This window comes from Ptychodera flava, assembly GCF_041260155.1.
Source record: "Ptychodera flava strain L36383 chromosome 23 unlocalized genomic scaffold, AS_Pfla_20210202 Scaffold_23__1_contigs__length_28996876_pilon, whole genome shotgun sequence".
NCBI classification, from domain to species: Eukaryota; Metazoa; Hemichordata; class Enteropneusta; family Ptychoderidae; genus Ptychodera; species Ptychodera flava.
In genome coordinates, this window is record NW_027248277.1 from 19,828,377 (window position 1) to 19,950,234 (window position 121,858).

General features: G+C 36.8%; 2 protein-coding genes and 1 long non-coding RNA gene across 5 annotated transcripts; 1 reads left to right on the forward strand and 2 right to left on the reverse strand.

Moving 5' to 3' along the window:
- The first annotated feature begins 702 nt into the window (after nt 1-702).
- LOC139123574 (AN1-type zinc finger protein 6-like) lies at nt 703-27,352 on the forward strand. 2 transcript variants are annotated; one of them, XM_070689740.1, is made up of 4 exons: nt 703-848; nt 16,933-17,124; nt 20,470-20,754; nt 23,234-27,352. In XM_070689740.1, the coding sequence occupies exons 2-4, from the start codon at nt 16,965-16,967 to the stop codon at nt 23,380-23,382; spliced, it is 594 nt and encodes a 197-aa protein (XP_070545841.1). In that variant the 5' UTR covers nt 703-848; nt 16,933-16,964; the 3' UTR covers nt 23,383-27,352. The 2 variants fall into 2 exon arrangements, with proteins under 2 accessions (XP_070545841.1, XP_070545842.1); XM_070689741.1 differs by lacking the exon at nt 703-848 and adding an exon at nt 1,486-1,507.
- A 3,923-nt stretch (nt 27,353-31,275) lies between these two features.
- LOC139123575 (uncharacterized) lies at nt 31,276-79,671 on the reverse strand. 2 transcript variants are annotated; one of them, XM_070689744.1, is made up of 6 exons: nt 78,900-79,671; nt 77,695-77,751; nt 69,583-69,784; nt 68,437-68,606; nt 67,617-67,713; nt 31,276-33,665 (listed from the first exon to the last, which is right to left on the reverse strand). In XM_070689744.1, exons 1-6 carry the CDS (start codon nt 79,071-79,073, stop codon nt 33,538-33,540), a joined length of 828 nt encoding a protein of 275 aa, XP_070545845.1. In that variant the 5' UTR covers nt 79,074-79,671; the 3' UTR covers nt 31,276-33,537. The 2 variants fall into 2 exon arrangements, with proteins under 2 accessions (XP_070545845.1, XP_070545844.1); XM_070689743.1 differs by lacking the exon at nt 31,276-33,665 and adding an exon at nt 54,930-57,232.
- On the reverse strand, nt 42,155-44,323 carry LOC139123576 (uncharacterized). The gene is made up of 3 exons (XR_011549721.1): nt 43,774-44,323; nt 42,746-42,917; nt 42,155-42,222 (listed from the first exon to the last, which is right to left on the reverse strand). It is a non-coding gene; the product is annotated as an uncharacterized lncRNA (long non-coding RNA).
- Nucleotides 79,672-121,858: the final 42,187 nt, after the last annotated feature.

The window sequence follows — 121,858 nt, forward strand, 5'->3', positions numbered from 1 at the left end:
AATACATAAGTGTCATTTCAAAGGCCACGTCGATTTTTCTTTCGTTGGATGTCCTAAGTTCCGGACTGACTGGGTAAGAGTGCGTTTGCCTCACCGATAAAGTTTGCAATTTATGCAAAGCTGTCCATTTACCTGCTGACTGTACCTGGCCCGCCCGCCGACCATTCATTTGGTAAATCAACCTCTCCCGTATTTGTACTTTTTACATCCGCTTGGTGACGACCTAAAGAACGTGATTACGTCTGAAGATCCACTTTCACCGGAAAATGACGAACGCAAGCGAAGAAGGGCGCTGTTACGGTGAATCACGCACAGGACGAATCATCGCCACACCGCGTAGGTTCTCGATTTTGTTGTCACAAACGATAGCCGCCGACTAAGTTCAGGGTCACCATAGCTATAACCCGTCCGATTATCTTACTATAAATAGTGATGGGAAGGTAGCTATCTGGAGGGACCCTTTGAATCTATCTACAGTATTCCGTTGTTATTCTAAAATATGACTAACTCTGCTTAGACGTTTGGCCTTTTGGGGTATGTATTGCAATTTTAGGAAGAAATTCATTCAAAAATTTTATTGTTTGCTTTTTGGTGTTTTCTCCATTTCACGCCATTCTTTGTAAAACACCCTATAGTGTGAATGGTATTGTCGGTGGAAGGGGAGTCACCTCGTGACGTCATAATGATTTCCTTCGGTCTGATTTATCATTGTCTTTCTCCTCCAATCGCGATTGCTCATCCTAGTCACATGACCGGTACAAATAGAAATTCTAAAAACAGAATCTCTAGCCAGGGAGAATAGCTTCGCATCCGACGGCGAGAAGTCCGCCGAAATTACCAATTTTTTGGTAAGTACAGCGCTATTTTTTACATTTTATCGTAGTCATATTATCCCTTGTGCATCTGTCATCAAAATTTGGGCGATTGGGCCGCGAAATCGTTCAAAATGTGACTTTGAGTGAGAGGGCATTCGTAGGTTAAATGGTCGCCATGTTTAAACCTATTATAATCTCCGTTTCACAACACTGAGAACCAGTTTAGTTTGGAGACTTCTCTGTTCGCGTTGTTTTGAATATCTCTAACCGATCCCCCAATATTCAAACAGAGGCCCTGCTCGGAATCCGTTTATTCCATGTCTTGGCCCGGCATCTGAACAAATACAATGGGAATTTCGATACATATCGGCCACGTACGACTCGACTCTCCCATATTTGCTTACTCACTCAGAGGCTAGAGCGCAGCAATTAATTATAGCAGCAACAACAGTAACTTGGCAAAAACAATTTGACAAATATCACTGTTGTCTTCGACGTTTTACAGTGTGCGGACTCATAATTTGTGGCTTTTCTACGGCTAGCTTGCCAAGTCAACGACGACAGTGAAGTTAACGCGACGCTAGGTATCAGGGACAGACGCGTTCCCTAACAAAGAGGTTCACCGACATCGTCAGAAACTATAAATAGCACCCCTGTGCTGCGGATAGGTTTGGTCAAATTCACCGGGCACGGTACATATTTGTTTGTTTTTCTCACTGAAGTCGACTGGAGAAATATCACAACGATTTATTGTCTCTTTTAAGTTTCCAGTTTGAGAGAATCATATATGAAGTGAATGATATATGTCGATTTTTCAGCGTCAATTTTTTTCATATTTATTGGGTTTCAGGATCATATGGTACTCATAGCCACACGCTCCTAAAATTTTCATCTTTAGAGTATCGAAATGTTAGCAAACATTAGCGCACTCGTGAATTTACAGCGAAACAGGTATAAGTTGATAAAAATGAAAGAATTATGACTGTAAGTCATACCCACCGGACATGTTTATATGTAAAAATATTTGGAAATAACGAGGAAGTGTTGTACCGGCTTTCAGGATGTAAACCCAAAACTTCATTCATTGAAAGGCACTTTGCGGTACATCCAACCCTCTTTCCCGAGACATTTATCGGAACATATTAGAATGATAGTATGCAGTGGATGTTATGTCAGTGAAATTGCTATACTGATGAATTGATTTACTGACTTGAAATTTTGTTTGTCTTATCCCAGACAGAATTCAGATTGCTTTAGTACTACTTTTCAACTTAGTACATTTTATCTCTGTCTCTGTAAGCTTGGTACATTTTTCCTCTGTCTCTGTAAGCTGGGTATTGAAACTGATAAGGGTTGAGTAGCATACATACACATCTACCGCCTGGCCCTTTGTCATGATTAGGCATTGCCATTTTAGATATGGTTTCAGAAAGGAAGCTATAAGCATGGATGATGTAATGTTCATTTCAAACAGCAGTGTGCAGTACTGTATGCGTCTCAGTGGATGGGAGAAATTACTCGATAACTCGGTCTCTATAACACACCATGTGATCAAAAATTAATGCCCATATCTGCATTTGCTGATAGGCCATTTTTTTGAATGAATGGCAAACATTCAAAGTCTGTTTTTCAAAGCGATACAATTGGTTATCATGGGTTGCTGTGTCTACTGTTAACACTTGCTTAGACTGTTTACCCGGCATATGGGTGTATAGTGGCATGATATATGTACTTTATCAGTCGACCGTAATATCTTGGTTGAAGGTCCACGCTCCATGGGCTGTATTCTTGATATGTCTGGTATTTTTTGAAGTCACAGAGGAGAATTGGTACACAAAAGTAAAATTACAGAGACACAATTTGTATGCATCGCAAAGCCACAACTATACATGCAAATGAACTGCAACACTGATATGCAAGACTGAAGTGTTAGGTATTTCAGAGTACAAGAATCTGATCATCAGTTGATGACCCAGCGGGGCATCCACCTTTATATGCCAACTTTTAGATTTACAGTCAGTATTTAACTGAAGGATTAAACCGTTTCCTAAACTTTAGTTGAGGTAACTCTAAACTATTCCCTTCCAAAAGAAAAATGGGGGAGGGGGTGGGATGGGGGTGTCACTGTCCAAATTTTGGTACCAGAGAAACAAATTCCTAAACGTAACAATATTTGAGTTCAAAATTAAACTAACACTGTTCTTAGTTTGTAGGAAAACAATGAAATTTATTTTTTTTTACAAAAAACAAGATGTTGAACACATTTATTTCACAGGGTTCAAAATCAGTCTACACAAATAGTATACAACAAAAATAAAGGTGTTAAAAAGGAGAGAGACTAGATATCTGTCCGCAAAGCACATTCTAACTTTATTAGAACAATTTAATCCTCTTTTTTCCAAGTTGTATTTATTTCTGTGGTTTGCCTATGGAGCCTGGTAGAAAGAGGATTAATTTTGTTTTGTCAGACTGTTTTTTGTTTTGCTCAAATGGGTGTGGGCTCTTTATGAATATAGGCTGGATGTAAATTTAGATAGGCTGGCAAGTAGTGGGCTTTTGTTGCATAAGTCATACCTGACGTTTGCTAAAGCAATTTCTTCTTGGACCAATCATATAAAGTGACCACAAAGTCCAAGTTGGCTGGGCATATTTTCAAACCAGCTGTATCATGTAACAAAAAAATATAATTGTCAACAAAAGGTTCACTAATTAAAAACACAATCACTTACACTATTCTCTCAATTCAGAATATAGGAACGGTGACTTGGAAATTTTTTCTCAGGAATTTTTTTCCTTTCTCTTGTTTCAAGGTTAAAGGGTATGTTTTCTTGGTTTATTTTTACTGTTGTGAGATAACAGTCGTGAGTATCACATTTTGGCTGACCCACAGCAGTTTAACAGGGTTGTCAGCTATTGGTCCATTTCTGATCATTTCTTGTCAAGACCATGTCAGTGAATTTGTACAACAGGTGCCAAATCGAGATCAGTATCTTCCAACATACAACAGGCAGCTTTCAGTGTCTGAATGCTCTTCAAGGAAATAATATTTTATGCAAGTGTTTATTCATATGCAAATTGGTGCAAATATGGAAATAATTTCCCTGGCTGTTTTGCTGATTGCATAGAATAGTAATATAGGTGTGAATGATCAATTATAATGCACAGAAGTTTGTAAATATACCGAGACATATTTTCCAAATCTGAATGCTTTTAAGGAAAACATTTTATGTGACTTATGGAAATTATGTCAATCTGAAAAAAGTTTATACTATTTTTTCTGGTTGAATAAATATGCAATGGGCAATTGTTTTTGATGTACTATAAATGTTTATGTGCATTCTGTTTCTCTACTGTTCATTTTATTTATGTCAAGTGGTTGACTCTCCAGCTATAGTCTAGGATTTAGAAAGAGCTTGGGTAGGCAGCAAAGACTGTAAAACTGATAAAAATAGATGAAAGGGGAACTTTGGCCCAGCTTGTTAAGTCATAACTCTTTTTGCAAATGCAGAAAAATCCAGTATCTACTAAAAGAGTGCTACATAATGTGCATTTGTAGGGCTTCTTAGTGTGTATTTTTGTAGGAACCCTGTTTCTTTTTTAGTGACTGTTTAGATTTTTCCTTGGCATGTTCTGTAGGTACACCTGTAGAACACTAGACCACATAAAGCTAAAAAGAGCGTTACTAAACATGCATTTGTACGGCTTCTTGGTGTTTGTTTATGTAGGAACTCAATTTTCTTTTATGGATTGTGTTTAGATTTTTGCTCAGTTTTCACTTCAGGTGTACCTGATCAATACTTGACCACATCCAGCTATTTGTATAACTCCATGACCTGTCTGAGTCAGAAGGTGCTTTTCATAATGGATACATGCGTATCCCCTAAGACAAAGTCCAACTCCTCCAAAGCCCTGTATTGTTCAGTCTAGCCTCGCTAAGATCTTATGGAAGTGTTGTTCGTGGCATCATTGGCATACTTTCAAAAATGAAAACAGGACTGCAAAGAAAATGAATTTATTTCCCATGATTCAGTGGACTATGTTCGAGGGATATCAAACACTGTCAATTGATATACCTGCTGTCGTCCACACCAATTGATGATACAATCAGATCATTTTCAATATACTCGCCAGATTTGTATTCAAGGTAAAGTATGAAAATGTTAAATACATTTTATAGAAGAAAGCCAGAGGGCTGATTTGAAGATAGTTTTGCTATCACACATTTTACATTGAAGAGGAATCCCCCATGAAAACCAACCTTGCCCAATTTCCTGCTGACTACTTTGTATATATGTGGTTCAACTTTCAACTTTTTGAACATTTACAAGCATTCTTCTTGTACATAAACATGTAGAGACAGCCAACTCCATTATGCGTGTATGCTAGGAAACAAACAATTAATAAATTTGCAAAAGAATAAAGTGTGAAAAGCTTTAATCATAATGCTACATGTAAGTAACCACATTATAATGGAATGGTGAGGCAAAACAATCTTACGTCTGGAGGTCTTTAATATTAGCAATTGTAAATATTTTACCTTTTTGCGTGCTACCCTTGAATTATCAGGTATGTATCACAGTCCAGTTCCAACCATGTTTTCCAGTAAGGTTGAGCCCGTATATGATTATGAATATTGTTACACAGGGCCAATTATTCATCTTAGGCAGTGAAGTTGAACCAGGTCAGAGTGGTAAATAAAAGCAGTAGTACCACTGTTGAACTTTTTCTCGATGTTTGCTGTCAGGCCTTGATTGTGTTTTGCATGAAAACCTACGATAACACTGAAACTAGTGAAAGTGGTGACTGGGGGTAAAGAAAACACTGGGAGTTCAGTGTCTAGTTTCGCTGTGGTCACTGTGGGTCAAACGAAGGTTATACAATTTGCATGTCTTGTACGCCACTCTGCATACAGGAAGTCTTACTGATTTCCCCATTCTTTGTTGTTTTCCTGTTGTAAACAACATTTTCAAGTATGTCAGTAGGGTCTTCAATTGGTTATTAGTAGAGTAACTTCCTGTCGGGAGTGGTTTCTTCACTTTCATAAAACACTTTTAATTAACTGATCGTTTTTCCAGTGATTCATGATCTTTGATTCATAGTGGAAATTGTTTTCAAAATTTTCAGATTCACTTGCCCACTGCCTACCGGTGTAGGTGAAAAAAGATCTTGTTGTTACATTGCATAATGTAGCTCTGTTTCAGTTTGCCACAAGCCAACACTCAAGTTTTCACCTGAATAATGCACTCGTCCATCCGAGACTCTCACACCCCCTCATTGGCCTCACAAAGTAGCCCTCTCCTACTCAGATTTTATTGGTGTAGCCTGGCTCAGCAAGCTGGTTCGTGCCCGCTTTTTGTAAACATTTGGCAGTTGACTGTCCCAACCGGACCATTGAGGGCTTATCAGCGGAATGACATACTGTGAACTGGAACTTTGAAACTGTGTAGTAAACCAGGGGCTGTGAGAATCTAAATGGGCTTGTAGTTGTACTAGCCTAGTAGTAAAAGCAAAATGGTGACTAGTTTGGTCATATGAAAGCTACATGAGCATGGGTGAAGATTTGCTTATCCCAAAAAGGTATAGTTTTCTCCAGATCAAAAGGGTAACCTTAGTAACATGGCAAAGCATCTTTTGCTGGTAATAATCAGCTTTTCCAAATTACCCTTCATAATTGTAAAAAGGAACATGCATGTACTGGCGTGGATTATCATAATTAGGAATTTTTGCTATCTTTCTGAGTATCCAACTCTAAATATGGTAGATATTTTTAGAAAATTAGAGCGATACCAGTTATTGGGCGAGCGACACTTATCCTACTGAAACCATACACTTGACCATATGTTTGCAAAAAAGGACAGCAATGATATTGACCTATGAGAAAGCAGGCATTGTCACTTTCTAGAACCCCAGGGCTGTCTCCACAGGCATAGTCTTTGTGCCATGTAATTTGTGTACATGAGATGGATAAAATTTTTAGTATTTTTGTTTTACAAATATAACATTTTCTGATTCTTTTCCCTAAAGTATCCTGTGTACAAAGTTTTATAAGCCTCGCCAATAGAGTGTGTGCAGTGATGTTTACGAATGAGTCAATAGGCCTGACTGAAGAAACCACCCTACAGCATTGTACTGTACATCATGTACATCTAAGCTATAACTAGTCTACTAACTTATTATAACTTATAATAAGTTATTAAGTTATTACTACAGTGAACAGTAGTAATTCATTGTACAGTACATCATGTACATCTAAGCTATAACTAGTCTACTAACTTATTATAACTTATAATAAGTTATTAAGTTATTACTACAGTAAACAATAGTAATTCAAAAATATGTTTCATTTCAAGATTACTTTATGTTTGCATTGGTTGTGAAATCACTGGTCATAGAGGTACACAGGCTTTATAAGTTGTATAGTCTGCACCGCAACAGTGTGACAATAAGAGATAGAGGGAGAGAGGAATTTGTGACCAAATTGCATTTAAATGAGACAAGTAATGTTCCCAAGTGAAGGTACCGTGCAACTGCAGTATTACCACTGCCGCCACTGTGGCTATTCAGCTGCTGTGGGAGTACAATGGTGCTAGCTACAGCTGGCTGCATGCAAAGCACATGTAGATGTATGGCTGTTGCATGTCAATACACGTCATGCAAATTCCTGTGGGCCGTTCACCCCAGTTTCTCATTTGTAAGGTACAGTTTGTGGAAGGATGCGTTGTAGTTAAATATAATACACAATTTAAATTAGGATGATTTGTTACTGAATTTACCATTTCTGTTACATCACCCCTTTCACCACCATGGTTTAGCCCAAACCCGCTATTAAAATTGTGGTGATTGTGGACCAATTTACAGTGAATCAGGGTGAACAGCTGTCCTTCCTGGTTCATGTCGCCATCACATCAAGTAATGAAAACCATTTAGGCATAACAGGTCCCATGTGTTGCATTTAAAAAAAAGAATATTTTAAGACCCATGAATACCAATATACTGTAAATTTGATTTGTACCAAGCAAACCCTCTGTAACATACATGTACCAAGTAGGTGAAAATGTCATTGTGTATAGATACATGTAAGGCTGGATACCACTGGGTACCGCTTTTCACTGACCTTGCACAAGGGGAAGTGATACTGTCTGGCAGGATTAGGGTGAATCCCTTTCACCACCATGGTTTGACCCAAACCCATTGTTACAAATGCTAATTGTGGACCTGTTTACAGGGAATGGATGGTGAACAGGTTAAGTATTAGGAAGTACATATTTGCCGCAATTTTAAAAAATTCAAACTGGCTTAAGTTGTAAGCAGTGATTCTGAAGAACAAATTATCCTTCCTGGCCTAACGTAGTTTTTCAGACTTGATAATTCAACTGTTCCTGTTGGGTTGCTATCAACTGTATCCCATCATGAGAGTGAAAATCTCATATGAATTACCTGTTATCAGTAGTGTTGTACCCTGTAATTGATGCAGGAACTTCAAACCTTTATAAGGAACCATACTAGGATTGGTCATCGTGTTATGATGTTGCACATATTTCTTCATAAAAAATGTATTTTCATCAGAAAAGCTGCCTAAGATTGTAAACGCTCATGAATTAGAACAATCATAACCAAGCTACATGTATGTGTCACTGTTTGCAACACCTGGTGGAAAAGCATATTTAGGCACCTCCGCCCCACCCCCACCCCCCGCCCGATGAAATGTGCCCCACAGCTTGATGAAGGGATACAATATGGAATCATGAACAACTAACCCGTACCCAGACTCTGAAATGCTGTTCTTAGTTACAAGGTATACATGGTTTCACCCAGTAATAATCAAATTGTAATACTACACCTGTATTGTTAGAAATCTGAATCCTGCAGCCCAAGAATGATTGTTGTACGATTTAGACACAAAAGTTCTCTTTCGTCTAAATAGATACAACTCGTCTATCTGACATGTAAAGCTATACATGTTAGTCATGTCATAAAGAGAAATATTCTTGAAAATAGATTAAGAAATCATAAAGGTCACGATGCTAGGGTAAAATCTTTGAATGGCATAATCAGTATGAAATTTACATAATTTTGTTGCATAAATTTATTCCTTTGGACCAGACACCTGATAAAACTAATGGATAAAAGATTTGTAATAATAAGACAAACAGCAGAGCATATTGAAAACCGATTCTTTCCCCCATACCTTTTTTCGCCCCTTGGTCAAATATACTGCTCACCAAAATAAATGATTGTGCTACATGTAGTAATTGTACAGATGTGCAAAATAAAAAAATTATGTGTACTTTGAACCAGCAGAGTACATGTATGCATCATTTGATCAGTATTATTTCATTTTTTCAAAATTAATGTTCATTTCAAGATATTGCTCTTCATTAGCATACATCATTTGATCTGCTTCATTTTCATTTGTCAAAATGAGTTTTCATCACGATAGTCTCGGACTTCATCCAGCTATGCTTTAGAACCAATCATATCTGAGCGTTCTTATCAACAATCAGAAACAGTGCCCATCTCTTCATGTTGGAAGGCCACAATAGGAACTGTTGGAAGCATATTCAGGGAACCGAGCTATGTATGTGGCATCTCTAATACTAATATTTGCCTTTTTTTGGTGCGATGTGGGGGCAATATTTCCCTCAACATGCTTGTATCGTCTAATCCGAAATACACATAATTCTGTTCTCACTCAGTTAACTTGTGGATCATTATTATAATTTTAGTTCCCCAAAAAGAAATGATTATTGCATAACAACACAATTCTAAGAAAAAAATCAAAATAATTTCATAAGGTCCAACATGCTTTGCTATGATCATTTATTTTACCATATGGTATTTATTGCTTGAAACAGTTATACTGTAGAAAAATATTTAGTTGTTAGATACCAGAAAGAGTGCAATAAAAGTGAGGGAGCTTTATGTGACCTTGCAGCAGAATTGGTTTGACCAGTGTTCTCCACAAATAAAAATATTAAGTGGGTGGCTAATTTGCATAATCATTTGCATAATATTAACATAATCATTTGCATAATATTTACATATAGTTTGTGTTCAGCAAAAATTGACAAAACAGGGTACTCATGGAGCAGAGCCCCTCCACTGATTTTTTCAAAATTCAGTACATCCTCACTAAGTTGCATAAGCTCCTACCCTTGTTTAACTCAAATAAAGAAAGGTTAGGAGAGTAAAATATACCGTTAAAGTTGGTAAAACTGCTCAGATCAAAGAAACTATTAAAAGATGTAAAACAATGAGATATCGAAGTTCCCGTGACAGCATCGCTAGGAAAATACTACGTTTTTCAGTACGTTTATCAGGGTTCTCTGACAATGCGCACCCCCGGTACCAAAATAGAAGAGTCCCACTCTGATGTCATATCCGCCATTGTTTACGGTATATTTTCATTCATGCACGCGATCTGGGATTTTATTCTCTTCACATGCATTTTCATTTGTCTAAAGCAAGTAACGCTCCATCTGTTAAGAGTTTTTACCGCTGACTATAACAATTTTCATTGCTATGTTGCTGTTTTCACAAGATACTGACCGTTCGATCTTGGAAAGTTGAGTTGCTTTTACGTGCAGCCAACGCATGCCGGTGCAGTGACAGACAGTTCCGTAAGCTATGCTACGCTGTTGATCGGCAGCATACATGTCTTCGTTCCACGTTTACTTTTTATTTCAAGATGTGAGTCAAACAGAAATTTCACCAAATTGCCACTTCTGAATCTAGGAAATGTGTAATCAGTTTGATTTCAAATTTTCGTCAATTAAGAGCAGAAATCGACTTTTGCTGTCTTTTGACTATGGTTTTATATCAATTTTTCTGTCCTTTACAATTTCTTTGGATGGGTCGGTGGAGTCAAGGGTGTGAACAATAGCGTCGCGCGCCGCGACGCTGTTTGGGCTGGGAGAACCCCGATGATGGTGTTAAAAGAATGTGTACTTTCTTGGGGGAAATTCGGCAGAATCAATCGAGACAACACTTAGATCTTGATGCGACCGCACAGTTTATTGTGTCACCGTCCGGGTGGCGGGACGGTGATTGTGTGAATGGGTTGACAAGTCGGTCGAGCTTCTCTCGCGGTCTTTCTTCCGCTATGGTCGTCGTGACATATCTTGACGAGGTATTAAAATGACAAATTCACACATACAACAACAGCAAAATGTGCCTTATTGATTTAAATTAACACCTTATTGAAATTCAATACAGAAACAAACGAAGCACGGCATAAAAACATTGCCGTGAACCAAACCCGCCACCCCAGAACAAAGGCTGACGGTGGGTTTCAAAAGCATGGGCGGCCGAAAATTAAACTGGGCGGCGTAGATTTTATCTGGGCGGCCGTGAAATTAAAGTGGGCGCACCGCCCACTTAAAAGGCGCCGTGGAGAACACTGTTGACCTTGATGTTTTCAGTCAAATAGTTGGACTCCTACATTGGAAATCTAGGATGGAATGGTTACAATGCTGAGTACATTGTACCATGTAACACCCCCACCCCCACCCCATTATAACATTTGGACCCAGACCAACCAAAGATAGTACTGTTGTGAAGAAATAGTGCTGACTGAATCTCCCCTAGCTGATGGTATGAGCAACTGTTGACAGCTGACATGGTAGAATATCCTAATTTACATACATGAACAGTATTTTATGCATTCTTACAATTTTGTTTTTTTCAACTGAGAGAAAAGTGGTTAAAGAAATATACTAATAACTGTGAGAATCACCTAGTAGTTAAAATCAATATCCCCGGTACATCACAAGTTATAAATGTATATTAAATGATGATAAATAACTCGGCTTTCTTATATAATACTGTGTTTGTTTAAACCTATGTGGAAGTATTGTAAAATTTTTGTTTTCACCTACAAAAAAGCTTCAGTTTTCAAAAAAAAATTATTTTGGCATTTTGATTGGATGTTATTTTCACTATGTGCACAATCAAGTGTCTATTACCGAGATGTCCTTGGTTTGATGAATGGTGTTGATGTATTGAACAGAAGAGGGAAACTAGTTCTGATAGGTGTGTACCCTTTCTATGTGGTAAAAAAAATTATTTTTTTTAGTCACTGTTATCCTTTGTGTAGAAATTTAAATGTACTTGGATATGACTGAATATTGGACCAGATTTGATGTGTTATTGACAGTCAGCACATTGGCAAGTGTCAGTTCTTGTGTTTGTCATATCCTTTGGGCAAGGCCAAACACATCCAGATTGATGTACATGTACTTGATCAAGTGTTTCACGTTCTGCAAATAGACAGGAAGTCTTACGACATGAACAAGGGCCTTCAACGGCGGGGAAAATTGTGATTTTTAGCTCCCATTTGCCATACATATATGGCAATTGGGAGGTTATATGGTTGAAAAAAGTCTGTATGTGAGATGTCTGTCTGTATGTATGTATGTATGTATGTATGTATGTATGTATGGATGTCTGTCCGTCCAACGCAAAAACTCCGAAACTGCTGCACGTATAAAGCTGATTTTTGGTGTACTGATGCCATATGTGGTCTAGATGTGCCGTTGTAAAAATGAACTTGTTAGTTTTATGGATATGCAAATGAGGTAGAAAAAAGGGCGAAAATGGTCAAAAATCAATAACTCAGGAACTACTCTTCTGATCATTGTCATATTTGGTTTCCAGGTACCTTGGGCCCCACCTGTTCAAACATATAGATTTGGTGTCAATATTGGCTGCTTTCTATTTTTAATGAATTTTTTCTCTATTTTTTTGCCATTTCAGTAAAAAATTGTTTCCTCTGAAACCAATGGTCTGTTCGCTTTAAAATTTGGTTTGCAGCTTTCTTGTGATGACCCAAAATAAGATTCATCGAAATTATGGCAAAATTTGCATATTTGTATTTTTGGGCAATTTTTGCCATTTTTGGTCAAAAAAATCTTCTTTGAAACTGTGTATGCCATTACTTTCTAATTGGGTGTGCAGGTTCCTAGGAGTGACCTGAAGATGACTCGGTGAACTAAAGGCGAAATTTGCAAATTTGTGGTACTTTTTGCCATGCTTTCAAATTTTGTACACAGGTTAAATGTAGGTCATTCATTTAAAGTCAAGTACTGCCTGTGTGAATGAGCAGATTATGATTGTGCTGTTCCAGGCTGAGGTGTTATTTATAGGAATGATGCAATGTTAGACGGTAATTGATATTCAACTGAATTTGACTTACATTGTATGTAACTCTTGTACTGTATAAACCCTATCAATTCACCCAGAAAAAAATAGTTAATATAATTTTAAATAATTGAATTAATTAGGAAATCAACAAAGCCAAAATAATTTTAGTGTAGAATTATTAGAAAGTTCAACATTTTTGACAGTTCATAGTGAAATGTTTACCATTTTGGATGATTAAAACATGTAAAGGCAACTTTCCTGAATCCCGACTTTGACATATTCTGTACCGTCATGTATTGTTCTCTGTATGTTATCTAAAAGAAATTGCTCATAATAGTTTGTCATGATAGATCGGCCAATATCGGCCAAATAAAGAGAGATAGAGACAGTTCCTATTTCCAGTTGTAATCAACTTGATAAGGATTAAATAAAATTACATTTTGAGGTAAAAAATAGAGTGGTCAATTAAAAGAGTGGTCAAAGTGATAGGGTTTTTATGGTAAAGCTGGGCTATAATATTCCTCATGTTCTATCTATAGCAATTATGCAATCTGTGTAAACAGTGCAATGAAAGAGTTACATGATTCCTTATAATACTTTTGATGACCTTGAACTTCTTAAGTTGAAAACATTTGTCTCTTCAGTGTGCTTTCTCTGAGTACATACAGTCTCAACTTATTCAACAGAATACTTGCAATGTTAATTTGAGAGTTAAAATGTGCTTGGTTAAGAGGATGAAAATACTGATAAAGTTAACAAGCTGAAATTCTTATAACCTGACAGATATTCTTGGTTCTTTTTGACATATATTGATAAGCAAGGCATGTTTACTTTAATTAGAATGTAATTAACTCTTGTTTATATTATTATAAGCAGTAGTACTGGGTATCAAGATGAACAAGCTGATATTGATAGGTTGGGCGGCTGTTGGAGGTTAAAAGCTGTAAAAATAAATGTATGTATGTATGCATGTCTGTCTGTCTGTAGGTATGTATGTATGTATGTATGTATGTATGTATGTATGTATGTATGTATGTATGTATGCATGCATGCATGTATGTATGTATGTATGTATGTATGTATGTATGTATGTATGTATGTATGTATGTACGTATGTATGTCCATCCACTTTAAAAACTTCTAAACCGCAGCACCTAGGTTCTTTATAGTGATTTTAGTTACATTTCTTCAAATTGTGGTGAAATGTTGAAAGTTGTATTTTTGGGGCGATTTTCCCATTTTTGGTCAAAAAATCTTATTTTCTGAAAGCGCTCATCCCATTGCTTTGAAAACTTGTATGTATTATCCCAGGGTTTGCCTTTGTCAGATTCGTTCAAATTGTGGTGAGATTTTCATATTTGTATTGTTGGGGCAATTTTTCCCATTTTTTGTCAAAAAAGTCATTTTCTCCCAAAGTATTTGTTGGATTGCTTTAAACATGGTAGTCTTGATCCTAGGGTTGTTTTCTGTCAGATATGTAAAAGTCATTATGACATGGAGCATTTCATATTGCTGGGGTATAAGATTAATTTGGACTTGCAATGGAATTTTCTTAGTAATCAACTTGTAGGAATGCACTGTCATGTGTGTACTGGTACTTAGTATTTCTGTAAAATGGGAGCACAGTGTCATTGACACTATTTTTATTTCTAGAAATAATGAGTGAGCATTGAGGTGCCATTCAGTTACGACTATGAGTGTTACATATAAATTCATAATATATTGTGATTTTATTTCTGGAGATGATAAGTGTATGTTGAAAGCACAGAGGCACCGTTCATCTAGGAGCGTTATATAAATTTACAAATGAATAATTAAATTTTAGAAATGTGACATTTATGATTGATGAGTTAATGTAAAAGAACAACAATTTGACTTTCAAATTTTAAATAATGAAAGGGAAGATATTTGTTATACATGAGTTATCATTCAACTGCTGTAGTTATATTCAGAAGGGAGGGGTTCATAAAAATTATTTTAAAAGTTGTGAGGAGGTGACTTTATTCCTCAGAAATGATCGAGAAAATTGGCTTGTCTTTGAAATGAGTGGTATTTAATTGGCCCCCGTGAGTTGTTCCTTCACACAAGTCTCACTGTTCGGTTGCTGTTTGAATGTGTGTGAGATTCATCAGTGACAGCTGTCAGAGAAAGTGTTGATTCATCTGTGAATTTCATTTCATCAAGTTATTCAGATCTCATTTGAATTATTTCACACGTCCTGAGCGACATGACTTGCCAGTATTGATTATGACGTGGCCAGTGGATAATGGCTTGTATATAGTCTCTTCCCACAGGCACCACTGGTATTGTTGTATCGGCAAGGTCAGAAAAATAGAACGGACAAAGGTGATCACATTCAATAAGTAAGCCAAGGACACAGGAAAGCAAATCATTTCAATTCAAACCCAATGGGTCCCATTACTTTATGTTCAGGGCTACCCGGAAATTTTCATGCCATTGCGTTCATGAAATATGATCAGTTTCGGCGGCAGCTTTTCAGCATTATTTATTGTGAAACCGCCTGTATAAAAATTAATGATTTTGTTCATGCTAGAAACAAAAAAATTGAGAAATGACAGGGTGAGACAAGTAGTTGATTGATGGTTCAAAATTTATAACTTGCACAAAATTGCTCTTTGTAGCCATGCTACAGCTTTCCTCATTGCACTGTACTATACATGATTATCAGCAAATTCACACACACACACACACATTGTACATACACTTAACACACATGTACATGCATACTCCCAACAACACATAATTTTTGGCACTTTTTTCAAAGTTCAAGTCCTTTGAACTATTGTGTGGAGACCATCAGTAGTGCATACATGTCATTAAATGTCAGGTCACATCTCATACAAAGGTCATCTTTGGTACAATGTCAGCCATATTTCTGGCACCTCTCACATACAGACACACACAGTCACACATATGTACATGTACAAGCCAACTGTAAATTTAATTTTCAAATTTCAACTCCCTTGAACTATTGTTTGCATGTTTGGTTGAATGTCAGGTTACACCACATACTGAGGTCATCCTTGGCACAATGTCAGCCAGGTTTCTGGCTGTGGGCCAGCCATACACAATCACACAGAACATTCCGGTATAAATTATGCGCCTGACTAACCAAACGAGTGGTTTTTGTTGTACTATTTTGACTTGGAGGTCTACACAACAGCAGAAGCAGGCAATCGCACCGCAGAGGGACGATCCTTTGCAAAACAATATAACTCAGTACACTACTACAATGCTGTGAAAATACATTGTGAATGTATGTCTGTTTGCACTTTCTTTGATTATTCTCAAAATCATGTCTAATCAGGCCACCATGACATATGTTCAACATTTCAATACAGATTGTATGTGTTTAATATCCATGTTGTTGTAAACCACTGGGCCTTTGGTCTTGATTTAGACTATAATTCATTTGTTGGCAATTAATGTTGTACCACAGAAGACTGCCAGGGGTCCCTCTCTTTATGATTGTACAGAATCCATTATGTTTTCAACACTAATAGTTGATATTTCAGTCTGTTCAGGAACAAGAACAACATCACTGTACTTGCTTTATAGAGCAAATCAATGACAAATGCCACCAAATTTGAAGCCAAAGAGAGCACGCTCTATACAGTGGCATATCAATTAGCTGATACGTGTAGATAGTAAAGTGTATGCATTAGGCCTATATCCCTCTGTACCAATGAGCATATGTATGTCAATATGTAAACATGCATCAAATGCACTTCATACAGACATTATCCATTTACTGTACTGGATTACACAGCCATTGTGCCATGTCAAGTACATTGAATTAAATTCCTGGTTTTTTTCAATTTTTTTTTAAACTCAGTTTTTTATGTAAGACTATTCTACTATCCATTTACATGTACATGTCCCTAACTACACAGCCATTGTATTGTGCCATGTCAAGCACATTGAATTAAATTCCTCTTCTTTTTTTTCATTGCAGAGTTTTATTAAAGTAATCAACTAGATATTCAAATGGAACAAGAACAATCAAATCAACCCATGCTATGTAGGAATGGCTGTGGATTCTATGGATGTCCTGCCACGGAAGGAATGTGTTCAAAATGTTACAAAGACTCTGTCAAACGGAAGCAAAACTCAAACCAATCTTCTGGCAGAGTTAGTCCTAGTCAAAGTAAGTCAGTGAAATCTAGTTATCAGTAATATTGGCAAAATAATAATTTAGTCGGATTTATTGTTAATATCTTTTCTTGTGCTGAAACATAGCCTGTTTACATGGCTATGATTACATGAGGAAGTAGTGTAAATCATGGGGTCAGAGGTTATCCGGAAGTAGAAAGCTAAAATGAGGTCAGAGGTCATTTGGAAGTAATCCCCCCAAGTGAAATTTCCATATAATAACTGCTGCTGAAGTGAAGCTATTGAAGTCTGAACGTAGAATGTGGACGAATAGTGTATGGATGAAATTATAGACAGCTAATGCCTGTACCTCCTTTATGTTTGTTACTTTCAGCTGTATCACACACTCTGCAAATGTACATTGCTTTGATAGTGTCACAAAGAGGGACACAAAGCCTAGAAGCTGTCCTTCAATTTCAGGGCCTTGTATTGTCCAGTAGAAGGATAGGTTCAGCCTACTCTGCAGAAAAACAATCAAAACGGAAAATTAACCCTTTCACCCCCAGAGTTTGGTGTGACCCAATTGTTTTAAATAGGATGGGGGTAGAACTATATACTGGAATCGGGGGTCTAGGGATCATACAACATGAAATCCACAGACTGTTATTTCCCTAGCTTCAGAAAAGGAGTATTTTATTATTGAGGGTGACTGTCTCGAACTTGGGCCCAAAGGTCGCAGTTGTCCTCATTAGTGCCTGTTGGAAGGTCAGTTGTGTACAGGACAGCAGGCGTGTTATCACTGCATGTGGCTGATTATTGTTCTTGGTGTGAAGGCTGCTTGGACACATTGAAATGTTATTTGTGATGTGTTCTATTTCCTCTCCCTAGTGGGTTTTTTTTTGACTTTTGTTGAAAGTACTGTACAAAGCTTTTTTTAGTGTTTTTAGGTTTTCATTGCAGTCAGGAGGTATTAATTTATCTGAAAAGACAATTTAACAATTGCAAATTTGGGCGAAAGTTTCAGTCTTCTCCTCAGCTTGGAAAACAGAGAGGCGACAATTTACATAACAATGCATAATTTGCATATACTTTTGTTGTGAAAATGTATTCTTTTGTACAGTTATTAACATATGAATAGGTTGCTCAAAAATAGAAGGTTGGCCAAACCCTAAAAATACCCTTGTGGAAAATCCTTTTTTAGATCAGCGGCATTTTAAATCGAAAAATTAAACGATTATAATTAGTTGTCCTGAACTTGAATTTTTCATATTTCAGAGATGTCATTGACATTCGAAAGACCCTGAACAATATTGAACTTGTCAAGTAAAAGAGTTAATTCTGCTTCATATCATATCAAGACAAGATCAATAGAAATTGATGTTCAGTAAAAGTTTCTTTATGATGCTCTATGGGTATACATTCACAGTACGCTTGAAGCATCATACAAGGAAATACATCTATGGTAAGCTTGAAGCATTGTACAGGGCAATACATCTATGATAATCTTTAAGCATTGTACAGGGAAATGCCTTTACATGTGTAGACACTACATCTAGTCTGCTTTATAATTATTGCACATTTATCAACAAAAACTCTTTATGTCTGAGCAGAACCAGTCCTTGCCAATGGAAGGACTTGATATCGCATTCTTGACGTCATTCAGTGTGCTAGCCTAAGCTAAATGGATGCCATACTTACCCCCAACCCGTCAAAAAAAACAACCAAACCAAACAAAACAAAAGTGGCTTTGAAGCTCGAAAAATTGGCATATTATATGTACTATGGCCAAGGGTAAGAAGCGCCAAGAAATTCCCATATTGACTCAAAGTGTTCAGAATTATTTTCATCATGTAGAGAAAACGTTAATTTGCTTCAGACTTTGGTCTTGTACACTCATAAAATTGAACTTTATTCATGCAGAGATTACATTGTAATTAAATAGACAGCAAACTGTTTCTGTATAATTATAATTAAACTAAGGAAAGAAATTCTTGCATAGTTTAAATTTTGATGTTAAGTCACAAGCCACACTTCTTGAGATTGTAAGGTAAGTCAAATATTCAGATATCAAGTTTAAACTGTCTATTGGCTCTATGTGAAGCCAAGGCATGGTATTTTTTGGATAAGTTCTAGTAGGACAGTATTTGAGTATAAAGTCCACCAAACACAGGCAAGGTCCAAAATGACATACAAGATTTAAGTGTCAGACATGGACAGTATAACATATCAATTGTAATGGCTGCACATCAAAATTCAGCTCAGTTTTTCTCACTGTATGTACAGCATATTAAGTTAATATTGATAGCAGTAGATAAGTTGATAGGCTCTGCATATTAGTTACAACACTTTGATTGGATAGTAAACTGAATGATTGATCAGTGTGTGCAGTTCAGACAATCAGCCTTATCAGTGGTTTGACAATTACCACTAACCTAGGCACTCCACTTCAAGACCACTCAGCATAGGCAATTAAAAACCAGACCAGCTGCAACTGAGATGACCATGTAGAAATTTTACATGCCGTGGTGACAGACTGTTATCCTGATAATCCATTTGATATCAATTCTCTCCTACATTGGAAAGAGTATCGGGTCGTCACCTTCTTGCACATGTGCCCATTATGCATGTTGATAAACAAGTAAAGCCATTTAGCAGCGTCTACTCAGAGTTTGTATGACACACTCTTTGCATTGGACTTTATCAAAATGGAAGTCACCCTGGCTACCTCCGATAAAATGTCAGAGAATCCATCACATGTTACCATAGGGGATTGGGTCAAGATGCGTGTCCACTGTTTGTATTACTGTACACCATTACTGTAGTCACCTTAGTCAGGCCTTTTAACTTAGTCCTTGTCTTGCCAACTTAATATTTCAACATCAGGTCAACTTGATTAAAACTTTTGAAGCACATGTCCCATATGGTTTCATCTCAACACAAAAAAGGACAGTCTAAAACCCATGAAAACACACATACTGTAAACATGGTTTTTACAGACTAGCTGTAGCTGGCATATTATACATGTATATGCAGTTTTGGCTAAATATTGTATTTGGAACAGGGAAGGGATACTGTCTGGCAGAAAAAGGTTAAAGTAATAGTCTTTCTCTATGAGAAAAGGCCTATTGAAATCATTTATCAACATCTGTGATCATCTAAATTGTGCTATCAATCAACAGTACAGTGTGTAAACGTTGCAAGGGACTTGCATCTCACAGGCCCTCAAATGACAATCTAAGCTTTCAACCTTTCTACTCCCTGGTATGGCCTGATTCCATTGTTTTCTATGGCAAAGGTGGACCTCTCCACAGGGATACAGGGGTGACAGGGTTGATGATTTCTGATGATGCCGTGCATTGAGTACATAATGACCCACTAATCCTATCTTTTCTCTCAACAGCATCTTTATCAACAACATCGACAAGTACCACCAACCTAAGTACTCCATCGTCAGAACCCTCAGCATCAGCCATTACAGCAACCACTACAACTACCATTACATCTTCTAGTCACTCGGAGAGCGAGGAAACACAACCCATCGGTGCTACAGCCAGTCAGCAAGCCACGCAGGGCTCCCCAACAACTTCAACAGCCTCTACTAGTAGTGACGAAAAAGATGATAGCGACAAGAAAACGAAAAAGAGGAACCGGTGTTACACTTGTCGTAAGAAAGTGGGCCTTACAGGTGAGTCTTTCAAATTTGCAAATAAATTAGAAGTACAGTCTGATGTTAGAGTTATGCCACTTAAAAAGAAAGGTTGATTACCTGATCAGAAAATACGGCAACTTATCTTGATAAAATAGTTCAAAGATTAACCTTTGAGTGCTGTATTGTTGCCAGCAAAATTTTGGTGAAACATTTTTACCACTTTTTTCTGTAATTTTTGATAATTTTGGACCAAATGGATATCACATTTCATTGACTACAGTTTTTTATCAAAATTTTGACAAAAATCTGAAAAAAAATTGACTGGAGCATATTTTCTAAAGGTGACAAAAATTGACTTTGGCGCTCAAAGGGTTAACAGTGTACTAACAGTCTGTGCGTTAACAATGCAACATTGATGCCTTCACAGTGGTTAGGGGCTGTGGTTCATTTGAAGTGTTTTCCTGCCAAGTTTGTGTACAGCAGTATCTTTTGTATAATTTATAACCACAAGTCTTGTCATTCGATATCTTGGTTTCAACTATCATATTGTACGGCCAAGGGTTGAAACCAGGTCAGATCTTTAAGAAAAATAAACTGACTTCTGAGTCTGATTGGTGTAGCTTTCCTGTTTTATTCCACGTTGTAAATCACCCGATTTTTTCTTGCAGTTTCAACAACTGGATTGTCAGAGGTCAAGTAATTTAACACAATTGCTACGATAAGATTTGCTTTCATAATAACAATTTAATTATATCTTGTAAACCAAGCATTATGAAGTATCACATGTATTGTGACGCCTACAGCCAGAGATATCAACATGCTAACTATTCTTTTGTCAAACCCAACCCTTTCACCTTTGACGATGGGTGATTTGGACTTGACCAACCCTCTCATCACCATGGTTTGGTCCAATTTTCTTGTTTACCATCGCAAAAAGTGGACCTCTATACACAGAGACAAGGGGTGAACGTTGAAAGACTTCGTGAAAACTGAAGAGCCATGCAGGGAATCCATTGAATGTACAAATTATAACTGATTTTGTTCAAAGACATATAGCGTTTTGTTTTGTTGAAGATGTAGGCCATCTGTCTGTATAGCACCAGGAACTATAATTTTATGAATTAGTGGATGTACTTATATGCCTCTATGTATGTATAAAAGTCCACAGAGACATCTTAAAAATCATTACATCAATTGTTTTACTCGGAGTCTAATAGGCAAATGCAGGCCCAGTAAAAATATTTCAGCTGGATGACAATACATTGTCACTGTCAGGATTCCACAGTGTATATACACCATTTTGTGTGTTGTTAAATGCAGCTGAATAAGATTAGTCTGAACACCTGTCTGTTACGGAATCTAACCTGTCCAAACTTGCACATAATTCCTGTCAGTGCTTACGAATACCCCAAGACAGGTACCATAGTTGGTACATTTATACTTAGACTAATTAAAGATTTCAAAAGAATTTAAATCATGTGAATAAAATAGCAGAATATAAAATCAAATCATAAATAAATGCGAAAAGTTGCGCTCTGAATTAATAATGTTATTGAAGATGATCCAGCTGTGAAAAGCAAGTAGCTGCTCAGATATCTTTGAATATTTTATATAATACACATTCTGTAGACCCAGTTTGGTTATGTGGTCATGTGTGTCAAAGCACATCATATTTGTGTGGTTAAATGTATAAAACAATTGTCAGTCAATAGTACTCATGCGCCAAAAAAACTTGCCCGTACAGACACGTACAGTTTGTTCAAAAGTGACTGTTTTGTGCAGTCAAGCTTAATGTTAACATCAATGATTTATGTAAGGAACACATTTTAAAAGGGTGTGGTAATACGTTCCATGTTATAGAACTTGTACAGGTTTTCATCAGCCATGGTGTCTTATGAAACGTATATTGTCCAGCTGTGGAAGGTTGGCTTTGAGATGTCCAGTAGAATACATTTTGACCACTCACACCCATTGTTGTGGTCATTAACACAAAGTCAGTAGCCATGATAAGCATATTGACTTACTATTAGGTGTATCATGAAAATTATGGGCTAGTCATTGCAGACTGGCCATGAAGTGGGCTGTATAAAATATTAACCTGCCACATGAACACATGTTGACAGGCCATGTAGTGTATGTAATTGATCACATGGCTGATCATGGTCATTGACTAACAAGGAAGTATGTTCTTGAAACCTTATTGACCAGGTCTGTTACATCCTTCATATTGACTGGGTGCTTACACCTGTGCTGAAATCCAGTCATGATATAGCTGTATTTTAAAGGAAAAGTGATCAGCTGTTAATGTTAGTCTCTGTAATGCATTGTATTTGAAAAGTCATTAGTTTTATTCATGGCTGTAATGCTATTGGACACAGGGAAACACAATTACTTGTGACTTGAAATTCAGATGGTTGCTTTCCTCACTTGTTTCGTGAATTGATCAGTTTGTTTATTTATATACTTGTTTGTTTATTTGTCTGTTATTTATTGATTTGTTTATGTTTTGTTGCAGGATTTGAATGTCGATGCGGAGGACTCTTCTGCAGCATCCATCGCTATTCAGACAAACACAATTGTACATTTGATTACCGCGCCGAGGGGCAGGAACAAATTAGGAAAAACAACCCCGTCATTGTCGGCGAGAAAATCCAGAAAATTTAAGATAACAAAAAGGAGACAAAGAAAAAACCCCATGATTCATTATGTACAGCACGAATACTAGTAGATTTGGAAAAACAAGGATATTGTGTGTGCATGTGTGTAACTCATTGACGTTCAGCGTTGGTCATGTTGGATAAGTGTTGCCTGTGGAAGATACTCAAATTCAGGGAAATGCCTGTTATTTTTTGGATGTTAGAAAAGTAATCTAATTATATAGTATTTATTAGAATTAAGCTCTTGTGACTTTTTATTTTATGCGGTGAAAACAAGGTGTTGGGTGCAATAGCCTATTTGCTATATTTTATGTTTACAAAATAGGTATGATAGTCAATGTGACGTTTGTTTGGTTTTGCTCCATCAGCAAATCCATCCAACATGACTGACTTTGAAGTTTACTCTTATGATTTCATTGGGCTTGAAAAATTCATAGTGCTGCATTTTTCGGAAAGCCAGGGAGCCTTGATTATACCCCCTAAGTGATTGTGAAAATTTGCCCCCAAAACCCTGTTGTTTTTGACAAACATGGAGGCCACTCATGGTGCCCTTAGGTCATTGATAAAAGGTAACAGAGTCTACAGAAAGACTGCCCAGTTATATAAAGAATTTAAAAATAATTTGTCTGACGACATTTGCACCAGTTCTTGTAATATTGCTCCCTGTGGTAAGCATGAATTTTCAAATCCCAATATTATTGGCATCAGTTTTGCCTCAAATATTGCTCCCCGTGGCAAGTGTGAATTTTTCAAACCCCAAATTGTGTGATATTTCTAGTACAGCCAAGTATGAAAATTGAAAAAAATTAAATCATTTTTTTTTGGACAGTTTCATTTATTAGACTCCTAGGATGCAGTTAGATGTTTATTCATATATTATTACGGTAACTTTTCTCTCTTTCTTCAGCCTCACTTGAGCTTTAGTGCAAAAAAGTAAAAATAAATTGTAAAATAATATCTATTTGTAAAAATATTTTTTCCTAATAATGTATCAATAAACCATAAAAAAGCTAAAAACAGAAAAAAGCATTGGGTATGTCCAGTAAACGGAGATTCTGGAACAGAAAATTGTAGTCAGAAAAATGTGTGTACTTTTCGTAGACTACAATTCTGGAATATTCATCTGTGTATAATACTCCTAGCAGATCCGGACTGGAAAGAGAAATCCACCCAGCATACGGAACGCTGATGTCAAGGGATTTCCCCGGCCTGGATCATCTGGAATGCTACATCCCAATGGAATACAAATGTTGCAGGCTTCAAGTTCTCTCCGGACAATGTTTAATCGTTTTTTTCTTTGTCCCTCTCTCGCCCTAATCTCACTCAGCTCTTTACAAAATCGTGAAAATTTTGAAATTATGACTTGAAGATTAATAAAACAGGGAGGAATGCCAAAACAGGAAGAAGACAATACATAATACAGTGAAAGCGAAAGAAGCAGTGATTATATTGTCATCTAGCCAGTAAGCAGAGATTTGTACATTTTATTTAAAACCAGTCTCAAATAGCATTAAAAACAATACTGAGAAAGTGAAACGAAGAAATTTGGTCTGTGTTGATATTAGTAACTGTTGTAGAAATAAACTTTCTGTATAAAGGGTGTAGTAGTTGTTAAAATATCAGGCATAGCAAAATCTGAAGATTGGTGGGCACTTTGTCACTGAACATTGGACAAGTCAGTAACCCTCTCACCAACAATGGTTTAGCCCAAACTCATTGTTATCAATGGTGATTTTGGACCTGTTTACAAGGAATTGGGGGTGAAAAGGTCAGAGTTCCATGTGATGCAATCATTGATGTGTATTCCATTATTTTACAATTTCTTGTTCAACTCACAGAACTAAATTCAAATTGCACATCGTCAGCCAAAACAGCCTGTATGTACTTGTGTGTATTTTCCAAACTCATTGTTGACAACTGAATTCTCGGACTGAAATTCATCTGTCAACCAGCCACAGGACAGCGTATTGCATACCTGTTTGGAATATGCAAGGCAAATACTTTGGAAATCAACACACTCTTGAAAGAGAGAATAAATTGTACATCACTTTATTGAACAAGCATTGGAACTACAACCGCGGCAAAGCAAGTGCATAGGTAACTGATTGTAATACAAACACTAATAGTAATTAATATGTAGTCTAACTTCGCCTTGTTTATCTATACTTTGTCGCTGTCAGTAAGAAATCTCAGCAGTGTGGCGTTAAATGGTACTGTCTTCAGGAAGTCCATGCCAGTTGATTTCTTATATTTACGTTTGGCAAGGAGACTTCTCATATCTAAACCAAGCACCCCGTGGTTTATTAGCTCTTTATCAGTAAAATAAAGATGCCGCTTCTATACTTTAAAGTTTTCCAGTACTTTTTCCTATCGTAGTTTCTGTTTGTATTACAATCAGTTATCTATGCACTTGCTTTGCCGCGGTTGTATTTGATTGATAGGAATACGGACTGAAAAATGGAATGTATATACCAGTATATGAGATATAGCATTGCTGTATGTGTGCACCAGTCTTCAGATAGAGGCCTTGTAGCGATACAATGTAGATTGTAGCTGTTTTTACTGAGAAAAACAATTTCTGTTTGTGTGTGGAGAGTATGCCCCCTCCTTACTTGACAGTTCTCTTACTTGACAGTTCTCCAGGCCAACAAATTACTAATATTGGAGACCAGACTAGAATTGGAGTCTCCACATAATGCAATCTTGCATGTTTATATGTAGTACCAGCCTTTTCATCTGCATGCATACATTGATAGCATTCAATACTAATAGCTGTCAAAAGTCTGCCATGCTAGTATTTTCTAAAATAGAAAATAGAAATTTTAAAACTTTGGTCTCCATTTCTCAGGTTGTTAAACCTCTGTGCCACAAGAAATGGTTTAACCCTGTTGTTTCCTGCAAGTGTGTGTAGACAGGTGAATTGACATTTGCAGGGGTGATAGCATGACAAGCTTTGATCATTGTGTAAGGTTAGAATCCTTGCAAAAAATCAAAATGATAAAATGCTGTGTTATTATTCAAATTGTATGTCACCACGATTTTTTCCAGTGTATAAACTGTGATTTTATAAACTGATCTAAAAAACTACCTATCACTGTGGTTTTTGTACTTGAAAAAAAATCGATACAGTGCTACAGTATGAAAGAACAGTATTAGGATAGTAACCCCCTGGACATCTGCGCTGCAAACATTTTCAACCCATCAATAAGGTGGCTAGGAACAGTTTGGTCTCCTGTTGGTAAATTTTCCAGGGGGTAACCAACCTAGCATCCATGGGATTCGAGAAGGCATCTCGATCAGTGACATTTTCCAGCCCAGCATACTCTCCACATAGCCAACTTGGATTCCAGTTTCCCTCAATTTAGTCCTTCTCTCCCCCACCAAACTGTGGTATATCTCCAATCATTGTTGTCATTTGGGTTAACCAATTATGCAGATAGGGCTGGGAGGGGATGGAATATCTGTGATCAGTACAGATTCATTTGCAACAGGTCAAACGTTGATATGCATGCCTTATTTTATAGAGTGCACTTTTCTGAATCATGACAATTTTCTGGAAAGTGAGACTTGACCCCTTCACACCGGACAGCTGTGGTTCAGCCCAGTTATGTCCAATAATGTGGTCGGACCACTTTACAGAACGACAGGGGTGACAGGGTCAAGCAAAATCCAAAGTGTATACAAAGCTAAATATAAAACTTCCTGTGGTTAAAAAAAATTAAAAAATCCTGAAATGTCTACAGATTGTGTGGTAGACTTACAACAGTTCATGCAAAAATTTGAAAAAAGTTCGTCTCAAAGATTAAATGTTAAATTTTACTGTTGTTAAGTAAAGTTCACAAGAAAATTGTCAATTTCTCTTCATGAGGTGCACATTTCTTTTCCTTGAAAGTAGTCATTTGACCTTTTTGCCTCTTCATTTATTTTATCAGTGAAACATGAAATAAACCACTGGACCCTGATCCTTTTGTAATGAACTCCTTGAATACTGTGAGTTTGTTTTTCTACCTCTAGGATTCTTGTGCTGAGTGTAGTGTTTGAGATATCTGTTCAATGATTTCAGATTTGATACACAAACTTTCCTCAAGGAAGCAGCTCATAGTTGCATAATCACGAATAAAATTAAGGCTCATTATGTAGATATTAGGATAAGAGACTGAAAGGAAATTGACAAACGCACAGATAAGTATTACGGGCCTCTACATATATTTGACTGCATTCATATTTCAGTCACAGAGTAATATGCACACTTTCATAGAATACCAATGAGTATCATAATGTGAATGATAAGGACTGCTGTTTTGACCTATTGATATTTTTCCAGACTAATTTTTAAGTTGGATCAGATCAGGCTAAAAATCTTAAGGAAATCGTCTGTGACCTCTGTAGAAACAAAACAAGATCATGCTGACGTACGTACACATCTCGATGTGTACTGGTTAGAAGGTTTTAGGTAGAATGTGCCTCGAAAGAGAAAGACTTAAACTTTTGCACAAAAGTTTCTCAATCATTCTCTAAATCAAGAATAAAAATCAGGGCAAAGTTTGGTACCAGAGAATCATTAAGTTACGTAATATTTACGATGAAATTCAAAATGGACGCCTGGCACCTTGTAATTCTATGGGGAAAATGAAATTTTCTATTTTCACAAAACTATAGACCAGACTATCTAAACTTTACTTACTCCAAAAGCTTTAAAATCGGCCCCAACAAGCAGTGGACTAGAAAATATTCTCCCTGTCCCTTAGGTGCATTACTGTATTGAACTGTTGTTGAACCTTTATGAAAGAACTAAGCTAATTAACCCTTTGAGCACCAACGTCAATTTTTCTTCTTTCACAAAATATACCCCTAGTCAATTTTTCTCAGATTTTTGCCAAAGTTTTGGTAAAAACCTGTAGCCAATGAAATATGGTATCGATTTGGTCTAGAATTATCAAAAAATTTCAGAAAAATCATAAAAATTCATAAGAATTGGAAAAATGTAGCTTAAAATTTTGGTGGGAGAAATTACAGCACTCAAAGGGTCAAAGGTAAACGTGACAGTAGTTTTGCTGTATTCTTCAAATGCGATGCACTGCTACAACCATGTCTGCAGTGTTATCACAAAATGCAAGGACATTATAAACTCTGTAGGAATTTTATCCCCAACCTTACTACTTATTTAGACAATTTACACAGCATACTACATTGATGACATTGAACCAAATTTGGTGACAGTTTCATAATTTGATCGATGGAGTCTATTTTGAGACAAATTGATGATTCAGGGGCTCAAAGCAAGACTGGTGCAAATTTTGTTCTAAAGGGTCTTAGCAATGTACTGCACTGACTTTATAAAATATACTTTTCAATTATTTATTAATTGGCAATGGTCAGTTCTACAGTTGTTGAGAGATGTTAGAGAACCCTTTATAAAGGTCATTATACTCTGACCTTTGGTTCCAGAATGCTTTGTTCCTGGCTGGCTATTCTTTTTTAACATATTCCTACTCAAAATCCTTTATATAAGCCTCGCCTCCCACTTTCCTGTTTGTTTATGCTCAACCAACATTTTCCTTGTGGTTGATTTTTCTTCTGCAATAAAACCTCTTTTGCAAGATGCACAACATGTGTGTTTGTTTTTCACTGTAATTATCAGCACCTCCGGTTCTTTGCTGTGTTTTGTGTTCTTTGTATTCGTTTGCGAGAAGTTCCTTGCAGTTCAACACAGAAGTCAAGGTTTTCAACAGACACTGATCATGCACTGCGCCAATTTTTGGCGAGCAGAAACTGTATAGCTATAAAATGAGTACGCATCATGGTTGATTATAAGGACCAGGTTCCACGATGGCTGTCCATTGTGATATCTACCCTGATAGATAAAATGTACTACATCAACTTCAAACGTTCCCTTGAGCAGCAAAAAATTGCAGACTGCTAAAGTAATTTAAATTTTGTCTCTTCTATAAAATTTAACCGAGATAATTTTTTCAGATTCTTTCCAAAATTTTGTTTAAAAAGTGTAGCCAATGAAAAGTGATGTCCATTTGGTCCAAAACTATCAAAAAATAACATAAAAATTTATGCAATGCAATGAAATTTTGGAGGTAAGAAATACAGCACTCAAAGCATGCCTTGCAGTTACAAATGTTGGCACTGTATCTCCTTATTCCTGGACAGTATTATAGTTTGCAGCAAGTAATTGAGAGACTTTGCATACACATCGTCAGAAAGAATTCAGTAATTACATTTACTTCTTAACAGTACATGCACATTTGAATGGTGATCTGAATTATAATAATTTAAAACAGAGTTAATGTTCATCTTTCTACCCTATGTCAAAATGTAGAGGCCCAATATTGTCACAAAAAACAATAGGGTTGTCACAAAATTCTGCAGGTCTTAGGCTTAAACTGCAAGTAGCTGTAACTGTTGATGTTTTTTTAGACTCGTTTTAAATGTCTACCAACATTTCTTTGATGTACTCAAAACAGCATGTTGAGATACCTGTCAACTCAGCCTGTACATGTGTTGACTTGACTGCATTGTTTTTTGGTGACGAATGAATTCTAGTCCAGACAAGAATACAAATATAAACAATAACAGTCGTTACGTGTATAGATGCTGTGATTACAAGCTGAATAGTTGATGTTTGGGGAGTAGTACAAGAATATGCAATTGACATGAAAATACAAAAATAGTGGAATATCATCAAAATTACAGCTACTGGCCTTTTTGAAAACCAACCAGTAACTCTCCGTAACATGCATTCACTGACTTATCTCTCTGAGCTGATTAGCAAGTCACTGTATACCATGAAGTGGAATTGACTGACGTTGTTTATTAATAAAGGATGTTCAAAGACATCAATCAATCATTTACAGATTGCACATTTCTCATCTCCTTGCCGGCTTTCACACCTTACAAGTGGCTATCTGTCACTGGTGAACTTGATTGGCTGTTACATTTATTGTTTATGGCCAACAGTGACCCGTAACCAATAGGTACATGCACAAAGGTTTTCACACCTTACACCCAAACCCAATATATATTGTCTCTTAACTGAACAGAATTATTTTATAGACAAAGCTTCCAATTTAATGGACATTAACAGTCGACAAGCTTTTGCATATTGGTGATAAAACATTTGTTTTACCAGAGGGAAAAATTACACTTGCCATTGAAACAAAAAAAATTCAGATTTTGGTTTATTTAGATAGAAGTGAAAACTTGACATTCACGAACTTTGTTAATGAAGTTATATAATAAGCCAAATTCATCTCTAAAGGACGTAAGTCTACAATAAACAATATACATCATATAATGGCAAGGTGAGACCTCAAAGCATTAAATTCAGTCTGACAGTAAAATCTATTCCAGTAAAATAAAAAAATAAACAAAAGATTACATAGAAATATTACTCTTTTCAATCCAGTTTGTAAAATAAAACAAAAAAATATGTTTTTGATCCATAAAGCCCTTCCCTGAAAGATAATTTTTCACACCTCAATATTATAGTGCCTTCTACTTCATAAATATATACTCTATAAATGTTGTTTTGTGTGAAACACATTTAGATATAACAAAATAGATTAAAAACAGATTTCTAAATTATCATACAGTGGTGGGCGACGGTTGCGGATAGCCACTTGAAGTTTAAAGTATTTGGCTACAGTAAAGTCAAGTCTTTGTTTTGTATTCACTTGATATACCGAAAGGTAGGTGGTTACGCTGTTAAAATGAAAGATAAAAACTTCAACACAAAATCAATCTACATTTTATTTACCAATTTTCTCATATGAAATGCTATTTATGTAGTAGTATATGCTGCTGGTGGATATTGTTTTACATCACTATATAGTTCAATGGTTGTGACATCACTGCTTGAAGGAAGGACTTTGTCAAAATGTTAAATTAATTGCTTGGTTTTGCGACAGTTCATCACCAACATGAAAATTACACGCAAGAAGTTTTCGTTTTTTTTCCCGAAATACTCTGAAAACCTTTGTAGGTGCAAACACAAAACAAAAACTTTACATCATTTGGCCTTATATATATTCTGATAGAAATAATAATAGGTCATACAGAAGTGATAAAAAATCATGTTTCTCATGACATATTCACACATCCTTGAGATAACTATCACATACTCGGAAGACACCTACACATCAAAACAAGATGATTAGCACATTTAAATGAGATGCAAATTTTAACACATACAGTATATTGACAGATACTTTAAAGATTTTAACGTCTTGGTGCAAATAACCAACAATTTTGACAAAATAAATCTGATATTGACAGATATATAAAGTTTATGTAAATGAAAAGGCTTTGATATGGACTATGATTTTTCTAATAAAATTGGATACAAGGGAGGACTGTAAATGTGTCTACTGCCATTTATAGAAGAAGTATTTCATTTTCCTTTTCTCAAAACACTTTTATTGTTATTCTGCATATATTTGCATTTTCTTCCTCTTTTTGACATCATCAGTCAAGACTGTTTAAAATAATATGTGAACAGCACCACACATCACTCATAGACATGTACGTTTTTGAATTAAATTTGCACTATTTCTTTCTGAATTAGCTGCACCAACTCATTATTTGTTGTTACAACATGTACATTGTTGTACTGACCATCTACATTGCTGTGAAGAATACATATAAACTATGAATTTGATTGCTCCACTTTTGCATAGACTAGATACAATCACTTGGTTCATACATACGGGGTGTAGCGAAAATGTCTATTCCCAGGGATGGGGTAGGAGCGTCTTGGCCTTAGCACAGGTTTCTTCTTACTATTGGTTATTTTATATATTTGACTATGCTACAGTGTTGCATGTTATGACCTCACTCACAGGCCATGGCTCCATCATTGACTGTGATAGGTACACTGTTGCATGCAAGGAAAGTTTGGTTAAGTTTCACTCTTGGAAATTGGGTTAAGGTCAAGGTTAAACGCTAACCAGTGGTTTGTCTGGAAATGGTGTTCACATATTTGGCCAAGACAATGATGTCCTTGAAGTTAACTGATTTAATAGGTGACAGCATAGACCCTCAAAGGTCTATATAGTCACAGCTATTATAAATATTTGCTCTGAGCCTTCTGTAACATGAACAAGGCTAAAACTGATGTTGATAAGTTACCACTGGAATGGCATGATTGATACCTTGTATTTTTTGGACAAAAAGTTATCGTGTGGGCTATTTACCGTGCATGTGAAAGTAAACATGTTTTTTCACAGTAATGTTGGATGAGAACACACGATAATAAGTTATAAGAACAGCGCCCTCTATGTTGATTAGTACAAAAGTTCAGCGAGTGCAATGAGTGCTATATGCAAAAGAGAAAAAATCCTTCCTTGGAAGAAAATGAGTCCACTAGAATAGTTTACTAAAAGTTGCTAAATGATGCTCATATATTAGAGTTGGCCATTGCATTGATTGGTTAGACAGATGTAATTAAATCCTTAGCTTTGTATCACTGGTCATATTTTTTAGAGGTTTTCATAAAAATATATGACCTTTAACACATCACACATAGCTTTTCTGCCTGTAATGTTTTCCACCAAAGAGCAATAGGAAATTGATCACTAATTGTATCCAGGGACACAAGAATTTGAATGCCATGTTACGCATTATGTCTTGAAGTTATCAATTATTGACATATATACTGGTACTGGCCCTTTCATACACAATAATGCTATAAAAACTGTTAATTAATTTCACTTTTTTTGTTTTTTTTGTCAACTGTATGCTATTGTTCTACTCCCCAAAGTATGTTCAAACACCAACTATTGAGCTTGCATCGTTTATAAAATGCAGTTATTGTTCATATTGAATTCCAGACCAGAATTCACTTGTCAACAATAACAATGCAGTCTACACATGTACAGGCTGAGTTGACAAGCTGAATACTGTGTATCTCAACATACTTTGGGGAGTTGAACAAGAAAACTGAAGTCAAAACAATTGTCCAAAGCTGTGACCACCGGCCCTTTAAAGTTACAAGTCTTAGAGTAAATGCGAAGGACATGATATTTCATTCCGAACTGTGAAGTAAGATATAGCAACATTGCTTCCTTCTTTAAGAAGACAAGAAAGATGACATCATATGACATTCTACATAGCACCACTAATATTTGTTGTGGATATTAAAAGATCACAATCATCAGCACTTCACTGAGAGATTGAAGAGGTCATACAAGCAAGTTGTTTCCATGGGCTCTTGGAAGTATGTTCCATATGGAGGATGTAAGAAGTTATGGGCTTGCCGGCTTCCCAAGGTGTAGGAATGACCTGAAAAAGATGGGTAGATGGTAATAATGCATACAGTTCCTGTCATTGATATATTAACGTTATTAGTCTTCCTTTGACTTTGGGCCTTTCTGAGGATGCAGTTTTTCCCTTACCATGCTTACTGTTTGGGAACTTGACAGATGGAACATCACTAGTAAGCATATTTAATGTACATGACATACCGGTATATTGTACAAAATGTGTTACATGTATTGTGTAATCTGGGTTTTTTGAAGATTTTTGAATTTTGTCACTGTATTCAAAAATAACCAATATTACTTCTATTATTTGGAAATTCATCAAATTTAAAAAAAATGTTTGATACCATGAGCAATATTAAAATGAATCTCCAATGACAGAGTGATGGAAGAGTTTTCAAAATAATAACAAGATCTTCCAAAATTGTATGATGGTACAAATTTTATCAAAATTTGAAAAATGTGAAGAGACAGGTCAGACCAATTGTACTGACAGTTGAAAACATGTTGATATTAACACCTACACTTTAGCATGTCAACGCTACATGTAATTGTATATACAATGCATAATTATTATTTACATCTGAATTACAGAACTCATCTACATTTGTTACACAATTTATCTCATATGCAAATCTGACTATTATTTGATCAAAATTATTGAAGTTATCCTTATTACGTGTTGTTACTACTCCATGGACCCCCAAAAAACTTCAAAACAATGAGAAAAGTGTTTCATAGAAACATTTTTTGATCACAGACAGACCTTCCACCAAGGATTTTCAAACCTGCATATTGGGCGACGTCAAAAGTTCAATGTAGGATAAAAAACTTAATTCCCTTAGTTTCTCCCCAAACCCCCCCCCCACCCCTAGAAACTTAATTGACTTATATTGAACCTGTTGCCAGGCTCTTTCTATGTAAAGCAAAGCTAAGGATCAGTCAATTTAGGGGTGAAATAAAGTAATGCATCGTTAAAGCTCCACTAGCTGTAACTCTTGAAATTTGTCGACCTCAAATTATCTACCTATTCTCTCCTTTCTGAAATCTACCCTCTGAAGAGATATGAACTTTTACTGCATTAGGAAACCATTCCTTTCAGAAACATTTCACATGTAAATTAAAATTTTAACGGTCATTTTGATTTCCTGGCGTTTTAAAAATTGGTAATATTAAAAAGGAATCAGAACATACAATATCATAGTTGAAAACATTCACCCTTGTGCATTACAATTTGGACTACTCTGTGCAGTTGATGTGAAGATTTCAGTGCAGATATGCATAGTATCAAGGTTTAGCTTTTCTGCATGGGGCTGTGATTTAATGTTTGGGCGAACATTTAATCGCAGTGTAATCTTTTCTTGTTCAAAATTGCATATATAGCCCCGGCAGGTAGTTATATAAGTGTGTACACAGACCTAAATGACTACATTGTCACCAACTTATTTTAGTTTGAAAGTAAAATCATAAAAATAATGCTAAAAGATAAAGCTAGTGGGGCTTAAGATTGGGAACACACTTTGTGTTTCATCAATGTAAATACAACATACTAACAACAAACTTGAAGTTTATCAATGAATGAACAAGAACAACAACAATAAAGTCCAGGTTTCTCCTTCCAGAGGTATAAAAACTATCTCAACTGTCCTGGTGGTTGTAACAACTCAGTTCACACTACTCCATTCAGGCGGACTACACGTGCACCAGAAATGTAGCAAAAGAGGCCAACAGCCTGCATTGTTTACACTAACTAGGCCAGGTGCAGCTCTGCACCGTGTTAAAACAACTCCCTCCGCTGGCTTCAACACGAAAGTGTGCATTTCTGCTCTATTTTTTCAAAATATTCATTCCCCTGGCAATTTTTACCTTAAATCGATTTGTAGGATAGAAACTTTTTTGGTCAAAACCCCCCCACCCCCAAACTAAAAGAATTAAGTTTTTTATCCTTCATTGAACTTTTGACGTCGCCCCTAAGGCTGTACACAAAATGATTTTTTTTTTTGCATAAAATGTATCAAAAAACATGTACGGTACAACTTCATGTATGTACCTATAATTTTTCACCTATAAATTCTCTGTAGATGGTATTCATTTCAGATCTTGACTTTTTTCTGTCTACTACTTTCGACAATGTTTTTACTTCTTGAACTCTATCATTGCCTCTCTGAAGTCAAATTTGCCAAATCTTGGGCTTTCCATGGTTATCACCATCAGATCATTATGACATCTTCACTCAGACAACTACGTTTTGATGTTTTAATCCTGTTTTGGGTACTGAATCCACGTTCACATGGACAGATATTACTGGAATTTTTATGACCAATTTTGTCGCGATGGAAACATGGAAAGCTCTGCTCAATGACTGGCTACCCTCGATGGATTCTTGCTTGACATCTTTCTACTTCCACTAATCTTTCGGCAGTGCAAAGAAACTGTCGATGGTCTTACCATGGCATACTTTGGAAGTACTGACTAAACCGTAAACAGCAATTGAAAACATAGGGCCAAAGTCCCTGAAGCTACTATAGACATGAATACAAAATTAAGTATTTCCTGACTGTATGAAATTATCTCACTAAGGTCATCCTAGGGACTTGTAAACCAAATATTAAAGCTGTCTGACCAGCGGTTTTGAAAAAACAAGCAACCCAACAGTTGACAGAGCTCTGCTGTGTTATGTAGAGAATAACTTTTTGTGACACATGTATTGATGAAGAAGGTGGATATCTTTGATAGCTCATTTCAGGATGGCCTGACCAAAAATGGAAAAAAAATTCCTTAAAAATACAGATTTGCATATTTCATCACAATTTTAACAAATCTACTTTGGGTTATCCCTAGGGACCTGTATACCAAATAACAAAGCTGTCTGACCAGTGGTTATGAAGAAGAAGATTTTTTACCAAAAACGCCTTTTTGGCGCTACTTTTGAATATTTTCAACAATATCAAAAAATTAATAAAACTAGTTTCTCAAAATCATATATTTTATCTACACAACAAATATCAAATCAGTAAGTACTGCTGTTCTCAAGATATTTGAGTGGACGGACGCCTCACAAACGGACATACATACATACATACATACAGACTGACGACGGACGCCGGACAGATACCCATCCCAATAGCTTCTATAGACTATATAGTCTACAGTAGCTAAAAACTACCGGACCATATACTCTGATCGGGGAAGTGTACTGTACGCATCGGGCTCAATGGCAAAAAGAACTTTTTTGAATTAACGACGTAATCTATTGAACAACCTTGAAGGAAACAATTGACATGACAGAATTGACACAATGTAGGACAAAATGTTGCAAAATCATGAACATTTTTTTATCAGAAAATGTTTCATTTTTAGTCTTGGATAAACTACGCATTGGTGTGAAACCACGTTTCCTTGTATTGGATTACACAGACGTCATTTTACTTTGCGTACTTCAGAGTAATTATGCTTGAAATACACAGGATTTTGCATTAACGGAAGCTCTGCACAGATGATAAACATATCATGAAAATACCATGAACGTTGCTGATTTAATAGATATTGTATTTGTTAGCATTCCTAACGAATTCAAAGGCAATCCAGTCAAAAGAATTTACAGAAATTGTGATGAAGTAGAAATTTACAATAACTTTGGCAAAGATGAGAATAGCTGATATCATACAACATACATGCAGGTAATTATATATCACACCAGTATATTGATTGTGCAAATGCGGCGATCTGATTGGTCAAGACGTAAAAAGAACTGACAGTTAAGTTGGTGAAAAACACAGTTGGCACATGTACCAATGAGCTCTCTGAGGATGAGCAAAATTCCATTTTAACATTCCATGCCAGAATTTCAATATACTCTAGACATATAGCAATAAAGCACGCCCAGCAACAGTATACTCGATTTTGAACAGTCTATACCAGTCATAATGTACTCACTTATTGTTCATACATATACAATTGTATGTTGTGAACTCATCAAAATCTCGCAGTATACCGTCACTGGGTGTGCTTTATTGTTTAATTACAGCATTGTTGTGAAGAGACCTTCGCCCTAAGACACATGTTAGCATTCTATGGGGATCGCGTGATGAAGTAGGTCACCTGGAACTCCCTAGCCAAGCGTACAAAATCAAAACAGAATTTCATTCAATACTTATTATGTCTGTTGGTGAGTCATGTGACACCATGAAAAATAATTGCAATATCTTGTTGAGGGGCCTTATCTGCTATCAGCTCTGTACCTGTCTCAGGTTGGTTTACTAGACACACCTATGCACAATGGCTGCTGCTCCTGAACGTAAAGTTTTAGAAGAAATCGGTGAAGATTTCCTGTGTTGTACCATCTGTCTGGAGCAGTTCAAGTCTCCTAAAATTCTACCATGTCTGCATACATTCTGTGAGCAGTGTTTAGTCACACTGGTTGAGAAGACTGGATCTCTAAACTGTCCAGAATGTCGACAGCAATATCAGCTTCCTGTTGGAGGAGTGCCAGCGATAAAAGGCAACTTCTTTATGAGCAATCTGATTGAGATATTCAAGCAACGACTGGAGTCTATGCAGGGAACTGAGATCAAATGTGGAGGCTGCCAACAGAATACAGCCACTCACAGGTGTGTGGAGTGCAAACTCCATTTTTGTAACAACTGTAAAAGGGCACATGAAAATGTTCCAATGACACAGACACATCATTTGATGACCATTGGAGAATATAAAACAGCAATGTCAACCAGTCCTGTGACTCTTCAAACAGTGGAATATTGCAATGTCCACACCGAGAACAAAATTGAATTCTACTGTGAAACCTGTCAGGTACCTGTCTGTACAAACTGCACCATAGTCAAACACCGCATACCAGAACATGTACACAGAGACTTGAAAGATGCAGCAGATGAGTATCTTACAGAATTGAAAGCAATGGTTGACAAACTGAAAGTGAAAGAACAGGAAGCTGAAAAGAACAAAACCCTGGCCAAGCAGATACACACTGATCTTACAGAGCAGTGCAGCAGAGAAGAAAGGAAGGTGAGAATGAAAGCAGAAGAAATCATCAAGAAAATAAAGAGAGAAGAGCAGAGACTGATAGATGAACTGAAAAACAATTACAAAATGAAAATTAAAAGAGCAGCTGCTGATATCGATGAGATGGAATTAAAACATGGTAACATTAAGAGTGCAGGCAATTACATAGAGACACTGATGCATCATGGGAATGCTGCTCAACTTCTATCAACAAAGGGTGATATCGGTAACCGTATCAAGCAACTGATTACCATGGAAACTACAGAGAAAGCTGATCATGAAAACTTTATATTCACACCACATGATGAATTCTGTGAGCATGGAATTCTGGGAATACTGAAATCTGATGTGTGTATGTCAAAGTGTACGGTTGAAAACATTCCAAAACAACTCCTGAAAGGTGACTCTGCAGACCTACTGATCACAACCAGAGATTCCACAGGAAAACAAGTCATCCCAAAACAACAAGTGAAAGCCAAGGTAAGAAAACCTGATGCATCATGGGAAGACATCAATGTAGCTGATAACAGAGATGGTACACACAGAGTTACAGTGGCTGGACAATTGGATGGAAAATATCAAGTTACCATGACAATACGAGCTCAACCAATACCAGGCTGTCCTGTCATCATACCTGTCATCAAAGGATTGGTGAAGACCATTGGCAGTCAAGGAAGTGCAGAGGGACAGTACATCAATCCCTGGAGTGTGGCCATAAACAAAGACAGAGACATTGTCACTGCTGACAGAGACAATAACAGGTTGCAGATAACCACTAGAGAGGGAACATTTAAGAAAATTTTGAAATTCAAACAGTTTAAGAAGCCTTTCAGACCATGTGATATAGCTATATCAAGTGATAATACATATCATAGTTTAGATGACAACAACAAGCAAGTAGTTGTCGGTGATGAGAATGGACATGTCATCAGATACTTTGGACAAAATGAGTTGAAAGATCCATATGGTATTGGGATTAGTCCTGTAGATGGCAATGTCTATGTGACAGACTATGGTGGGCATTGTGTCAGGGTTTATACACAACATGGCAAATACCTTAGGTCATTTGGGTCAAAAGGTAAAGGTCAAGGGCAATTCAATGATCCCTGGGGTGTAGTCATTTCAAGTACTGGAATGGTATTTGTAGCAGACTACAATAACCAGCGTATCCAGGTATTCAATGCACATGACCAGTATTTGTATTCCTTTGATTGTCAGAGTGGGGATGGTAAGATGAGATGTCCCAAGGGAATAGCAATTGAAAATGATAAATATGTCTATGTTACTACTGGTAGCTATTCTAACCCCAGTAGTCTACTGAAGTTTGAGAGTAGTGGTAAGTTTGTTTGCCGTATCGATAGTGATAGTGATGGGCTGGACTACCCCACTGGTATAGCACTGACAGATGATGTACCTTGCAGGGTGGTTGTAGCTGATTAATATATCCACTGTATCAAAGTATTTGTACAGTGATAACATCACAATAAATTGTACCAGACTGTGTTTTGTTGATTGATATTGACAAAGTCCAAAGACACAGATCCAGTGACACTTTGATGTAATATCTTTTAAATGCAGTGGTTGATGTTTTCTTGTTGCCCACAACTCAATCACAAGATTCAATCATTTTCTGAGGAAAGTCAAAATCAATTTTCCTTACAATAGTATTGGATTTAGGCTGTTTCTTTTGGTAAAAAACTTTACAATGTAAACAGGCAAAACAAAGGCTTGTTCATGTTTTGATCAAGCTTAATCATTTAATTTGTTCCTCGTTTTTATTTTTCTTGCACATAGTTAAAACACTGACAAGTTTCAGAGACATTTTCACTTTTACTTCATTCATGAAGAAACTTTGTATTCACATCATCGGCTTCCATTATCAGAAAAAGTGACTTTCGTTTGTCTTTGGGTAGATGGGGTAATTATGTGTACATAATTTTTCTTCTCTCTTACTTTGGGATATTAAAGGTAGAATGATATTTGGACTTCACTTTTACAATACTTTTCCGATCAACCACTTGTTGAAGTAAGAATCATTTTCACCATTCTAAAATACACCAATTGTGATCCATTTGCTTTTAAACAACTTTTTAACTTTTTAAACATTTTAACCACTGCATTTTATATACCACATTAACTCTTAAGATGATATGAGATTGAGCTTTGTACTATATAAGATGAAGATGTATAATATATATATATATATATATATATATATACCGGTATATATGTGTGTGTGTTAGACGTATCTTTCCAATCCAGGCTGCAATGTAATGCTCTAGTCGAATCCACTTCTTTTCTGCATCACTCAATACATTTTGAAAGTCCAAGCAATGTCATTTTCAAATTTTTATACACAAGCAATGTCTATTTGAAGGTTAAAAAACATTTATTCAATTTCTGTGTACGCTAAATCAAACTAATTTCACTGTTATCTTGCAATTTACAAGTATACTGAGATCTGTACATTTCATTACTCTTGTTAGATATATACCTGAAGAAGCTCTAGCTATAGATTGAAATGTCGTAAGCGAGAAATTCATCTAAGTCTGGATGAAATAATCAGAGTGTCAGCGTGCTTCTTTTCAACGAGTATTTTTCATTTATTTATATATCGAACAATCCACTGGGGATCTCCTGCCCTGCAATACTGTTTATCCTGAGGTATATCAATCATAGTAGGTGGATAGATGTCAAATACAGTGAACCAATTGTGTCAAATCTGTAAAGCTCTTGGATGAATCTGCTTGTAGATGCATTTCAGAAAGTCATATACAGAATGTGCAGCAACTTGGAAGGTGATAGGTAATTGGGAGATTGTAATTTTTCACAGCAACTTTAATAAGAAGCCAGAAGTAAAGGCTTTTGTCCGGCTCAATGGCTGTTTTGAAACGATTTGATTATGTCAAAATATCAGTAGAACAAGCTGGTCGGTACATGCTTCCAAGATGTGGCAGACTGCCAGTCCATACCCACGGTTCCTCCATAAAATATTATGGCATCTCTGAATACTGCTCTCTTAGCATTTCTTTTGTGGAGGGACCGTGATGTACAGAACATGGATGTGCATATGACAACACGGTAGAATTCAGAGTGAAACTTTGACCAAGCTATGTAGGAAAAGGCAGCTTGTGGTATGTGACATTTGTCCCTCTTTCATTTGCAGAAATAAAAGTAGAAATTAACTACAAAGTGCAAGATGACAATACGGTACTTTGGTTTGGATAATGTATGTTGTCAGAGTGTATGTTTTCTGTGAGACTTTAAAACATTTTGTAATCATGTGAGAAAAAGAATATCCATTTCAATCCTCAAAAGGACCTGGGATCAGATTTCTCACTGAAGGTGGGAGGGAAGTCATGCGAGCTTGCAGCTCTTGTGAGACAAAATATCCAAAATGAGTCTGAGGAATCTTATCCCAGGTCCTTGGGGAATGAGATTCTATTAATCCCTCACCTGGAATGAGTAGTATACTCTTCTACTGAAGGCACTCTTCCCAGCATGGATCCGGATATACTGACATGGTCTTCAGACAATGCATCTATCGTATCTGTCTCAGTCTGTCACAGTCAAATCATATCACATCATATTATAATTTGGATTAAATCTTGTAAAATCAAATCATATTTCTAAAAATGTCAGGATAAAGTAATCTAAATAATGTCAAGATATATCATACAAATCAGGCATATGTCAAATTGCCATGAATATTAGCTGCGTTGGATCATGGTCCAACAAACCATAATTGTACCAGCATGTAAATTTTCAAACCATGAAAACTTTGATTATTATATTACTTATCAATAGTGGTAGTGAGAATAATGTCCAATGAAATTGTGTTGTAAAAGAATACTATTTTATTGTGACAGTTATGAGAGAGAGAGAGAGACCACAAACTGGAAGTAGATAAAGTGAGAAAAGAAAGACGGGGGCTGAACAGACCGTGATTAAAAAAAGAGAGGAAGATGATACGGAGAAAGCTGGGAGAGGTAAGAGAGAAGGGGTTAATTAAGGGACACAGACAAAGACACAGAGAAGGGGCCGAGGCAAGTTTAAGGTAGAGAGCACACCAGCTTTGCTCACCTTGTGTACTTGATGTCCACCACAGACCATGAGAACACAAAACACCATTGCAATGGTACAACTGAATCCACCCACAGCAAAGATGACAACCTCTGTGTACAGGATATCAACAATGGTGTCTGTGATCACATGACAACTGGACGTATACCCAAAAACGTCACCTGTTCACTTTCTGTGGGGGAGAAAATGAAAAATATCAATAACAGTGCTGTTATATGTGTTATTGCCCCAGGGGTATATGCCATGTTTATTGATGTTTTCCTTTCACAATCAATTTTTCTGCTTCTTCATCACATATTGAAAAGTATATTATGTGTTTATGATGGTATGTCAATTATACACTGATTGACTGATGTTGAAGCCTCTGCAAATTAAATCAAGGTAGGATGCACATATGGATTCAAAAGCTTAAGCAAAACTTCATTTTTCACTTTCGAGGTGTATGCCAACATGTAGTTGCCATATAAACAGCGCCCTCATCACTTTACAACAGAACTTAAACAACTCTCATGACAAAACAGCTTTTTCAAAAATAAACTGTCATGTGCTATTGATGAATGAATATTATTAGTTCATCATATTAATTTTACATTATATAATTAGGCGTGAATAAGATATCAAAATTATTTTGTTAGGTACATGAAACTCCAAAGATTACAAACTTAGATGATAATGAATGAAGAAAATTTTTGTCGCTTGCACTGTGTCCATACAGATAAATGAAAGCAGGGAACTGAGTACATTACAACAAAAACTTTCTTTTTTATGCATAAAATAAACCAGTACTATGGTTCTACTCCTGAATAAAAAGGATGCACTTTGTTCAAGAGATCAGTACACTAAAAGATATCATATGATGATGGCGCAAACAAACACATACCGTATGCACAAACACATACAAAATATACATACTTCTATTTGCACACATGGTTTTGATTGCACCGTGGTCCATTTGAATTCTTGGTTTGACCCATTATTTGTACTTCCCTAAAAAATTATAAAGATGGGAATTTCGAAAGACTACTCACCTCCGACATCAATAATGTGAGATGTTGAGTTGACTGTTGATGGCAGATTGTCAATGACATAACACTGACATTGCTCTGTGGTTGGATGGGTGACACAGTGTGTGAAACTCTCCATGAATGGGATAACTTGTAGAGTGACAAGAACTGTTGTACACAGACACAGAAACACGCTGAATGTTGTCAACATCACTGCTACACGGACCCTCCAACGAGGGGACCATGCAGTAATGTAGGCCGGACTTGCTTTCTGGCGGGCACATGAGAGGTACATTATTCAAACAAAAAAGTCTAGTAACTGGAATTTGTGTACCTAATCGTTTGAAATACGCCAAAGGAAATTGTTTGAATATACAGCTGAGTTGACTAATTGATGGATGTCATGCTTTTTTTAAAAATTTTTTCATTACATGTTGGCCTAAAGCAGAAAATGTTGCAAGTTAACAATTTAACCGAAATAAAAACTTAAAACTCTACAAAGAATTAATTTTTCATTTTGTAAGAACACAGGGGTTTCTAAGCTGTCTTTGATTGTATCAATTCTGTACAACAGTGCCATGTGTGACAGCAAAAAAAGTCTGAAGTCAGTACCAAACTTGAGCATATTTCATGTATCTCTACAAGTTTGGTACAAATTCCACCACAATGACGGTGAAAATCACCTTAGTTTGTACCAAACTAGAGCAAACTCGGTGCATATTTCACATGTTCAATTAAAGTGTTTAGCAAATTTGTAACATATATGTACTAATATGTAGCAAGTTTTGATCTTTCCTACCAGCAGTTGCATTGACTGAACGTTACACTGTTGCATACTACATACAAATTTTTTCTAATTGCTACACTGGATTTATCTTGATACAATGTTGCTTTGCCTATCACAGTGTTGATTGGACAACTACACTCACTGTGCAGTCCCTCCATCATAGACTGTGCTACACTGTTGCATTCAAGGGTTACTTTCCTACAGCAAGCTTGTTTAACTCTTGGATACCAGGTTAAGGCCAAGGTTGAATACAGACCAGTGGTTTGTCTGGAAATGGCATCACATACTTGGCCAAGACAATGATGTCCTTGAAGTCAGAACTGTTTTAATAGGTGATAGCCTGGACCCTCAAAGGTTGACAGTGACAGCTAACAAATAAATATTTGCTCTCAGCCTTCTGTAAACATGAACAAGGCTCACTGATGTTGACAAGTTAACAGTGGAATGGCATTACCTTGTATTTTTTGACAAAAAGTTATTGTTTATTTCCTTTTCCAATTTTGCTATACTGTGAATACAGCATGGTTATTTCCATGTCTTGACAAATCAGATCACACGTCTGTTTGCAACATTAATATTATCCCAGTACCATATATTTTAATATATCTACATGATGTCAAATCAGATAATCTAATTAAGACATATTCATGCATTTTTGTAACAAGTTAAATGATATGCAATGAAGTTTGTACATTGTTGCAATGTGACAGAGAGTTGTACACATAAAGTTACCTTTCTACTGCTTCCACTAATTTGAAAGTCTTTGTTCACTCTTAAAATCACTTTCTGGTTCTCCAAGATGTGTGACATTTGGTGTACTTATACAGAGATTTCTCTCACCATGTATTAATGGCACTTACCATTAAGCACCCACAATTTGTCATGCACCTACCAATGTTTACCACCAGGAGTGCAGGCCTAATTATTTTTTGATATTTTTTGAGCTAATACCGGTATGTCAACCTCCCAACCCACAGGCTACAAAAATAGGTCCCAACCCACAGGCTACAAAAATAGGTCAAATATCCAAGGGTGGGGCAAAAATAGAGTTTGTATGTAGATAATTGAGGACTTGATAGAGTCAAAAGTCTACCGTAGACATGGTGCGTAACATGGCAATCAAATTCCCCTGTCCCAGGATATGAATTGTGATAAATATTCCCTGTTACCACTCACTCCCCCACTTTGGTGGAAAACACTGATAGGTGCATCACTTTCAAAATTTTTCCTGGACCATTATTCTGGTATGCGCTCATCAGATGGTCATTTCCAATCACATATCATCAAAACTATGTTCATATTTAAGAACCTCATATAATGTAACATAAATCATTCAACAAACTACTAAATCTATGTTACCGCATGGCAAAACATCCACATCACAATCAACATGCTGCACTCTAACAATTTTTATAGCAATATTGTGTATTATAATATGCTTAGCTGGAATCCGGCAATCTGATTGGCTGGAGCCGGGGTTTATATTCTCAACAAGAAGACCTGCGCGCCGCGTAACATTTTTGAGCTCGCGCAAATTTCGAACGCCAACTTGAGAGCTCGACGCGCCATAATGTCGAACAAGTCTATGGCTTCAGATTGATTTTTATTGTTAAATTTTAGTCTAGTGCAGCTTGACGAACAAACAAATGAAGAGTTTCTGTAAGGAGCGGAGGCTATGTAACAACAACATGAGTTTTTAAAGTTTTTTGAGCGTTTTTTTTAAGAAAAAATTATTCAAATTCGATGTCTAATCGCGATATCGATGCGTTGCGTAACCGTATTTTATGAATTCAACTGTGCACGCCGCCCGCGTTCTGAAACGTTCTTTTTTAGAGTTTGTATGAGGCTGGGCGCTCCTGAACTCTCATTCCAACTTCGGCCCTAAATAACGAAATTGCCCCACTTGTTTTTAACTTTAGCATATTATAATGAGGTTATAAACGGTGCGCTCGGGTATTTGGTTGCGGATATAAGACCTCTGGGGTGAAAATTAGCATATTTGGGTGAAATAATCACCTCGCTTCGCTCGGTGATTATTTCCCGCCAAATATGCTAATTTTCACCCCAGAGGTCTTATATCCACAACCAAATACCCTCGCTTGCCGTTTATAACCTCTAATTCAAGGGCCAGTAGCTGTAATTGTAAATGATACTTTTGCTAGTTTTGTTTTGTTTGTCAATAGTAGCGATATGTTCTTGTTCTACTCCCCAAATATGTTCAAACAACAACTTTATTGTTTGTCAACACAGTGTCCATATGTGTACTATACACTGTTATTGTTTGCATTTCAATACTAGTCCAGGTCTGTCAATTCACTCGTCAACTCTAACAATGCAGTCTGAGTTGACAAGCTGAATACTGTGTATCTGAACATGTGTTGGGGAGAGGAACAGAAACTGTAATGGTATTAAAAAAATAGCGCCAATGGCACTTGATCACAACTGGCACATTGTAAAACTACTCTATCTCTGGGTGCACCTGTACATTAAATACTAAATGGGTAGGTGCTGCGGCTGTGGAGTTTTGCAGCACACACACCCGCACAATCATATCATATACATACAGACAAACTCAAGACAGGCAATCTCAAACCTATAAGAAGAGTTTTCACAGGCGCATATACTCTTGGCCATATGGGAGTTTGAATGGGTTAGCTCTACATACTGACATAGAGGAGAGGTTGTTGATTGTGCCTGCACTTCAAATGTTAAAGAATAGCCACCTGGTATTTGTAGCTGACAGCTGGGGAAAAGTGACACGGGACAAGTATGGATTTTAACTGTAAACAAATTTTATTCAATATATAAACACTGAACAAACAAGCAGGCAATATATTGTAAATGGATGTTGATGGTAGAAATGTAATGAGTAAATAAAATTTACTGTAATGGTAGTAAGTGTAAAGTAAATATCGAAGCTAAATAAAATACTAACAAAAATGCAAATGTACTCTGATTGTAATGGAAAATGATTATAAAAATTGTAGAGTAATCCAAGGGTTAAGTAATCTAAGCGGCTAAAGTCATCACGCTAAGCAAACTTGCGGCAAATGTAAGGATATGCAAATGATGATAAAGTTACAAACTGTAGATACATTGAAAGGGGAAGTTCACCAAGGATGATTTTACATATGTTCAGGAAGTTTCATTTTAGGACTTCATCAAGTCCATGTAATTTGAAGCATGGAAAAAAGCTTCAAGCTTGGGAGCTTGCAACATATGATATGGAAAGGACCATCTTCTGGTGTGTATGGCATTGTCCAGTCACCCAGGCTCAAACCAGGCTGTGCGTATTTACATAACTATTGTTGATACTGAGTATCCTTGCATAAACGATGAATCCCGTATAATAAATTGTCCACTGTCAAATTTCTCACTTGTTAGTAGTAAACAGCAGCACAGAATCTGACAGTGGACAGTTCATCATACGTGATTCATTGTTTGCAAAGGATACTCAGTCTCAACAATAGTTATGTAAATATCCACAGCCTGGTTGATCATAGGTGAGTGGACAATGCCATACCAATCGGAAGATGGCTCTTCCATATTATGTGATGGAAGCTCCAAGCCTGGAGCTTTTTGCCATGATTCAAATTACATGGAGTTGATGAAGCCCTAAAACCGAAGTTACTGTATTATTTATTGGTTTTGTAAAAACTTGTGTGAGTTATAAATGGCAAAAATAGCTTTTGCGAGGTGACTGATCACAAAGGTATATATTTGACCCCTTTTGATGCCATAATGCCATGGATTTATGAAGACAGTGTGTGGTAGGTCATCGAACATGAGCAGGTCATTAACAAATTTATCATTCAGTTTTAAATCTGTAATGATGGAAATATATAGTTCATCTCCCGGGTGCAGAATTTTATCTAAATCTACTCTTGTCATAAGGTGCCTCTGTAATGACATACAAAGGGAAATTAATGCATTGCATGTGCACTGTTTGCCTCTGGATCCAATACTAAATTGTGTACTTCCTTGATGTGTACTACCACGTACCAGAATTTAATATAGTTTAAAATGTTTGTTGCTGCTCTCAACTACACTTTGCTGTTATTATTATTTAATACTGCTAACATATGTACTTCTATTGTCTCCATTTTTATCTGGACACAAATTACTTTGTTGGTTAACATGGTACAAGTTACTTTGTTCACCCTTGTTGGTTACATCAGTTACATGTTTGTTGGTACTATTAGTTTGTTGGTTGTTACAGGTGTTACTTTCCAGTGACTTTCTTTGGTTACATTTAAATTATGACATAGGTTACTTTGATTTACATGATACAGGTTACTATGTTTGCTTTCTTGACTGTACTTTTATTTGTCATATCATGAGTAGTATGTTGAGCCACAATGTTACTTGTATTTTCATTGGTTTCATTGCACAAGGTCCATTCATGGTCTTTTGATGTAGCAAACTTTGTAGCTTGAGCACTATCCTGTAGAGAGACAAGAAAAAAATTATTCAGTTTATAATAATCAATAAGCATTCAACAATGAAAGTTTACAATTATACTTGTAATCATTAAATAGACATTACATCTATAAATGTACAAAACAGTGAAAAATTATGGAAAAAACATCTAAAGAAATATATATCAGCAAAACATGACCATTAAAGTGCTTGACATTTACACTTATCAATGAAAAGTTAAACTACAATGATGAAAATTCCTTTCAATTCAAAAATTTTTCAAACACTTTATGATCTCAGGTGTAGCAACAGCTTTCTCGGCATTCAGGAGTTCCTAATTTTACGGATCACAATGTTTTGTATGTTGTTCATGATAGTTTTTACATAGTTTTTAGAAATATTTGTTTAGTTTTTATTACATTAATTATCTGTGTTTTTATGACATTAAAGGGATAGAAATATTTTCATTTCTGGTGGTAAACTTTTGCCACAAGAAATAATTAGGTGGCAATTCTAAAAATAGCGTCAATGACACTGTAGCTCCCATCCTGGACTATTTAGTGTTTGTTCTCTGGTCAGATATTTGAACATGTGTGAAAGGGATAAAGTGCATGAAGTGAAAATACTTAAATGAAATGTACTGGAGACAGTGAAATATGTTTAATGTAATTATTCAGAATATAAAATGGAAAAAATACAGAATTAGATATATCGAATACTGTGATACAACCATTAACTCAACAAGTCATTTACAATGACATAGTCCCCACTTGTAATAGGAGTATTAGTCTTGATGGGGCAGGAAAATGTGGTCATTAAGAAGTATCACTGGAGTGTATATGTTGAGATCTATGGGCACATAGGTCTATGTCGTTGTTCCCAATTTCCCAATTTGAAACACATGAGGCATGTCTAAGTTATGGTTCTAAATCGGGAAAAAAGATCAGACCTCTAGCAGTATTGGCCAGCCAAGAAATACATATGCGCATTATAAATGAGGTACAAGATGTGTCATCTTAAGGTCTAATATCCTATCAAAATTGGAGGGTATAGAACTTGTGGTTACTGAAATATGCATATATATGTATAATCAAGGTCAAAGGTCATCGAGGTCACATGACATTTTGAAAAAAAAAATTATATTGCTAATTAATCCCTATAGGCCAAAAAATCAGATCTCTAGCTCTATTCGCTTGCCCAGAATTAGATGTGTACATAATTAATGAGGTAAAGCGTGTGTTGTCATAAGGTCTCCCATCCTACTAAATACAAAGGACATAGCACTTGTGGTTACTTATTTATTGACATAAACATATATTTTAGGTAAAAGGTCATCGAGGTCACATGACATTTGGTCAACAAATTTCTCTCCTATAGTTATCCCTATATACCAAAAATCAGACATCCAGCTCTATTGGCTCGCTCAGAATGAGATATGCGCATAATTATTGAGGTACAGTATGTGGCGTCATAAGCTGTCCAATCATACCAAACATGAAGGGTGTAGCACTTGTGGTTACCGAGTTATGGAAAAATATGTATATTTGAGGTCAAAGGTCACCGACGTCACATGACATTCAGTCACAAAAATTGTTTTGCTAAGTTATCCCTATATACCAAAAATCAGACCTCTAGCTCTATTGGCTCGCTCAAAATTAGATATGTGCATAATTAATGAGGCACAATATGTGGCGTCATAAGCTGTCCCATCATACCATATATGAAGGGTGTAGCACTTGTGGTTACTTATTTATTGACATAAACATATATTTTAGGTAAAAGGTCATCGAGGTCACATGACATTTGGTCAACAAATTTCTCTCCTATAGTTATCCCTATATACCAAAAATCAGACATCCAGCTCTATTGGCTCGCTCAGAATGAGATATGCGCATAATTATTGAGGTACAGTATGTGGCGTCATAAGCTGTCCAATCATACCAAACATGAAGGCTGTAGCACTTGTGGTTACCGAGTTATGGAAAAATATGTATATTTGAGGTCAAAGGTCACCGAGGTCACGTGACATTTTGTCACAAAAATTGTTTTGCTAAGTTATCCCTATATACCAAAAATCAGACCTCTAGCTCTTTTGGCTCGCTCAAAATTAGATATGTGCATAATTAATGAGGTACAATATGTGGCGTCATAAGGTGTCCCATCATACCAAATATGAAGGGTGTAGCACTTGTGGTTACTGAGTTATGGACAAATATGTATATTTGAGGTCAAAGGTCACCGAGGTCACGTGACATTTTGTCAAAAAAATTGTATTGCTAAGTTATCCCTATATACCAAAAATCAGACCTCTAGCTCTATTTGCTCGCTCAAAATTAGATATGCGCATAATTAATAAGGTACAATATGTGGCGTCATAAGGTGTCCCATCATACCATACATGAAGGCTGTAGCACTTGTGGTTACTGAGTTATGGACAAATATGTATATTTGAGGTCACAGGTCACCGAGGTCACGTGACATTTTGTCAAAAAAATTGTTTTGCTTAGTTATCCCTATATACCAAAAATCAGACCTCTAGCTCTATTGGCTCGCTCAAAATTAGATATGCGCATAATTAATGAGGTACAATATGTGTCATCATAAGGTGTCCCATCATACCATACATGAAGGCTGTAGCACTTGTGGTTACTGAGTTATGGACAAATATGTATATTTGAGGTCAAAGGTCACCGAGGTCACGTGACATTTTGTCAAAAAAATTGTTTTGCTAAGTTATCCCTATATACCAAAAATCAGACCTCTAGCTCCATTGGCTCGCTCAAAATTAGATATGTGCATAATTAATGAGGTACAATATGTGGCGTCATAAGGTGTCCCATCATACCATATATGAAGGGTGGTAGCAATTTTGGTTACTGAGTTATGGACAAATATGTATATTTGAGATCAAAGGTCATCAAGGTCACATGACATTTTGTCAAAATATCCGAGACATCTGCGTGAACGGATGGACTCACGGATGGACGAACAGACGGACATGACCCAATCTATAGGCCACTGGACTTCATCCGTGGGGACTAAAAATTGTGTCACTGCATCCTTTTTGCAATATGAATACGATGAGAAACTAAATTTTTATTTTTCGTGGCCTTATACATGGGAGTCTATGGAGATCTGCCTTATACATGGGAGTCTATGGACGTGTAAACTAAAAATATGCAAATTTCACCACGATTTGCCCAAATTTGGGAAAGGTCACCCCTATGCACTTCCATACCAAGTTTCAAATCATCGGACTTGTGGTTTCAGAGCAGGAGATTTTTTGACCAAAAATGGAGAAAATTACAAAAAAATTCATGAAAAATAGCAAGTCCAAGATACTGACCCAAGATGTGCACAATCATTTCATGTCAGCCCAAAGTACTTACATGCTAATTTTTCATGTAATCTGCTCAGTGGTTATTGAGTTTTTTCAATTTTGACTGTTTTTACATTTTTTCACTTAATTTGCATATTTTTGGCAATGACAACTTCATTTGAACAAAATCTCATCTACAGCCCATCATCCATGTACACACCAAATATCAAGATGAAATGTACAGCGGTTTTGGAGTTTTTGATGTTGACGGACAGACATACAGACATACAGACATACAGACATACAGACATACAGACGTACAGACATACAGACATACATACATACAGACATTTTCCTAGCCTATAAGAATAGCTTCCATTACCATATATACATATGGCTATGGGAGCTAAAAATCTGGCAGCAATATGAATTATTACTGGTAGCAATATGAATATATTACCACAGATACAGAATACTTCTGCAGCATTCAGTCAGTGTTCACAGTATGACAACTTATCATACATATACACTACAAGCTCCTCAAATTATGTGCCACATGTATGCAGTCTTTAAGTCATGAAGTCAAATTTTGTTAGCCACAGAAATACAAATTTTCCTTGCAGAAGAAAGCATTCGGTAGCATAGTGGCAGTGTACCGGTAGATACAAGTATTGTGGTGTTGTGTCATAGTTGTGATCAAGCAGGCTCAATAACATCTTCAGCATAAGTATTTTTCTTGAGACAAAAAGGGTTAGGCTAAAATCCTTTAAAACAAGACACAATGATATTGTTCAATTCAAATGTTTTTAAGAGTAATAATAGTTTTAATGATAATGATAACATTGTAGCCCAGGAACATTTTCATTTGATATTTTGATATGATCAAGAAATGTCTGGTGATGTTCACTATTACATCATTAAAATGGAGGAATCTGCTGAAATATTAAAATCACTCAGAATCACATCATTTCTTGCAAAAGTTAAAGCAGTTTGAAATAGTCCAAATGGATAATTTTAATTGTTTTACTTTTGAATTGTTGCTTTGATGTTAAGTAACCATGCAAAATTGCAGCTCTAAAAAAAGATTTGAAATGGTTATGCTTACTGCAACTACTGTTGACAATTTCCCTTTGCCATAACTGTTATAAAATTTAATTTAAAACTGTCAGTCAAGCTAAATGCCATTTAGTTGGAAAGCACCAAGAAGTTGGAAAGCACCAAGAAATTATACCTATTACCATAAGATTGTACCTATTGGACCTCCCTAGGTGGTTTCTTTTGAACCATAATTGTGTACTTAAGGGGTCACATGAGATGACCCAGATTTGACCTTTCAGAAAACCCGTTTTTCTCCTTTTCCTTGTAAAAATGACTCTGTTGTGAAAGTACTGCAAACCAAAGTTTTTCAATCAATGAGGTGTGAAAGTTTCCTTTGAAATAATGGTTTTTACTATCAAACTGACTAATTGCAGGCCAAATTTTGATAAAAGCAAGGTAGGTAAAACTTGGACTAAAAGGACGACCGGTACGCGGGACTAGAGGCAAAGCCAAGCCCAGCCTCAGTCAGTGTATTCCATGGTCGTTACTAGTACGTCCATGATGTATTGTAGCACAGTATCGAACAGCAACAATGTTTGCTTCACGTACCAGGAATTTGTAACTTTGTAGAAAGGAGAGTAAAGTGTTTCAATACATTGCAACTTTGTAGGAAGGAGGGTAAATTGTTTCAACACCTTACAACATTTTATTATAGCTATAGTTTTCTGTTGGGGAGGCATCGTGACATGATTTCATGAGAAGAAAAAACATATAGTATGCAAAGACGTCAATATTTTGCCATTTGTAATTAAAGTGTATACGTTGTCTACACGTCACCCACGGTCCCTATCAAGCCGCAACTCAAAGTGATAAGTTTCTCTTGCATAGTATCAATATCATTTTGATGAGGCGGCCTGCAGAAGGAGACTTCAGCATGCAGCATTTCACTGAAAACAGCCCTTTGAGAGAATGGTTACACTCAACGAAACATTTACGTACGGTCCCTCTGTGATTTATGCAAATAAACTTAAAACTATTCACGACCACAACCTCACCTATCGCTCTCATCCTATCGTGACGTCATATATATAACAACAATCATGCCCCACACTCTTCTCTATCGCACAATACACGAACAAAATGTCACCAAGCTTCTTTCCAATATAAATAATGATAATTTATACCATACCTTTGTCTTGACCTACGGTAGTGTCTTCTGTTCTTGATTTCGATATCAAAGCCAAGAGTCCTTTGTTCTCTCACTGAACGGGTTGATCACACCATACACGTTTTTGATCCACATGCACACACAAAAAGAAGTTCCGTAATAGCCCATTCCGGCCATTTTCAAACCACACTGTTGTCAGTGGGGTAAACAATATTCGCAACAATCACATTTCCAGGCTAATAGACTATGTTTTACGAAATCACACGTTCTTATCACAAAATAAACTATCTTAGTCTTTAAATCAATGCGCCAGTAAACAGGTCCAGCAGCTAGTTATGTCATCAAGTCGGGTAATAAATGTTAAGGGTCTTAACAAAAGTGAGAAATCTAAAACATTAAATATGTTGTTTTTTATCAATTTTATCACCAAAAGTTCATGAAATCTCTGATACTCTGAATCAGCCATCCTGCATATTTCTAACATTCATCAAACCCTCATTTCTGTTCCACAACTCATAAAACAGTCCACAATGCAGGATTGGTGTACATTCCAAAACTACATATATGAAAGACCCCTAAAATCAATTAGTTAAAAAGGGGGGTAGAAATTTCGCAAAACTATCTAACCGCCACTCCGTTTGGCTCCATTTTTCCGAATTGGAACCTTGAAACCAGTCTGAATATCTGTACCAAATATCAACGCAGTCTGTTCAGCGGTTTTTGACTTTTTGTCGTTTACGGAAATGGACGACATCTTTCACCGGTTGAAACTACTACTATATCACAACTTCCAGTTGTGATAAATTGGTGAAAACAATTGTCCAAAGCTACAGCCACTGGCCCTTTAAAAAGTTCTCTTACAGTAAATGCAAAGGACATTTCATTCCGAACTGTGAAATAAAAGATAGCGACATTGCTTCCTTCTTTAAGAAGACAAGAAAGGTGACATCATGACATTCTACACAGCACCACTTTATATGTTTGTTGTGGATATTAAAAGATCAAAATCATCAGCACGTCACTGAAAGATTGAACAGGTCACACAAGCAAGAAACATGGTACAAAATAAAATGTGTTGAACTTAGCATTCGAAAGCATTTGTACTTGCTGGTTAATTTGCTTGTTTGCGCCACCACCATTTGGGTATATGAAGTCTGTATATAAGCAACACATGTCCTTTTGTATTTCAAAGCACAACCATTGATATAGAAGAACATCAACGATCCATCTGAATGTTTTCAATGTGATACGCAAGCAGTTTTAAATTTCCACTCATATCACCAAGTTTTGTTGCAGAGATGCATTGTTGTAAACCTGAAATTGAACATGGGCAGATGTAGCACACATAGCCCTTTACCCTGTAACCCCTATTTCAATATGTAGAGGTCTGACTTTGCCATACAAAACAATACAATTGGACAAAACCACTGAGGTGCAGGGTTAATTCAGCTATGGCTGTCCCTGTACAGATATCTGATCTATAAGTGTCACAGGGATGTCATTTACACATCTTTCACTTGTACTGGATAAAGTTCTTTCTTCTGAAGTTTGTGTGACTGAATTTGTTGATTCGTTGTCTGAATCAATTGCTGTCACTGGAACTTCCTCTGTTGTACCTGACTGTGAGGGCGCTCTATGTCCGGCTCTATCACCCTCGGAAGTGTCTGTATTAACATTTTGAGTTCTCCTCTGTGTACCTGACATGTACTGCACACTGTCTAGTAAAGGCACGGCACTGCAGGTGACCTGTGAGTTGTGGGTTCTGCGAGTTCTATCGTGGTGCTCGCGGGATTGTGCAACCAACTGCTGTCCAGCAGCAGTGGCAGTCTCCGCCGGTGAATACGGAGGTGGCTGGTCAGCGTATGCAGGAACAAAATCATTTGCATAGCTGTATGGAGGTGGAATTGAAGGCACGTCTCGTAAATTTACAAACATTTCGCTACTTCCTGGTAACGTATACACCGATATGAAGTTACCGTCATATGTTGGAATATAGCTTTCCATCATGCGACCAGAATGACTGAGCCTCTGATGTCGGTCGGCAATTCCTCTCTGTCTCTGACCTCTGGTGGCAGCATCACGTATTCCAGCACCTCTCCTTGATTCAGCCATCCTGGCATGACTCACTCTCCCGGTCCCATCCAGAAATTGGCCGTAATCAGGGAGGCTGGCATGTTGCTGGGGGCGGCCGATAAGTTGCCTGGGCAAGTTTTGTCCTCCGGTAGTTTCACTGGTGTGTGCATCACGTCTCTGTGTATTTCTCGCCCCCGAAAGATTCCTTTCACTGTTCACACCACTCCTTTCATTATCAACACTGTCACTATCTTCAAGCGCCCTCACTCTGTTTGGAAGGTCAGCTTCCGATATATTTTCACCTGCCTGAACCTGTCTCCGTTCATCGCCACACTGCGTTAACCGTGATACGCCCGTTAATGCCACCTGTGAGCTATCAACCTCTGACGACCTTTCAACTTGTGCTCTATATCTTTCCGACCTTTGCGCCTGAGAACTGTCAACCTCTGACCTTTGAACATGTGAACTGTCACCTTCTGACCTCTGAACTTGTGCAGTTGTCATCAATATATTCCCAAATGCTGGAGGTTCCTCAGCATGTGTGTGTTGGCCTTGGGAGTCTCTGAGTGGGTATGCCTCTGATGAGAAGGGATATGTTTCCATGGGCTCTTGCAAATATGTTCCATATGGGGGACGTGAGAAGTTATGGGCTTGCCGGCTTCCAAGGTGTAGGAATGACCTGAAAAAGTGGGTAGAATGGTGTTAACTGTACAGTTCCTGTCATTGATATATTAACATTATTAGTCTGCCTTTGACTTTGGACCTGTATGAGCATGTGAAGAGTTTTTCCCTTAACTGTTTGGGAATTTATCTGATGGAAAATCATACTAGTATATTTCATGTACATTACATTGTGCATATGCGTGACATATATTGTGTAAGCATATTTTTTGGAAGATTTTTTAATTTTGTTGCTGTACTCAAAATATAAAGAATTACTTCTATTGATTGGAAATTCATCAAATTTGAATAAAGTATTTGATACCATCAGCCATTAAATCCAATCTCCAAAGATAGAGTGATGCATTTACGGAAGAATTTTTTCAAAATATAAGGAGAGCTTATTATAAAATGATATGATGGTACAAATTTTATATAAATTTGAACAAATGTGAAGAAACTCAGGGTCAGGCCAATTCAATTGTACTGACAGTTAGCATGTTGATATTAAGGTGGTTGGAAAGGCTATTTTTGCACCAATTCTTTTCTGAGAGTTAATGTCAAGTTTCAAGTGTTAGAATCAAGATATTTAGTTCAAATTTTCAGGATAACTCCCTTAGTTAATATTTTCTCCAAAGAATAAAAATTGTATATTTGCAGATATGATTTTGAAATATGACACCAGTAAATATTAAAATTTAATTTTTCATATTTTTTTTACATATTTGAATTTAATAATAATTGGATAGTATTAATATTACCAAATTAGTTATAAATATGTTGACACTATTTATTGTAAGATTTGTACGGCAGGATTTGTAAATAAAATTTGTTTTTATGATTTTACATGGGTTTATATATCAAAAAATTATTAAAAATTCTTTCAAATTTCAAAATGTGATTTTTCAAAAAGTACTTCAAATACAGGAAAATTGTGCCGTACAAATCTTATCTGTAACCTTGTTAATAGGCTGTTAAAATTCCATGTCCATATCTCATTTCAAATTGGATTAAATTGGTATACAATTATGTAGAAAACTGTTATTCTGTCAAAAATGTTGAAAACAAGCCATATTTGCACCCCTCTTTTGAAGTCATAGAGCAGTTTTTTTTGGTTAATCTCACTTTTGACACCTCTTTGACACTCAAAGAATCTAAAAATGCATTTACAATAGCAGTCACTCACTCTGAATGCAAGCACTGCCTTGTCAAACTTTCCTGAAAAGCAGCAAATAATGACTTTCCCTTTTCAAACATTTTATTAAAAGCTAGGGGACCTCTACCATAGTTAATACACTAAGGACTCCCCAACTTCTTCTTGTTTGGTCACTTTTTCAGAAGTTTTAACAGGGCTGAGGCTATAACTCTGCAATGCCTTTGTGCCCAAATGTCTAGTTTTTTTTATTCCACAGAGAATGTTGACTACTTTTATATTTAATAGTTTTGTTGAAATTTATAACTGATGCTCTAGCCTTTCCAACCACCTTAAAGCCGCCGCTCTCAATCCCAGGATCGCGCATTAGCGGGTACTCCACCCTGTCAACATAGTATCGTTTTCACTGTTGTGCTTCAAACGCCGCTATATTAGCAGAATTATAACATAGATTGTCACCTGCCTTGAAACTGTTTGTATCGATTGATAAGGATTTTAGAGATCACGGTCGCTGCAACTGTACTTGAAGCCAAACAAGTCCGACGTCTTCAAAGACACGCGTACGTGGCAAGCTATTCTGTCGGACGCTAACTACAGCGGTGTTCTATGGGAAACCACGCTACCTCCATATGGGGAAACATAAACTAAGAAGCCACGAGATAGTCGTGTAAATGTTCACCTAGATCGTCGATATGAACGCGTTGGAATACATACATTTTGGCATGAGGTGTTTTCACCGTACGTGGTGCGTTCGAGTTACAGATTTCACTAGCCCTTCGTACTGTGCCGTGTGTTTCCGGTGTTATACGGCGTCCCACCAGCCAAAACGCCGGGAACACACAGCAGGGTACGCATGGCTAGAGTGTGTCGCTAGAGCCGGACAGTTTCCGCGAAGTACAAACTGACCACTACAATATACCGGTATGCTATAAACACAATCCGCATCGCTCTAATCGCTCAAATTCTTGGAACTATCGTCTGTTTTCATTCAATTTGGAAACGTTGATGTCGAAATAACATTAAAACGACTAATTTCTGAAGATTGAACTGTGACCCTAACGTATTCAACCAGTCAACGTAAATTATGGGGCAAAGATGGCGGTCGGAAGGTAGAAAACAAGCCAATATTGTGTTTCGAGACTTCGTTTTGATCGGAACCGAAAAAGTAAAAAAATCAGATGCATTTCCCAAACTTGGACAAGACAAGGCTTCTATTTCGCAAACGTAGGCGTGAATTCACTGTCCAACATGTGAACTTTGACCCGGTATATGCAGATCGAACTGCATCGGCACAAATGGATTGGAATAGGAAGATAGCTGGTCGCTGACATCGTCAATATCCAAACGAGCCGCCAAAGCAATGATTGCAGCTGCTTTTTAGCATCAATTTTATCAATTTTATATAGGCCGTCGAACACACCTGTAGAGTTGACATGATCTGCAGTAGCGTGCTGGGAAAAGAAGAAGTCCAGGGCTTCTGACAACACTTCGAAGTTTGTGGCACGGCCTTCTTCAGTTGTGATCGTAATTTTGCTATCTTCTTCTGCAGGTTTCTTTTCTCATCAGCAGTAGGGCAACGAAGTCTATAGTGCCTCGTACAGTATTATCCCTCTCTCGACCTAAGTTACGAACCCTGATCGCTTCCCTAGTCATTGATGGAAAAACCTGCCTATTCTGATCTCCCTGTTCCATTTTCAAAGTTTCAATCTAAATTTTAAAATCTATCTTTAAAAACTGCTATAAAATAAACTTTAGGCTCAAATCAAAGAAACTGTGATAGCGATAAAAATATTGAAATGCTGAAAAAGGAAACTGCGTAATTTAAAAAACTGCCAAATAAGACTAAACTACAATGAAAAAATCGCAAAGCAAGTAAATAAACTCTCGGTAAAAAAAATCACAAAAGTACTAACTAACTTCAACTTTCAAAAGTATATCTGACAACAAGAGCGTTTTACGATAAATTTACCTTGTAGCAAAATAAGCGTACAGCGATGCAGGGTGAAGTAGTAACAAACGCTTCGAGATCACGGATGAGTATGACGCAAACCTTGTTTTATGTTCTAAATTTCTCTCACGTGACTAACAAAAAGTATGCCTTTCGTTCAGTCTGGCGCCAGTGTTATCATGGACCCTGGGCCCAGGGAAGTGACGATGGTACGATAGAACAAAACAGAGGAAGCCAAATAAAAATTCGGTTGATTAGGGCACGGACAAGTCCTTGTCTGATTAGGATACTCAAGAAGCCTGGAGGTCCAAGCGACACTCCGTGGGAAACTAAACTCTGATACCCGGCTCTGATACCGTACCGCTTCACACCTCTGTGACGGGGTATAGCGCAGTTCACGGTTGCAGGTTTTTTTTACTACCGGTACTGTTGCTTGAAATTCGGACAAATTTTATCAACGTTGAATTCATGGCTGATTTTTGCACCCTGTACTCTGATTCGTGAATATGTCTTTGAGTATTCATCACATTAGCAGTCTCCTAATAGCGTTGATCGTGATTTTAGGGTTGTTACTACTGTAAATATAGCTGTACGCGCGCAACTTTCGGACAGGGCTGCCTACATTCAAACAAACGTTGTTGTATGTGCCGCTGTTGTTGCAGCTTGCAGTCTGAGCCATAAAATACCACGAACAAGCGTGACTTTTAGTAACCTTTGTAGTGCTAGCAGGTTTATTTTCGTCGTTCATGCTGAAAATGCAGACTAATATTTATTTTTGCATATTTATGAGAGAGAACAGTGACGTCATTTGTGATCAGCGCTATTGGATGTGTTTTCGTCGTTCTTGCATGCGTAATTTTCAAAAGCGTGATGTAAAAATGCGAATAAACATTTATTTTTGCATAGTAATGACAGAACAATAACGTCAAGTGTGAACAGCTTTATTGAAGTTGAATTTGAATATTTCTTGATTCGTCACTCTGAGTTTATAATCAGCATGGACAAGGTCGGAATTGCCGTCTCTCAAGAGCAGCTGAAGGCCATCGAAGCACTTTTCGATTGCCATGGGTGGCAAGTCACCTACATTCCGAAATCAGCGAAATCACGTCGTGGTAGACGAAGTATTGCCAAGGCAAGCGAAGACAACATCCGAAATGGCAGACAATGGCCCAATACGCCACCTGATCCAAACACCGACGAAAGCGAATGTCAGTATTGTCTCTGCCACCCCTGTGTGACAACGCATAGGCAGGAGTGGCTTGGCGTTGGTCAAGAGCCTGGCAATGACACGTATCTGTCCGACTCAGACTCTATCGGAGGTATTGGAATATGCTGGACCGGATACACGCTTGGCGTGATGAGCGCTATTTGGCCCGAAAACTGCAATTGATGCAGGCTGATGACGTAGTCGTCACACGAAGAGAAGTGATGCCATTTTGCGTGACTTCTCTCGTCCGGGCCTTATACCCAAATTTGCCCGGCGTACCGTACGTTGGCCATCGTTGGGTGTAGGGTCGGAACCACCAAACCAAACCAAACGGCCCTTTTCAGGGCCACCAAATTTTCCAAAAAGAGAATACCCAGTACATGTAATACATTTCTTCACGGTGACTAAGATGTTGTCGACTTGACTGTAAAATGTGATCAAGGTTTTTTTCAGCTCAAATACGGCAGGTAGGTTCAAAAGTTGGAGTATATAGATGAACCGTAAACAAACTATTGCGCACGTCTTTCAACATAGAAATCTTGACACGTTTTTTTATTTATGTTTAGTCACCGTTAGCAGATAAGGCGAACGCTAATGTTCATTAGGTACACATCCAGCTGACTCGTGCCTTACTTTGCACGCAAAGCACGCAAAACAGCGCAAACTCTGGAGCTCTCAGTTCAAGTTACTCACACGGCGTCCCTTTGCATAATGAGCGTCCCTTCACGTAATCCGGCATTTATAACCAATGGGCGTCTTTAACACCTACACCATGTAGCCTGTCAACACAAATCTATTTGTACATACTTTGCACAATTATGGTTTACCTCTGAATTCTAGAACTTTTCTACATTTGGAATTGTTACACAATTATATTGTCTTTGTATGCAAATCTGACTATTATTGTCATCAAATTATTGAATTTATCCCTATTATTATGTTAATTGTTACAACTCCACGCACCCTAAAAAAACTTCACAAAAACAAGAAAATTGTTTCATAAGAACACTTTCTGACACAGATGACAAACATACCATGAAAATACCATGACCGTTGCTGATTTAATAGATATTGCATTTGCTAGCAATCCTAATGAATTCAAAGACAATCCAGTCAAAAGAAGTACGAGTATGAACATTAACTTTGGAAAAGATGAGAATAGCTGATATCATCATACATACAACATTAATGCTGGTAATTGTATCATACCATTACTAATATATTGATTGTGCAAATGCAGCAATCTGATTGGTCAAGACGTGAAAAGAACCAACACTTATATTGGTGAAAAGCAAGGTTGTTGGCACATGCATAAGCTCTAAGCAAGTGCAAAATTTCTTTTAACATTCCATGCCAGGATTTCAATATACTGTATGATATAATAGCAATAAAGCACACCCAGCAACAGATTTTGACCAGTTCACTTCATATATGCGCTGAGACTATCGTTCATACATATGTCGTGAAAGTAATTCAACACAAGCAACCTTACAGCCGATATAGCTCCGCTGTGTTTATATAGAGAATAACTACCGGTATTTTTGACACATGTTGGTGGAAATCTTTGATGGCTCATTTCAATGGCCAGAAAAAAGTGGCTAAAATAGCTGCAAAAATACACAATTGAAGATTTCATCATAATTTGAATATATCACATTGGATCATCCCTGTGAACATGTTAACCAAAGCTATCTGACGAGTAGTTTTTTGAGAATGAAATTTTCTGACCAAAAATGCCAAAATTGCCCCCAAAAATACAAAATTACAGATTTCATCAGAAATTCAATATATTACTTAGTTCATCTGTAGAAACTTGTATACCAATTTCAAAGCTATTAAACTGATACTTTTTGAGAAACACATTTTTTGACCAAAAATGGCAAAAATTGCCCCAAAAAATACAAAATTACAGATTTCATCAGAAATTCAATATATTACTTAGTTCATCTGTAGAAACTTGTATACCAATTTCAAAGCTATTAAACTAATACTTTTTGAGAAACACATTTTTTGACCAAAAATGGCAAAAATCGCCCCAAAAATACAAAATTACAGATTTCATCAGAAATTCAATATATTACTTAGTTCATCTATAGAAACCTGTATACCAAATTTCAAAGGTATCAGACCAGTATGTTTTTAAAAATATATTTTTTGACCAAAAAATGGGAAAAATTGCCCCAAAAATACAAAATTGCAGATTTCATAATAATTTCAATAAATGTCATTTAGTTCATCTGTAGAAACCCGTATACCGATTTCAAAGCTATCAGACCAGTACTAATTTTGAGAAACATATTTTTTGACCAAAAATGGCAAAAATTCCCTTAAAAATGCAGAAGATTTTTTACCACAAACAGTAAAAAATGCCCCCAAAACAGAAATATGCAAATTTCACCACAATTTGAACAAACTTAAGTGAGGTTACCCCAAGTGAACTGCATATTTTAAAATTTCAAAGCAATTGGACTTGCTGTTTCAGACGAGAAGGCAATTGTTGACGAACGACGGAGGACGACAGATAATCAACCTATCTGATAACGTCCACGTCGCTGACAGCAGAGCTAAAAATCTCGAAGTATACCGTCACTGGGTGTGCTTTATTTCTTAATTACAGCATTATTGTGAAGAGACCTTCGACCTAAGACACATGTTAGTATATTCATACTACATGGGGATCGTGTGATCAAGTAGGTCAACTGGAACTCCCTAGCCAAGCGTACAAAATCAAAACAGAATTTGCTTCACCACAATACTAAAGTCAGTTGGTGAGTCATGTGACACCATGAAAAATAATTGCAATATCTTGTTGAGGAGCCTTATCTGCTATCAGCTCTGTACCTGTCTCAAGTTGGTTTACTAGACACACCTATGCACAATGGCTGCTGCATCTGAACGCAAACTTTTGGAAGAAATCGGTGAAGATTTCCTGTGTTGCACCATCTGTCTGGAGCAGTTCAAGTCTCCTAAAATTCTACCATGTCTGCATACATTCTGTGAGCAGTGTTTAGTCACACTGGTTGAGAAGACTGGATCTCTAAACTGTCCAGAATGTCGACAGCAATATCAGCTTCCTGTTGGAGGAGTGCCAGTGATAAAAGGCAATTTTTTTATGAGCAATCTGATTGAGATATTCAAGCAACGACTGGAGTCCATGCAGGAAACTGAGATCAAGTGTGGAGGCTGTCAACAGAATACATCCACTCACAGGTGTGTGGAGTGCAAACTTCATTTTTGTAACAACTGTAAAATGGCACATGAAAATGTTCCAATGACGCGGACACATCAACTTATGACCAATGGAGAATTTAAAACAGCAATGTCCACCAGTCCTGTGACACTACAAGCAGTCGAATATTGCAATGTTCATCCAAAGAATGAAATTGAATTCTACTGTGAAACCTGCCAGGTACCTGTCTGTACAAACTGCACCATAGTCAAACACCGCATACCGGAACATGTACACAGAGACTTGAAAGATGCAGCAGATGAGTATCTTACAGAATTGAAAGCCATGGTTGACAAACTGAAAGTGAAAGAACAGGAAGCTGAAAAGAACAAAACCCTGACCAAGCTGATACAAACTGATCTTACAGAGCAGTGCAACAGAGAAGAAAGGAAGGTGAGAGAAAGCAGAAGAAATCATCAAGAAAATAAAAAGAGAAGAGCAGAGACTGATAGATGAACTGAGAAACAATTACAAAATAAAAATTAAAAGAGCAGCTGCTGATATTGATAAGATGGAATTAAAACATGGTAACATTAAGAGTGCAGGCAATTACATAGAGACACTGATGCATCTTGGGAATGCTGCTCAACTTCTCTCAACAAAGGGTGATGTCAGCACTCGTATCAAGCAACTGATCACCATGGAAACTACAGCAAAAGCTGAACATGATGACTTTATATTCATACCACAAGATGATTTCTCTGAGTATGGAATTCTGGGAATTCTCGAATCTCAATATGGCATTGAAATTTCAAAGTGTACAGTTGAAAACATTCCAAAACAACTCCTGAAAGGTGACTCTGCAGACCTACTGATCACAACCAGAGATTCCACAGGAAAACAAGTCATCCCAAAACAACCAGTGAAAGCCAAGGTAAGAAAACTTGGTGCATCATGGGAAGACATCAATGTAACTGATAACAGAGATGGTACACAAAGAGTTACAGTGGCTGGACAATTGGATGGAAAATATCAAGTTACCATGACAATAGGAGATCAACCAATACCAGGCTGTCCTGTCATCATACCTGTCATCAAAGGATTGGTAAAGACCATCGGCAGTCAAGGAAGTGCTGAGGGACAGTACAACGGACCATTGAGTGTGGCCATAAACAAAGACAGAGACATTGTCACTGCAGATTATAGCAATAATAGGTTGCAGATAAGCACTATAGAGAGGGAAAATTTGAGAAAATTTTGGAATTCAAACATTTTAACAAGCCTTTCACTCCACATGATATCAAGTGATAATACATACTATAGTTTAGATGACAACAATAAGCAAGTAGTTGTCAGTGATGAGAATGGACATGTCATCAGATACTTTGGACAAAATGAGTTGGAAAGGCCATATGGTATTGGGATTAGTCCTGTAGATGGCAATGTCTATGTGACAGATAATGGTAAACAGTGTGTCAGGATTTATACACAACATGGCAAATACCTTAGGTCGTTTGGGTCCTATGGTAAAGGTCAAGGGCAATTCGATTTGCCCTTTGGTGTAGTCATAGCAACTACTGGAATCGTATTTGTAGCAGACTACCAGAACAAGTGTATCCATGTATTCAATGCACATGACCAGTATTTGTATTCCTTTGATTGTAAGAGTGGGGATGGTCAGATAAGATGCCCCACGGGAATAGCAATTGAAAATGATAAATATGTCTACCGTATGTCACTACTGGTAGGCCTAGTAGTATACTGAAGTTTGAGAGTAGTGGTAAGTTTGTTTGTCGTATTGATAGTGATAGTGATGGGCTGACCTACCCAACTGGTATAGCACTGACAGATGATGTACCTTGCAGGGTGATTGTAGCTGATTTGTACAACCACTGTATCAAAGTGTTTGTACAGTGATAACATCACAATAAATTGTACCAGACTGTTTTGTTGATTGATATTGGTCAAATCCAAAGACAGATATCCAGAGACATTTTGATTGTCTTTTACATGCAACTTTATGAATGGATGATTTAATTCATTTGCCCAATCAGAACATTCAATTGTTCGCTGAGGAAAGGCAATTTCCTTACAATAGTATTGGATTGAGGCTTTTTTCTTGTGATTTAGGATTTTTTTGTCATATCTGCATTGATTATGAGTAGCTTCTCTGTAAGACAAAGGTTGACACATTACTCAAATGTGTCAAAGAAATGCAACCTTTATCTTACAGAGAAACTATTCATAATCGATGTAGATAAGTCCAGCCTTTTAAACAAGCGTTCCAAGTTGGTCTCCAAGTGCCGACATGAAAACAAATTTTACTTGTCAAATTTCAATCCAACCCACAACACCAAATGGTTTGACCCAACCTGATACTTATATGTAAGCACCTGAAGCAAATTTCACACAATAAAATCTACCTATCTGACGATCGCGTGTATGCGTGAAACTCGAGTAATAGGTACCAAACATACTTTATGTGTTCTCATATTTATTGTAATATTGCTCTGCATCCCTGCATCGAGCACTTTACCCCTCTGAGAAGATACAAACAAGTTTTGGTATATATATATATATATATATATATATATATATATATATATATATATATATATATATATATATATATATATATATATATATATATATATATATATATATATATACCGGTATATCACAGTTAGTTGGTAGATGGTAGATGTTAAATACAGTGTATGTTTTTTGTGTGACTTGCACACACATTTTGTGATCACGTGAGAAAAAGAACACTAAATCCCCAGGGATGTGGTTCAGATTTCTCACTGGAGCTGGGGATATTTTTATCTCACAAGAACCTGTTGTTACTGTTAGACAAAATATCCAAACTGAGTCTGAGAAATCTTATCCCAGGTCCTTGGGGAGTGAGATTCTATTTATCCCTCACCTGGAATGAGTATTCTCCTACTGAAGGCACTTCCCAGCATGGATCCGGATATACTGACATGGTCTTCTGACAATGCATCTATGGTATCTGTCTCTGTCTGTCAGAGTCAAATCATTTATAAAATCAAATTTTGTCACATTTTGTTTCTAACATATGTTATGCTAAATTAATCCAAAATAATGACGTGAAATCATATGCAATTAAAATCATACCCGGTACATCAAATTACCCTGAATAAGCCAACACTGTGTTGCATCATGGTCCCACATGCCATGATTGTACCATTATGTAAATTTTCAAATCATGATAATAATATTTTATTGCTTGCTTGTAAATATAGGATTTACATCACATTTGTGGAAATAAAAGAGTGATACAAAAATAAGTTCAAATTTTCTTCAATAAATATAAAGTATTACAGTATAATAATAGTAGCTAATAATAAATATAACTAGGTATTTCTTTGTTTATATAAAGTAAAAATATAATCTGCAAGCTGTCTGTTATAATGAAAGTGGTATTGAGGACACACAAACACTGTATTTTATGTGAAATTGATTGTGAAATTGATTGAAAGTGTTATCATTTTATTGTGATTATGAAAGAGAGAGAGAGAGAGAGAGAGAGGTGGTGAAGATAAGGAGTTCAAGGAAAGGGGGGGTCTGAAAAAAGGTGATCAAGGAAGAGAGGAGGAAGGAAAGGGGAAAACTGGGAGGGAGAGGTAAGAGATAAGGGGTGAGGGACACAGACGGAGACACAGAGAAAGATAGAGAGGGAAATTTAAGGAAGCGAAAACATCACAATTGTAAGCTTTGCTTACCTTGTTGACTTGATGTCCACCACAGACCATGAGAACACAGAACACCATTGCAATGGTACAACTGAATCCACCCACAGCAAAGATGACAACCTCTGTGTACAGGATATCAACAATAGTGTCTGTGATCACATGACAACTGGACGTACCAAAAAATGTCACCTGCTCACTTTCTGTGGGGGAAAATATGAAAAATATAAATATTTAACACAGTGTTGTTATGTGTTATTGGCCTGGGGTAGGTGTCATGTTTATTGACTTTTTCCTTTCACAATTTTTTTCCCCATGCTTCTTCATCACAACTTTTGAAAACTGTACATTGTGTTTGTGGTAATACCGGTATGTCCATTATACACTGACTTGATGAAGTTTAAAAAATTGTGCAAATTCAATGAAGATTGAATGCACATTATTGAGTCAGATATTTTGACTCTTATATTTTCACTATAATTTTCTGATCCACCACTTGTGGGCGCTTGTTTTAAAGCTCTCAGAGTTAGGAACACTTTCGAGGTGAATGCTACCTGAACCTTAAAGTTGGACCTCTAGAGTGGGAAACAGGGGTGAAAGGGTTAAAGCTGCCATATAAATAGCGCCCTCATCACTTTACAGCAGAACTAACAGACAGTCACGGCAAAATAGCTTCCTAAAACAACAACCTTTCCTGTGCTATTGATGAATGAATACGAATGATTAGTTTATCATATTAGGTTTACATTATTTCATCTAGGCATGAATAAGATATCAAAATTGTTATGTTAGGTATGTGAAACTCCAAACAAACTTAGGAAAATGATAATGAGTTGCCATATGAAGAAAAGTTGCATTGTTCACTATAAAGATAAAATGAAAGTAGAGAAAGTAATGTTACAACGCAAAACTTTCTTTTCATGGATAAAATAACTGGTACAATGGTTCTACTCTACAATAAAAAGGATGCACTTTGTTCAAGAGACCAAGTACACTAAGAGATCATATGATGAGGGTACAAACAAACCCATATGCACAAACACGTACGGAAATATACGTACTTATATTTGCACACATGGTTTCAATTGCACTGCGGTCCATTTGAATTCCTGGTTTGACCCATTATTTGTACTTCCCTTAATTAATATAAAGATGGGAATTTTGGAATATCCTACTCACCTCCGACATCAATAATGTGAGATGTTGAGTTGACTGTTGATGGCAGATTGTCAATGACATAACACTGACATTGCTCTGTGGTTGGATGGGTGACACAGTGTGTGAAACTCTCCATGAATGGGATGACTTGTAGAGTGACAAGAACTGTTGTACACAGACACAGAAACACACTGAATGTTGTCATCACTACTGCTAGGGACACCTGTCAAAAGAATACAGGGAAAAACCATTTATGGAAGGAAAAACTGCAGAATACTATGAACTTTTTCTTTCATTGAGATGAGTTTTAAATTTTCTATTTTCGATTCAAATGTTTGACATGTGTACGGTATAATAAATAGATCATATATTATCCACAAATGCAAAAGAAATTAAAAATTTCCCACTGACCCAACTGTGTACTTGGATGTGTGTGTGTATAATATATATATATATATATATATATATATATATATATATATATATATATATATATATATACCAGTATATATATGTGTGTGTTTGATGGTATGAATCATGTTTCCATATACCAATTATAAATAGGCCTTCTGAAATTGTTTTTCACAGAGCTCTTAACCCTTTTCCTGCCAAGTCCATATTTCACCACCAGGTCAAGATGGTTAAAATTAATGAAACACAACATATTCAATATGATGTATTTTAACATAATACTGTACATTTGAAGGCTGTTGAAAACATAATAATGTAAAGTTGATTTTTTTGGACAAAAGATGCTATAACATACCAAGCCAAGCGGGTGAAAATACGTCATGTTTTGGCTAAATACCACTTTTTACTGACTTGGCTGATGGGGAAGTGATACAGTTATTACTGTCTGGCAGGAAAAGGGATAAGAAATTTGTCCAAACACAATATTGCAACATCTAGGTCAAAGTTCACGGAAGGTGACAGTGGTGATGTAGCTATCCTCAGACCGCATTTCAACCACACCTACAGGGTGTGGTTGTTGACAGAAATACAACAATGTTACCATGTGTCATGGTTTGCTGACCTTTGACCTTATGTATCTTTACATACATAACACACATGTGCTGGTTTGATGAAGATGATGTAAAATGTATCTGCAATATCCTCTCAACAGATAAAAGTTTTAATCCTATGACAAATTTGTTTGGCCTTTCGCTGAATTATTTGTGATATGAAAAACAAAAAATATCACAGTGACTCATGGAACATATTGTGTATTCTTTTCATTTCTGATGAATACTTTTAAATTTACAGCATTAGCCTTGTCAATATGATGCATCATGCTGTACAATATACAATTTTATTGTCGACAAAAGAATTTTTCTTAGGTCTAAAAACCTTTGAATGCCAAGTCAATTTTTGTCAGCTTTAGAGGATATACCCCGGAAATTTTTTCAGATTTTTGCCAAATTTTGATAAAAAACTGTAGCCAATGTAGTGTGATGTCCATTTGGTCCAAAAATATCGAAAATACTTCAGAAAAATTAGTAAAAATCGGTAAAATGTTCCACTGAAATTTTGATGGGAAAAATTACAGCTTTTAACCCTTTTCCTGCCAGACAGTAATAACTGTATCACTTCCCTATCAGCCAGTCAGTAAAAAGCGGTATTGAGCCAAAACATGACGTATTTTCAACCACTTATAGCATCTTTGTCCCCCAAAAAAATCAACTTTACAGTATTATGTTTTCAACCGCCTTCACAATATTATGTTAAAATACACCATATGGAATACGTTGTGTTTCATTAATTTTAATCATCTTGACCTGGTGGTGAAATACGGACTTGGCAGGAAGAGGTTTAAAGGGTTAAACAACAATATTGGATGATTACGCTTACAGGCTATGCTGACAAGTTGAATACCAGTATAGCTTTCACATTAGGAATAGAAATTGACTTTTTCTTTTGATCATTTCCATGTGGAAAATTCAAGCAGCTATCATAAACTAAACTAAGTGCCAGATGACGATTGAATGCATTGACAAATAACATGTAAAGCTTGAGAGTGCAACAATGTTATATATGTTAAAATAATGATTGTGATATTGTAAAGATTGATGTCACAGAAATGGCCAAAACTACTTTCTGGGGATTCCCACAAACTGTATTTAACCACCAACAGTTGGCAACACCAGAAATGTGAAGTCAACTGCTGTTTGGTCACTGGGTATCCCATTTTACTGTCTAGAATTCCAACTTCATCCCATTGGTACTGAAAATTAATGGCCATAGGAAAAATCCAGGGATTGGAACAAACCCTTTGCTACAGTGCCCTATATACTTTTCAAGTAATTCAAAGAAGTTTATGTACAGGATTCCAGGTAAAGGAGTTTTGGTGTGTCAAAAATATTATGCTTTCCTGACAAAACACCACTTTAGTGTACCTTAGTGCCATTATGCTGCACAACTGATTCAAACTGATTCCCTTTAACTCAAAACATTTTCCCAGAATTTTGATTAAAACTGAAGTCAATGAAAAGTGATGTCCATTTGGTCCAGCATTGTCAAAGAAATTACAGAAAAAATCATTAAAATCAGAAAAATTTTTGTGCTGAAATTTTGGTGGGAGAAATTACAGCACTCTATGTTTTAAAAATCTTAACAGGGACACTGACACTTGTGCTGTCCCTAACATGGCAACACTTGGGGTGAGCAAATCCACTGGCCATACTGAGCTCATAAGCTGATATGGAATAGTTGTTTTAATGGCTGGGCAAATAGTTAGACTGCTTTGATCGGCTCAATGGACTAGAGAATTATTATAATTGGTAATTAAATAATTACTGGTGGGCCATTGGAAACTCCGGCCTGGCTAGCAATATTTATTCAGCTCCTAACCTGTGGGCTAGTTGGGAGTTAGAAAATAATTTGCTCACCCCTATCGGTACATCACGCTATTGTTATTCTCTGTACAGTTTTGATGAACCTCCAAGAAACACGGCTGTATGTGGTGTGGAAATCTGAACCAGTGGTATGGTGTGTGATAGAAGGCCATCAACGCTGTACCAAACATAAGAACAATGCCAACAATGGAAACAATGTGCCATATCATGTGAACAATGGTAAAAATTCACCATATCAGTTTCTCCAGTATGTGCATATAACTCTGCCCTACCAATGCAATCCTACCTCATCCTATGAGTAATGTCCCGTTTTGTATCAGATACGAATTCAATATACAAATAAAGTTAAATCTTTGACAAATAATTCAACCTTACACTATACCTTTCCTCAATTGTGCAGATGTAAATGACATAGCTCGTTTTATTGAACTGACTTTGAGTCCTGATGTTGCCATGGTAACTTTGAATCCTGATGTTGCCATGGTAACAGGAAAAAGGTTGAAAACATATGTACCAGTGTGGGAACTGGTATTTGCAGCGCCGGCCAACAAATGATGCTGCATTTTGCATTGACAATGGCATTTCATTTCCTGTGAAACTATAAAGTTGACCATTGTACACTGCAGCAATGAATGTTTAATGATTTCTCATTACGTTGTACTCAAGATTTTTTCCTGATTTATTGTGTATTGATTTCCCTGCATAGAGTCTGTAATGTAATTCAACTGGTCACCATTGAATATTTTCATCTCAGTCATCATTGGGACCTAGCTGAATTTAGGTTTGTTTTGGTATTGATTTCATGGCCATCATGTTCCCAATTCATAGCAAAATTTTTGATCATCCGAAGAAGAATTGGTGCAATATTTATATCAAACAATCAGGATTTCAAGGAGCTCTCCTACTGAAGTTTTAGGAACCAACTTGATCCCCTTGGATTATCGTGAATTTCAATTCTTCATTCTTGCTTAAAGATTTCAAATACTGTTAGCTCCCCCTGTATTATCCAATTTATATCCAATCTTGATAACCAGATGGCATATGAAAACAATAAGGTATTTTAGGGGGCCCCTCTCTAGCTTTGTGAATGGTCTGGGCCCCCTAGAATTATGTTGGTTTGTAGAATTAATCATTGTGGGCCCCTGGATACTTCAGGCTTGCCAAGATTCAAGTACAAGGGTCCTCTCAGGACTTCTAAAAGTAATGGATGACTTATTAATATTTTTGAACATGAATATTCATGAAAATATTGTAACATATTTTATGTGCCTGTGTGTTTACTTTCTTACATCTCATGTATTATCAAGTCACAATAACTGGGTGATATCATGGCGCATCTGAACTACACTGGGTGGAATCTGCCATATAAAAAAACAGGGTTGTTAGGGGGCCTTCCATATCTTTGTGAATTGACTTGGCTCCCTAGGGTCATATTAATTTATGAAATTTCCCTTTGTGGACCCAGTGATCCTCAGTCTTGCCGATTTGCCTAGTGGTCCATCAATATATCATCTTGAGCATCATCATTTGGACAGGAAACAAATTGTGATCTCACCCTTGCTATTATGTTTCATTAAAATACAAAACAAACAAAATATTTTTTGATCTTGTTCGTGATGTTAGAAGTTCATAAATGGAAACAAATATGGACATGTCTAGCATTTTTTAAATTAAACTGCTGTGAAAATTTGCTGGATTAAAAATCATGCATGAACATGACACACATAATAATCTCATCATTGACAGTTGCATTCCCTTTTCCAAAGATAGTGTGGGAAAAATACCTTTCCTCTATTACTGAATTAACAAGTGTTTGGACATGTTTTTGCAGTGGATGAGAATTTCAACAACAGAGGGTGGCATTTGTTTTGTCAGAGCTTTCGATGACAAACAAGTTTTATAAAAAAAATCTAAACTCCACAAGAATCTTGATCACAAAAATGTAATGAAGATTCTGTTGAAAGAACACTATCAAAGCAGCACAAGTACAAACAATTGCCAACACCAAATCTTTGATAAAATGTTCAAATCAAGTTAATGGTCAAGCAACAACCAACCAGATTTTACATGTGTTTTGTGGGGGGGGGGGAGGGGGGGAGGGGGAGGGGGAATTAAGAAATAAATAAGTTTAAAATTGTTTTGTTTCAGTCTCATTCTTTTATTGGCTATATAACGGGCAAGTAGCTGTTCACATGCACATATTGAGCTTGTTATCTCGGGCTGTAAATGTGTAGACTGCAATGATATTGGTGACTAATTTTTGGTCCAGACTAGAATTCAAATGTAAACGATAGCAGTGCATTCCACATGTATACATACTACGTTGACAAGCTCAGTGTTTCAAAATGCTTTTCAGAGTACAACAAGAACTGCAGTTGACATTTGAACTATGTGAGCACAAGCAACAATTTTTGTCGCCTTTATAAAATATACCCTAGTCAAGTTTTCTCCGATTTTTGTCAAAATTTTGATAAAAAGCTGCGGTAAATGAAATGCAATGTCCATTTGATCTAACATTATCAAAAAATTTCAGAAAAAATTCATAAAAATTGGTAAAATGTGGCAGTAAAATTTTGGTGGGAAAAATTACAGCACTCAAAGGATTAAAACTAAAACATGAAAAATTCATCAAAACTTACACTTATTCAGCCCAAAAGAGTCACATCATAAAGATTTAACACTGTGATATATGTAAATGAGCATGTAGTGGGATAATATAATTTCTTTTGACCTTTAGCCTTAGGGATGTACCATTACATCTTGGAGGGAGGGAGAAAAAGTGAAATATTATGCCACATGAAAATACCGAAATATTTTTTTTCCCTTTCTGCCTTTGTAAATAAGTTACTAGGAATTGGAAAAAGATGTGGGATTCTGCTTGTGTTGAAATAAAATACATGATTGTCATTGGAAGGTCAAAAGGACAATTTGCATTCTCATTCGGATCACTGCTTTAAAGATTTAGTGGTGAGCGCCTTACCAACAATGGATTCCACATACCAGATGCAGCTAGCAAATACTGGCATATGGTTCAACACAAGGACCTTACCGATTAAAAAAGTGTGTAGAACAACGAACACCTGTAGCCACTGTGTAAAAGCACTCCATTTTGAACTCTTACATGCTTCAACATCGATGACAGTGTCATGTTAGCAATGTGCAATACATAAACGTATGCTGGAAATTTCATCCGCATTGAAACAGATATGGATTGATCGTTTAATCAAATTAAAAAATGCCATCAGGAGATTAAACTAATTAAATATTGAATGCGGATATTAACTATATAGCTCATCAGATTATATGTCAGGCAGTCAAGGTGATATTGATAATTACTCTATATTATTTATAATGCCATGTTTGACAAAGCCCAATATTGAAATGACTTCAACAAAAAAAAATTCTAAAAGACGTGCAAATTATGTATAAGTTGCCCTGAACTGTATTGTTATGTGCTCTCAAATTCAATTTCTTGTTTTACATCTAAGATTACTTTACTTTCAATGTGTGTTCATGTCTTTGCTCATGAAATAAACTGGAAAAAACGATGCAAGTGTAATTGTCTTATGTTATAAAATTACTATTTGATGTAAAACTACATTTTGGGGCAAAAATTTAATTCATGCCGTAAAATTGCAGCACCATAACTATAGTATTTCAAAATAAACTTACATGTTTTCTGAGCCTGTGATACATGAAAAATGTAATTAGAGTAATAACAAAGTTTGATAAATGGGATTAAAAGTAGGATGTGCATAGCAGTAGGTGTGAAGGAATTGCCACAAAGTTGTTGAAAACACAGTGACAAACAATCATGACTATACATGAATTAAAGAGACTAAATATTCCAACTAAAAGCTTCTTTGAATTTCTAAACAATACACCATCTTTCCTTTACTCTGATCAATGCTGATTACTATCAATAAGGAATCAACGTGATTGTTATCATGTCACTGTAATGAAACACCTGACATATCAACCACTGTAGTATTCACCATTGTGGTATTCATTGTTGCAGTTTTAAAGCTTCAAGGCCAGTTGTATGTGTATTTTTCAGTAAAAAACTTTTCCTTTGATCCTTTTGTCCAACAAGGCCATCCACCAGCTTGCCAAATCTACATTGTGCACCATCTTTACTTTTACCAACTAGGCATGTCTTGTAATCTTTCACATAAGAATATGACTACTTATCCGCACCTCAGCAGTTTCAGCTCCTCCATATGAAAATGATGTGGACTTGGTTAGCTATCATAATACTAAACTATAACCACAGATTTTTTACATATGTGGCCGGATAAAACTCCCCAAATGCAAGTTGCCGTGGCACCTTTAACCCTTTGAGCCAAAGTCAATTTTTGTCACCTTATATAAAATATACCCCAGTCAATTTTTTCAGATTTTTGCCAAATTTTGTATGAAAACTGTAGCCAATTAAGTGTGCTGTCAATTTGATCCAAAATTATCAAAAAAATTACAGAAAAATTCTTAAAATTGGTAAAATGTTGCACTAAAATTTTGGTGGGATAAATTTACAGCACTCAAAGGGTTAAAATCAATGCAATTTTCACTGACTAGGAACATTCACGATAACATATGACAAGATGTTTGTCAAGTTCTAAGAGGTAAATTCCAGAAATTTTGTTCAGTTTAGTAACATACACTTTCTTGTTCAACTCCCTGAGGCACATCAAAATACCTGTATACAACTTGTCCATACTGCAATAATACACCTAATACAGTAAAGTATCAGTGTTTTCTCTGCATGTTCACTGGAGGGGGCAATTTCTGTCCCATTCATCAAATTAGGAGACAGACTTGACTTTTTAGAGGCACAATTCATAGGTCAAATTCACAGGTCACTGCACTATCAAGTGGGTCACCATCATATGGGCATATTTGCTTGCTGTGTTTTGTGCATGATTTTTGCACTGTCAGTAAAATTTAAAGTGCAGAAAGTGGTTCGACATGCGCAATTTGCACATTTGCGTATTTGAGAAAAAAACCCTGGAGTATGTGTGTTTAATTTATCCTTGACATTTGAATTTCAGTCCAGACTAAAATTTGCTTTATAACAATAAAGCGTCACCCATACTTTCTATTGTCAAACTAATACTCTGTATTTCAACATCCTCTTTTTGAGAGAATTGCTTTATAGAATAAAATTATGAAATGTTATCAGTTTTACACATACTGACCCTTTAAGCAGTTTGACTGAATAGATTAGTAATACATGTACCCAGTTTTTGAAAATACTTGAAAAGTGAAGTTTGTTTGTACCTACCAAGAGTTTGTTCCTCTTCTTGAACAAAATAAGGACCACTACACCTGTCAGAATGAGCTGTAAATCAAAAAAAAATGTCATTAACCTGTTCATCCTGATTCTCTGTGAACCGGTCCACATTCACCATTGATGACAATAGGTTTGGGTCAAACCATTGTGGTGAGAGGGTTAAAACAGTAGCTTTTAATGAGAGAGCTGCGATTATTATCATAAAAATTTGTTGTTGAACCCCTTATTCATTAAAAAGCCAGCACAATATGAAAGATGGGCAGTAGTCTTTTCCTTGAGTAGTAAATATTTTTAATTCATCCCTTATCTGATGGGTAAAGCCTAATTACAGGTTAGAAAACCTACTACATTTACCCTATGCTCTGTACCACTATGCCCTATTACTATTAAACACAAAACACCATTTCGGGCTGACTCACAGAAATTCTGAAAAAAGTCACTCATAAGAGTGTGAACATCTTATAAAGTTATAAGCTTATATGACAAATTGGGGCTGACTCGCAGCGTGTTTGCAAGGTTATATCTGATTGGTCGATTGTCACTATTCACAGCCACTTAGGGAGTCTATTTGTATTGTTTTCATTATATTGGTAAGATTCAGCCACCCAATTGGATAACAGCTTCGAAATCGCTGCGAGTCGCCCCACAAATTGTTACTTGCACATTCTATTTAATGTCAGTGGGTATGTAGGTAGAAGGCATGAATAAAGCTTTAAATTTACACTTTTTTACAAAAAATATGTCACGTTGATGACACTAATTTACTAAAAAAGGAAACGAACATATGAAAAAACATTTTTTATAAAAGTTCCAGTTTTTTGTTTGAAAAAAGGTGTTTCCAGTTATTTTCCCCGAGAAATATGATAGGTCATTTGATAGGGTTTTATAGCTTTTTCTAGGTATCATCTTTTTTGGACTTTTTTCGCAAACTATGGCTATTGAAACAGCTAATTTTGATAAATTCATATCGTTTTCATGTTGACGCCTACCTGAAATAGAAAACTAACTATAGTTAAGTTCGCTATATATATAATTATTGATGCAAGAACCTTACATTTTGGGTGGACGGGGCAAATAAACAATTGTTCATGCTGGAATGAATAAAAATAAATAATCCGTTGTAAATAATACAAAAACAGATACATAGAAAACCTTGGATTTGTAAACCCTTTGGATTACAACATAGAAAGCCTTACCGATAAGGCGGGCACGTATGGTGGAATGGCACTTTCTGCATACTCCACTGAATCTGTCATACTGTGGACTGATATACACAAAATTCCTAGTATCAAGCCGAGCAGGGCGACAAACACTCCAACCACCAGAAACAGCAGCAGATTGTCCGTACAACAAAGCAGTTTCTCCGGCATCGTGAGGGATTTGAGTTGTGTTCTACGGGTCTTGAAGAAGCCAAAGTTTTCCGACAGTGATGACAGTTGCGTCACTTGTTTGTCCGATGCGAATATTTTACGAGGAGCACTTAAAATTTAACTCCACATTTCGGACTGTTGCTGTGTTGAGTTGGCCTGGTTCCTGCCAAACTGTTGCCGCATAAACGGTTCGTTGGAAAGCTTGTGAGACGTATTTGTAACTCTCCATTGCATTTACACTCTCAACGTTCGCAGGCGTGAGTATGGCCTGTCCTCAAAAGATGGCCTTCGGCTGTTGGCTGTTGACCCAAACTTGCACAATTCACAAACACGGCCGCGGTTCGGTGTTGATGACCAATAAAATGTCCAGCTCGCCCCTGTGCCTCGCTCGCCAGTCGTCGTGGTGCACCGTCTGATATTCGTGACAAGACGTGAAATGTGACTTTCCACGAACTCGTTTTTCCCTGAAGCAGTTAACTGTCTACCGTTATCTGTATACTTCCAGATAATCTATCAACACAAGTGATGATAATATGCCAAAGAGCGGTATGAATCTCCGTGTCAGCTGCAGCTGTCCCTTTGGTCGTCTCGGTTTCGCTTTCAAGCGACAAGTAACAAGACCCCCTATCTTTGTTAAATAAAATTCATATCTTTCACTCGAGGCCGGTCGTTCTCATGTATTAAAATCCTAAAACAGTATCATTAAAATTATTTGTACTTATAAAACTGGTCATATTCTACTCATTATATATTTCGAAGTGCATGCAGTATGATTTTGTCCCCCATCCAGTAATCATACCTGATACCTGTTAGTCTGCTGCAACTCTGAGATGAACGTAGAGGGCGCTATCACTATGTTTACCACCATGTTTACCATCAGGACGTTGACCCGTATATAGTCCAGTCAAAACAGGGTTAGACCCACCACAAATTGCAACACAATTATTTTCTTCTGAATGCATTTAAAAAAGGGACCCAGAACAACATATTAAAAGTTTACTCGAATCCACCTTGGGGAAATATGTATAATTTGCATAAATCAAATATGGCGGCCAACCATCCAACAAAATAACATAATTTGCTATATATCGCATGTTAAACAAGCTATTTCAGTGATTTCAAAGTCTGACACTAGTAATTTGGCCCAGGGAATTATTTTGGAGGTATAATGTTCCTTATAGGTACTTTATTAATTTGCATAATTCCAATATGGCGGCCAACATTCCTACAAAAGACATTTTCGGTCATATACCACGTATTAAACAAACTATTTCAGTGATTTTAAAGTTAAAAGTATATTTCTTAGGCATGGACAAACGATTTTCGAGATGCTACGATTTGCATACAGGTAATTTATTAATTTGAATAAATCCAATATGGTGGCCAACATTCTTATAAAGGAAATTGTCGGTCATACATCACGCATTAAACAAGCTGTTTCTTTGATTTTAAAGTTTTAATATTTTTCTTGGGTATGAAGAAACACTTTTAGTGGCTCAATTTTTACAAAGGCCCTTTGATAATTTGCATAAATTAAATATGGCTGCCATATTAATGCCCCGTGGCTTAATAGCTTCTAATATAAATAACGGTTTTGGTATAGTTTTTAGCACTAGGAAACTATCAAGAAGAAACTGTTAAGTCCTTGGACATTCATTTTTAAAAATTTGTGATTTTTCTCTATATGACGACTGTTAATGTTAATGAATGTTAGTCTTCTGAATAATATATTCTCTTTTTAAATATAACATTGAATTCATCTGTGTGTGGCATTTTCGTAATTTGTAATGGTGTTTAACACTCTACAGTGTCAAAGCATGTAATCTGTAATGTTTACTGTTAAAAAAGGGTGTTCAAAATCTTTAGTTTTTAATTTAGACTGAACCCCCTTCTTATGGATGGGTGCATCTTTATAAGATCCCTTAGATGATAGGCAAGAAGACATCACACATACCAGCAAAATACAATAAACACAACAAAGCTAAAAATATAGCTGCAAAGCAGCAATGACCGGGTTTCGAGAGATCTCGGTGTACAGGGGTAATAGAGGAATAAATATGCAAAGAGACGAAAGGCTATGGTAGTATTTCTGAAAATGAGGTCAAAGGTCATAGAGGTCATGTGACATTTTGTCGAAAAATTGTATTTCATATTACTCCCTGTGTACAAAAATTCCGATCTCTAACCCGATTGGTTAGCCTAGAATTAGATATGTGCATAATTAATGAGGTCTGGTCACGTGACATATTGACAATAGGTTTCTATCCCATACTACTCCCCGAGTACCAAAATTCAGCTCTCTAGCCCTATTGGTTAGCCTAGAATTAGATATGTGCATAATTAATGAGGTCTGGTCACATGACATATTGACAATAGATTTCTATCCCATAGTACTCCCTGTGTACCAAAATTTGGATCTCTAGCCCTATTAGTGAGCCTAGAATTAGATATGCACATAATTAATGAGGTCTGGTCATGTGACATATTGACAATAGATTTCTATCCCATAGTACTCCCTGTGTACCAAAATTCGGCTCTCTAGCCCTATTGGTTAGCCTAGAATTAGATATGTGCATAATTAATGAGGTCTGGTCACGTGACATATTGACAATAGATTTCTATCCCATAGTATACCCTGTGTACCAAAATTCGGCTCTCTAGCCCTATTGGTTAGCCTAGAATTAGATATGTGCATAATTAATGAGGTCTGGTCATGTGACATATTTACAATAGATTTCTATCCCATAGTACACCCTGTGTACCAAAATTCGGCTCTCTAGCCCTATTGGTTAGCCTAGAATTAGATATGCGCATAATTAATGAGGTCTGGTCATGTGACATATTGACAATAGATTTCTATCCCATAGTACTCCCTGTGTACCAAAATTGGGCTCTCTGGCCCTATTGGTTAGCCTAGAATTAGATATGCGCATAATTAATGAGGTCTGGTCATGTGACATATTGACAATAGATTTCTATCCCATACTACTCCCTGTGTACCAAAATTCGGCTCTCTAGCCCTATTGGTTAGCCTAGAATTAGATATGCGCATAATTAATGAGGTCAAGGTCACGTGACCTGACCCAAAATATTTCGGTGAACATTAAGAACCAATGATGGTCTTTGTCGAAAAAGAACCAGACTCCTAGCTCTATTGGCTAGCCTGTAATGGGTATTTGTAAATCTACAGGGGAGGTCAAAGGTCACTGAAAAATATGAAAAATAATACTTTAAAAATCTTCTCAAAATCGGCCGGGCCTGTGACCTTGAAATTTGGCATGAAGGAACCTAGCCCTATGGTCTACAAAAATATCTGACAGAATTTTGATTGATTAATTTTTATGCAAATGAGGTCAATTTGAAAGTTTGTTTTCAATATGGCCGCCAGGTCACGTGACCCATTGTTATGGTCATGTGATCAAAAAATTACTTGTCAGGAGTTTTACCTATGTGCCAAATTTGAAGTCTCTAGGTGCAACAGTGTTCGCGTGGCAGTTGCATTTAGAGGGTGGAAGAAGAAGAAAAATAATAATAATAAATATAGCTGCAAGCAGCGATGACCGGGTTTCGACACAAGTAGCAGCATAACGAGCAAAAGAAAAATTAGATTGTGCGCATAATTAATGAAGTACAGGATGCAGTGTCATTAGGTCTCCCATCATACCACATATGAAGTCTGTAGCACTTGTGGTTATCAAGTTGTGGACATAGGGGTATATTTAAGGTCAAGGTCATTGAGGTCACATGACATTTTGTCAAAAAAATTGTATTGCTAAGCTATCCCTATATACCAAAAATCAGACCTCTAGCTCTATTGGCTGGCTCAGAATTAGATATGCGCATAATTAATGAGGTACAGGATGTGGTGTCATAAGGTCTCCCATCATACCAAATATGAAAGGTGTAGCCCTTCTGGTTACTTAGTTATGGACATGTACTCATATTTGAGGTCAAAGGTCATCGAGGTCACATGATATTTTGCCCAAAAAATTGTAATGCTATGTTATCCCTATATACCAAAAATCAGACCTCTAGCTCTATTGGCTGGCTCAGAATTAGATATGCGCATAATTAATGAGGTACAGGATGTGGTGTCATAAGGTCTCCCATCATACCAAATATGAAGGGTGTACCACTTGTGGTTACTGAGTTATGGACATATACGTATATTTAAGGTCAAAGGTCATCGAGGTCACATGACATTTTGTCAAAAAAATTGTAATGCTAAGTTATCCCTATATACCAAAAATCAGACCTCTAGCTCTATTGGCTGGCTCAGAATTAGATATGCGCATAATTAATGAGGTCTGGTCACGTGACATATTTGCAATAGATTTCTATCCCATAGTAGTCCCTGTGTACCAAAATTTGGATCTCTAGCCCTATTTGTTAGCCTAGAATTAGATATGCACATAATTAATGAGGTCAAGGTCACGTGACCTAACCCAAAATATTTCGGTGAACATTAACAGCCAATGATCGTCTATGTCGAAAAAGAACCAGACTCCTAGCTCTATTGGCTAGCCTATAATGGGCATTTGTAAATCTATAGGGGAGGTCAAAGGTCACTGAAAAATATGAAAAATAATACTTTAAAAATCTTCTTCTCAAAATCGGCAAGACCTGTGACCTTTATATTTGGCATGAAGGAGCAAGGATATAAGGTCTAAAAAGTGACTGGAGCAGAATTTTGATTTACCACCTTTTATGCAAATGAAGTCAATTTTAAAGTTTATTTTCAAAATGGCCGAAAGGTCACGTGACCTTTTGTTATGGTCATGTGACCAAAAAATTACTTTTGTTGAGTTGTACCTGTGTACCAAATATGAAGTCTCTAGGTGCAACGGTGTTCGCGTGGTAGTTGCAGAAGCTCGTCGCAAGAAGAAGAATAATAATAATAATAAAAAACAGAACGATTACAATAGGGTTTCGCACCCATGGTGTCGAAACCCTAAATATAGCTGCAAGCAGCGATGACCGGGTTTCGACAAAAGTGGCAGCATTAGAGCAAAAGAAAAATTAGATTGTGAAATAATTAATGAAGTACAGGATGTGATGTCATAAGGTCTCCCATCATACCACATATGAAGTCTGTAGCACTTGTGGTTATCAAGTTGTGGACATATAGGTATATTTAAGGTCAAAGGTCATCGAGGTCACATGACATTTTGTCAAAAAATTTTACTGCTAAGCTATCACTATATACCAAAAATCAGACATCTAGCTCTATTGGCTGGCTGAGAATTAGATATGCGCATAATTAATGAGGTACATGATGTGGTGTCATAAGGTCTCCCATCATACCACATATGAAAGGTGTAGCACTTGGGGTTACATAGTTATGCCCATATACGTATATATGAGGTCAAAGGTCATCGAGGTCACATGATATTTTGTCAAAAAATTGTATTGCTAAGTTATCCCTATATACCAAAAATCAGACCTCTAGCTCTATTGGCTGGCTCAGAATTAGATATGCGCATAATTAATGAGGTACAGGATGTGATGTCATAAGGTCTCCCATCATACCAAATATGAAGGGTGTAGCACTTGGGGTTACTTAGTTATGGCCATATATGTATATTTGAGGTCAAAGGTAATCGAGGTCACATGACATTTTGTCAAAAAAATTGTATTGCTAAGTTATCCCTATATACCAAAAATCAGACCTCTAGCTCTATTGGCTGGCTCAGAATTAGATATGCGCATAATTAATGAGGTACAGGATGTGATGTCATAAGGTCTCCCATCATACCAAATATGAAGGGTGTAGCACTTGGGGTTACTTAGTTATGGCCATATATGTATATTTGAGGTCAAAGGTCATCGAGGTCACGTGACATTTTGTCAAAAAAATTGTATTGCTAAGTTATCCCTATATACCAAAAATCAGACCTCTAGCTCTATTGGCTGGCTCAGAATTAGATATGCGCATAATTAATGAGGTACAGGATGTGATGTCATAAGGTCTCCCATCATACCAAAAATGAAGGGTGTAGCACTTGGGGTTACTTAGTTATTGCCATATATGTATATTTGAGGTCAAAGGTCATCGGGGTCACATGACATTTTGTCAAAAAAATTGTATTGCTAAGTTATCCCTATATACCAAAAATCAGACCTCTAGCTCTATTGGCTGGCTCAGAATTAGATATGCGCATAATTAATGAGGTACAGGATGTGATGTCATAAGGTCTCCCATCATACCAAATATGAAGGGTGTAGCACTTGGGGTTACTTAGTTATGGCCATATATGTATATTTGAGGTCAAAGGTCATCGGGGTCACATGACATTTTGTCAAAAAAATTGTATTGCTAAGTTATCCCTATACACCAAAAATCAGACCTCCAGCTCTATTAGCTGGCTCAGAATTAGATATGCACATAATAAATGAGTTGGAGCAAGAGGCCAAGGTCAAAGGTCAAGGCAATCCCCAAAATTGTGGAGTGCAGTTTGGTCCCCTACTGGCCATGGTCCAATAGACAATGGCTGTCTTGGACTTAAACATAGGCCAGAATAAGCCATTGCCATAACTTAGCTGTATAGGTATAGGAGAGGTCAAAGGTCATAGAAAAATCAGAAAAATAATATTTAAAAATCTTCTTCTCAAAATTGGCAAGACCTGTGACCTTGACATTTGGCATGAAGGAGCAAGGCTATATGGTCTAAAAAGTGACTGGAGCCGAATTTTGATTTATCACTTGTTATGCAAATGAGCTCAATTTTAAAGTTTATTATCAAAATGGCCGAAAGGTCACGTGACCTTTTGTTATGGTCATGTGACCAAAAATTTACTTTCGCTTAGTTGTACCTGTGTACCAAATATGAAGTCTCTAGGTGCAACGGTGTTAGCGTGGTAGTTGCAAAAGCGCGACAGAAGAAGAAGAAGAAGAAGAAGAATAATAAATATAGCTGCAAGCAGCGATGACCGGGTTTCGACACAAGTGGCAGCATTAGAGCAAAAAAAAAACTTACAGTATGCGCATAATTAATGTGTACAGTATGTGGTGTCATAAGGTTTACCATCATGCCAAATATGAAGGATGTAGCACTTGTGGTTACTTAGTTATTGACATATACTCATATTTAAGGTCAAAGGTCATGGAGATCACATGACATTTTGTCACAAAATTCTATTGGTAAGCTATCCCTATATACCAAAAATCAGACCTCTAGCTCTATTGGCTGGCTCAGAATTAGATATGCGCATAATTAATGAGGTACAGGTTGTAGTGTCATAAGGTCTCCCATCATACCAAATATGAAGGGTGTAGCACTTGTGGTTACTTAGTTATGGACATATACTCATATTTAAGGTCAAAGGTCATCGAGGTCACATGATATTTTGTCAAAAAATTTTAATGCTAAGTTATCTCTATATACCAAAAATCAGACCTCTAGCTCTATTGGCTGGCTCAGAATTAGATATGCGCATAATTAATGAGGTACAGGATGTGGTGTCATAAGGTCTCCCATCATACCAAATATGAAGCGTGTAGCACTTGTAGTTACTGAGTTATGGAAATATACGTATATTCAAGGTCAAAGGTCATCGAGGTCACATGACATTTTGTCAAAAAAATTGTATTGCTAAGTTATCCCTATATACCAAAAATCAGACCTCTAGCTCTATTGGCTGGCTCAGAATTAGATATGCGCATAATTAATGAGGTACAGGTTGTAGTGTCATAAGGTCTCCCATCATACCAAATATGAAGGGTGTAGCACTTGTGGTTACTTAGTTATGGACATATACTCATATTTAAGGTCAAAGGTCATCGAGGTCACATGATATTTTGTCAAAAAAATCTTATTGCTAAGTTATCCCTATATACCAAAAATCAGACCTCTAGCTCTATTGGCTGGCTCAGAATTAGATATGCGCATAATTAATGAGGTATAGGATGTGGTGTCATAAGGTCTCCCATCATACCAAATATGAAGGGTGTAGCACTTTGGGTTACTTAGTTATGGCCATATATGTATATTTGAGGTCAAAGGTCATCGGGATCACATGACATTTTGTGAACAAAATTGTATTCCAAAGTTATCCCTACATACCAAAAATCAGACCTCTAGCTCTATTGGCTGGCTCAGAATTAGATATGCACATAATTAATGAGGTACAGGATGTGATGTCATAAGGTCTCCCATCATACCAAATATGAAGGGTGTAGCACTTGTGGGTACTTAGTTATGGCCATATATGTATATTTGAGGTCAAAGGTTATGAAGGTCACATGACATTTTGTCAAAAAATTGTATTGCTAAGTTATCCCTATATACCAAAAATCAGACCTCTAGCTCTATTAGCTGGCTCAGAATTAGATATGCGCATAATAAATGAGTTGCACTAAGATGCCAAGGTCAAAGGTCAAGTGTAATCCCCAAAATTGTGCAGTGCAATTTGGTCCCCTACTGGCCATTGTCCAATAGACGGTTGATGTCTTGGACTTAAACATAGGCCAGAATAAGCCATTGCCATTGCTTAGCTGCATAGGTATAGGGGAGGTCAAAGGTCATAGAAAATTCAAAAAATAATACTTTAAAAATCTTCTTCTCAAAATTGGCAACACCTGTGACCTTGATATTTGGCATATAGGAGCAAGGCTATATGGTCTAAAAAGTGACTGAAGCGGAATTTTGATTTATCACTTTTATGCAAATGAGCTCAATTTTAAAGTTTATTTTCAAAATGGCCGAAAGGTCACGTGACCCCAGATTATGGTCATGTGATCAAAAATTTACTTTCGCAGACTTCTACCTATATGCCAAATTTGAAGACTCTAGTTCCAGCGGTTTTTGCTCCAGAGTTCCAAACGTGCGACAGAAGAAGAAGAATAATAATAAAATATAGCTGCAAGCAGCGATGACCGGGTTTCGACACAAGTAGCAGCATAACGAGCAAAAGAAAAATTAGATTGTGCGCATAATTAATGAAGTACAGGATGCAGTGTCATTAGGTCTACCATCACACCACATATGAAGTCTGTAGCACTTGTGGTTATCAAGTTGTGGACATATAGGTATATTTAAGGTCAAAGGTCATTGAGGTCACATGACATTTTGTCAAAAAAATTGTATTGCTAAGCTATCCCTATATACCAAAAATCAGACCTCTAGCTCTATTGGCTGGCTCAGAATTAGATATGCGCATAATTAATTAGGTACAGGATGTGGTGTCATAAGGTCTCCCATCATACCAAATATGAAAGGTGTAGCCCTTCTGGTTACTTAGTTATGGACATGTACTCATATTTGAGGTCAAAGGTCATCGAGGTCACATGATATTTTGCCCAAAAAGTTGTAATACTATGTTATCCCTATATACCAAAAATCAGACCTCTAGCTCTATGGGCCGGCTCAGAATTAGATATGCGCATAATTAATGAGGTACAGGATGTGATGTCATTAGGTCTCCCATCATACCAAATATGAAGGGTGTACCACTTATGGTTACTGAGTTATGGACATATACGTATATTTGAGGTCAAAGGTCATCGAGGTCACATGACATTTTGTCAAAAAAATTGTAATGCTAAGTTATCCCTATATACCAAAAATCAGACCTCTAGCTCTATTGGCTGGCTCAGAATTAGATATGCGCATAATTAATGAGGTCTGGTCACGTGACATATTTGCAATAGATTTCTATCCCATTGTAGTCCCTGTGTACCAAAATTTGGATCTCTAGCCCTATTTGTTAGCCTAGAATTAGATATGCACATAATTAATGAGGTCAAGGTCACGTGACCTAACCCAAAATATTTCGGTGAACATTAACAGCCAATGATCGTCTATGTCGAAAAAGAACCAGACTCCTAGCTCTATTGGCTAGCCTATAATGGGCATTTGTAAATCTATAGGAGAGGTCAAAGGTCACTGAAAAAATATGAAAAATAATACTTTAAAAATCTTCTTCTCAAAATCGGCAAGACCTGTGACCATGATATTTGGCATGAAGGAGCAAGGCTATAAGGTTTAAAAAGTGACTGGAGCAGAATTTTGATTTACCACCTTTTATGCAAATGAAGTCAATTTTAAAGTTTATTTTCAAAATGGCCGCCAGGTCACGTGACCTATTGTTATGGTCATGTGACCAAAAAATTACTTTTGCTGAGTTGTACCTATGTACCAAATATGAAGTCTCTAGGTACAACGGTGTTCGCATGGTAGTTGAAGAAGCTCGTCGCAAGAAGAAGAATAATAATAATAATAAAAAACAGAACGATTACAATAGGGTTTCGCACCCATGGTGTCGAAACCCTAAAAACAGAACGATTACAAGAGGGTTTCGCACCCATGGTGTCGAAACCCTAATAATAAATATAGCTGCAAGCAGCGATGACCGGGTTTCGACACAAGTAGCAGCATTAAGAGCAAAAGAAAAATTAGATTGTGCGCATAATTAATGAAGTACAGGATGCAGTGTCATTAGGTCTCCCATTATACCACATATGAAGTCTGTAGCACTTGTGGTTATCAAGTTATGGACATATAGGTATATTCAAGGTCAAAGGTCATCGAGGTCACATGACATTTTGTCAAAAAAATTTTTATTGCTAAGCTATCCCTATATACCAAAAATCAGACCTCTAGCTCTATTTGCTGGCTCAGAATTAGATATGCGCATAATTAATTAGGTACAGGATATGGTGACATAAGGTCTCCCATCTTACCAAATATGAAGGGTCTAGCACTTGGGGTTACTTAGTTATGCCCATATATGTATATATAAGGTCAAAGGTCATGAAGGTCACATGACATTTTGTCAAAAAACTGTACTGCCAAGTTATCCCTATATACCAAAAATCAGACCTCTAGCTCTATTGGCTGGCTCAGAATTAGATATGCGCATAATTAATGAGGTACAGGATGTGATGTCATAAGGTCTCCCATCATACCAAATATGAAGGGTGTACCACTTGTGGTTACTGAGTTATGGACATATACGATATTCAAGGTCAAAGGTCATGGAGGTCACATGACATTTTGTAAAAAAATTGTAATGCTAAGTTATCCCTATATACCAAAAATCAGACCTCTAGCTCTATTGGCTGGCTCAGAATTAGATATGCGCATATTAATGAGTTCTGATCACGTGACATATTTGCAACAGATTTCTATCCCATAGTAGTCCCTGTGTACCAAAATTTGGATCTCTGGCCCTATTGGTTAGCCTAGAAATAGATATGCGCATAATTAATGAGATCTGGTCACTTGACATATTTGCAATAGATTTCTATCCGATAGTAGTCCCTATGTACCAAAATTGGGATCTCTAGCCCTATTGGTCAGCCTAGAATTAGATATGCGCATAATTAATGAGGTCTGGTCACGTGACATATTTGCAATAGATTTCTATCCCATAGTAGTCCCTGTGTACCAAAATTCGGATCTCTAGCCCTATTGGTTAGCCTAGAATTAGATATGCGCATAATTAATGAGGTCTTGTCACGTGACATATTTGCAATAGATTTCTATCCCATAGTAGTCCCTGTGTACCAAAATTCGGATCTCTAGCCCTATTGGTTAGCCTAGAATTAGATATGCGCATAATTAATGAGGTCTGGTCATGTGACATATTTGCAATAGATTTCTATCCATAGTAGTCCCTGTGTACCAAAATTTGGATCTCTAGCACTATTGGTTAGCCTAGAATTAGATATGCGCATAATTAATGAGGTCTGGTCACGTGACATAATTGCAATAGATTTCTATCCCATAGTAGTCCTGTGTACCAAATTTGGATCTCTAGCCCTATTGGTTAGCCTAGAATTAGATATGCGCATAATTAATGAGGTCAAGGTCACGTGACATATTTGCAATAGATTTCTATCCCATAGTAGTCCCTGTGTACCAAAATTCGGATCTCTAGCCCTATTGGTTAGCCTAGAATTAGATATGCGCATAATTAATGAGGTCAAGGTCACGTGACCTGACCCAAAATATTTCGGTGAACATTAACAGCCAATGATCGTCTATGTCGAAAAAGAACCAGACTCCTAGCTCTATTGGCTAGCCTATAATGGGCATTTGTAAATCTATAGGGGAGGTCAAAGGTCACTGAAAAATATGAAAAATAATACTTTAAAAATCTTCTTCTCATAATCGGCAAGACCTGTTACCTTGATATTTGGCATGAAGGAGCAAGGCTATAAGGTCTAAAAGTGACTGGAGCAGAATTTTGATTTACCACCTTTTATGCAAATGAAGTCAATTTTAAAGTTTATTTTCAAAATGGCCGAAAGGTCACGTGACCTTTTGTTATGGTCATGTGACCAAAAAATTACTTTTGCTGAGTTGTACCTGTGTACCAAATATGAAGTCTCTAGGTGCAACGGTGTTCGCGTGGTAGTTGCAAAAGCGCGTCGCAAGAAGAATAATAATAATAAATATAGCTGCAAGCAGCGATGACCGGGTTTCGACACAAGTAGCAGCATTAAGAGCAAAAGAAAAATTAGATTGTGCGCGTAATTAATGAGGTACAGGATGTGATGTCATAAGGTCTCCCATCATACCACATATGAAGTCTGTAGCACTTGTGGTTATCAAGTTGTGGACATATAGGTATATTTAAGGTCAAAGGTCATCGAGGTCACATGACATTTTGTCCAAAAAATTTTATTGCTAAGCTATCCCTATATACCAAAAATCAGACCTCTAGCTCTATTGGCTGGCTCAGAATTAGATATGCGCATAATTAATTAGGTACAGGATGTGGTGTCATAAGGTCTCCCATCATACCAAATATGAAGGGTCTAGCACTTGGGGTTACTTAGTTATGCCCATATATGTATATATCAGGTCAAATGTGATGAAGGTCACATGACATTTTGTCAAAAAAATTGTACTGCTAAGTTATCCCTATATACCAAAAATCAGACATCTAGCTCTTTTGGCTGGCTCAGAATTAGATATGCACATAATTAATGAGGTACAGGATGTGATGTCATAAGGTCTCCCATGATACCAAATATGAATAGTGTAGCACTTGTGGTTACTTAGTTATGGCCATATATGTATATTTGAGGTCAAAGGTCATCGAGGTGACATGACATTTTGTCAAAAAAATTGTAATGCTAAGTTATCCCTATATACCAAAAATCAGACCTCTAGCTCTATTGGCTGGCTCAGAATTAGATATGCGCATAATTAATGAGGTCTGGTCACGTGACATATTTGCAATAGATTTCTATCCCATAGTAGTCCCTGTGTACCAAAATTGGATCTCTAGCCCTATTGGTTAGCCTAGAATTAGATATGCGCATAATTAATGAGGTCTGGTCACGTGACATAATTGCAATAGATTTCTATCCCATAGTAGTCCCTATGTACCAAAATTTGGATCTCTAGCCCTATTGGTTAGCCTAGAATTAGATATGCGCATAATTAATGAGGTCTAGTCACGTGACATATTTGCAATAGATTTCTATCCCATAGTAGTCCCTGTGTACCAAAATTCGGATCTCTAGCCCTATTGGTTAGCCTAGAATTAGATATGCGCATAATTAATGAGGTCAAGGTCACGTGACCTGACTCAAAATATTTCGGTGAACATAAACAGCCAATGATCGTCTATTTCGAAAAAGAACCAGACTCCTAGCTCTATTGGCTAGCCTATAATGGGCATTTGTAAATCTACTTGGGAGGTCAAAGGTCACTGAAAAATATGAAAAATAATACTTTAAAAATCTTCTTCTCAAAATCGGCAAGACCTGTTACCTTGATATTTGGCATGAAGGAGGAAGGTTATAAGGTCTAAAAAGTGACTGGAGCAGAATTTTGATTTATCACTTGTTATGCAAATGAGCTCAATTTTAAAGTTTATTTTCAAAATGACCGAAAGGTCACGTGACCTTTTGTTATGGTCATATGACAAAAAAATTACTTTTGCTGAGTTGTACCTGTGTACCAAATATGAAGTCTCCAGGTGCAAAGGTGTTCGCGTGGTAGTTGCAGAAGCGCGACAGAAGAAGAAAAAGAAGAATAATAATAATAATAATAATAAAAAACATAACGATTACAATAGGTTTCGCACCAATGGTGTCGAAACCCTAAATATAGCTGCAAGCAGCGATGACCGGGTTTCGACAGAAGTAGCAGCATTAAGAGCAAAAGAAAAATTAGATTGGGCGCATAATTAATGAAGTACAGGATGCAGTGTCATTAGGTCTCCCATCATACCACATATGAATTCTGTAGCACTTGTGGTTATCAAGTTGTGGACATATGGGTATATTCAAGGTCAAATGTCATCGAGGTCACATGACATTTTGTCAAAAATTTTTTATTGCTAAGCTAACTCTATATACCAAAATCAGACCTCTAGCCCTATAGACTGGCTCAGAATTAGATATGCGCATAATTAATTAGGTACAGGATGTGGTGTCATAAGGTCTCCCATCATACCAAATATGAAGGTCTAGCACTTGGGGTTACTTAGTTATGCCCTATATGTATATATAAGGTCAAAGGTCATGAAGGTCACATGACATTTTGTCAAAAAATTGTACTGCTAAGTTATCCCTATATACCAAAAATCAGACCTCTAGCTCTATTGGCTGGCTCAGAATTAGATATGCGCATAATTAATGAGGTAGAGGATGTGATGTCATAAGGTCTCCCATCATACCAAATATGAAGGGTGTACCACTTGTGGTTACTGAGTTATGGACATATACGTATATTCAAGGTCAAAGGTCATCGAGGTCACATGACATTTTGTCAAAAAAATTGTAATGCTAAGTTATCCCTATATACCAAAAATCAGACCTCTAGCTCTATTGGCTGGCTCAGAATTAGATATGCGCATAATTAATGAGGTCTGGTCACGTGACATATTTGCAACAGATTTCTATCCCATAGTAGTCCCTGTGTACCAAAATTTGGATCTCTGGCCCTATTGGTTAGCCTAGAAATAGATATGCGCATAATTAATGAGGTCTGGTCACGTGACATATTTGCAATAGATTTCTATCCCATAGTAGTCCCTGTGTACCAAAATTCGGATCTCTAGCCCTATTGGTTAGCCTAGAATTAGATATGCGCATAATTAATGAGGTCTGGTCACGTGACATATTTGCAATAGATTTCTATCCCATAGTAGTCCCTGTGTACCAAATTCGGATCTCTAGCCCTATTGGTTAGCCTAGAATTAGATATGCGCATAATTAATGAGGTCTTGTCACGTGACATATTTGCAATAGATTTCTATCCCATAGTAGTGCCTGTGTACCAAAGTTCGGATCTCTAGCCCTATTGGTTAGCCTAGAATTAGATATGCGCATAATTAATGAGGTCTTGTCACGTGACATATTTGCAATAGATTTCTATCCCATAGTAGTCCCTGTGTACCAAAATTGGATCTCTAGCCCTATTGGTTAGCCTAGAATTAGATATGTGCATAATTAATGAGGTCTGGTCACGTGACATAATTGCAATAGATTTGTATCCCATAGTTGTCCCTGTGTACCAAAATTGGATCTCTAGCCCTATTGGTTAGCCTAGAATTAGATATGCGCATAATTAATGAGGTCTGGTCACGTGACATATTTGCAATAGATTTCTATCCCATAGTAGTCCCTGTGTACCAAAATTCGGATCTCTAGCCCTATTGGTTAGCCTAGAATTAGATATGCGCATAATTAATGAGGTCAAGGTCACGTGACTGACCAAAATATTTCGGTGAACATTAACAGCCAATGATCGTCTATGTCGAAAAAGAACCAGACTCTTAGCTCTATTGGCTAGCCTATAGTGGGCATTTGTAAATCTATAGGGGAGGTCAAAGGTCACTGAAAATATGAAAAATAATACTTTAAAAATCTTCTTCTCATAATCGGCAAGACCTGTTACCTTGATATTGGCATGAAGGAGCAAGGCTATAAGGTCTAAAAAGTGACTGGAGCAGAATTTTGATTTACCACCTTTTATGCAAATGAAGTCAATTTTAAAGTTTATTTTCAAAATGGCCGAAAGGTCACGTGACCTTTTGTTATGGTCATGTGACCAAAAAATTACTTTTGCTGAGTTGTACCTGTGTACCAAATATGAAGTCTCTAGGTGCAACGGTGTTCGCGTGGTAGTTGCAGAAGTGCGACAGAAGAAGAATAATAATAATAATAATAAAAAACAGAACGATTACAAGAGGGTTTCGCACCCATGGTGTCGAAACCCTAATAAATATAGCTGCAAGCAGCGATGACCGGGTTTCGACACAAGTAGCAGCATTAAGAGCAGATGAAAAATTAGATTGTGCGCATAATTAATGAAGTACAGGATGCAGTGTCATTAGGTCTCCCATCATACCACATATGAAGTCTGTAGCACTTGTGGTTATCAAGTTGTGGACATATAGGTATATTTAAGGTCAAAGGTCATCGAGGTCACATGACATTTTGTCAAAAAAATTTTATTGCTAAGCCCCACCTATATACCAAAAATCAGACCTCTAGCTCTCTTTGCTGGCTAAGAATTAGATATGCGCATAATTAATTAGGTACAGGATGTGGTGTCATAAGGTCTCCCATCATACCAAATATGAAAGGTCTAGCACTTGGGGTTACTTAGTTATGCCCATATATGTATATATAAGGTCAAAGGTCATGAAGGTCACATGACATTTTGTCAAAAAAATTGTACTGCTAAGTTATCCCTATATACCAAAAATCAGACCTCAAGCTCTATTGGCTGGCTCAGAATTAGATATGCGCATAATTAATGAGGTACAGGATGTGATGTCATAAGGTCTCCCATCATACCAAATATGAAGGGTGTACCACTTGTGATTACTGAGTTATGGATATATACGTATATTCAAGGTCAAAGGTCATCGAGGTCACATGACATTTTGTCAAAAAAATTGTAATGCTAAGTTATCCCTATATACCAAAAATCAGACCTCTAGCTCTATTGGCTGGCTCAGAATTAGATATGCGCATAATTAATGAGGTCTGGTCACGTGACATATTTGCAATAGATTTCTATCCCATAGTAGTCCCTGTGTACCAAAATTTGGATCTCTAGCCCTATTGGTTAGCCTAGAATTAGATATGCGCATAATTAATGAGGTCTGGTCAAGTGACATATTCGCAATAGATTTCTATCCCATAGTAGTCCCTATGTACCAAAATTGGGATCTCTAGCCTTTTTGGTTAGCCTAGAATTAGATATGCGCATAATTAATGAGGTCTGGTCACGTGACATATTTGCAATAGATTTCTATCCCATAGTAGTCCCTGTGTACCAAATTCGGATCTCTAGCCCTATTGGTTAGCCTAGAATTAGATATGCGCATAATTAATGAGGTCTGGTCACGTGACATAATTGCAATAGATTTCTATCCCATAGTAGTCCCTGTGTACCAAAATTTGGATCTCTAGCCCTATTGGTTAGCCTAGAATTAGATATGCGCATAATTAATGAGGTCTGGTCAAGTGACATATTCGCAAAAGATTTCTATCCCATAGTAGTCCCTATGTACCAAAATTGGGATCTCTAGCCTTATTGGTTAGCCTAGAATTAGATATGCGCATAATTAATGAGGTCTGGTCACGTGACATATTTGCAATAGATTTCTATCCCATAGTAGTCCCTGTGTACCAAAATTCGAATCTCTAGCCCTATTGGTTAGCCTAGAATTAGATATGCGCATAATTAATGAGGTCTGGTCACGTGACATATTGCAATAGATTTCTATCCCATAGTAGTCCCTGTGTACCAAAATTTGGATTTCTAGCCCTATTGGTTAGCCTAGAATTAGATATGCGCATAATTAATGAGGTCTGGTCACGTGACATATTTGCAATAGATTCCTATCCCATAGTAGTCCCTATGTACCAAAATTCGGATCTCTAGCCCTATTGGTTAGCCTAGAATTAGATATGCGCATAATTAATGAGGTCAAGGTCACGTGACCTGACCCAAAATATTTCGGTGAACATTAACAGCCAATGATCGTCTATGTCGAAAAAGAACCAGACTCCTAGCTCTATTGCTAGCCTATAATGGGCATTTGTAAATCTATAGGGGAGGTCAAAGGTCACTGAAAAATATGAAAAATAATACTTTAAAAATCTTCTTCTCAAAATCGGCAACACCTGTGACCTTGATATTTGGCATGAAGGAGCCTAACCCTATTGTCTACAAAAATTTAGGACAGAATTTTGATTGGTAAATTTTTATGCAAATGAGCTCAATTTTAAACTTTATTTTCAAAATGGCCGAAAGGTCACGTGACCTTTTGTTATGGTCATGTGACAAAAAAATTACTTTTGCTGAGTTGTACCTGTGTACCAAATATGAAGTCTCTAGGTGCAACGGTGTTCGCATGGTAGTTGCAAAAGCTCGTCGCAAGAAGAAGAAGAATAATAATAATAATAATAATAATAAATATAGCTGCAAGCAGCGATGACCGGGTTTCGACACAAGTAGCAGCATTAAGAGCAAAAGAAAAATTAGATTGTTCGCATAATTAATGAAGTACAGGATGCAGTGTCATTAGGTCTCCCATCATACCACATATGAATTCTGTAGCACTTGTGGTTATCAAGTTGTGGACATATAGGTATATTTAAGGTCAAAGGTCATCGAGGTCACATGACATTTTGTCAAAAAAATTTTATTGCTAAGCTATCCCTATATACCAAAAATCAGACCTCTAGCCCTATTGGCTGGCTCAGAATTAGATATGCGCATAATTATTAGGTACAGGATGTGGTGTCATAAGGTCTCCCATCATACCAAATATGAAGGGTGTAGCTCTTGGGTTACTTAGTTATGGCCATATATGTATATATAAGGTCAAAGGTCATGAAGGTCACATGACATTTTGTCAAAAAATTGTACTACTAAGTTATCCCTATATACCAAAAATCAGACCTCTTGCTCTATTGGCTGGCTCAGAATTAGATATGCGCATAATTAATGAGGTACAAGATGTGGTGTCATAAGGTCTCCCATCATACCAAATATGAAGGGTGTAGCACTTGTGGTTACTGAGTTATGGACATATACGTATATTCAAGGTCAAAGGTCATCGAGGTCACATGACATTTTGTCAAAAAAATTGTAATGCTACGTTATCCCTATATACCAAAAATCAGACCTCTAGCTCTATTGGCTGGCTCAGAATTAGATATGCGCATAATTAATGCGGTCTGGTCACGTGACATATTTGCAATAGATTTCTATCCCATAGTAGTCCCTGTGTACCAAAATTCGGATCTCTAGCCCTATTGGTTAGCCTAGAATTAGATATGCGCATAATTAATGAGGTCTGGTCACGTGACATATTTGCAATAGATTTCTATCCCATAGTAGTCCCTATGTACCAAAATTGGGATCTCTAGCCCTATTGGTTAGCCTAGAATTAGATATGCGCATAATTAATGAGGTCTGGTCACGTGACATATTTGCAATAGATTTCTATCCCATAGTAGTCCCTGTGTACCAAAATTCGGATCTCTAGCCCTATTGGTTAGCCTAGAATTAGATATGCGCATAATTAATGAGGTCTGGTCACGTGACATATTTGCAATAGATTTATTCCATAGTAGTCCCTGTGTACCAAAATTCGGATATCTAGCCCTAGTGGTTAGCCTAGAATTAGATATGCGCATAATTAATGAGGTCTGGTCACGTGACATATTTGCAATAGATTTCTATCCCATAGTAGTCCCTGTGTACCAAAATTTGGATCTCTAGCCCTATTGGATAGCCTAGAATAAGATATGCGCATAATTAATGAGGTCTGGTCACATGACATATTTGCAATAGATTTCTATCCCATAGTAGTCCCTGTGTACCAAAATTCGGATCTCTAGCCCTATTGATTAGCCTAGAATTAGATATGCGCATAATTAATGAGGTCAAGGTCACGTGACCTGACCCAAAATATTTCGGTGAACATTAACAGCCAATGATCGTCTATGTCGAAAAAGAACCAGACTCCTAGCTCTATTGGCTAGCCTATAATGGGCATTTGTAAATCTATAGGGGAGGTCAAAGGTCACTGAAAAATATGAAAAATAATACTTTAAAAATCTTCTTCTCAAAATCGGCAAGACCTGTGACCTTGATATTTGGCATGAAGGAGCCTAACCCTATGGTCTACAAAAATTTAGGACAGAATTTTGATTGGTTAATTTTTATGCAAATGAAGTCAATTTTAAAGTTTATTTTCAAAATGGCCGAAAGGTCACGTGACCTTTTGTTATGGTCATGTGACCAAAAATTACTTTTGCTGAGTTGTACCTGTGTACCAAATATGAAGTCTCTAGGTGCAACGGTGTTTGCGTGGTAGTTGCAAAAGCTCGTCGTAAGAAGAATAATAATAATAAATATAGCTGCAAGCAGCGATGACCGGGTTTCGACACAAGTAGCAGCATTAAGAGCAAAAGAAAAATTAGATTGTGCGCATAATTAATGAAGTACAGGATGCAGTGTCATTAGGTCTCCCATCATACCACATATGAAGTCTGTAGCACTTGTGGTTATCAAGTTGTGGACATATAGGTATATTTAAGGTCAAAGGTCATCGAGGTCACATGACATTTTGTCAAAAAAATTTTATTGCTAAGCTATCCCTATATACCAAAAATCAGACCTCTAGCTCTATTGGCTGGCTCAGAATTAGATATACGCATAATTAATTAGGTACAGGATGTGGTGTCATAAGGTCTCCCTTCACACCAAATATGAAGGGTCTAGCACCTAGGGTTACTTAGTTATGCCCATATATGTATATATAAGGTCAAAGGTCATGAAGGTCACATGACATTTTGTCAAAAAAATTGTACTGCTAAGTTATCCCTATATACCAAAAATCGGACCTTTAGCTCTATTGGCTCGCTCAGAATTAGATATGCGCATAATTAATGAGGTACAAGATGTGATATCATAAGGTCTCCCATCATACCTAATATGAAGGGTGTAGCATTTGTGTTCCTTACTTAGGGACATTTACTCACATTTATGGTCAAAGGTCATTGAGGTCACATGACATTTTGTCAAAAAAATTCTAATGCTAAGCTATCCCTACATACCAAAAATCACACCTCTAGCTCTATTGGCTCGCTCAGAATTAGATATGCGCATAATTAATGAGGTACAAGATGTGATATCATAAGGTCTCCCATCATACCTAATATGAAGAGTGTAGCATTTGTGGTTCCTTACTTAGGGACATTTACTCACATTTAAGGTCAAAGGTCATCGAGGTCACATGACATTTTGTCAAAAAAATTCTAATGCTAAGTTATCCCTACATACACAAAAATCAGACCTCTAGCTCTATTAATTGGCTCAAAATTAGATATGCGCATGTTTAATGAGGTACAAGATGTGGTGTCATAAGGTCTCCCACCATACCAAATATGAATGATGCAGCACTTGTGGTTACTTAGTTATGGACATATACTCATATTTAAGGTCAAAGGTCATCGAGGTCACATGACATTTGTCAAAAAAATTCTAATGCTAAGCTATCCCTATATACCAAAAATCAGACCTCTAGCTCTATTGGCTGGCTCAGAATTAGATATGCGTATAATTAATGAGGTAAAGGATGTGGTGTCATAAGGTCTCCCACCATACCAAATATGAAGGGTGTAGCACTTGTGGTTACTTAGTTATGGACATATATGTATATTTGAGGTCAAAGGTCATCGAGGTCACATGACATTTTGTCAAAAAATTGTATTGCTAACTTATCCCTATATTCCAAAGTCAGACCTCTAGGTCTATTGGCTGCCTCAGAATTAGATATGCGCATAATTAATGAGGTACAGGATGTGATGTCATAAGGTCTCCCATCATACCAATATGAAGCGTGTAGCAATTGTGGTTACTGAGTTATGGACATATACGTATATTCAAGGTCAAAGGTGATCAAGGTCACACGACATTTTGTCAAAAAAATTGTAATGCTAAGTTATCCCTATATACCAAAAATCAGACCTCTAGCTCTATTGGCTGGCTCGGAATTAGATATGCGCATAATTAATGAGGTACAGGATGTGGTGTCATAAGGTCTCCCATCATACCAAATATGAAGCGTGTAGCACTTGTCGTTACTAAGTTATGGACATATACGTATATTCAAAGTCAAAGGTCATTGAGGTCACACGACATTTTGTCAAAAAAATTGTATTGCTAAGTTATCCATATATACCAAAAATAGAGATATACATATGCAAAAAGATGGGAGGCTATGGTAGTATTTGTGAAATCAAGGTCAAAAGTAGTCGAGGTGATATGAAATTTTGTTAAAAGAATTAAAGAGATATACAATAGAGATATACATATGCAAAAAGATGGGAGGCTATGGTAGTATTTGTGAAATCAAGGTCAAAAGTAGTCGAGGTAATATGACATTTTGTTAAAACAATTAAAAGAGATATACAATAGAGATATACATATGCAAAAAGATGGGAGGCTATGGTAGTATTTGTGAAATCAAGGTCAAAAGTAGTCGAGGTGATATGACATTTTGTTAAAAGAATTCAATATCATAGTTATCTCTTTATACCAAAAATCAGACCTCCAGCTCTATCACCTTAGCCTAAAATTAGATATGTGCATAATTAATGAGGTCTTGTCATGTGACATATTGACAATTGATTTCTATCCCATAGTACTCCCTGTGTACCAAAATTCGGATCTCTATCCCTATCGGTTAGCCTAGAATTAGATATGTGCATAATTAATGAGGTCTGGTCACGTGACATTTTGAAGATAGATTCTATGCCATAGTAGTCCCTGTGTACCAAAATTCGGATCTCTAGCCCTATTGGTTAGCCAAGAATTAGATATGCGCATAATTAATGAGTCTGGTCACGTGACATATTTGTAATAGATTTCCATCCCATAGTAGTCCCTGTGTACCAAAATTTGGATCTCTAGCCCTATTGGTTAGCCTAGAATTAGATATGCGCATAATTAATGAGGTCTGGTCACGTGACATATTTGCAATAGATTTCTATCCCATAGTAGTCCCTATGTACCAAAATTCGGATCTCTAGCCCTATTGGTTAGCCTAGAATTAGATATGCGCATAATTAATGAGGTCTGGTCACGTGACATATTTGCAATAGATTTCTAGCCCATAGTAGTACCTGTGTACCAAAATTTGGATCTCTAGCCCTATTGGTTAGCCTAGAATTAGATATGCGCATAATAAATGAGGTCTGGTCACGTGACATATTTACAATTGATTTCTAGCCCATAGTAGTACCTGTGTACCAAAATTTGGATCTCTAGCCCTATTGGTTAGCCTAGAATTAGATATGCGCATAATAAATGAGGTCTAGTCACGTGACATATTTGCAGTAGATTTCTATCCCATAGTAGTCCCTGTGTACCAAAATTTGGATCTCTAGCCCTATTGGTTAGCCTAGAATTAGATATGCGCATAATTAATGAGGTCAAGGTCACGTGACCTGACCCAAAATATTCCGGTGAACATTAACAGCCAATGATCGTCTATGTCGAAAAAGAACCAGACTCCTAGCTCTATTGGCTAGCCTGTAATGGGCATTTCTAAATCTATAGGGGAGGTCAAAGGTCACTGAAAAATATGAAAAATAATACTTTAAAAATCTTCTTCTCAAAATCGGCAAGACCTGTTACCTTGATATTTGGCATGAAGGAGCAAGGCTATAAGGTCTAAAAAGTGACTGGAGCAGAATTTTGATTTACCACCTTTTATGCAAATGAAGTCAATTTTAAAGTTTATTTTCAAATGGCCGCCAGGTCATGTGACCTATTGTTATGGTCATGTGACCAAAAAATTACTTTTGCTTAGTTGTACCTGTGTACCAAATATGAAGTCTCTAGGTGCAACGGTGTTCGCATGGTAGTTGAAGAAGCTCGTCGCAAGAAGAAGAATAATAATAATAATAAAAAACAGAACGATTACAATAGGGTTTCGCACCCATGGTGTCGAAACCCTAAATATAGCTGCAAGCAGCAATGACCGGGTTTCGACACAAGTAGCAGAATAAGAGCAAAAGAAAAATTAGATTGTGCGCATAATTAATGAAGTACAGGATGCAGTGTCATTAGGTCTCCCATCATACCACATATGAATTCTGTAGCACTTGTGGTTATCAAGTTGTGGACATATAGGTATATTTAAGGTCAAAGGTCATCGAGGTCACATGACATTTTGTCAAAAAAATTTTATTGCTAAGCTATCCCTATATACCAAAAATCAGACCTCTAGCTCTATTGGCTGGCTCAGAATTAGATATGCGCATAATTAATTAGGTACAGGATGTGGTGTCATAAGGTCTCCCATCATACCAAATATGAAGGGTCTAGCACTTGGGGTTACTTAGTTACGCCCATATATGTATATATAAGGTCAAAGGTCATGAAGGTCACATGACATTTTGTCAAAAAAATTGTACTGCTAAGTTATCCCTATATACCAAAAATCAGACCTCTAGCTCTATTGGCTGGCTCAGAATTAGATATGCGCATAATTAATGAGGTACAGGATGTGATGTCATAAGGTCTCCCATCATACCAAATATGAAGGGTGTACCACTTGTGGTTACTGAGTTATGGACATATACGCATATTCAAGGTCAAAGGTCATCGAGGTCACATGACATTTTGTCAAAAAAATTGTAATGCTATGTTATCCCTATATACCAAAAATCAGACCTCTAGCTCTATTGGCTGGCTCAGAATTAGATATGCGCATAATTAATAAGGTCTGGTCACGTGACATATTTGCAATAGATTTCTATCCCATAGTAGTCCCTGTGTACCAAAATTTGGATCTCTAGCCCTATTGGTTAGCCTAGAATTAGATATGTGCATAATTAATGAGGTCTGGTCACATGACATATTTGCAATAGATTTCTATCCCATAGTAGTCCCTGTGTACCAAAATTCGGATATCTAGCCCTATTGGTTAGCCTAGAATTAGATATGCGCATAATTAATGAGGTCAAGGTCACGTGACCTGACCCAAAATACTTCGGTGAACATTAACAGCCAATGATCATCTATGTCGAAAAAGAAGCAGACTCCTAGCTCTATTGGCTAGCCTATCATAGGCATTTGTAAATCTATAGGGGAGGTCAAAGGTCACTGAAAAATATGAAAATAATACTTTAAAATCTTCTTCTCAAAATCGGCAAGACCTGTGACCTTGATATTTGGCATGAAGGAGCCTAACCCTATGGTCTACAAAAATTTAGGACAGAATTTTGATTGGTTAATTTTTATGCAAATGAGGTCAATTTTAAAGTTTATTTTCAAAATGGCCGAAAGGTCACGTGACCTTTTGTTATGGTCATGTGACAAAAAAATTACTTTTGGTGAGTTGTACCTGTGTACCAAATATGAAGTCTCTAGGTGCAACGGTGTTCGCGTGGTAGCTGCAAAAGCTCGTCGTAAGAAGAATAATAATAATAATAAAAAACAGAACGATTACAATAGGGTTTCGCACCCATGGTGTCGAAACCCTAATAATAATAAAAAACAGAACGATTACAAGAGGGTTTCGCACCCATGGTGTCGAAACCCTAAATATAGCTGCAAGCAGCGATGACCGGGTTTCGACACAAGTAGCAGCATTAAGAGCAAAAGAAAAATTAGATTGTGCGCATAATTAATGAAGTACAGGATGCAGTGTCATTAGGTCTCCCATCATACCACATATGAAGTCTGTAGCACTTGTGGTTATCAAGTTGTGGACATATCGGTATATTTAAGGTCAAAGGAGATGGAGGTCACATGACATTTTGTCAAAAATTTTTATTGCTAAGCTCTCCCTATATACCAAAATCAGACCTCTAGCTCTCTTTGCTGGCTAAGAATTAGATATGCGCATAATTAATTAGGTACAGGATGTGGTGTCATAAAGTCTCCCATCATACCAAATATGAAGGGTCTAGCACTTGGGGTTACTTAGTTATGCCCATATATGTATATATAAGGTCAAAGGTCATGAAGGTCACATGACATTTTGTCAAAAAAATTGTACTGCTAAGTAATCCCTATATACCAAAAATCAGACATCTAGCTCTATTGGCTGGCTCAGAATTAGATATGCGCATAATTAATGAGGTACAGGATGTGATGTCATAAGGTCTCCCATCATACCAAATATGAAGGGTGTACCACTTGTGGTTACTGAGTTATGGACATATACGTATATTCAAGGTCAAAGGTCATCGAGGTCACATGACATTTTGTCAAAAAAATTGTATTGCTTAGTTATCCCTATATACCAAAAATCAGACCTCTAGCTCTATTGGCTGCTCAGAATTAGATATGCGCATAATTAATGAGGTCTGGTCACGTGACATATTTGCAATAGATTTCTATCCCATAGTAGTCCCTGTGTACCAAAATTTGGATCTCTAGCCCTATTGGTTAGCCTAGAATTAGATATGCGCATAATTAATGAGGTCTGGTCACGTGACATATTCGCAATAGATTTCTATCCAATAGTAGTCCCTATATACCAAAATTCTGATCTCTAGCTCTATTGGTTAGCCTAGAATTAGATATGCGCATAATTAATGAGGTCTGGTCACGTGACATATTTGCAATAGATTTCTATCCCATAGTAGTCCCTGTGTACCAAAATTCGGATCTCTAGCCCTATTGGTTAGTCTAGAATTAGATATGCGCATAATTAATGAGGTCTGGTCACGTGACATAATTGCAATAGATTTCTATCCCATAGTAGTCCCTGTGTACCAAAATTTGGATCTCTAGCCCTATTGGTTAGCTTAGAATTAGATATGCGCATAATTAATGAGGTCTGGTCACGTGACATATTTGCAATAGATTTCTATCCCATAGTAGTCCCTGTGTACCAAATTCGGATCTCTAGCCCTATTGGTTAGCCTAGAATTAGATATGCGCATAATTAATGAGGTCAAGGTCACGTGACCTGACCCAAAATTTTTCGGTGAACATTAACAGCCAATGATCGTCTATGTCGAAAAAGAACCAGACTCCTAGCTCTATTGGCTAGCCTATAATGGGCATTTGTAAATCAATAGGGGAGGTCAAAGGTCACAGAAAAATATGAAAAATAATACTTTAAAAATCTTCTTCTCAAAATCGGCAAGAGCTGTGACCTTGATATTTGGCATGAAGGGGCCTAACCCTATGGTCTACAAAAATTTAGGACAGAATTTTGATTGGTTAATTTTTATGCAAATGAGGTCAATTTTAAAGTTTATTTTCAAAATGGCCGAAAGGTCACGTGACCTTTTGTTATGGTCATGTGACAAAAAAATTACTTTTGCTGAGTTGTACCTGTGTACCAAATATGAAGTCTCTAGGTGCAGCGGTGTTTGCGTGGTAGGTGCAAAAGCGCGACAGAAGAAGAATAATAATAATAATAATAATAATAATAATAATAATAATAATAATAATAAATATAGCTGCAAGCAGCGATGACCGGGTTTCGACACAAGTAGCAGCATAAGGAGCAAAAGAAAAATTAGATTGTGCGCATAATTAATGAAGTACAGGATGCAGTGTCATTAGGTCTCCCATCATACCACATATGAAGTCTGTAGCACTTGTGGTTATCAAGTTGTGGACATATAGGTATATTTAAGGTCAAAGGTCACCGAGGTCACATGACATTGTGTCAAAAAATTGTATTGCTAAGCTATCCCTATATACCAAAAATCAGACCTCTAGCTCTATTGGCTGGCTCGAATTAGATATGCGCATAATTAATTAGGTACAGGATGTGGTGTCATAAGGTCTCCCATCATACCAAATATGAAGGGTCTAGCACTTGGGGTTACTTAGTTATGCCCATATATGTATATATAAGGTCAAAGGTCATGAAGGTCACATGACTTTTTGTCAAAAAATTGTACTGCTAAGTTATCCGTATACACCAAAAATCAGACCTCTATCTCTATTGGCTGGCTCAGAATTAGATATGCGCATAATTAATGAGGTACAGGATGTGATGTCATAAGGTCTCCCATCATACCAAATATGAAGGGTGTAGCACTTGTGGTTACTGAGTTATGGACATATACGTATATTCAAGGTCAAAGGTCATCGAGGTCACATGACATTTTGTCAAAAAAATTATAATGCTAAGTTATCCCTATATACCAAAAATCAGACCTCTAGCTCTATTGGCTGGCTCAAAATTAGATATGCGCATAATTAATGAGGTCTGGTCACGTGACATATTTGCAATAGATTTCTATCCCATAGTAGTCCCTGTGTACCAAAATTCGGATCTCTAGCCCTATTGGTTAGCCTAGAATTAGATATGCACATAATTAATGAGGTATGGTCACGTGACATATTTGCAATAGATTTCTATCCCATAGTAGTCCCTGTGTACCACAATTGGGATCTCTAGCCCTATTGGTTAGCCTAGAATTAGATATGCGCATAATTAATGAGGTCAAGGTCACGTGACCTACCCAAAATATTTCGGTGAACATTACAGCCAATGATCGTCTATGTCGAAAAAGAACCAGACTCCTAGCTCTATTGGCTAGCCTATCATAGGCATTTGTAAATCTATAGGGGAGGTCAAAGGTCACTGAAAAATATGAAAAATAATACTTTAAAAATCTTCTTCTCAAAATCGGCAAGACCTGTGACCTTGATATTTGGCATGAAGGGGCCTAACCCTATGGTCTACAAAATTTAGGACAGAATTTTGATTGGTTAATTTTTATGCAAATGAGGTCAATTTAAAGTTTATTTTCAAAATGGCCGAAAGGTCACGTGACCTTTTGTTATGGTCATGTGACCAAAAAATTACTTTTGGTGAGTTGTACCTGTGTACCAAATATGAAGTCTCTAGGTGCAACGGTGTTCGCGTGGTAGCTGCAAAAGCTCGTCGTAAGAAGAATAATAATAATAATAAAAAACAGAACGATTACAATAGGGTTTCGCACCCATGGTGTCGAAACCCTAAATATAGCTGCAAGCAGCGATGACCGGGTTTCGACACAAATGGCAGCATTAGAGCAAAAGAAAAATTAGATCTGCACCTACCTTATGAATAATTGGCACATTTGTTAAAATGGTACTTAAAGTTATCCTTTCAACCTGGTACTTATGCCAGTGTACCAAATATCAGACCTTTCGCTCTATTGGCTGGCTCAGAATTAGATATGCGCATAATTAATGAGCTACGGGATGTGGTGTCATAAAGTCTCCGATCATACCAAATATGAAGGGTGTAGCACTTGTGGTTACTGAGTTATGGACATATATGTATATTCAAGGTCAAAGGTCATCGAGGTCACATGACATTTTGTCAACAAAATTGTAATGCTAAGTTATCCCTATATACCAAAAATCAGACCTCTAGCTCTATTGGCTGGCTCAGAATTAGATATGCGCATAATTAATAAGGTCTGGTCACGTGACATATTTGCAATAGATTTCTATCCCATAGTAGTCCCTGTGTACCAAAATTGGGATCTCTAGCCCTATTGGTTAGCCTAGAATTAGATATGCGCATAATTAATGAGGTCTGGTCACGTGACATATTTGCAATAGATTTCTATCCCATAGTAGTCCCTGTGTACCAAAATTCGGATCTCTAGCCCTATTGGTTAGCCTAGAATTAAATATGCGCTTAATTAATGAGGTCTGGTCACGTGACATATTAGCAATAGATTTCTATCCCATAGTAGTCCCTGTGTACCAAAATTTGGATCTCTAGCCCTATTGGTTAGCCTAGAATTAGATATGCGCATAATTAATGAGGTCTGGTCACGTGACATATTTGCAATCGATTTCTATCCCATAGTAGTCCCTGTGTACCAAAATTCGGATCTCTAGCCCTATTGGTTAGCCTACAATTAGATATGCGCATAATTAATGAGGTCAAGGTCACGTGACCTGACCCAAAATATTTCGGTGAACATTAACAGCCAATGATCGTCTACGTCGAAAAAGAACCAGACTCCTAGCTCTATTGGCTAGCCTATAATGGGCATTTGTAAATCTATAGGGAAGGTCAAAGGTCACTGAAAAATATGAAAAATAATACTTTAAAAATCTTCTTCTCAAAATCGGCAAGACCTGTGACCTTGATATTTGGCATGAAGCGGGCTAACCCTATGGTCTACAAAAATTTAGGACAGAATTTTGATTGGTTAATTTTTATGCAAATGAGGTCAATTTTAAAGTTTATTTTCAAAATGGCCGAAAGGTCACGTGACCTTTTGTTATGGTCATGTGACCAAAAAATTACTTTTGCTGAGTTGTACCTGTGTACCAAATATGAAGTCTCTAGGTGCAACGGTGTTCGCGTGGTAGTTGCAAAAGAAAGGCGGAAGAAGAAGAAGAAGAAGAAGAATAATAATAATAATAAAAAACAGAACGATTACAAGAGGGTTTCGCACCCATGGTGTCGAAACCCTAATAATAATAATAATAAAAAACATAACGATTACAATAGGGTTTCGCACCAATGGTGTCGAAACCCTAATAATAAAAAACAGAACGATTACAAGAGGGTTTCGCACCCATGGTGTCGAAACCCTAAATATAGCTGCAAGCAGCGATGACCGGGTTTCGACACAAGTAGCAGCATTAAGAGCAAAAGAAAAATTAGATTGTGCGCATAATTAATGAAGTACAGGATGCAGTGTCATTAGGTCTCCCATCATACCACATATGAAGTCTGTAGCACTTGTGGTTATCAAGTTGTGGACATATAGTTATATTTAAGGTCAAAGGTCATCGAGGTCACATGACATTTTGTCAAAAAAATTTTATTGCTAAGCTATCCCTATATACCAAAAATCAGACCTCTAGCTCTATTGGCTGGCTCAGAATTAGATATGCGCATAATTAATTAGGTACAGGATATGGTGACATAAGGTCTCCCATCATACCAAATATGAAGGGTCTAGCACTTGGGGTTACTTAGTTATGCCCATATATGTATATATAAGGTCAAAGGTCATGAAGGTCACATGACATTTTGTCAAAAAAACTGTACTGCCAAGTTATCCCTATATACCAAAAATCAGACCTCTAGCTCTATTGGCTGGCTCAGAATTAGATATGCGCATAATTAATGAGGTACAGGATGTGGTGTCATAAGGTCTCCCATCATACCAAATATGAAGGGTGTAGCACTTGTGGTTACTGAGTTATGGACATATACGTATATTCAAGGTCAAAGGTCATCGAGGTCACATGACATTTTGTAAAAAAAATTGTAATGCTAAGTTATCCCTATATACCAAAAATCAGACCTCTAGCTCTATTGGCTGGCTCAGAATTAGATATGCGCATAATTAATGAGTTCTGATCACGTGACATATTTGCAACAGATTTCTATCCCATAGTAGTCCCTGTGTACCAAAATTTGGATCTCTGGCCCTATTGGTTAGCCTAGAAATAGATATGCGCATAATTAATGAGATCTGGTCACTTGACATATTTGCAATAGATTTCTATCCAATAGTAGTCCCTATGTACCAAAATTGGGATCTCTAGCCCTATTGGTTAGCCTAGAATTAGATATGCGCATAATTAATGAGGTCTGGTCACGTGACATATTTGCAATAGATTTCTATCCCATAGTAGTCCCTGTGTACCAAAATTCGGATCTCTAGCCCTATTGGTTAGCCTAGAATTAGATATGCGCATAATTAATGAGGTCTTGTCACGTGACATATTTGCAATAGATTTCTATCCCATAGTAGTCCCTGTGTACCAAAATTCGGATCTCTAGCCCTATTGGTTAGCCTAGAATTAGATATGCGCATAATTAATGAGGTCTGGTCATGTGACATATTTGCAATAGATTTCTATCCCATAGTAGTCCCTGTGTACCAAAATTTGGATCTCTAGCCCTATTGGTTAGCCTAGAATTAGATATGCGCATAATTAATGAGGTCTGGTCACGTGACATAATTGGAATAGATTTCTATCCCATAGTAGTCCCTGTGTACCAAAATTTGGATCTCTAGCCCTATTGGTTAGCCTAGAATTAGATATGCGCATAATTAATGAGGTCAAGGTCACGTGACATATTTGCAATAGATTTCTATCCCATAGTAGTCCCTGTGTACCAAAATTCGGATCTCTAGCCTATTGTTAGCCTTAGACTAGAATAGATATGCGCATAATTAATGAGGTCAAGGTCACTGACCTGACCCAAAATATTTCGGTGAACATTAACAGCCAATGATCGTCTATGTCGAAAAAGAACCAGACTCCTAGCTCTATTGGCTAGCCTATAGTGGGCATTTGTAAATCTATAGGGGAGGTCAAAGGTCACTGAAAAATATGAAAAATAATACTTTAAAATCTTCTTCTCATAATCGGCAAGACCTGTTACCTTGATATTTGGCATGAAGGAGCAAGGCTATAAGGTCTAAAAAGTGACTGGAGCAGAATTTTGATTTACCACCTTTTATGCAAATGAAGTCAATTTTAAAGTTTATTTTCAAAATGGCCGAAAGGTCACGTGACCTTTTGTTATGGTCATGTGACCAAAAAATTACTTTTGCTGAGTTTACCTGTGTACCAAATATGAAGTCTCTAGGTGCAACGGTGTTCGCGTGGTAGTTGCAAAGTGCGTCGCAAGAAGAATAATAATAATAATAATAATAATAATAATAATAATAATAAAAAACATAACGATTACAATAGGGTTTCGCACCAATGGTGTCGAAACCCTAATAATAATAATAATATAATAATATAAAAAACATAACGATTACAATAGGGTTTCGCACCAATGGTGTCGAAACCCTAATAAAAAACAGAACGATTACAAGAGGGTTTCGCACCCATGGTGTCGAAACCCTAATAAAAAACAGAACGATTACTAGAGGGTTTCGGACCCGTGGTCTCGAAACCCTAAAAATGATATGACCGAAATAAAAAGTGTCGTAATACACACAAATTGAAACTTAGCACTATTGCAAACAATGTCAGATTCATAAAAACTTTCTGGACACACAAACTCAAAAAATCTGAAAACTGCATGCTTTAGCAAAGACTTACAATTAATCCAAACACAGAATCCAACTATTACACAATACAAAGAAATACATCTTGAGTCATTTTTCCAAGTGTCATTTTTCCAGATGTACATGTGTGTATCGTGTACTAGTTGGATTCTGTTGGGCTAATGAGTTGTTTGAATCAATTTTAAGTCTTTGCTAAGTATGCAGTTTTCAATTTTTGTGAGTTTGTGTGTTGATCAAGTTTTTAAGAGTCTGACATTGTTTGCATCAGCGCTAAGTTTTAATTTGTCTGTATTGTGGCATGTGTTATTTTTGGTCACATTATTTTATTTTTTGCGTTGTTATTATCTTTGTTGTGTTTATTGTATTTTTGCTGTTATATGTGATGACTTCTTGCCTATCATCTAGGGGGATGTACCAAAGATGCACTCGTCCATAAGGAAGGGGTTCAGTCTTAATTAGAAACTAAAGATTTTGTCTACGACTTTTTTAAAACAGTAAACATTAAAGATTACATGTTTTAATCCTGTAGAGTATAAAACACCTATAAAAATCACAAATAATGCCGTACACAGATGAATCCAATGTTGTATTCAGAAAGAGATTATTATTAGATGACTAACAATCATTAACGGTTGTAATATTTAGAAAAATAACAAATAATTAAAATTGCATGACTTTCTTACAACTCAATAGTAAATGATCATCAACATATACTTATTTTAATCCGTTCGGAAGTCATATACCGGTATGTAAGTCTACCAAATTTGCTTAAACATTCTTTTCAAAATACAATATATTTATGGGGTATTTTAACGAATTCAGGTATCACAGACACCTATTAAAATAAACTTTTATTCGTAAATGGACCGTTATTGTATGTACATTTATTGTATATTTTCTATATTTTTAAAAATAAATGTTCAAGGCCTTAATGTGGAGCTGCACGTTGCCAACACATTTCTTATCTAAGATGACAAGGAAACCCTTACAAACTTTTTTGTGAAATGTAATATTTCACCTGAAACAAGAGTATATCCTCATTCTAAAATGGCATGGGCTGAACGACTGACACTCAAAAAAGTGCTTAAAATCATGGTTAGCAAAATAAAAATGCCTCTAATTCAAACTGTAAGAATTTTATTGCAAAACAAAATAGTTGTTTTGTTATATAGCATTTAAAAACATAATGTGAAAATTTCAGAAAATATGACCAAGCTAGAACAGAGTTATATTCTTTGGAAATCTTGAAATTCGGATAAAAGGGAAGCAGGAATTCGGGTGATTTGCATACATTTGCATACATTAACCCTTCTATATCATGCAACTTACGACTGCTTGCCAAGCTAAAAGGTGAACCTAACCAATTTTTAATCTTGGGTTAACAAATCAATAAAAATTGGAAGAATATTTGCAAAATACAGTGCGTTGGGTGCAGTGCCCTCTTGACAGTTTTTTTCTTGATATTCCTATTCCTAAAAACTCTACCATAACCTTATTTATATTAGAAGCTATTTGGGCATTAATTTGGCAGCCATATTTAATTTCTGAAAATCATCAAAGTGTCTTTCAAAAACATTAAACCACAAAAGGTGTTTCTTCATGCTCAAGAAATATAATTAAACTTCAAATGGCTGAAAAGATTGTTCAATACATTTTATGACAGAAAATTTCTTTTGTATTGGATTTATGCAAATTAACGAAGTGCCAACGCAAATCATTGCACCTCAAACATCATTTGACCATGCCAAAGAAATATACTTTTAACTTTGAAATCACAGAAATAGCTTGTTTAACCCTTTGACTGCTGTAATTTTTTACACCAAAATTTTAATGCGATATTTTACCAATTTCTGTGAACATTTCTGTACGTTTTTTCAAATGGTTTCAGCAGCTACATATTTTAATCAAAAATTTGGCAAAAAGCAGAAAAATTGACAGTGGTACATTTTATAAAGTTGACAAAAATAGACTTTGGCGCCTAAAGGTTAATACATGGTATATGACATAAAATGTCTTTTGTAGGTATATTGGCAACCCTATTGGAGTTATGCAAATTAACAAAGTTCCTAAGCAAATCATTGCATCTCGAAAATTGTTTGTCCATGCCATATACACTTTTAACTTCAAAATCACAGAAATGGCTTGTTTACCCTTTGACTGCTGTAATTTTTTACACCAAAATTTATATGCGATATTTTACAAATTTCTGTGAACATTTCTGTACGTTTTTTCATATTTTTGGACCAAATGGATATCATTTTTCAGCAGCTACAGATTTTAATCAAAAATTTGGCAAAAAGCAGAAAAATTGACAGTGGTACATTTTATAAAGTTGACAAAAATAGACTTTGGCGCCCAAAGGGTTAATACATGGTATATGACAGAAAATGTCTTTTGTAGGTATGTTGGCAGCCCGATTGGAGTTATGCAAATTAACAAAGTACCTAAGCAAATCATTGCATCTCGAAAATTGTTTGTCCATGCCAAAGATATACACTTTTAACTTCGAAATCACAGAAATGGCTTGTTTGCCCTTTGACTGCTGTAATTTTTTACACCAAAATTTTAATGCAATATTTTACCAATTTCTGTGAACTTTTCTATACGGTTTTTTCATAATTATGGACCAAATGGATATCATTTTTCAGCAGCTACATATTTTTATCAAAATTTTGGCAAAGAGCAGAAAAATTGACTGTGGTTCATTTTATAAAGTTGACAAAAATATACTTTGGCGCCAAAAGGGTCAATACGTGGTATATGACAGAAAATGTCTTTTGTAGGTATGTTGGCCACCATATTGGAATTATGCAAATTAATAAATTACCTATGCAAATCATAGCATCTCGAAAATCGTTTGTCCGTGCCAAAGAAATATACTTTTAACTTTAAAATCACTGAAATAGCTTGTTTAATACGTGGTATATGACCGAAAATGTCTTTTGTAGGAATGTTGGCCGCCATATTGGAATTATGCAAATTAACGAGGTGCCTATATCAAACATTATGCCTCCAAAATAATTCCCTGGGCCAAATAACTAGTGTCAGACTTTGAAATCACTGAAATAGCTTGTTTAATATGTGATATATAGCCAATTATGTTATTTTGTTGGATGGTTGGCCGCCATATTTGATTTATGCAAATTATACATATTTCCCAAGGTGGATTCGAGTAAACTTTTAATATGTTGTTCTGGGTACCTCATTAAAATGCATTCTGAAGAAAAAAATTCTGTTGCAATTTGTGGTGGGTTAGGTGCCAAAATCTCGTAGATTGACTGGACTAATACGTTGACACAAAATCAAGTGTCGATGACAATAGGCGGGTAGCTTCTTCGTGAAACTTGAACCCCGGACTTGAACACATTTACCTTTCCCCAGTAATTCATTAAAACCAATCAAAATCAGATAAATATATGCACAGTGTTTAACGTGTTCTCACACTGGATTTACGATAAGCTTACCTGGCCATTGCTGCGAATCCGTAGCCTCTGCCACTCGGGTAGCTTGGTCATGCCCCACTCCCATCAGAACACGTCAAGGAGTGGCAGGGCTCGTTTTCGCAGCAAACTTGGCCACTTCTATATGTACATGAGCTACTGTGTGACTTTAGAAATGAAGTTCACAATTTTCGAGCTTCAAATTCAAAACAATTGTTGTATTTTCATGATATCTAAGTTCTTGCGGAGTGTTTATATCTCAATAGATTTTGACACGTTTGAAGGAGTCATCACTGGTCACTGATCCAGTAGATTTCAACCACGGTCCCTCTGTGGATAGGAGGGAGGCTGTGCTTTAAACCCTCGGGAATCTGTTGTGATGTAAAATTTGTGATCGAACGTAAACAATGAAAGCAAAGAAGAGTAACCTTGGAGGTTTGTTGAGATTGTACGCGGGAGGAGGGTGGCTTAATCGCTGTTTAGCTTGATTGAAAGTCTATCACTTTTTTCACGACGTGCTGTAGATGTATTTTTCCCACGATACTTGTCTTGTTTTTGAAAACAAGGTTATTCTTGTTCTACAGCCAAATTCATGCCTAAATGCCCACACTATTCAAACTTTAAATGCTCAAATTCCACAAACCTTTCATAGTTTGGCAAGGTTCTTGGTTCCGCAACAACACTAAGAGGTCATAGAACTGCAGTGTGTTTGTGGTGTTCAATATTAACAAATTGTTGACCTTAGTCTGGACTGTTACTCATTTGGCTAGTAACGCACTGATGACGTTACGTTGTGCATCCTACTCATGCAGTGTGTATGCACGTCTTATACTTTGCATGTCTGTGTACTTTGGGGTGAACAGAAAGAATTTGCTTAAATTTGTCTTCTAGAGCAACTGATTGAAATGCACGCATTAGCCCTACAGCTTTTTAGGGTTGTAAATCAAACACCCTCCTTGAGAGTTTTGCATTATTCTTTTCATCGAAAATCCGAACGTGTTGAAATTATAACCTTGTTTTCCCTTGTTGTTTGGGGTCTATTGTCGGAAACGCTTTATAAGAGGCTTGTAGGACATTCGACGTTCAAACTTTAACTTTTCTGTAGAGCTCGGACTCGGCAAAGCGTGCCCCTTTTCCAGCATTGTGTTTCTGGTGATATGGATGAGCACGGTATATTTTTCACGAAAAGTGAGGCTGAAACAATTTTAACATCATTTACAATTCTTTTCTTGTCGACCGCTGGACTGTATAGTCAACCGCTTGTGGGGGCTCATTGTAAAGCTCTGTCAAATCTTGCTAAATTTCAACTAATTAATTTAGCTAGTACCAAACTTTGCATGGCGGCCCCTTATTTTTATTGTTGATCTGGTAAGGGAACTTTAAATTTTGAAAGTTTCATTAAGGAAAGTTGATTCGAGCAAAAGTTTAAATCTTTAACTTTCGAGGCGCGTACTACGTACATTCACATTCCGTTTCCCGATCTTTAAATCAGACATGTGCGACGGACCTGACAAATGAGACTGGCTTCGTGTTGTTAGGAAACAAACTTGCTTGCCGTTTAGATAGATTCATGGTGAAGTTCTTTCATGTGTATGTTTTCGCTACGCAGCATCAGAAACGTACGCTTTACCGTTGTGACATTATTCAGAGTAAAAAACCTTTTATTACAATTATATTTTCAAGGGTATGAAATTATTCTATCCACCTCGAGATTTTACACAGGGTACATAGTTCTACAATACAATCTGCTTGAAAATTTATGGCTCGTTGCACACCATGGTGTGTTCGCCAGGGGGGACAAATGACGATTCAGTGGGTCTATAACAATATCAAAACAAGGGTGGGAAAACGGTCAACCGCCTACCAGAGCGAGAGAAATTTTCGGCTAAGTCAGTTGAATTGAAACCGATTGGTAAGTGGAACTCACTTATACCCCCCTTTTTTTTGAGACCGGGTTGGAGAAGGGTGCCAGCTGCATTGTACAGGATTGCATGGCGCCCCCGGGAGGAGAAGAGTCCCTTCCAGATAAGGTAGCACAGGTATGTGTGCCTACCAAATGGGCCGCTTTTTCAAGGAAAAAACCTAACACTTTTAAGTTGACACTTGTCAGCAAAATTCAAAAACATGGGTCGATATCATAGGAAATGTTCCCCATGTTTTAGGCAAACCACAGTCCTTCGTGGGCTATTCAGCTCTGATACTATTCGCCCCATAGACGAGTGTACGTAAGCGAGAAACACTCGTCTATGGGGCGAATAGTCCAAGAACTGAATAGCCCACGAGGGGACTGTGGGCAAACCTTCACATGCAAAAGAGTAAAGGTGAATGACCAGAAGATGTTCCCCAGACTTTCTTAATACCCCGGCCAGTCGTCATATGCATGACGGACTCCATTCAACTCCAACTGGATAGGTTGGTGACCCCACTCCAGGCGTTAGTATATAACCAAGGGTCATCAACCATCTTGTGTTTTGGCTTCAGGAGAGTTGTAGTTGATGTCGTACACGATTAGTCTGACTTTGACAAAAAATTAATTGTATACAAGGCGAGATGTTTTCATCTCGAGCGGCGCACCCCCGTTTAGGGACTGGTCAGTTTCTTCAGCCTGGGGGGGGGCGGTGGATTCATGGGGGGGTCACCCTGTTTTTGACTTTGGTGATAGGGGGGGGGGTCACCATGTTTTTGAAATGCCCAATTGGGGGGGGGGGGGGTCAGTGTGTTTTTGAATTTTGACACAGGCTCATCATTTCCTAAAATGCTAGTCTCAGCCACAAATTTCATCATTCAGTTGTATTTTTCGGCGCGCCCTTCTGGCGCATAACTTTAATAATCAGTCATATTTTTCAGCACGCCCAACTTAACATATCAAGCATGCATACATCAGAGATATCTGTATGTTCAATATTTTTAGCATGCTCTTCAAGCTCATTAGTTAATATATCAGACATTTTTCAGCATGCCCTTCAGGTACATGACTTTAATATACAAGGCATATATATCAGAGATATCAGGATGTTTCATATTTTTCGGCGCGCCCTTCGGGCGCCATACTTTAATAAATCTGAGATATCTTGATGTTTGCCAAGTGAAAGTGTACCGTTATGAAATGTGCATTTCATATGAAAAGGATGACAAATTCCTGATACTTTTATGTTCTCTCTATGAGAATTCAGTATGAGAAAGCAACATGCACAAATATTTCACAATATATTTTTGATACAGTGACTTATTTTAGAGATAGAAAAATGACAAGATATATTTCATTCTCATTGATGCAATTACTTTCCTTTGTGTCACAGGTTTTCTGTAGAAAGATGTTTTTTATGAACAAAATAACAGTTAAAAAGGCAGTTTTTGTCATTATTAACTGTGCTTTTTTCAATGTTACAAGAAAAGGTCCTCTCAAACACTTTACACATCAGATTTAAGCTATCTATGGCTCCTCAGGAGATTTAATTGGATGGTTGGCAAGTCTTAACACCCATCAAAGTTTTTGATTCACTGCTTTTTCCTCTTTGATATTAATGATTGACATCCATTTCTGTACAACTGTTCAGGACATCTGGTTAAGCATAGAAAGTGTGAAATACATTCACAGCTCATTCAAAATACAGCTCATTCAAAATGTACTGTATTCAAACTTTAAGATTGACACTTTGAAATTCCTGTATTACAACTGACATGTCAACAATTTCATTAAAACATAGAATGACTATTTAAAATATAAATATATGTAAAATGTAAAATATAATTACGTATATATATATAAATAAATAAATATATATATATATATATATATATATTATATAATATATATATATATATATATATATATATATATATATATATATATATAAAAAAATTTATGTCCACCTTTTGTTTTACCTACGTCACGCGCCGGGGGGGGGTTCACCCTGTTTTCGAAATTTGGAATAGGGGGGTCAGCAACTTTTTGACGTCGGCAAAAAATAATCCACCGCCCCCCCCCCCCGGCCGAAGAAACTGACCGGTCCCTTAGGAAAAATGCATGCACCCCTCCCCGGGTACCGAGCACATACACATGCATTTGCACAACTGCATCAAATTTGCTGGTTTAGTTGACCATTCACTTTTCGACTACAAACATTTTGCCGCTTAGGTTTGAGTTGAGTGTCGTTCGGTTTTCTGTAAATGTGGCATAAACTTTAAAAGGCATGCCACCAAGCGACTAAGTAAGCTCCCCATTGACTCTCGTGCAAAACTCGGCCACAATCTTTATCAAACAAAGCAGGTGGTGGATTTTGGCCGCTCAGATTGCATGCTGTTTTTGCATAGAAAGATGATTAGAAATGGGTGAAAAATGTGATTTGTTTCGAATTATGAGTCTGAGGTTTACTATGAGCCTCGTAAGTGAAAGACCTCAGTTTTGCTCACTCGAAGCAAGATAACGTTGTTTTCCGGTTGATGCACTGTAAATCACTTAATTTCTTTCTGTATACTTCTGGCTTACCAAATATGTTAACTTTTAATGATTGTGTATATCTCATTACAATTCCAAGAGAGTATAGTTATCATGCTTCTATTTTCTAGTAACTATCCTATAATCTTAAGCTTTTCTAACCTATACGGAGGAGGAATTATGAAACAATTGCTGAAAGTATAGGTATCTCACATTGTCTTTCTCTATAAATTTACAGCAAACTGATTGTTTTCAAGAAAAGCAGAAGATAATCGATTGGAAACAAAAATGACAACAAACAGGGCAAAATTTCAATGTCGGTATATAATGGGAGAACAAGAGATTGATAACTTGCGTAAAATACCCTCGAGATAACTGGTTTAATTTCTTTTTATTTCTCGAGGGTCTATGAGATAACCGAAGACCGTGTGTGTGTGACACGCGTATATGATTGTCCAATGTTGTATACGCAGGAAAAAATGTAACCTGTGACATGCCTTTACCGCCCGGACCACAAATCTCATACAGTACGATGTTTATGGTTTAGTAAAGGGTCTACGTCGGTAATTACAGTATATTACTCTAGTCTGGTTGTTCATTGCTTACATGTAAAGTTCAAAACGTGCTAACCAGCATTTAATCACCATTGCGACTCAAAACAGTTTCCACATAGTTGTCGCGTGCCTAAGAGCAGGAGACGTTCTTGGTCAGAAATGGAACTATGGCCAACAAAAGAAAAAGTCTTTTTCTCGTCCTAGACATCTCGCAAAAACGATGCGGTGACGCGGCTTTTTTTATTTTTTTATTTTTTGCTCTCCAATTGTTTATTCTTGAACCAACAAGAAACGCGCAAACAGAATTAAAACAACATAGGAATGCACAGTGACGCTTTAGGTTTTTTGTATAGCAACGGTTCTACGGTTTGACTTTGCCGTCACTTGTGTGAAAATAAGCATAATAGATCTTCTACTTACACAATGCGTCATATGTGTGTAGCACACTATAGTCGCATATTTTTGAGATTTTTTCCCATTTTTCTCATGAGATGCAGAAGAAAAGGTTGACGCTGTGGGTCTGTATTGACGCGCGCGAGGATGAGAAACAAACTTTTTATTTTCCTTGGCCTAAGTTAATGTGTACATGTCGTACTGGGATACCAGGTATTTATCGATGGATGGTGGCTATTTCGCGAGCTATATGTTAATTGAATACGTCGAATTTTATGGCTTTTGATCCACGAGGATAAAACTGTGTCACACCTTTCCCCCGGGCCCATTTATGTTACTCTCAATCACCTGAAGTGTGTGCCACAGGTGCGTGCAGCGTTGTTTGGATAGTCGATCGAAGGCCTGTGATCGGAGTGTGAGGCCGAAGGCCGAACCTCGGTACTAATGTAAAGACCACAGCAAAATTTTATTCCCCGAAAGTCATCCGGTCCCCCATTTCTAATGCATGGTTTCCCCGCCAAACACGTACACAGTTGAACACCATAGAAAACAAACTTCTAAATGATAAATGTTATCCAGACATGCCAGAGTGCAGTAATGCACATACAGTGTAGTACATCTCGGGAAATAAAATTCAAAACAGTATATTTGTATTTCATTCAAACAAAAAGTAAAGTGAACATTTTACATACAGAGAAAATTTAAACAGGTAGAAGATGGGGATGCTTCAAATTGACACCTGACACATCATTCTACAAAAAGTGTAGTCTTTTACAAGCCTGACTAGGATCAGATGTAGGGATTTGCCACTTTTCTTTCTCTTTCTTTATCCTTTGTATTCGTTTTAGTTTTGTTCTCTTCGCGTGATGAGTGACGAAGACAGCAAATGCGAAAGTCGTACAATCCGAACAAGCGCAAACCGAACATCGCTGCACTTGATTTCATTATGGTGTACTTTTATGACAATTTGAGAGACGAAAACTTTATAC

Coding starts and splice junctions, on each gene's coding strand:
- LOC139123575 (XM_070689743.1), bottom strand. CDS start 79,073: ATGCCGGAGAAACTGCTTTGTTGTACGGACAATCTGCTGCTGTTTCTG. Junction 77,752..78,899: donor CATACGTGCCCGCCTTATCG/GTAAGGCTTTCT, acceptor TTTGATTTACAG/CTCATTCTGACAGGTGTAGT. Junction 57,233..67,616: donor TAGGAGAATACTCATTCCAG/GTGAGGGATAAA, acceptor CCACTTTTTCAG/GTCATTCCTACACCTTGGAA.
- LOC139123574 (XM_070689740.1), top strand. CDS start 16,965: ATGGAACAAGAACAATCAAATCAACCCATGCTATGTAGGAATGGCTGT. Junction 17,125..20,469: donor CAGAGTTAGTCCTAGTCAAA/GTAAGTCAGTGA, acceptor TTCTCTCAACAG/CATCTTTATCAACAACATCG. Junction 20,755..23,233: donor TAAGAAAGTGGGCCTTACAG/GTGAGTCTTTCA, acceptor GTTTTGTTGCAG/GATTTGAATGTCGATGCGGA.